General features: G+C 43.8%; 5 protein-coding genes across 10 annotated transcripts; 2 read left to right on the top strand and 3 right to left on the bottom strand.

Moving 5' to 3' along the window:
- Positions 1-11,287: 11,287 nt before the first annotated feature.
- zgc:112980 (uncharacterized protein LOC503706 homolog) lies at positions 11,288-64,384 on the bottom strand. Of its 4 annotated transcripts, XR_008725091.1 has the most exons (21): positions 51,902-52,259; positions 42,461-42,567; positions 40,698-40,827; positions 39,429-39,522; positions 37,968-38,118; positions 34,912-35,083; positions 30,393-30,518; positions 29,742-29,807; positions 28,607-28,729; positions 26,675-26,830; positions 24,391-24,444; positions 24,019-24,236; positions 23,819-23,898; positions 21,926-22,018; positions 21,333-21,413; positions 19,926-20,033; positions 17,085-17,206; positions 15,854-15,976; positions 15,155-15,212; positions 12,260-14,354; positions 11,288-12,019 (listed from the first exon to the last, which is right to left on the bottom strand). XR_008725091.1 is itself a non-coding variant. In XM_055651080.1 (20 exons), exons 2-20 carry the CDS (start codon positions 42,549-42,551, stop codon positions 14,280-14,282), a joined length of 2,121 nt encoding a protein of 706 aa, XP_055507055.1. In that variant the 5' UTR covers positions 42,552-42,567; positions 64,327-64,384; the 3' UTR covers positions 11,288-14,279. The 4 variants fall into 4 exon arrangements, 3 of the variants coding, with proteins under 3 accessions (XP_055507055.1, XP_055507054.1, XP_055507056.1); XM_055651080.1 differs by lacking the exon at positions 51,902-52,259 and adding an exon at positions 64,327-64,384 and having other exon boundaries at positions 11,288-14,354; XM_055651079.1 differs by having other exon boundaries at positions 11,288-14,354.
- On the top strand, positions 52,405-71,542 carry bud31 (BUD31 homolog). Its single transcript, XM_055651082.1, has 5 exons — positions 52,405-52,432; positions 64,384-64,559; positions 68,478-68,600; positions 69,767-69,933; positions 71,138-71,542. Exons 2-5 carry the CDS (start codon positions 64,466-64,468, stop codon positions 71,186-71,188), a joined length of 435 nt encoding a protein of 144 aa, XP_055507057.1. The 5' UTR covers positions 52,405-52,432; positions 64,384-64,465; the 3' UTR covers positions 71,189-71,542.
- A 2,575-nt stretch (positions 71,543-74,117) lies between these two features.
- ptcd1 (pentatricopeptide repeat domain 1) lies at positions 74,118-90,945 on the bottom strand. Its single transcript, XM_055651078.1, is given in 10 exon segments — positions 74,118-74,660; positions 76,950-77,132; positions 77,791-77,907; positions 79,598-80,389; positions 86,114-86,215; positions 86,861-87,079; positions 88,457-88,597; positions 89,612-89,854; positions 89,856-90,169; positions 90,808-90,945. Coding segments are annotated over 9 exon segments (2,217 nt in total). The 5' UTR covers positions 90,120-90,169; positions 90,808-90,945; the 3' UTR covers positions 74,118-74,504.
- Positions 90,946-93,081: 2,136 nt separating this feature from the next.
- Positions 93,082-105,697, top strand: cpsf4 (cleavage and polyadenylation specific factor 4). Of its 2 annotated transcripts, none has more exons than XM_055651073.1 (8): positions 93,082-93,245; positions 94,369-94,419; positions 95,592-95,744; positions 97,891-97,986; positions 98,864-98,957; positions 100,172-100,247; positions 102,155-102,331; positions 104,565-105,697. In XM_055651073.1, exons 1-8 carry the CDS (start codon positions 93,143-93,145, stop codon positions 104,631-104,633), a joined length of 819 nt encoding a protein of 272 aa, XP_055507048.1. In that variant the 5' UTR covers positions 93,082-93,142; the 3' UTR covers positions 104,634-105,697. The 2 variants fall into 2 exon arrangements, with proteins under 2 accessions (XP_055507048.1, XP_055507049.1); XM_055651074.1 differs by having other exon boundaries at positions 93,084-93,245; positions 102,158-102,331.
- A 3,213-nt stretch (positions 105,698-108,910) lies between these two features.
- Positions 108,911-113,459, bottom strand: atp5mf (ATP synthase membrane subunit f). 2 transcript variants are annotated; one of them, XM_055651076.1, is made up of 4 exons: positions 113,365-113,459; positions 111,104-111,211; positions 110,238-110,354; positions 108,911-109,119 (listed from the first exon to the last, which is right to left on the bottom strand). In XM_055651076.1, the coding sequence occupies exons 1-4, from the start codon at positions 113,384-113,386 to the stop codon at positions 109,091-109,093; spliced, it is 276 nt and encodes a 91-aa protein (XP_055507051.1). In that variant the 5' UTR covers positions 113,387-113,459; the 3' UTR covers positions 108,911-109,090. The 2 variants fall into 2 exon arrangements, with proteins under 2 accessions (XP_055507051.1, XP_055507052.1); XM_055651077.1 differs by having other exon boundaries at positions 113,371-113,456.
- Between the last annotated feature and the right edge of the window lie 2,071 nt (positions 113,460-115,530).

Raw genomic sequence — 115,530 nt, 5'->3', positions numbered from 1 at the left:
GATTCTCAGCTGGCTGCGTTCCCAAGCCTGAATCTGAAGGATGCGATTTCAAATGTCATTCCCAAGACCGGATTATAAGGTTTTTGTTTAAGAAGGAACTGCAGATGCTGGAAAATTGGCCCGAAACGTTGCCTACTTCCTTCACTCCATAGATGCTGCCGCACCTGCTGTGTTTCTCCAGCAATTTTGTCTACATTCCCTTGATCGTGTATCTGTACACTGTAAAAATGGCTCGATTGCCATCATGTATGGCCTTTCAACTGCTGCAACAAAGGCTTTTCACTGTACCTCAGTACACGTGGCAATAAACCTAACTATTTTTTGTGTAGGAAGAAACTGCAGGTGCTGGGTCTACACCGAAGATAGACACAAAATGCTGGAGTAACTCAGCGGGACGGGCAGCATCCCTGGAGAGAAGGAATGGGTGACGTTTCGGGTCGAGACCCGTCTTCAGACCGAGAGTCAGGGAAGGGTGAAACTAGAGGTATGAAAAGGTTCATAGCACATCGGAGCCGGCACTGATGATCATTTCCGTCATTGACTCACAGATTGTATGAGCGGTTTGCACTGTTCTGTTAATACGTGACTAAGAGTGTGGGCAGGGATATAAAGAGAACAGTTAAGGCAAGGGACCTTGTGTGAATGTTCCAGGCAGAACAATTAGCAGATCACCAGGACAATTAACTCCGTTGCCTCTGGTGGGTGCCTTGGCCAAAGTTAAACATCAGTGTGATTAAAAAAAGGCCGGGGCCCGGCAGCGATGGAGCATTAAATACACTTCAGCAAGATCAGTCTCGCCCTGTGGGGAGCTGGGTACAGTGCAGAATTCATCCCCAGTGGATTAGTACATTGTACAAAAATAATACATTGCAAATGCTGGAAAATTAAGATTAAAAAAAAAATATTAGAAGGATTCAAATGACGTGCAACTTTTAAGTCAGCACGGTGGTGCAGCGGTAGAGTTGCTGCCTTGCGGCGCCTGAGTCCCGGGTTCGATCCCGACTACGGATGCTGGCTGCGCGGAGTTTGTACGTTCTCCCTGTGACTGCGTGGGTTTTCTCCGGGTGCTCCGGTTTCCTCCCACACTCCAAAGGCGTGCAGGTTTGTAGGTTGGTAAAGATTGTAAATTGTCCCTGGCATTGTGTTAGTGTGTTAGTCTGCTGACTGGCGCAGACTCGATGGGCCGAAGGGCCTTTCCACAAATTGCTCTTTGATTAAGCTTTCAAGAAGTTTGATTTTTAACTATTTTAATTTAGAAGTTAAATCAGAATGTAGCTATTGCAGAACTTATGAATGTATTTAATGTTTTAGATTTTAGAGATACAGTGTGGAAACAGGCCCTTTGGCCCACTGAGTCCGCACTGCCCAGCGATCACCCTGCACACTAGCACTGTCCACCACACACGAGGATCAAGTTTACAATTTTACCGATTATCCTACAAACTTGTACGTCTTTGGATTGTGAGAGAAAACCGGAGCACCCGGAGAAAACCCAATGCAGGCCACGGGGTGGACGTACAAACTCTGTAAGTAAGTAATTCATTTATTAGCCAAGTAAGTAAAAACATACAAGGAATAGGGAGGTTGCACAGCAGTCGACGTCACTACCCGTGATCCGTACTGTTACCACGCAACACCTTCTGGAGTACAAGCGGTGAACGTCAGGTAAGCACTTACTATGGCTGCCTGTACAGTGGGCCCGTCTTCTGTCCCAGCATCCGGCGGCTGGTGTTTGGCGGCTGAAACGGCCGGCACCCGTGGGGGGTGAATCATCCCGTGTGGGGGTCAGGGTGAATCAGGGGGATGAATCACCCCGGTGTGTGGGACGGGGTCTGGTGCCGGTGCAGCGCGGTCAGTGACTCTGACGTGGACTTTGCAGGGTTTATGGCCCCGTGTAATCCTCTGCCCGTAGTCACTGCCCCGCGTGTGTGGGCACTGCCGACCCACAGCCCGTCACAGCGCGGCCGCACAGGGGGTGACGGGGCAGAGGGCGGCCGTGGCCGGACAGCCCTGACCACTGGGGGGAGAGTGGGGGCTGTACCGAGGGATGCGCACCTTTGACCGCTTACACCTTGGTGCTCGGGTTCAGACCACTCAGTCGCCCTCCAGCCCCAGCCGGCTGTGGGCGGGGGCTTGCCCTCAATCCACTGGCACGCTGCTCTTTGGCAAGTCAGTGAGCAGCAGTGATTGTGGCGGTTTTCTCTAACGGTTACCCCAATTTCCACAATTTTTACAGCCCAAAAATGGACCATTTTGGCAGTTTCTATCAGGTAAGAACGTACGTGCTTCGTGTGTTACTAGTGTATGCCGGAAGCTGCTTTGTACTCCAGAAAGATTGAGCTACCCAGTGCGTCACGCCCTTTGACCTGATGACCTTACGTGCAACCCCCCTATTGTAGTCAGCAGCAAAGATCCTATAGCGGAGCAAGATAGATCACTCCTGCTAAATGCAATGGGCTGACGTGTAGTACGCAACGGAGCGGAACGTGGGCCTTTTTTTCATCCATTTCCGTAACCCGACCCGACCCGACCCGCAGTGTAATCAACGTTGCGGGGGAACAGTTTGTGTTAATAAATTAAATTCTGAAAATGAGGGGAAGATTTTTACCAAAGGACTTTTATTTTTACGAGGATGTTTCCGTAACCGGCTTCCGTCTCCGTCTTTGCTCCGCTGCGGGATCTTTGGTGCGGAGACGGAAGCCGGTTACGGAAATGGGGCCGAAAATTACACACGAATCTGCCCATGACCGTACTACGTCTTTTTCATCGAGTGATCTATCTTGCTCGCTGTAGGATCTTTGGTCAGCAGCCGTAGCCAGGATCGAACCCAGGTCTCTGGTGCTGTGAGGCAGCAACTCTACCGCTGTTCTAGAGTCCCATTGTCCATCTGCCCCCAGCGCCATGCAACATTTACCCTGTCAGCCGCTCACACACGTGCGATGTGAATGCAGTCCGGGGGGGGGGGGGGGGGGGGAGGGGGGGGGGGGGGGTGATTAATGAACCAGACCGGTGCTATAGCCCTTCTTATTGCAAAGCAACATGAGATTCCACATCCCCTGCAGCCCGGCAACTGCCTCGGATCACGCAAGCAAGCGGGGCCCGTACAATCTGTCGAGTGGCCGCCCCAAGCCCTGAGCTGTCTCCCCTGTGTTCCTCATCACGAGCGGCAAGACTCTCTGGTGAGCCGTGAATTATCCCTGCTCTCCAGAGCGGTGGACTGACTCATCCAGAAAGGCAATAATTAATAACTAACGACCATCTGCTGAAGTGGCAGCGACTCTCTCCCTGCAAGGCACAGGCACGCACGCCAATGTCACATGCATTACCACAAAATACAAACAATAACATTAATATTCAGATCTAAATCCCCATTCTGATTCTTGCTCTACTTCAAAAGGAAATGTTGGTAAATTGATAATAAATGAATTTGATGCCAAACCGAACTCGTGTTGCGACAATGCACTTTAAACCTCTTTTCAACCTGATAAATTCAGATTAAATCAGCTTCTGTGAAAAATGATTCTTTGTTGGCCAAAGAACATCAGCCTCTATTTTGTATCATCAGTCGTTACATTTGTGATGTTGCTCTTTGAGCTTGTCAGAATGATCACTTGCCATCGTAGTGATGCTCTCACCTGTGATTTAGTTTAGTTTAGAGATGCAGCGCTGAAACAGGCCCTTTGGCCCAGGCACGGAAATCGCTGTAAAACGTGGGGGGACACAATTACTTGGTGGCCGCTCGCGCGCATGCGAACAAACGCGAGGCTTCGGCCGTGGGCCCTGTGGACGGTAACATCGGGAGCTGACCTTGTTGGTGACCGACTCCGAACTCCAGCTTCGTCCTCCCCGAATCGTGTGGCTTGAGTCGGCCCGTTCTCGGGGTCTTTCATCGGCTGGCGGGGGCTTCAACATCGGGAGCCTCGATCGCCTCGATGCAGCAGGTTGATTTTAAGCTGCGCCGGGCGCTGAAAGGCCCCACGAACGGGCTGATTCAGCCCTTAGAAAGCGTCTGATAAAGTCCAGATTACAAAACATGGGGGGGATTGTCCCCCATCTCTCAAAGCAGGGGGAGGGGGGCGTGTCCCCCTTGTCCCCCCCCAGGATTTCCGCCCCCTGCTTCGGCCCACCGTGTCCGTGCTAACCAGCGATCCCCGCACACTAACACTATCCTACACACACCAAGGACAATTTACTATTAACCATCTACAAATGGCTATTAAATTCCTTTGTACTGTTTCTGCACGCAAGGTGTTTTCAATTGCATTTCATACTGTCTGCTCTCCAAAATACAGCAGCTAAAAAAACGATTGTGTGTAAAAATAACCCAAGAATCCAATGCGATTTGCTTCACACCTTTGAAAGGGAAATACACACAGTGTCACAGACACAGACACAGATGCAGACACAGACACAGACACAGACACAGACGCAGACGCAGACGCAGACCATCAGACTGGTGATCTACACTTCAGATTTCCAATTCACACAGAGGACAAAGTAAGGTGAAGAGCCACAGGAAACCATTAAGGGAATAAACCTGTAGCAAGGAACTGTGCAGATGCTGCTTTAAACCGAAGATAGACACAAAATGCTGGAGTTATCTCACCGGGACAGGCAGCATCTCTGGAGAGAGGTCAGGTTAGACTTTTCGGGTCAGGTCGGAAGAAGGTCGCGACCCAAAACGTCACCCATTCCTTCTCTGCACAGATACTCCAGCATTTTGTGTTTATCTTCGGTACAAATATCTTCCTCTTTGCGTTTCTGTGTAGTTTTAAATATAAACTAAACCTCTACTTTTCATTGATTGTGCCTGACCCCTTTCAAACAGGCCAGCTCGACACCAATGTTTTGCAGTGGAAATCAGGAAACGTGACATTCCCACATTGTAGTAATGAGACACAAGGAACTTCAGACGCTGGTCTCTTGAGGAAGGGTCCCAACTCGAATCGTCGCCTGCCCATTCCCTCCACAGATGCTGCCTGACCCGCTGAGTTCCTCCAGCACTTTGTGTTTTGCAATAATGAGAACTATTTGAAATTACATGACAAAATACATTATAAAAATGCACTTCTCTGATAGTGAGAACTTATAATGTATATTATCCAAACTCTTGGGCAGCACGGTGGCGCAGTGATAGAGTTGCTGACTTAAGGGGCTGTCCCACTTGGGCGACCTAAATGGCAAGTTTAGAAGTTAGGAGAGTTTGAAAAAAATGTCATGTTGAAGACCTCCTTCGACTATGTTGAAGACTAGCTTCGACTAACTTCGGGAAAATTGGACACCGAATAGTGGAGAGTGAAGATGACCTCCTTCGACCTCCCTTCGACTATGATGAAGACTATCTACGACTACCCTCGATTACCTACGATTAACATGCCGACCTACTACGACTAAACCTACCAGTAAAAAAAGTATCGATTTTTTCCATGGCGACCTTTTTTTACTTGCGGGCATTTTTCAACATGTTGAAAAATACGCCGTGACCTAGCAGAGGCCTCGAGTACGCGGGGACTACTCTCGAGCATGAAGGAGAGTTACAAAGACCTCCGACGACCTCGTGTCGACCATGCTGCGAGTATGAGTCGAGGGCAAACTTGCCAGAACTCGCGGATTTGGTCGCCCAAGTGGGACAGCCCCTTTACAGCGCCAACGTCGTCCATTCCTTCTCTCCAGAGATGCTGCCTCACCCGCTGTGTTACTCCGGCATTTCGTGTCTACATTGTCTATGGAACCGATGCGCTACAATGCCGAGAGCTATATTCTGGACTCTGTGTCTTCTCCTTTGCTCTACCTATTGTACTTGACTTGATTGGATTTATCTAGAGCGTTATCTGATTTGATCGGCTAGCATGCAAAACAAAGCTTTTCACTGTATACGTGACAATAATGAACCTAAACCGACGTGTGGAAGCTGTTTGGTTCTTTAATCCAAGCTTTGGATAGAGGGTGCCCTCTGCTGTTGGAGGCTGGTTATTAACGCAATGAGATGCCTCTGTCTTCACCGCTTCAATTTAAATAATTTAAAATATAAAGGGCAGTAGATTGGCGCAGCGGTAGAGTTGCTGCCTTACAGCGCTTGAGGTGCCGGAGACCTGCGTACGATCCAGATTACAGGTGCTGTCTGTACGGAGTTTGCACGTTCTCCCCATGACCGCGTGGGTTTTCCCCGAAATCTTCAGTTTCCTCCCACACTCCAAAGACGTACAGGTTTGTAGGTTAATTGGCTTGGTGTAAGTGTAAATTGTCCCCAGTGTGTGTAGGATAATGTTAGTGTGCAGGGATCGCTGGTCGGCGCGGACTCTGCGGGGTGAAGGTGCTGTTTCCGCGCTGTATCTCTAAACTAAACTAGACGCAACATACCAAAGGTTATACAGAGATATTACCAAACAAAGATAAAATGAAGAAATGCAGGGAATATTCTAATATTCTGTGGGTCAGGAGGGCAGTTAGCTGTCTGACCTCTCTCTTGACGATGGTCTTGATTATTGATCCTGATTTTACGTGCTGCCTGTGTGGAGTTTGCACGTTCTCCCTGTGACCACGTGGGTTTCCTCCGGGTAGTGGCCCAAAGAGTTGAACCTTTTTCTGGTCACCGCTGGATTTTCAACATTTTGAAAAGTTTTGGCGACCTGCTGCAACTATGATGGGACAGGACCTTAAACTTTCTGAATGTTTCAAAGAGCAGGATTTTCATGCAGCAGCTGTAAATGTCCCCACTGCGAGAGAACATAGATCAACAAGATTAGACTCAATAGCTCTACCCGTTTTATAAAAGCTGCAAGATAAATATAATACCACGAGATCCTTTTAATATTCAGTTATCCATGTTAATCCAGGTTGGTATAACTGTCTATTTTTAGCCGGCACTAAATAATTCATAACATTACAACACGGTTAATGAAGCTAAATTAAGTCGATTTTCTGGGGAAGTGGTTTTACAATGTGGCAGATTGCAGAATCAAACCGATTTACACTGGAACGCATCTGGACTCTACAGACCTATTCCATGTATGTTAATGAATTAGCGTGAAGCTGGGATAACCAACACAATCTCTCACTGGCGCTAAAGTGATTTATTTGTCACCTGTGCAACTGGACAGTGAAATTCCTCTTGCATGTATTACACGCTTCCACAGGTGGGAGAGTCTAGGACTAGAGGTCACAGCCTCAGGATTAAAGTATGTTCCTATTGGAAGGACATGAGGAGAAATTTCTTTTAGTCAGAGGGTGGTGAATCTGTGGAATTCTTTGCTCTCGAAGGGTGAGGAGGCCAAGACAGCGGATATTTTTAAGGCAGAGATAGATTCTTGATTAGTATGGATGTCAGATGTAATGGGAGAATGGGGTTAGGAGGATAGATCAGCCATGACTGAATGGCAGAGTAGACTTGATGGGCCGAATGGCCTAATTCTACTCCTATCACTCATGACCTTGTGCAGGCGCCATTATTCAGTCCTAAGGCCCCTCGGCCCATACGCTCGATGTACTGAAGGAGTTCCCGCAAACTGACGTCCCTCTGCTCGCCCGGCCAGCTTTGTGCCTCATAGGTGCCTCCTGCAGCCAACCTTGAAGGTGCTGCCTGGAGGCATTACCCCGGTTCATCCTCCTGCTGGCCCTTGCTCATCCGCCTCACGTCCCACGTCTCCAGCTCCCTCCCAGTTACGCCGACGAGCCTTTGTCTGTATCTGTGTGCTGTTTCCAAGATGTAAATTGTCCCTAGTGTGTGGGGAGCGGATGTGAAAGTGGGATAACATAGAACTGATGTGAACTGATGGTTAGCATGGACTCAATGGGGTGAAGGGCCTCTTTCCACGCTGCATCTTTCAACCAATTCATTCAATCAGAGATGTTGTCTGACTTGCTGAGTTACTTTGTGGACTTCTTTTGTAAACCAGCATCTCCAGTTCCTTGTTTCTACATCACAAAATTCCCCATTCCCATGCTGCAAATTCCTGTCATCGCTTCACCACTAAATGGTTAACTTCATATCTTACAACTAGTTAAAGGAACTGCCTTCTCTCATGTGGACTCAAGGTGAGCCAGGTGGTTCATTAATGCAAGAATCTGCTCACTCTGACCGGGCAGGATGGCAGGGCCGTTATCAAACGACTTTAATATGAGAAGCATGATTTTGAATGGCAGTGGGTATATGAAATGAGCTGCCAGAGGAGGTAGTTGAGACAGATGGTATAACATTTAAAAGGCATTTAGACAGGAACATGGAATGGAAGAGTTTAGAAGGATATGGGCTAAACGTAGGCAGAGGGGGTGGGGGGAGGGATCTTGTTTGGCGTGGGCATGTTGGACTGGGGGACCGATAACTGTGCTGCATAACTCCACGATTAATCCTACAGATGTAGCCTGACCTTTCATCATCTTATCTTGGTTCACGAATGTCTGTTTGTGGATGGCAAGAGAGCGCATGGAAGAGGCAGACCAGAGGAAGTTATTCAGAAGGATGAAGCTTGGCGAGGTTGAATGAGAAACAGTTGGCACACCAGTGGTATTTTTGTGATGGTAGGCAACACTATGGTACACACGCACCTCTGGATAGTTCAACAATTTGTTAGCCGACCCCGCAACATTTATGTTTATTAATTGTGTGTATCGGCACCTTTTCATCTGCAATAAAAATCACTGGGAATAACATTAGTGCAGTGTGTTGCTAAGTGCAATGTGCACAGATATTATTTTTTCGTTTAGTTTAGAGATACAGCGCAGATACAGGCCCTTCGGCCCACCGAGTCTGCGCCGACCAGCGATCCCCGTACATTGACACTATCCTACACACACACACACGAGGGACTATTTACACTTATACCAAGTAGACAAACCCAAGCCAATTAACTTACAAACCTGTGTGGGAGCAAACTGAAGAACTGAGAAGACTCACGCAGTCACAGGGAGAACGTACAAGCTCCGTGCAGACAGGATCGAACCCGGGTCTCTGGTGCTGCAAGGCAGTAACTCTACCGCTGTGCCCTTGTATATTACTCCGATTTCTTTTTCTGTGCAGAGTTTAAACAAACATTGCTCTCGGAGGGCAAAAGGCTAAAAATGTTCTCGATTCAGTAATTATATTGCACGCTTTAAATCACGTAAAAGGACAATGCTTTAAATAATGCAAATGAAGATAATATGCAAGCTTCAAGCTGCTTTAAGCAAATTTGTAGTTGCAAATAAACAAACCACAATGCTCTGGAGTTTTGATTGAAGATATGGTTTGGAAGTATCATTTGGAATGCAAATTAATTGCCTGACATCCTTTTCACCTTGGAATTGGAGGAACAAGTTTTAAAACGAACATATTACTGATGTTTAAGAAGGAACTGCAGATGCTAGAAAATCGAAGGTAAACAAAAATGCTGGAGAAACTCAGCGGATGAGGCAGCATCTATGGAGCGAAGGAAATAGGCAACGTTTCAGGTCGAAACCCTTCTTCAGTCTGAAGAATGGTTTTGACCCGAAACGTTGCCCATTTCCTTTGCACCGTAGATGCTGCCTCACCCGCTGAGTTTCACCAGCATTTATGTCGACCAAAATATTCCTGATATTGACCAGAAATTAAATCCTTCTTCACCATAAATGTCAGTGATTCCGTGTTACATGGTTTAAGTTTTAGACAATAGGGGCAGGAGTAGGCCATTCGGCCCTTCGAGGCCGCACTGCCATTCAATGTGATCATGCTCAATCAGTACCCCGCTCCTTCTTCCCATATCCCCCGACTCCGCTATCTTTAATTCAATTCAACTTTAATGTCATCGCACAAATACAAGTATCAGTACAACGAAATGCAATTTTGCGTCAACCGTAGTAGTTGTACATAAAGAGAAAAGACAAGAAAAAAGTAGAAAGAGAGAAGATACTGAATAATCAGGAAATACAGAATGATTAAACAAAGGGGGACGGAGGGACCAGAGAAGTCTATCGTCGGGACTCCGAGTTCAGCAGTGTGATTGTGTTGTTATAGAAGCTTTTCCTCATCCTGCTGGTACGTGACCTGAGGCTCCTGCAAACAGTCCATGGTTGGGGTGTGAGGGGTTTTTGATGATCTTCCCAGCCCGTCTCAGACACCGTTTTCGGTGGAGGGCATCCATGGCAGGGAGCGAAGGCACCGATGATGTGCTGCGCGGAAACTCACCACCCGTTGTAGTGCCTTCCTGTCCGCAGCAGTGCAGCGAAGGAAATAGGCAACGTGAAGCAGGTGGTCAGGATACTTCTCTAGGTACAGCGGTAAAAGTTGGTCAGGATCTGGGGGGACAGGTGGGCTTTCCTTCGCCTCCGTAGGAAGTAAAGGCGCACCTGCTGCCTTTTTGATCAGCTTGGAGGTGTTGAGGGACCAGGACATTCCTCCGAGATATGCACTCCAGAGGAATTAAATCCTTCTTCACCATAAATGTCAGTCATCCCGTTGATGTGGATGGGGGTATGACTGCCTCCTCTGGTCTGCCTGAAGTCGACAATAATCTCCTTCGTCTTTTTGGAGTTGAGGATGAGGTTATTGTCGGCACACCAGGTGGTCAGGTGCTGGATCTCATCCCTGTAGGCTGACTCATCGTTGTCGCTGATTAAGAGCCCTATCTAGCTCTCTCTTGAAAGTATCCAGAGAACCGGCCTCCACTGCCCTCTGAGGCAGAGAATTCCACAGACACAGCTCTCTGTGAGAAAAAGTGTTTCCTCATCTCCGTTCTAAATAGCTTACCCCTTATTCTTATGTTCTGCCGGTTTCACCTGCTAAAATCATGCTGGGCCCAACGTTATCAGGATTTGAATTTATTGGGCTAATTGATAAAATATGGAAACGTACTCCTTGGAAAAACTATTTTCGATAAAGACAAACATGGAGAACTTAGAGATGCAGGGAAATGCAGGTGCTGGAATCTTGAGCGAAATCCCAAGTGCTGGAGGAACTCAGCGGGTCAGGCAGCATCTGCGGAAGGAGCGTGTGACATTTAGGATCACAAGTGATTGGAGTGGAATTAAGCCATTCGGCCCATCAAGCCTACTCAATCATGGCTGACCTATCTCTCCTAACCCCATTCTCCTGCCTTCTACCCGTAACCTCAGACACCTGTACTAATCAAGAATCAAAGGGTCAGACCCTTCTTCAGACGGAAGAATGGTCTCGACTTGAAACGTCACCTATCCACTCCTACTTCCATTGTGAACTATTACCATTGGAAACATGACTGTTGTTTGCAATCCAAGTGGCACAAAATTCCCTCCACCACCCCACCCCCAAAACACAACAAGGACTCACAAACACAGCACACAACCAACACTACTATTATTTTTTTAGAAACGGAATTGAAAAATTTATTGAGCGATTACATACAAATACAGATTTTAAAAGATATGAATGGTACAGAAACGCTAGAAGAATATATAAGGCTTTCTTTAAAAAAATTGGAACAAAGTACTTTGACACGAGTCAACTATTTAGCTTCTACAAGAATCGTTATTTGCAAACAGGCTTGGCTTTTGCCACAGTAATATATACATACAAACCACAGGACAATAGGCCAAAGTGTCATGTATTCAACTTCAACCAGAAACCATATCAAAGTCAAGTTATGTAACTGTACAATACCTCAGCATTTACAAAATTCAGATGAATTTTTTTTTAAAGGGAATGTCCTGAAGGTTAAAGATTTTGTTCTTTTTTAGAACCATCATCACTGAAGATCCATGAAATTATATTGAATTAAGAGGTTTACTCTGCAGGAAAGTGCCAAACGGAAAAAGGTAAAGTCAAATACGACCAAAATGGACTCAAACACTCGCATGCTGCTCCCATTATCAACCTTCTCCAAAATCAAACTGGTTGACGTAAATCTTTCATCAAATAATCATCAGCTTGACAATGTTTTTAAATACAAATTGAGTTTGCTAGATGGTAAAACAGAACATTAAATGGAGAGCTGAATCAGATTAGCAAGCCGTAGCACAAAAACGTTGCCTTAACAAGGAACTGCAGATGCTGGTTGATATCAAAGACAGACGCAAAATACTGGAGTAACTCAGCGGGTCAGTAACGCAGCATTTTTGGAGCAAATGAATAAGTGACGTTTAGGGTCGGGACCCTTCGTCAGATTGAAGCTTAACTCTTGCAACATTGTTCTGCTGCAGAAGAGTATATCGAAGCGAGACACTAAATTGGAGCATTTTATGTTCGAAATTCAGACCCAAAACGTCACCCGTTCCTTCTCTCCAGAGATGTTGCCTGACTCGCTGAGTTACTCCAGCATTTTGTGTCTACCTTCGATTCAAACCGGTATCTGCAGTTCTTTCCTATACATTATATCTAAGCTCACAGGTTGGCAATGGAACCAATACTTAAATTAATGGAAAATTCTGCATTATAATTATAACCAATACAAATTAAAATTAGTTGAGTATTTGATCAAGAGTTGTGTGTATTTGTTATTTCCCATCTCCACAGCACAAAATGTCTACACAATGGCACACAAGATCCTGAATGGGAAAGGCTTAGATTGATACAGGACTTCTGTGATGCCGTGAAACTGTTTTGCAATCAGTGAAACACAGTGCTTGAGTAACTCAGCAAGTCAGGCAGCATCTGTGGAGGGAATGGGCAGGTGAAGTTTCGGATTAGGACCCTTCTTCAGACTGATTGCAGTGTGGAGGAGGGGAAGGGGGGGGGTGGATGTGAGGGGGAGGAAAGGGGAATGCAGGAAAGGAGATACAGCATCTCCCGACTACAATCAGTGTGAAAAGGTGTCCCGATCCAAAACGTTGCCTGTTCATTCATTCCACAGATGCTGCCAGACCCACGGAGTTACTCCGGCACTTTGCACAAGATTCCAGCATCTGTGGTTCCTTGTCTACACTCAATGAAATATGTTTTTTTCATGTAACCCGAGCTGTAATGGAGGAAATACGGGAGCCATTTTGGGAAGCACAGGTTCCCACGAACATCAATGATACAATAAGCACATAATCTGGTTTGGCGATATTGTTAAAAGGATAACTTTTGACCAGTCACAGGTGAAAACCCTCTCCACTTCCCCCAAACGATCCCACAACAGTAACTTGATGTTCACACATGTGTGGAGTGTGCCCTTGTTAATTATCTATCAGGCAACACTTTCTCAGTACTCTATTGACAGGTTGGTTTAGTTTCTATGCTGAAGAGTCTGTTGCAGGACTTCTAACCATAATCTCGACTTAGTGGTGACGACTGTGCTAATAACATTAACCACAACCAACATGTTTTTAAAAAAAAAATTAGCACATTGGGAACAAATTTTGACTCAACTCTTTCAAACACAGGGCTGTATAAACCAGGAACATTTAACAATCTTTTTGGTCGAAGGAGTTTGTTAAATGTTATTTAAAACGGGAGGGGGGTGGGGAGATGAATTCTGTTGGGCACTTCCATTTTTCCATGTAGAATTATTGGTCATTCGCTGGATGACACTTGCATGTTGATTTTGAATTATTGAACCCTAGGCAGAGATTGAGGCGTTTGATTTTTCTTCATCAAGCCATCCCTGGTAAAAAAAGTTGAGGGCGTACATTATCTCCAACTAGACAAATCTTTTCTTGACAAAGACTTTGTGAGCAATTTAACCCCTTCTTAAACTGTCTATGTTTCTGTCCGACCACTGTCTACAATAATGATAACCAAGAAGCATCAAAATAACTCAAGGCGGAAAGGTGGCCTTTGTTAACCTCCCAGGTATTTCTATTTTAAGAATGGCATTTTGCGTTATTCTCTTTGTTTAAGGTGCACGAGTCAATACCGAAAAACAAGTATGCTCGCACTATACCTTTCGTGAACATTCACTAAGAAAGTGAAAATAAATAAATATTTATAAGGCTACCCTGCTCCCTCCCATCTCTCCACAACCACTTCTTGCTCGATTTAGTTCCCTCCACTCTCTCCCCAAATATCCCTGACAATTGGAGCACAATATCATTAAAAATGGTAACAACAAAATCAGGATAAATTAGCTCTACCTATAGAAATCCTCGGAGCCAATATTTTAAACAGTTTCGTAATAAAACGCAAATATCTTCACCGACTATTTTATAAACCTGGAAAAATATCAAAAGGTAACAAAATTTTTCAAAGCTGCAGGCTTTCTATTTGTGCCTCGTTTCCTTGGTTTGTATGAAAATGCGGATTAAATTTTAAAGTCATTGCAATAGGTTTCGGGAGCAACTTTCGCAGTCATAGTGTAACAAGGTCCATTGCCATGGCAATCCACCGTCCATGGCTTGTGGATGGTTTCTAGGATGTGACAACATTGGCTTTAAAGTATCCGATTTAGTTTATTCCGTAATTCAGTAAACTGTGCAGTGTTGACCATCTCCATGGCTGGAACAACCTGAAAAGCGGGAAATAAAATACATGATAAATGAAGCAGCCGACTGTCAAAGTGGCGCAGAGCTGTCGTACAGTCAAACTAAGCCAGGAATTCCCCTCTCCTACAACACAAATACAATGAGATACACTTTACTTCTCACCCTGGTTATTCCCCCTTCTTCCTGCTCCCGTCTGGGAGAAGGTACAGAAGTTTGAAGGCGTGCACCACCAGATGCAGAGACCGCTTCTTCCCCTTGTTATCAGACTTCCTTCCACATACTCAACTCATCTCTACCCAACTGCAGACATTAGATCTTGTCTAAGTAACTGATGCACTACAATGCTGAGAACTATATTCTGCCTTCTGTATCTTCCCCTTTGCTCCATCTATTGTACTAGTGAGAGAGACCATGGCCAGAGGTCATAGCCTCAGAATTAAAGAACGTTCCTTTAGGAAGGAGACGAGGAGGAATTTCTTTAGATAAAGGATCGTGAATCTATGGAATTCATTGCCACGGAAGACTGTGGAGGCCAAGTGGAGACTGTGGAGGATATTTGTACAGTAGACATAGATAGATTCTTGATCAGGGGTTATGGGGAGAAGGCAGAAGAATGGAGTTAGGAGGGGGAGATAGATCAGCCATGATTAAATGGCGGAGTAGACTTGATGGGCCGAATGGTCTAATTCTGCTCCTATCACTTATGACCTTATGTGACATTAATAAACAAAACCTAAACCTTATCTGTTGCCGAACTAATGCCAAAGGAACTATGATGTATTCTTCCTTTATTTGACATGACAAGTTTAAATCAAAGCCATACCTTAGTCTGTAGGAAAGTATGAAGAGATTGTATCCATAGATGTTCCTTAGTTTTGAATCTGTGAAAAATAGTCACAATTTAGACTATATAAAAAAAATGTGATGCAAACTGGTGGAAGTGTAAGATTTAGTATCTTAGACACCAATAACAATATCCCTCCTAGAATAATGGTATCTCGGGTCAAACAACCTGTCACGGCAGACAAGCTCTCGGGGGGGGGGGGAAGAAGGGTAGACAGTTCCCAAAACTGGGTTAAACCCCACAAGTTTAAAAAAAGATCAATGCACTTGAATGTCTGGTAAAAAAAAACATTCCAGTTATGGTGTCACAAAGGAATCTGCTTATCAGAATTGAAACATTTTGGAAAAGAAATAGCACCAAGACAACACTAAAATGGGGGGTGCACAGGAAAAGCCATCAGCGCACACCTTGTGTATACTGCAAATGGCAAAAATATTCTCAACCATTCACCAACTTGGAGACTAACAAATTCCACTGTACCAAGGAATGGGTGAAATGTCACACTATAGAAACGCCCTTCTCTCCAGAGATGCTGCCTGACCCGCTCAGTTACTCCAGCATTTTGTGTCTGTCTTCGGTGTAAACCGGCATCTGCAGTTCCTTTCATCACAAATACTTTCAGATGTCTGATATTAGGTGAAATATACGATGCGAGTCTTGTAGACAAAATAAACTCACTCATGCCACTCCTCCACAAGAACGTTGAGAACAGGAATGCTCAAGGATTGAACGGTAGTTTGTTCAAAAGACAGAAAGAGAGTCACAAGGTCAGAGACATAGTTGGCATCGTGACACTTAACCCTAAAAGTTAAAAGAAACACACATTAAAAAACAGTTGTACATTTCAGATTAGAATTTTAGCAATAATCATGAAAAAGTGATGTTTTTAAGGAGAAATAATAACGTCTCACAAAGGACTAGAATTGAGTTTTGAGTATTATCTTCTAAGGGGGCTCTTCAGGAAATAGGATTGCTAATGCTGGTATACATTTATTTTACTATGGCATTAGTGGCAAGATAAATATTTCAGCCAAATAGAGCTTAATTTGCCTCCCAGATTGTCATTGAATAATCAATGCTTTGCATGCGATTGCAAATTAAACTCTCAGTAGCCACAATGACAGTGACATTCTGATGAGAGAAAGGTTCAACAATGGTCCTCAAGGTCAGAGTTATAGGATACAAAGATACAAGATACTGAGCCACAGGGAGAGGTTGAGCAGGCTGGGACTCTATTCCGTGGAGCGCAGGAGGATGAGGGGCGATCTTAAAGAGGTGTATAAAATCATGAGAGGAATAGATCGGGTCTCTTGCCCAGGGAAGGTGAATCGAGGAACAGTGGACATAAGTATAGGGTGAAGGGGAAAAAAATTTAATAGGGATCTGTGAGGTAACGTTTTCCATACAAAGGGCGTATGGTGTATGGAACAAGCTGCCAGAGGATAGTCCCAGAGTTGTGGCTGGGACTATCCCAACGTTTAAGAAGCAGTGAGACGGGCACATGGATAGGACAGGTTTGGAGTGATATGGACCAAACGCAGGCAGGTGGGACATGCATGGGCCGGTGTGGGCAAGTTGGGCTAAAGGGCCTGTTTCCACGATGTATCGCTCCAAAAGCTTATGGGATACAAATGTTTTCTATAAGATAACCTTGCCACAAGCACAAAAAACATGCAATGAATCACATTCAAAATAATTTTATTCAAATACTCAAAGCGATTCAGTAATAAGTATATTGGAAATTACTTCTTAAATGCCCGAAATATACAAGCACATATGCAGAAGTGCCTCACTAATCGAGCAAAACAGTATTCAACAATTCAGTTCAACGCCAGCATCTATGCAAGTGGTTGAGCTGTCAAAACTCCTGATTGACTGCTGCTGTTGGTGGTGGCAAATTAGTACTTACACATCAATCATCATGCTTCTATGTATATAAATGTTGTTGCTCAGCATGGCGCAGAAATTGTGCAGGATTTCCTCTTTCGTGCTCAGGCTGTCAAATAGGAGCTTCAGAGCCCAGAAATTCTTCTGAAAATATCACAAAGCATATCAAATCAGAATATGACTTAGACACAAAAGGCTGGAGTAACTCAGCGGGACAGGCAGCATCTCTGGAGAGAAGGAATGGGTGACGATTCGGGTCGACACCCTTATTCAGACTAGTCAGGGGGCCACCTATTTTTACGCCAGAGATAGATTCTTGATTAGTGCGGGTGTCTGAGGTCTGAAGGCAGGAGAATGGAGTTAGGAAGGATAGCTAGATAGATAAGCCATGATTGAATGGCGGAGTAGACTTGATGGGCAGAATGGCCCAAGTCTGCTCCTATCACTATTAGTCTACATGAGCTACTTATCTACACATGGACTGCCTTTGGCCTCAATTCTGTTATGCCAGAGCCCAATCTGTCAATACCCAATAATCGTCACAGGGATGAATGGTGTGGTAGACACTTCTGCCGAGTGACATGTATTCTCCATTAACCTGCCCAGGACTTGAGGGTCTGAGCTACAGGGAGAGGTTGAGCAGGCTAGGTCTCTATTCCTTGGAGCGCAGGAGGATGAGGGGTGATCTTATAGAGTATAAAATCATGAGGGGAATAGATCGGATAGACACACAGAGTCTCTTGCACAGAGCAGGGGAAATTGAGGACTAGAGGTCATAGGTTTACGTTGAAGAGGGAAAGATTTAATGGGAATCCGCAGGTTAACTTTTTCACAGAAAGGGTGGTGGGCGTGTGGAACGAACTGCCAGAGGAGGTGGTCAAGGCAGGGGTCATTGCAACATTTAAGAAACAATTAGACAGGTACATGGATTGGACAGGTTTGGAGGGATATGGGCCAAATGCAGGCAGGTGCGACTAGTGTCGATGGGGCAAGTTGGTCGATGTGGGCAAGTTGGGTTGAAAGGCCTGTTTCCACGCTGTATGATGATGTTCGCTCAGCATGCAGTCACCATGGCCATGGTCACCCTAGAGTTTAAAAAAGCATGCAAAATGTGTGATCATACCAAACATTTGGCTGAGCGCTTGAGCTGCTTAAAACCCAGCGGTATCCACTCGCTCCCCGGGAGTCCCATCCCACCCTGGTCATCCTGCTAGTTTCACTGTTGGTATCCCTGCGTTATCACCTCTTCCACAGCCAACAATGGACCCTTGTGGGCTCCGCCTTTCCGGTCATCCTTGCCGGTTCCGATTTGTCCTGTACCTTTTCACACCTCTAGTTTCCCTCTCTCCAGACTCTCAGTCTGAAGAAGGATCTCGACCCAAAACCCCATCTATTCCTTATCTCCAGAGATGCTGCCTGACCCACTGAGTTACTCCAGTATTTTGTGTCTATCTTCGGTGTAAACCAACATTTGCAGTTCCTTCCTCCACATTTGCTAAGCTGTAGGGCCCACATATTCCAGGCTAGTGGAACAGTGACAGCTAGATTTTACCATAGTTTATTATTGTCACGCACCGAGGTACAGTGAAAAGCTTTATGTTGCCTGCTGTCGAGTGAGCAAAAAGACTACACATGATTACAATTAATGCTGTCCAATTTACAGATAAAGAATAAAGGGTAAAACATTTACTGCAAGATAAAGGCCGATAAAAGATGGTTTTCCAGTAAAGGATATGGGAGGTCAGGACCGCACTCTAGCTGGTGAGAGGACAGTTTAGTTGCCTGATAACAGTTGGGAAGAAACTGCTGCTGAATCTGGAGGTAGGGAGGGAATAGTTCCTCCACAATCTATTAAAGTCTGTCACTGTATGTCATGTTGTCACTTGCGGATGGAGCACCAAGGCAAATTCCTTGTATGTGAATACTTGGCCAATAAACTTATTCATTATTATTCATTCTTTGAGAGTGATAATCGGAATCAGCAACATTCTTAAAGCCCAATTTCAAAAGTTGTCAATAAAACCCTGTCACATATTTATTCATTTCCCAAAACTTTTTAACTTTTTTTTGTCATACTGATCATTTATCTTTCCCAAATCTTAGTTCTCAGTCTGTAATTGGGATTGGAGACCCAGAAAAGTGTGGAATTGCACTTCAGCTGAGATCAACACTTTTTAAGAACAGGAGGGAAAAGTAAAAGTATCACAAAAATAAGCAGTGGTGCAGAAATGATAATAGTATACTGCAGTAGTAGTCGAGCCTTTACCTAATGCGATTACAGAAAACACAATTGAAAATCATAAAAGTCAAAAAACAAAACATCGTCAACACGACGTGTTTTTCTACACATAGAGGAAACGCACTGAATTACAAGAGAGCGCACAGAATGGTTTTGTGAAACAACGATAACAAATTCAATAGTAGAGGAAAAGAAAGCAATAGCTGTGGACCATCAACTCGTTCCATATGCATGCAGGCATCTATCAAATGCCATCGGAAAAGGGAAGACCATTTCAAGAGAATTAGTGGGCAGCATGGTGGCGCAGCGGTAGAATTGCTGCCTTACAGCACCAGAGACCAGGTTTCAATCCTGACTACAGGAGCTGTCTGTATAGAGTTTGTATGTTCTCCCCTGTGACCTGCGCAGGTTTCCTCCCATATTGCGATGACGTATAGATTTGCAGGTTAACTGGCTTTGGTAAAAATTGTAAGTTGTCCCTAGTGCGTAGGATAGTGTTAGTAGTGTGCAAGGTGATCGCTGGTTGGCATGGTCTCGGTGGGCCAAAAGGCCGGTTTCCGCGCTGCATCTCTAAACTAAACTAAATAAATAAATGACTCTTTACAATAATCAAACTGTTCTTACCCCATAAGCTACAATTAATGGCAGAACTAATTTCATCATGGAGATGTTCTTATGCAACATCTGAGCAGCAGCCATTGTCACCAGAATCAACGTAGCCTCCCGATGAAGCTGGAAATAGAAACATCACTCATTAGCAGTTGTCATCCCAATCTGCACGAGATTGTCAAAACAAATACAGGACCTTCACGTTTTATACCTGCTTGATCTATGGTTTTAGACAATAGACAATAGGTGCAGGAGTAGGCCATTTGGCCCTACGAGCCAAAAAGTGTTTCCTCATCTCTGTTCTAAATGGCTTACACCTTATTCTTAAACTGTGGCCCCTGGTTCTGGACTCCCCAAACATCGGGAACATGTTTCCTGCCTCTAGCGTGTCCAAACCCTTAACAATCTTATACGTTTCAATGAGATGCCCTCTCATCCTTCTAAACTCCAGAGTGTACAAGCCCAGCTGCTCCATTCTCTCAGCATATGACAGTCCGCCATCCCGGGAATTAACCTTGTAAACCTACGCTGCACTCCCTCAATAGCAAGAATGTCTTTCCTTAAATTAGGGGACCAAAACTGCACACAGTACTCCAGGTGTGGTCTCACTAGGGCTCTGTAGAACTGCAGAAGGACCTCTTTGCTCTTTTGTAGTACTTGTGTACTCACAACTAATGTTTAATATACATTCTCTCATTTTCAGAACAATTCAACTTTATGCCTGGCAAACTTGCACACCAAATTTAAAAGTTAACTTGCAAGTTCAATTTTGCTTAACAGAAAAAACCCTCAAATGATTGTCTGCAGCTATTATTAGATGATGTGTTTAAACGTATCTGCCTTTGGGATATATTTTCCCAATTCTGGAGCCTCTTATGCTGGAAACTTGAGCAAAACACAAAGTGCTGGAGGAACTCAGCTGGTTAGGCACATTCACTGAAGGGCATGGATAGCTGGAGTTTCATGTCAAGACCAAACCCGACACCAATCCATGACATCCAGAGATGATGCCCGACCCGCTGAGTTACTCCAGAACTTTAGTGTTTTACTATGGTACCAAAAATCAATAACACTTTATTGTCACATGTACAGTGATATTACTAACTCTTCATGGCTGCTCCCCAAAGAATCTTAATTACCAAGAATATTCTCACTTAATAAAATTGAGGCATCCCATATCTCAGAATCGACAATACAATTCTATACATAGAAACTAGGTGGAGTAGGCCATTCGGCCCTTCGAGCCAGCACCATCTTTCAATATGATCTTTGCTGATCATCCAAAATCAGTACCCCGGGTTTTCCCCATATCCCTTGAATCCGTTAGCCCCAAGGGCTAAATCTAACTCTCTCTTGATAGTTATATAATTGTAATCAATACAATTCTCTAAGGTTATTTAGAAAAATGGCCCCTTCACCTACCACTGAGGAAAATGGTTTAGGCAAGCCGACTATTCCACTTTTCAGATCTGCAAGAACTGATGCAGCAAGGATAGCAGTGTTCTGAGAAGAAAGTTTTGATATGATTATTTGTGAAAGGGATGGGTTTTTTTTTTAAAAAGCTCAATGCGAAATCTCAGACAATATGTTATTGAAGTCAACACAAGACGTTTACATTAGCAGAACTCAAGTATTTTTTAGTGATAAATATTAATGGTGGATTTACACTTTGCACCTTTTGCATTTACGCAAATAAAATGGAATTATACTGATTCACCTCATTTGTGCCATCTAGGCCAATCCCATTCTGCTGCATTAGAACTGTATCCTCCCATTATTAATATTATTATGAAAAAAACAAAAGGTTTTCAATTATAAAGCATCTTTCACAATCTTAGGATGTCTCAAGGCATTTAACAATCAAAGATACACAACTTTACAAATCGCTATTTACAAAGTAGTTAATGTGTTAGCAGTTTGCACAGTACTAGCTCCAACAAATAACCAATGCCCAGATAACCTGTGATTAAAATATTATCACTTTACTGTAGTTTGGTTACTGGGTTTAAATTTACTTTCACAAATCCAGCTGGGGGCACTTGTAGTACATCAGCTTCCATTGAAAAATAATTGCAGTGAATTTGAATCAGTCGGCTCCAGCAGTGAACCTGAAAGAAGCAGAGACATTGACCACATGTCATTATAAAATCTCAGCCTGCTCAAAGTTCACACCCCACTTGCTCATGTGTGAAGGTTAGTTTTACAAACCGCAGCATTCAAAACATATTTTTGCCTGCCCAAAACTAGAATAGAATACACACACACACACATATATATACACACACACATATATATATATATATATATATATATATATATATATATATATATAAATATTTATATATATATATATATATATATATATATATATATATATATATATATAAAATATATATATATATATATATATATATATATATATATATATATATATATATATATATATATAACACACATATATACACACACATACATATTTTTTTTTAATATATATATATATGTAGAATAAATAACGCTACACATGGAAAGGGAAAACTTAGAGGATATAGGCCGGCAAATAAGACAAGAATAGTTGGGGAACTTTAGCCAGTATGGGTAAGGGGATGTTCAGTGTTGTATGACCCTATGAATCTATAGACACATTATAGCTTTGTAGGTTCTCTGTGACAAAACTTATGCTTGTGGATGGCAGATGACTCAGCAGGTCAGGCAGCATCGCTGAAGAACATGGATAGGTGATGTTTCGGGTTGAGACCCTTCTTCCTTCTGTTCTCGAGAGATGCTGCCTTACCGGCTGAGTTATTCCAGCACTTAAAAAAAAATCTATTCTGCCTAGTTATTTAAATAGTTAGACATTTTCTCACAAGAATGTTCTTAGAAGGCCGTTCAATCCATTGAGTCTCTGCAAGTTCTCAGAGTATTCTCATTCACCCCCACTAAATTTCCAGAAAAGGAACAGATGTTCTCTGGTTAGCTGGGGCAGGGAATGGGGAGAAGATAGAAACCACTTTTGTTTCAACAGGAACCAATTAAAAAAAACATGAATGCACATTAATATAGAAATAGGTAGCAATCAGCATTCATATCTTCACAATGCCCATGCACAATAATACTGGGCATACCGCAATTACCAGAACTGGAGACTTCCCCCTCTTCCAGTGAAGATATTTTATGCCAAATTGCAACAATAACTCTCTGATGCAGAAAAGATTGTAACTGACATCTTAATCTTGTATGAGGGCTGGGACTAACAATATTGAACAGAAAATAAAATTTAACAAAGGACAAAAATGCATGGAATCTTGCATTTAAGTATTCATATACTTTTTTTTCCCTGCTAAGGATAATGGCCACAAATCTGAATATCTCCCCTTCCCCGGGAAATGTTCATCAGTACAAACCAGAATAGATTCTGTCCTTCATAACTGATGTACAATACTGTCCTCACACTGAAGGGGGAAGCACGGTGGCGCAGTGGTAGAGTTGCTGCCCCACAGCACCAGAGACTATTGCTGCCCCACAGCACCAGAGACTATAGCACCAGAGTGCGGGTGCTGTCTGTACAGAGTTTGTCCATTCTCCCTGTGACCATGTGGGTTTTCTCCGGGTGCACCGATTTCCTCCTACACTCTAAAGACGTACAGATTAGTCGGCTAATTGGTTTTGGGGGAAAATGGTAAATTGGTCCTAGTGTGTAGGATAGCGCTATTGTACGGGGTGATCGCTAGTCGGAGCGGACTCGGTGGACCGAAGGGCCTATTTCCGCGCTGGATCTCAAAAGTCTGCAAAAGTCTAAAGATTTACAATTGTGATACGAAGCTGAAGTAATACTTGGATGTAGACAAATGTGAAATAAACAAATGATTAAAATGCTATTCAGGATGTACAATAGGTCTCACAATACTTACATCTCTGTAGAGAACGGCATTGACAAATAAGATCCTGAGTGAACATTTTAACAGTATACAGCTCTTCAACAATTTACCACCTATAAACAGAAAATGTGAAAATGAAATTGCCATGCTATGAACAAAGCAATTTATACACATTTAAAAAGTGTATTACAGTGCAAGGTCTCCTGATTAGGAGATAGAGATTAGACACTAACCTTCCACATGCACCCATTGCCCACTGTCTGAAAGTTCACAAGTAGTAGGTACAGTTCCGGTCCTGAGAATTTTTAAGTACACCTTGTACTGGTACGGTGTTAAACGGCACGCGATGCAGCACGTAAGGCTGGTACTTAGATGAAATGACTGCGCAGCCGAATTAAAATCTCCATACTTGCAGAAGTAGAAGGGAACTTTGTCACGCAGGGCTCGTAACCTAATCAAAAGAGGAAAAAGCAGCTCGTCACATGCATTACTTTAAGATGCTTTCAATGAAAATAAAACACTGACAGTCGTGTAATTTGAAAGAGAAAAAAAACGGAGCACTGTTAAACCATTGATGTGCAGATTGAGAAAAAGTGCATACTAACTTTAATGTATCATTGCATTTTATCACTCGTAGGTATCGAACCAACTCTCTGTACCTGAAAGGTAAATATTGACACAAGTTAGGTGTCAGGTTTGCATTTGTTACACCAAGTATATAAATCATTGCAAACATGTCTCGAGGAAATCCTCTGCAACATGTCCAGCCGAGAAGACATCTTGCAGCATCCAAATGAATGATTACCGAGCAAATAACTCTGAAGTTGCGCAATTATTCATTTTACTTCAGCCTTACCCAAACTTTTATTTCCAGAAAAACATAAAATATTTGTTTGCCAACTTCATTTTACACCCAGGGTAAATTTGTTGATTGTGGATTTGTACGTGGTGCTGGCCGGCTTCGGAGCATGGGGAGCCGTGGTGGCGCGCGGCTGCGATCGAGCTTTGGAGGCTCCAGCTGCAGGCCTGTGGACGGTGACGTCGGGAGCTCGCGGGTCTCTGGTGGGAGACCGCTTTCCGGAACTCCCGCGGCGGCAGCTTCTCCCGCCTGAGTTGCGGGGATGAAAACGACCCGGAGCGGGGCCTGACATCGCCCGGCGCGGCTTTAATGGCCGCGGGACTTGCCATCGCCCGCCGGGGCCTTTAACATCGGGAGAGGATGGAGAGCAGGGGAAAGACAAGACTTTGCCTTCCATCACAGTGAGGAAGAGACTCACTGTGATGGATGTCTGTGTGAATTGAGTTGGTTGTGTGTCTTGTAAAATTGTTTATTTTTGTTGTATGGCTGCAGAAACCAAAGTTCGTAACGGAAAAATAAAGTTCATTGTATTGTATTGTACATATTTTTTTCCGCTGTTTGGTTCTGGTATATCTATTAAAGTTGCCGGGGGTAAATGGGACGAAAAATGTTGGGAACCCCTGCATTAGACGCATAATGGATGGAATCTGTTAGAACTCCCAGGATAACATTCCCCCCCACACTTTCTCCTTAAAGGCATTCTCCCTGTAAGATCTTTTTTAAAGAAACATTTAAAAACAGTTCAAATAAATGTAAACGACTAGAATTATTTAAAAAATAAAGTTTTAAAAAGGTTTTTGCCACCTAGCCCCCACGTTTATTAGTACCACGTGACCCACTCCATCTTGTGTGGAATTCTTGATGAAAAGTGAGCAGGGATAAAGGTAATAGATCTTTTTAAAAATACCTCAAGCTTCCACACATTAATAAAATTGAAATAAAGAAAAATGAAGCATTTGCAAAGAAAGCTTTAAAATCAAGATCAGTGACCCCCCCCACCCACCCCCCTCAAATCAGCTGAGGCCACACTGCTTACATCATACGAGGGAAAGCTGAGGGGTCAGGTGCGAAGTGCAACCAAATGCTTAGTTCAGGAAAAGCCAAAGTACTGGAGTAACACAGCGAGTTAGACCACATCTCTGAAGAACATGGATATTGGGTCGTAACACTTCTTCAAACCCTTAATTCAGGATACTTGAACTACGTGTTTGGTTGCACTTTGCATTGGACTCCTGAGCACTGCCTCAAGAGGCAGATGAAGCAACATTTGTTTTCCACTTACTCTACAACTACTTTTCAATATATACAGGTCCACCACTGATTTTCTGAAACCATTGGTTCCAGAGCTTTTCTGGAAGTACAATCTGAAGAAGTGTCTTGACCCGAAACGTCACCCATTCCTTCTCTCCAGAGATGCTGCCTGTCCCGTGGTTACTCCAGCTTTTTTAATGTCTGCCTTCCTGTCTGGATTAACAGTTTGGCAAAACCAACAGAGGTCATGGCCTCCAAGAGGAGTCCAACGGTATCGGAACAGTCTGCCTAGGCTCTTAAAGTCGGCTATGCGACTGATCTGTCGCCTCCAACCGGGCCGGAGATGCAGAGCCCTGGCTGCAGGGGGGCAAATTTGACCCACCTATAGGCGTGGCAACCTTGAGGTGGCGATCAGCTGCCTCACCTGGCCTAGGCAACCACACTGTCAGGGGGACTTCCGGGAGGGGATTTCAAGTGCGCTCCCGCAATTTTGTCTGGATTAAAAGGTGCCGGACCACCAGTGGCGTGGTGAAATCAGTGGGGGACCTGTAGTTGAAAAGGTTAGATGTGAGCACCTGCACACAGCCATCAGCCAGCACCACTGCTGCAGCATTAAAGATCAATGCAACCAGGCCTTGTAGAGTTCACAAATCATTCTCAAGTCGAATACAAAAGAATTTGGCTACACTCTCAAGAAAAAAACCCCCCCATCAGTTACAAGAAACCACACACTTTGCCATCGAGTGCTGTCACCTGGATTTGAACTGAAAGAAACCTACTCTTCTCTTGCTTCCATCCTTTCCACCCGTGCGTGCACAACAGGGAAGTCCTCCCAAAACGTCTCTTTTCTGCCTTTCTTTTGTCGTTGCCCAGTGATATTTTGACCCCTGAGAATAGAAGTCAGGAATGGATCCTCCCATGATAGTACATTAAGACTGTAACGATATTCAAGGCAGATAAATGACCAATTGTTTTTATACCAGGCTTAATATCAAAAAGCTGGTTATATAACTTAGTTTGAAATATAGAATAATCAAAACAGCAATACAACATTTTTGAAACTAGGACATGCAGATGCTGGTTTACACAGAAAGATACAAAGTGCTGGAGTAACCCAGCAGGTCAGGCAGCATCTCTAGAGAACATGCTCTCCAGAGGCTGCCTGACCTGCTGAATTACTCCAGCACTGTATACTTTTAAAAAAATAACATTTGTTGTGTTGTACAGGTCTCAATCTATAGTTAGGTCAGATTGAGATTACTAATGGAGAATTGCAATCAATAAAAAAGTTAAAGAATGTTTTATTCATTTTATTTTAGTAGAGGTGTTGATGTGACGATTTGCTCCATTAATTTAAAAAAAACGATAAATTTCTCTCAAATTCCTGTTTTAGGAAAGATCTTTTGTACATTTTAAAGTTTGCTTTTCAATTATCTAAATTTCACTACAATAGTTGGAAAATCCAGTTAGTTTGGAAATGAGCTGCCCGAGCACAGAACCACCCATTCACTGGAAGAAGCCAAAGGCAATCCATTTGTTGTTTTCATTAACGTGTGAGAATATCTTTCTTCTTCCCTCCTATTTAAATGGCAGCTTCCCACAGCAATAAAAAAAATTTGTACAGTTATTTTTTGGAGCTGGCCATTGTTGGCAGGGCCAGAATTTATTGCCTTTCCTGGTTGTCCGTGAGAAATTGGTGGAGAGCCAATTTATTGAAGATCTATAATTCGTCAGGTGAAGGCACCCTGACAGCACAGTTAGACAGGGGTATCCAACATTTAGGCTCAGTAACGGCAAAGGAACAGCATTGTATATTTCCAAATCAGGATAACGTGCGTCTTGGAGTAGCTGTTGATGGTTGACATTGCATCCATTGTACAAAATGACACTGGAAACAAATGTTTGGGATGACAGTAAAATTCCAATCAACTGGGCTTCTTTATCCAAAACAGAGCCGAGCCTCTCAAGACTTAACGGCGCTGTGCAAGCAGGGAATATGGCACCACGCTTCACAACTTGTGTTGTAGATAGTGGAAACCAAATGGAATATTGGTAAGCCATCCAATTTTGTAAGGATACTCAGCCTCTTATGTGGCTGGTTCATTTTGAGTTTTTTTATAATTCCCCAGGATATTGATGATGGGGACTTATCATTGGCAATGCTTTCAAAGTCAAGACTAGGTGTTCAGATGCTCTTTTGTTGAAGAGTTATTGTCTAACACATCTGGTCTACAGCCCATGCCCGAATACTCTCTGGGACTTCATTTGCTGAGCAGTTGCAAATGAAATTGAACATTATTCACTGATGAACCCACATCACAATGAAGATCAATGATGATGGTTGGGCCCTGAAGAACTCCTGCAGGGATGTCTGGCTCCACAGTGTTTACCCTCCAATAATCACAAGCATCTTCCTTTGTGGGAGAAATGACTCCAACCTTTAACCTCATTTTAACCACACTCCCACACTCACAAGTGCTGAAGGACAGTCATTCTTTACTCAGTTCTGGAGTTCAGTTCTTGGATCCACATTTGGCCCAAGGCTGTGATAAGGTCTGGAGTCCTGTGCTCGTGGCAGAACTCAAACTGGCCATTGCCAAATTGATTATTGGTGAGAAAGTGCCACTTTAAAACACCTTTGTTCACCGTGCTCAATATTAAAGCATGTCTAAATCTAATTAACACAGCAGATTTATAGCAGAAGCACCTACCTATTTGTAAAGATAAAGCAATGTGAAGGAAGTACAAGGGATTTATAGAAGGTTTTCAACTTGTTAAACAGATAAGGAGGGAAGTCATTCAACACAAGCATCCTTTGCAACGCACCGGTGATTCTGTAAAACAAAAATAAAACACACTATGTAATGTGTGCTACCTTGATTCTATTTAACACTGATAAACAATACAACCAAAGAAGGATTTGATCGATGTCATTCATATTTCTTGCAGTAAGTTCCAAGATGCATGCTATATTGTTTGCTGGTAGATTGATTTCCATCTCTGGGTCCATGAGCTGAACTCTCAAATCCAACTGATATCCAAAACAGGATGTTGGGAAGTGCACACAAGTGGACTGAAAGTGAGGGTTAGACTCAGTTTGTAATATTCACCAAACATTTTACTTACACTCAACCATTTAAAGCACCAAAGAAAACACTGTGCAAAATACATCCTAGAAAGAAATCCTACAAAGTAGAAAGATGAAGCAAATAGTAAAAATGCATTTTAAAACATATTACTACAAGCTAGTTTCAATGGTTGGACATTATGACTATTCCACACCCTTTTGCCACCTCTTACAGAAGGATTCTATGACCATGAAAAGCACACAATTTACAAACATATACACTTGCCTGTATTCTTAGTAATGCATGCCAAATAAAGTTAAAGGAATTTAAATAAATGTTGAAAAAAAATGGTCAACATCCGAAATGTAAAATTAAAAATACTCCAGATGCTGGAAATCAGAAACAAAAGCAGGAAATGCTGGAAACACCCAGCAACTCAGCCAGCATCTGTGGAAAGAGAAGGTACACAAAATTGCTGGAGAAACTCAACGGGTGCAGCAGCATCTATGGAGTGAAGAAAATAGGCGATGTTTCGGGCCGAAACCCTTCTAGAGAAACTGAAGGAATATTTCAGGTCAAAGACCCACCCACCTTTCAAGGAAGCTGACTTGCTGAGTGCTTCTAGTATTTTCCATTTTTGTTAGACATCATAAACATGCTTGCCGGATTAACAATTTGCTAGATGTTGATTAATCTCCAAATTCTTACAGAATACACATGAAAAGGGACCGTGTAATCCACAGCAGTAGGAGAAATACAAAGACTATATGTATCTTACCTGTGCATAAATATTGGCACCGCCTGGCTAGGAGTTGAGGTCTGATCATTTTTATTGAAAACTTCCCTGTCAAAATAAAATAGATGAATTGTACAAAAGAATAGGAACATTAAACACTGTACTCAATATCTTCGTGCATAACACGAGTGAGTTTGTCTGATGCTATTTGTAGAAGAAAATGGAGCTTATAACCAGTTACAATGAAATGGGCTACTGGGATATTGAGCAGGCAAAATAAAATGGGATAAACACAAGTAAAGTTTTCCTTATTGAACTGAAGTTTAGATTTCATTAGAGACAGATTTTTATGAAATCAAGGGATTTGAGTCAAAGGAACAGACTAAGTGGAACAAGCTGCCAGAGGAGGTAGCTCAACGTTTAAGAAGGTACATGGATAGGACCGGTTTGGAGGTATCTGGAACAAACGCAGGCAGGTGCGACTAGTGTAGCTGGGACGGTGTGGGCAAGTTGGGCCGAAGGGCCTGTTTCCACACTGGATCACTCTATAACTATTGATAACATTCGTCAAGACCTACAAACTTAATGCAGACCTAGAATCAAGACCAGAACCTCTCGGTCTGCAAACCTTAGCAAAGTGAGAGCAAGTTCATTTTCTCAAAAATTCCCAAGAAAACAATATAAAAACCCAACTGTGGAGGTTGTTTGTGAAGAAGAATTTCTTTTGCCACTCCGATCATCATGATGGCAGCTGTTTTTGGCTTCTCCTTCTCTGTTTGATGTAGAAACTTGTTCACCATATTAAACACTGGTGTGTAACTAGAAGAAGAGAGCAGAAACATTAGAAAAGGGCAGTCACATTGTTCATAAAGCAACATTTTTTACCACCTTTATGCAACGTACCAGAAACATGACAAATTTCAATATATTGAAAAAGGAAAGATCTTTATTAAGAGGCAATTGCACCAGTGCTCATTTGAGAGAATATAATATTGTCTTAAGGGAAATCATTCCAAAAGGTAAAATGTATCCAACACAGAGGATGGGAAGACGCAGCAATAAAATGAAGAAATGGTGAAATCATATTTTGGGACAGAACATGTCTGAAAAATTAGCTGCCAAGATCGTGGGAGGCACAGTGGCACAGCGGTAGAGTTGCTGCCTTACAGCGCTTGCAGCGTTGGAGACCCCGGTTCGACTGTGTGACAGTGCTGTCTGTATGGAGTTTGTATGTTCCCCCCGAGAATGCATGGGTTTTCTCCGAGGTCTTCAGTTTCCTCCCACACTCTAAAGACGTACAGGTATGTAGGTGAATTAATTGGCTTGGTATAAGTGTAAATTGCCCCTAGTGTGTATAGGATAGTGTTAATATGCAGTTATCGCTGGTCGGTGTGGACTTTGTGGGCCGAAGGGCCTGTTTCCGCACTATGTCTCAAAACTAAACTATGTTGGAATCACCAGATGAAAATTGAATCAATGGAAAAGATCGATTTGTTGAAAAGAAGCACCTCTATCTGCACCCATGGTACTTTTCCAACACTTTACGGGATTGAAAACCAAAGCTTTAACCTCACATGAATATGTGTTTGCCTCTAATAGGCAGAGACATATTATTTTTGCATCACAATTCCGACTTCTTTATTGAACAAGATCATTTAAATATATCTCGCTGAACATTAAAATATTACAGATAACCAATTTATATATATATTTATTAAATTCATTTACCCCCAATGCAAGTTCAATAATGTATTTAAATTGTATCCAGGACATCAATTTATGTTTTACCATAAACATTATGCTTCCAACGCTACATGGTGTCAATTGGACTAATTAGGTAGAGTTTGCCAAATCAGACATTCTATCTAATTAGGCCTAATTAGTCTAATTGACAATATATGGCATTAAAAACATTTTGTTTAGACTACTAGAATATAAATTGATGTCCGGATACACTTGGACAATGGAAGAAAAGTATTGGACTTGCATTATTGTGCCAATGTTCTACTACCCCACCACCCCCCCCCCCCCCCCCCCCGTTCTACTACCCACCCCCCCCCCCCACCCCTCCCCCGCCCCTCCCTTCCAAAGAAAGAAAAATAAATCTACACACACACACACACCCACCCACACACCGCAGGGGCCAGGGATTCACACTCGCCATTAACAGGAAGGTAAAAGATGGCTGTCACAGTGTAAGGTAAGTCCTTTGGAGAGCGGGGAGGGGGGAGAAAGAAGGGGGGGGGGGGGGGGGGGGGGTGGGGGAGACACTTTTAAGAAGCCAGACTGAGGCCGCGAGTATGCGGGAACCTCCCTCGAGCATGAAGGAGAGTTACGGTGACCTCCTAGGACCATGTGTCAACCATGCTGCGAGTTTGTGGCGAGCGCAAACTCTTCTAAACTTGCAAATTAGTTCGCCATAGTGGGACAGGCCCTTTAGACAGCCTGCAACATCTGAACCGCACAAAATTTATATTTCCCTCCTTCAAACAGCTCAATCAACATTTTTGCAGAGATACTACCAGTAGAGGTCACTGCACAGCAATAAAGGGTAGGTAGCAATCCTAAACGTTCCTCCAACGTGTGCATTTTGAGCGTACTGCAACACACCCATTATTAATTGGAACAGCACTAGTGGAGATCAAACCCAGGAGTTTCCTGGCCTCTATGGATCAAAGATTTCAGTAACCAAACACATCAAAACTACATATACTAATCCAGGTAACATCCAGGTATACATCTAATCCATGTAACTATTCAGACACTGCTAAAAGTGACCCTAAATGTTGAAATGTTTTTAGCCTTTGGTTTATTCAGAGCTTCCAAAATAAGTCATAGAATAACCAATTCTATCTTCGTAACCATCAAGTTGACACTTTGATCTATTGCAACCAACAGGAATTAATATCATCATAAAATATCAGGGACTAATCAAAGTCAAGATGGCACCCAACACAGGTGACAGCCACAGAAGCAGATCTACAAACTTGCATTACAATCGCTCCACACTCTTAAATCTGTTCATACACTGTAGATGGATTGATTGTAATCATGTATGTTCTTTCTGCTGCTGACTGGTTAGCACACAACAAACTGTACATGTGACAATAAACTATACTGAACTGAAAGTCAATATGGTGTCCAGGTTCATATCCAAATAAATTCATGCAAACTAAATGTGCTCTTAGACACATGGGGAATGTCTATACCAAGTACACATCACTACATGGTTTAACACTGTTTTTTTGCCGCACTGTTAGCACCAGGAATGTACTAAAAGAGGAAATGCAGGAAAATGCAACGTTGGCGGGTAAAGGGGAGGGGTGGGGGCAATAATCATAATGACTCAGCAGTCAAGTTTAAAAAAGTCCACCTTAACTAGCAAGCATAAGAAAGTCCAAGTTTGAAAATTTAAGTAAATTATCAGTCACCAATTAACCTTCAGCGAGATAACTAGCATTTAGAAAAGTACTTAATTGTGTGTTTTGCAATCTCTCGCCATACTGCAACTACATACATAACAACTCTCGTAGTTATCATGTGCATTCACAATAATGAGCAGCTATCCTATTTCTGTTACATTGGGAAGTAGGGAGGGGAAGGAGAAGAGTTGTCATGGCCATTTCCTGCTTCATTAGATGATTTTCCAGTTGGTATGCAAATACAAGTGCCTACTTCTGCTTTCTACTTTGGATATGAATTTAAAATCTTTTTGTTAAGGGCCTGTCCCACTTGGGCGTCATTTGCGCGTGATTCACGCAACATCATTTACGCGGCACGTGATGCGAGCATGGTGCGTGGCGACGTAGGCAGTGACGCACGGTGCCCCAGGATTTTGGGATGTAAAAAATCTTTGCGCACCACCTGCATGACGCACAAATGACGCCCAGGTGGGACAGGCCCTTAAGTCTTGAAAAATAGCAAGGTAGACACAAAGTGCTGGAGAAACTCAGCAGGACAGGCAGCATCTCTGGAGAGAAGGAATAGGTGATGTATTGGGTCGAGACCCTTCTTCAGCAATGCTATCTTTTGATTATGGTCTAGAATAACCAAGTTGCTTTGGAGACAGTGATCTATGAAGGTCCACAAAATGGCCTGTCTGCGGTTAATACTTAAAGCCCTGTTCCACTGTACAAGTTCATTCAAGAGTTCTCCCGAGTTTGGCCCCGATTCGAACTCGGAGATTTACGGTAATGGCCGCTCGTAAGTACTCGGGGCTCTCGTGGACATTTTCCAACATGTTGAAAAATCTTCACGAGTGTTCCCGAGCTTACCGCGTTTCCCGAGTACCTGGAGTTAGCGTTATGAGCCGCTAAGAGACGTCCCTGAGCTCCAACGAACCCGCTATGTTCATTCTATGTGCTTACCACTAGTTTGATTTTTTTTTTTAAACTCGGTAGAGCACTTGAATGAACTCGTACAGTGGAACAGGGCTATTAGAAGCTTGCAGCCTCCAGGTTTTATCTCAAATATGTAACACCCTTTATAGCTGCTAGTTTTCAGAGCAAAACCTGCTTCTTTCTGCAACAAGGCTAAGAAACGAATCCTTTTGGCAGGAGGGGTTAGTGGGAGAGAACAGTGACGTAAGAACAATATGAACAATGAGGGAACAGCTAATGTATCTCTTCATGCCAGGCACATTGATCTATTCATCTTTAGACTTTAGTGATAACATGCGGAAACAGGCCCTTCGACCCACCGAGTCCGCGCTGACCAGCCCCAGCGATCCCCGTACACAAGCACGATCGTACAATCTATGGACAATTTACAATTTTACCGAAGCCATTTAACCTACAAACGCACGTCTTTGGACTGTGAGAGGAAACTGGAGCATCCGGACAAAATCCACACGTTCACAGGGAGCATGTACAAATTCTGTACGGATAGCATCCAAAGTCAGGATCAAACCCAGGTCTCTGGCGCTACAAGGCAACAAAAATACCGCTGCGCCACCGCTAATCAAGAAAATAAATAGCCGTGCACAAGGCCCACAAATAATAATGTGAAAGTGAGTAAATAAATCAGTTTTGCTGATGGTGCTTGACTGATAAAGAGGACAGATTACAGGATAATAGACTGCTTCTACAGCCACCTAAAAGACATGTCCAGAAGTACAGTATTTGCCCTGACTACATTAACAAGCCTAGATTACATATTTCTTCAAATAGACGAGTATATTTCATCAAATAGACAAGTTTTAGACAAGTCTTACCTGTAGAGTTGGATCTCCACATGGTTCATCTGGCACATTTCACAAAATATTTTAAACTGATTGTGACAGGAACAAATGCACGGGATCAAGGAGCTCCGAGATGTTATTATTCCCATCATATAATTATTATATTCCAACGCAAGCTCTAAACAAAATGTCTGCAATAAAGCACCTGTAAAGCAATTGAAAGTATGAATTAGGCAGATAACTTTACACAGAAAATCTAGGCAGCAGAAACTACTATTGAGTTCAGCATCTATTTAGTTTAATTTAGATGCAGAGCGGAAACAGGCCCTTCAGCCCACTGAGTCCGCACTGACCAGCAATCCACACCCACTAGCATTATCCCACATGCCAGGGATAATTGTATACGTCTTTGGAGTATGGGAGGAAACCGGAGCACCCGGAGAGAACCCACGCAGGTCATGGGGAGAACGTACAAACTCTGTCCAGACAGCACCCGTAGCAGGATCGAACCCGGGTCTCTGGCGCTGTGCAACTCTACTGCTGCACAACAGTGCCGCCCCTAATGATTTTTTTTTATTTCAGAAAATTGAAAAGGCAAACAATAATCTCCAAAAAATGGCGTTTTCAGGAAGTTGGCCACTTCAAGTGAAAACATGCCAACCCGTCAGTTGCAACAGCCTTCTGTTATGGAGAAACATTTTATAAAAACAATTGTGTCAATGGGGTAATGGAGGCGGTGGAATCTTGAAAGTTTCAGATTTGCAATAACAAAGTTATTCTCCAACAGGAATTGTCAAAATGTAAAAATGGTCTTTTGAATAGCTACAAGCTTAATTTTGGAGGTAGTATTTTCCTTTGCGCAATATGTCAAGACAAGCAACGGTTGCCAATTTCAATGACTGTACATGGTGAAATTGCGGAGCCAGGGGATCAAACTATGTGCGATGAGGAGCACAGAAGGGTTTGTATAGGAGAGGCAGCAGCCAAACCTGAAAATGGCGTGCCAGATTATTCGAAATGGACTGTCATCTTGTGCTAAACAATAATAGTTTGCAACAGACGTTCTGCCAGCAGTACAGCGAGAGCGTATAAGCAACTCTTCATGTGGTCCCAGAAGAGGATCTATTTTATCATACACTACAACCGTTCCACTCTTCTAAAACTCCATTACAACTGTAAATTTAATCAGGATTTCACTCTGGGATTTTACTCTCTGCACTACCTGTTGTACTTATGTATGGCTTGATGGTACACGTGTATAATATGAACTGATTTAATCGGATAACATGCAAACAATAGCGTTTCACTTTACCTCCGTACATGTGACAAAATTAGATCAATACTAAAGGCTGCAGCATTCACAATCAGGTTGAACCAACAGTACAAATATCCGGCCCATCTCAGCTTCTTGTCAGCGCCCCTTATGTGGCGACTATTGCAAGCAAAGAATTTCACTGTGACTTGTCGCATGTAACAATAAAGTATAGAGTAAAGTTCTTCCCAAGGTCCCAAGGTTAGAAATTGGGACCATGTCTAACCAATTCACTCCACACATCATCAAAAGGCTGAGTGCACCAGGTAGAGTAACAGGAACAAGATTAGGTAATGCATCAGTATAGTGCTGAAAATTGATACTGGTATTGATGCAAATCAATAATGTCACGTGTACCAGGATACAGTGACAAGCTTTTGTTTGCATGCTTTCAAATCAAATCAGATAATATCATACATTACTACAGTTAAGCCAAATACAGGTACAACAGGTAGAGCAAAGAGAAAAATTCCAGAGTGCAGCATATAGTTCTCAGCATTGTGGCACAATAGAAAAAAAGTTAAATGTCTGCAATGGGGTAGAATGGAAATTCGGGACCATACCCTAGATATAGAAAGGCCATTCAGAAGTTTGATAACTGAGGGGAAGAAGCTCTTTCTAAGTTTGAGTTAGGGATATTTTACTGGCGTGGTCTCCACAAGAATATCTGTTCATCGTGAACATTTAATGCTAAGAGGAACTAACAGAATAATTAAAGGCATAAAGTGGATGTGCACTGATGGGAGAGTCTAGGCCTCAGAATTAAAGGGCGCTCTTTTAAAAAGGCGAGGAGGAACTTCTTTAGTCAGAGGGTAGTCTTCTTCTTGCGTATGGCAATCTGTGGAACACATTACCACAGAGGGCTGTGGAGGCCAAGTCAGTGGATATTTTTTAAGGCAGAGATATACAAGAGGTTCACCACTGGGTTGCGCCAGCAATGGCTGCCTTGCTAACAGTCTGTCTGTCCCTTCCTTCTTTGTGTTTAAATTGTACAAGTTAAATATATGTTTTTAGTGTCCTTTAGCTTGTTTTATGTGGGGACTGGGGGGTGAGTTGGGGGAAACTTTTTTTAATCTCTTACTTCGACGAAGATGCAAGTTTGTTTTCCATATTGTATCTCCGTCTGCACTGCGGCCTAACATCGATGAGTTAGACGCCTTTGCTGGAGATCGACTGGTAGCTCCACCGCGGAGCCTGCAAACTTACCATCATGGAGCTCGCGATCCCTTTGCCAGGGGGATCGACCTCGGAGCTCCACCGTGGTTAGAGACCGACTTCGGGGAACCAAGCCGTAGGAGCTTCGACCGCCCCGATGCTGGAGCTTTGATCGCCCCGACACGGGAGCTTCGATCACCCAGACGGATGGTCCGACTGCCCCGACCTCAGGCCAATAAAGAGGAAAGAAGAGTTGGACCTTTTTGCCTTCCATCACAGTGAGGAATCCGCTGTAGTGGACGTTTACGTTAACCTTTACGTAGCTGTGTGTCTTGTTGATTTTTTCCCCCGTATGGCTGTATGGTAATTTGCAAATCACTGTACCTTAATTGGAACACGTGACAATAAAAGACCACCTTTGAAGTTCTTGATTAGGATAGGTGTCAAGGGTTACGGGGAGAAGGCAGGAAAATGGGATTAGGAGGCAGAGATCAGCCATGTTTGAATGGCGGAGTAGACTTGATGGGCTGAATTCTACTCCTATAACTTGTGAGCTCAGTTCATAACAATTAGTGAATTGAAATTGCTAACAAACTCCAAATAATATCATAGACATGATTACCTCCATGTCGAAGTTCTGAATCAATGTCAACTAGATCGAAGTTGAATATTGAGAGTGCACCAGTTAGTGCGACATCCCGGTGTGCTTTCCAATATTTACTTTTATTGTGAGCGTTGCAATGACAAAATGAAGGAAGGTTCCAGTATTGGCACTAATAAGGAAGAGGGTAAGGGAGAGCGTGTTGTTAAAATCCAAATCCTTTTCACATCATACAATAATATGCAAGATTTTTAACTAGAATGGAAACAAAGTTATGAGCAGCAACTTAATGAACATGTTTATAAAAATTAGTTTTACTAACAGGGAGTCTAGTCCAACTTAGCCATCGTGAATAGCACCTAGGTAGACAAAAAATGCTGGAGTAACTCAGCGGGACAGGCAGCATCTCTGGAGAGAAGGAATGGGTGATGTTTCGGGTCAAGACCCTTCTTCAGACCGAGCCTCACGTCATGATCTTTGCTCTCAGCAGTGGCAGAGGAGCCACCTTTGTACAAATTCCCGAGCCCAAGTTGTGTTTTACTCTGCACAATGCTTTGGGCCTTTTATGCAGAGATGTTTTATCACCTGGGAGTCCCTGCACAAACCTGACACAGGCTGCACACTCAGTACCACTTTAGTGAACCTTTTCAGACATTTTTACCATTCCCAGAACATGGCGCTACTTCCAATGTACTGAACAAATCACAATAAGACACTTGGTGTCAATATCTACTGACAGTCATCAAAATATTGATGTTGTCTTCTTCTGTTCAATGGAATAATCCATCTGAAATTCAGATTGTATTCCACATCTTAAAGCCATTTTTATTACATCGTCACCAATTTTAGATATCTCAAAAATAATTTGGGGCTGGTCTTTTTGCAATTGCTTTATGTTTAAAGTTATGAGTCAAGATCTTTCTTTTGACAAAGACTCTGAAGAACGGTCTCGACCCAAAACATCATCCATTCCGTTTATCCAAGATGTTGCCTGACTCGCTGAGTTACACCAGCTTTTTTTTTGTCTATCTTTGATTTTTTTTTTAAATCCGATCTCAAGAGCATCAAAGACTGATAAACAGAACTGCATGCATGCATTTATTTATTTATGCATTACTCCTTTTCTTGCTTAGCCCAGTAGTCACAGGCCAACTGCTGCCCCATTTCAGATCACAAACAAATTTTAGACATTTGGTTTTGCACTCTTTCTTGCAGTTTTCTTTGAATGAAGGATAATGCAAGATGCCAGAGCAATCACACACCAAACATCACTAGGAGGAAAATAAACCAGGATCATGCTGCACCAAAATGGTGCATAATCAGACGCTTATGCTAAAAATAATAGCTTAATATTTTGTAATACACATGGCCGTTTCCTGGACCGACTATACCGAAAACTCAACATCGTCTCTCTGGTGACGTCTATTTTATTACCGATTTAAAAATAAACACAATAATTGCAACTGATAGAAATGTACCCACCTCAGAAGCAAGTTTGTCACAGATATAACAATAGCACTGGTCACAGAACTTTAAATTGCTACCAGTAGGCCCAGATACCTCATTTTCTGTTCGCCTAAAACAGACGTTTTAAATAGATTAAAAGGTTGATATCAGCCATTAAAAAAAACTTGCAGAATGGGTGTGTAAAAGTATTAGTGATTACTTAAATCTGGAGTACATTAATCAGGAAATTACTCACTCTCAAAAATGTTTTTGAAATCTTTCACTTCAGGCTGTTAAGTACAATATACTCCCTTTAACTTTTGTGGGAAATATATTTCATTAGTTTCATACAGTGCAGCCTGAAATGTTCCATAAATCACTTTAGTTATGTTCAATAGTACATCATAGCTTTCCACGAGCCAAAAAAAGGAGATACCAATGGAAATCAATTCATGCAAGAATATAAGGAATTCTAATAAATAAAAATATGAGTTGGGCATTTACCTTCAATGGCTCTTTATTATCACAGTGCAATTCTTTTTTTTGCATCGTGTTCAGTAAATTATTACTATACATAAACACAATACCAGATTAAGTGCAAAGTGTATAGAAATAGCCCACTGAGACCAGATACAAGAGTCGCCAGGTTTTGGCACCATTTTCAAATGTTGTGCCTGCTTCATCATTCTATGGCTGATCTATGACATTTTCATGCATAACACAATATCCCTCAACACTTAATCTATTGATGGGTCTCAAGTGGCATGCAGTGACTGGGCATCCATTGCCTTCTTGGGTAGAGACCTCAATGGACTGAGTGAAGAAAGTTCAGCTTCAGATAGGATTTGTAGACATGGTAGTGGTACCCTTTCAGTACCCAATTAACAAGACTGTGATACCAGAGTACACAGTCTTCCATGCACCACACAGCCGATTAGTTTAGGCATGGTATCTTTAAATCAATAATGCTTTATAGAGTTCATTTTACTAGAATTACAATAATATATTTTATGGATAGGATTTCAAACAAAACCCACCACACACAAAAAAAAAAAAATCAGGAAGTATATTCACTAATAATTAACTGCCTGTATCCAACACGAGTGAAATAGTACATCTATATTTAGAGAAAGGGGTCAGGGAATTGTAGTTCTATATAACAATCTATTAGCTCAACACAGTACGTGCAGGCTTGCAGTACCAAGTACAAAACAGTTCTAAATCTTCAGAGATAAGAACAATTTAAAGTCTAATGGTTTTTGACAACAAATGATATGTCCAAAATGAACTCTCAGGGCTACATACGTAAAGTCTTGTTCTACACAGTCATATCGTGCGTGTGGCATTACATTGCCCTTTTTGCTGTAGGTAATGGCAAGCCCACATTCTTCATCAATTACTTCAGTGCTTTTATCCTTGGATGTGTCCAAAGCTTCTGTGAATAAAAATGATTGCATCAAAAAAAACGTACTCATTAAACTCAAGACACCATTAAACACATTTAGTTGATGAACAAGAACAATAAAGGTGAAATATTCCACTAAATTTTACTGGTGCTTATCTAGTTCAACTGAGAATAGTATGAAACATTAATGCAGAAGGAGAAGAACATTTAATCTTTTGAGCTTTGTAATGACACTGTGAGGTTGTGGCTGATCTGTGATCACACTTTGTTTATTACCCTCATTTTCATCCTAAGTACCTTTTGGATAACAAAAATCTAACAATTTCAACGTTTAAAATGAGCAAATGGCAGAAGCAACCACTATTAATTCCAATCTCTTAACATCCATGGAGAGTGAAAGCAAGTGAAATTACCTAAAATATCAGGCTCAATTTTTAATTATTTACCCTATTTGTCCCATTGTTCCTAATTCCCTATTCACCTAATTCACCAAATGTGTCCCTAATTTCATATCATCTTAACTTTCCATAAAATTGCTTCAAACATTTAATTCCTTAACCTCCACACAAAACCTTAACCTCATTTGATGAGTCAAGGTAAAATTTTGATAACTGTATTATCTGTATTATAACTGTATTATAACTGTTTCCATGCAAAAGATAGTGACCAGGGCTGTTCAAGTGATCTCCAGAAATCCGAAGAGCTGTAGTATAACTTACATTTCATTGTATTAATTTCATCATTAATATACAATGACCAAATTCCATTAGCCTTTTTGATTATTTCTATCCACATCCTTGACATGCAAAAGGAATATTAGCACATGATCTTCTGGAAGTCCACATAAATAATACCCGCAGACATTCACCAACCACTACATTAGTTACTTCCCCATATATAGTTCACCAGGCGTGACAGACATTTCACAATAGCTAAAATTACACTGTTCTTAATATCAGTAACATTAAATGTTTGGTGAAATATTTACTGAAATAGATATTCCCCTGTCATTCTCGAATCGCGACGTTATATGTATTTCTACAGTCCAAAGGAAAAGACCACGTATTGAGAGAACGGTGAAAGTTTATAACTAGGGCATTTCTTATCCATTTCCTATAAAACCTCACAATGCCTCCCACATCGTTTGGGAATGTATTACTCTGTAAAATTATTATTTTCTATATTTTGAAATTTTCAAAATAATTTCAAATATGTTGCATCATTTGTGGCACTCCCTAAATCCTTATTAATTTCCTTCACAGCTCTACTATAAATACTAACACCACAACCAGAGAGCAGTGCTGAACTACTATCTATCTCTTTGATGACCCTCGGACTATCCTTGATCGGACTTTGCTGGCTTTACCTTGCACTAAACGTTATTCCCTTCTCATGTATCTATACACTGTAAATGGCTCAATTGTAATCATGGATTGTCTTTCTGTTGACAGGATAGCAGGTAACAAAAGTGTTTCACTGTACCTTGGTCCACTTGATCGTAAACAAAACTAAAGTTAATTGTTCAAGATTTACAATGTCACTGCCTCCAATTTGGGGAGCGGAGTACGACCCTCGCCCATTGCTCATTATCACCTTTACCCTCAATTGCGGGGGGGAAGGGAGTATGCAAATTCTATATCTGCTACAAATAAATAGGTCTGACCTGGAGAGTCTTCTACAATGAAGACTGAAGTTTCATCTTCATTGTCTCCTTCGGTGTCACTTATTATAATAACGCTGTCAACTTGCTCCATCTGCAGTTCCACTCAGCTGTAAAAAGACAACAATTTACATTGTGATTAATTTCCCTTTTGCTGATTCTTTGTCATACACAACAGGACTTGTCATTTTCTCCCAATAATATGTCTCGATCACATTTTCTCACTCAAGCATACAGAATATTTGTCACATTACTATCATTTGTATCGTGGTGTGGTAAAACCCACTGGGCATGGATAAGGTCTCTGAGAAGGTCCAATCTACCTTCTACCAAAAAAACCAATAATATGGATTGTGTGCCAAAAGTAGACTATGGGTTGCTACGATGGAACAGCAAGATGTACATTAATACTCTGCCCAGTAAAGCTGGAATTAATCTTTTCTGAATCATACCAAAGAGCTATCCAATATTCACAAAGGCATTTGCATCAATTTTTCTCATTAAGCACAAAATAGATTATTACTACAAAACTACCAAAGCTGCTGCCGTCATTCACCACAACATCCATTAATGACTACGGGAGTCGTCTACCTGAACATGGTGCAGAAGAGACGGTGGTGAGTCATAAGTGTCATGAGTATGCCTAATTAAATTACTGGGTGATTAACAGAGTTGTTCTCAGCTAGAGTATTTCAGCTGCAATCAGAGGGGGGAAAACATTTTTTGTTACTGCGTAGTCATTATCGAGCAACCACATGTAATTTGGGAGAGAATGATCACGTTTTTTTTAGACATGTGCTTTGAAATAGGTCCTCCTGCAATTGCTCACTGAAGGTGATCACATGAATAAATACAAGAAAACTCTCTCTTTGCCAAGATGGCGCAGGAGTGTAGCAACTCTGCATGCTGGCCCCAGAGGAGGATCTACTTTCATCCATTACAATCGCCCTGCTCTTTTAGATCTATTTTTCACCTGCAAATCTAGCGTAATTTACCCATTGCAATGGAGTTTGTATTCATGGTCGGATTTGATTGAATAGCACGTAAAATCAAACTTTTCACTGTACCTTGGTACACATGACAATAATAAACCTAAACCTGTAAGAATGTACTCCCCCCATCCCCTCCCCCAGAGGTGGGAGCTACTTGCCTAGAAAAAAACTGAAAATGGGAAACATGAGAAAAATGGGAAATCGAATACCACAAGCATCCTGGCAAGATGGAACTCCCTCCCCCAGCCTTTTCTACCTTACAAAGAAAAAAAACAAAACACCCCTTCCAATTTAGTGTGCTGTATTCAGTACTCACAATCTAGTCACTTACACAATGGGGAAATCAAACGCAGATTGGCTTATAGCTTTACTCAACTTCATTCAGTTTAAGAAGGTGCTCTGAACTACCAGTTGCAGCCATTTTAATTATCCGTTGCACTCCAACTCTGACTTCCCTCTATGTCCTCCAACAAGGTTCCAAACCAAATGGATCTAAACCTTAAGGAACAATATCTGATGATCCAGCTGGGTTGTTACAACTGTTCTTTCTCACTTTGTAGGTTGAGTATTACAGCAAAAACAGCAAGAAACAACATCTTGCCAACAATGTTGTTCTCTCTCTGTTCTCATTCATAGAAAAATAGGTGCAGGAGTAGGCCATTATTTACACAGCCTATGGATATATCAGCTAAGATGATCAAGTTTTTCCCACCCTTTCTCAGCCAGCTTCTTCACTATTTGTGTCAGTTTTCTTACAGACATTCCCTTGATTCTCTCCACCCTAACAACAGTTAATTTTTGACCTGCCCAATTCTGATGTTCATTGATTTGATATATTTGATATATTAACAGTTTCTCTCTCTCGACACACACCATGAGTATTGCTACTGTTTTCTGTTTATATTTCTCCAAGTGATGGCTGGGGTGAGTGCTATGAGTCTGAAGAAGGGTTTCAGCTCGAAACGTTGCCTATTTCCTTCACTCCATAGATGCTGCTACACCCACTGAGTTTCTCCAGCATTTTTGTCTACCACTGATCCTATAGTACTATTTTATTCAAACAAGCCTGTAAGGAAATCCCATAACATCATGAAATCTTCTTAAAATTCCAGTTTTGAAGCCTATTGACCTTTTAACCAGCAGTTAACCAGTATCAAAAACCCATAGTTGATGTGTTAACAACAAACTAACAATCATTGCATGTGCACATGGGAATGGAATTGCAACTGCAACTTTTTAGTATCCATCATTAATTTCTGAGCTTTGATTGTAAATATAAAATTATGTTATTTAATTACATAAAATTAAAAAAGTTAACTGTTTCAACTACAAGACAAATTGAATTATTAAAAATTCACAAAAAAAATGTTTTTATATACTCCAGTTAGAAAATCAAATAAAACAAAAAAGATTTGAGATAGGTAGCATTATATGTCCAAACAACTCCATTCAAACCAATCTCAATGTGACTCTTGCACACAAATTTGCTCTCACATAGCTGCTTGTTTTAATTAGTCGAGTGTTGTTCCATGCTGTAACGGTGCCCCAGAGGGATTTCCAATCCCTGCTGATCTCACGGATTCTATAATTATCCAAACTCCTCTTGGGGTTAATGAATGAAAAATGGTTCAATTCAGAACTTCCATTAAAGGACAGCACCTAGCTTTTGGATCCATCTCCAACATGCCAATGAGAAAATGGTTACCATGCTCACAAGTGAAAAATATTTCTATGACAATCTAGTTATATCCCAAGGTAGACACAGAATGCTGGAGTAACTCAGCGAGACAGGCAGCATCTCTGAAGAGAAGGAATGGGTGACGTTTTGGGTCGAGACCCTTCTTCAGACTTATTTATTATATTATAGTTATATCCCAACATGTAATAACCATTACAAACACAATTTAAGCTCCATACAGTCTCAATGAAGGAAATTATATTTAATTTAACTTTTCTCCACCTTCCTCTATTGTGTAATTACATAAACAACCCGGTTACTATCTTGAACAAATACTGTTCCCAACCCTTTTCTTAGTATCTATGATCATCTGAGTTGGATGATCAGCCATGATCTATGATCATCAAACTCAAATTTCTATGTTAACAACCAACAAAAGAAGTCCACTTAAAAATCAACATTGCAGCTTTTATCTAAACAAGATATTGGCAATAAATGCTGGAGCAAATCAACGGGTCAGGCAACATCTCTGCAGATAGGAATAGGTGACATTTCAGACCCTGAATAAGCGTTCCAAACCCAAACGTCACATTCCTTTTCTGCAGAGATGCTGCCTTACCTGCCGGGTCACTACAGCATTTTGTGTCTATCTTCAGCATAAACCAGCATCTGCAGTGCCCCCCTGCACATTTTATTTAAACAACGCTATCCTATCATTCTTGCCAAATGCCTTTCTATTTATATTGCAGAATTCAGTATAATCATTTGCATCCAATTTCTGCTTTAAAAAAATCTTGATCTCAAACATTCTTTTCCTCAGACTTGAAACTCTGTGGTGCTAATGTACCGAACTCGATAGACAACTTAATTATCATCAACTTTAACTCCAAAAAACGTGATGTATGTATTCCAGAATCTCATTCTGCCTCCATATAATGGGGCTGCGAGCTGTTGCTGTGCAGCGGGATCTGGTTGGTAGATGTTAATTTTGGAAGGCCCGCATGCCTTAGCTAATGAGCCAATATTTTACAGACATATGGGGACTGCATATGTTGAAATATGAAGCAAATCATAAACAACTGCCAGAGGAACTCAATGGATCAAGCAGCACAAGTGAAGGCAAATAGGCATTTCTTGTCAAGACCCTGCCATAAGGAGCATCAGTATTAATGAAAAGGTTAAATGCTTTTAAATATATAAAAGATACATGGTGGAATACTTGACTAGGTTGTAGCTTGTATTCCAAGAGAGAGAGACAAGCCTGGGCTTGCCTCACTCAGGTGATGTATATTGAGACAATGACCGATGTCCTGGAAGTACCAAGATTCAGATTCAGATTCAATTTTAATTGTCATTGTCAGTGTACAGTAGAGACAACGAAATGCATTTAGCATCTCCCTGGAAGAGCGACAACTTACCAACTGATAAGATGCCTTTGAAATGTGTCTACTAATTGATAAGACAAGCTCAGATGCGTCTGGTAGTGATGTATATTGGCTACATCTTGACCATGACTAATATCTTTGGCATGTGACTAAGTGACACCCACACAGTATAAAACACCATGCAAATCTTTGTTCACTGAAGTGGTGGCATGGGGAAGTCAAGTGTCTATTGCTTACTTGACTGGTTTATCAATAGTCAATAGTCTATTTATTTGTCATTTGGACCCCTGGAGGTCCAAATGAAATGCCGTTTCTGCAGCCATACATTACACACAAATAGACCCCAGACACAACATAATTTACATTTTACATAAACATCCATCACATAGCTGTGATGGAAGGCCAAAAAAACGTATCTCTCCACTGCACTCTCCCCCCCCCCGATGTTAGAGTCAAAGTCAAAGCCCCGGCTGGCGATGGCGATTGTCCCGCGGCCATTAAAGCCACGCCGGGTGGTGCGAGGTCGCACACCGGGTCTTGGTGTTAGAGACCCCGGCGTGCGCTCGCAGAGTCCCGCGGCCATTCCAAGCCGCGCGGGGCAGTGGTGTTAGGCCCCGCTCCAGGAGCTCTTCGACCCCGCAATTCGGGCGGGAGAAGTCGCCGTTGCAGGAGCCCCGAAAAGCGGTCTCCCTCCAGGGATCCGCGGGCTCCCGGTGCCGCCGTCCGCAGACCCGCAGTAGCAGCCTCCGCATCAGCAGCAGCAGCGGCAGCAGCAGCAGCAGCGGCAGCGGCAGCGCTCCTCCACCGCTCCCGCTCCGGTCTCGGCCAGCTCCGCGACGGTGAGGTGAGTCGGCACCAGAGTCCCCGGCTTCTTCTGTTGGAGGCCGCTCCTCGTTGCGGCCCCAACGACAACTGAGACCCGACGAGAAAAGGTCGGGTCTCCAGTGCAGGGAGAGATTCAAAAGTTTTCCCCCCCCCCCCCACCCCACCCCCACCCCCCACCCCCCCACCCCCCAACCCAAAAAAAACAAAAAAACTACATATAAACATAGACAAAAAATAATAAAAACGCGGACAGGCTGCAGAGGCCGCTGCTGACCAGAGTCGCGCCGCCTCCCTGTCACCACCGTCTCTTCTGCACCATGTTCAGGTAGACGACTCCCGCCGGCAGATGATCAGTAAAGCTTGAATTGGTCTACCTAATGTTTTTGTGAGTTGTCTGTTTATTAAATAGTGAACCTTATCATTAAGGCAACCAGGGAGAGGTGCAAGATGACAGGCAGCTGGAGTCAGGTGAAGGAGGGCTAGTTTAGAGAAAGAGGCTGGTGGATAATAAATGGAAATAGAAAATGTTCCTCCCTTGTTTGTTTTCACCTATCACCCACCAGCCTGGGTCTAAACTCCATCCTTCCCCTCTACCATCAGGATCCATCTGACAGATTCTGACAGGGAGAGCCCAGGAAAAAGGCCATCAAGCTAGCGCCGCACATGGCAGCCACGCCAACAGCCCTTCTCGTCTTTTTCTTCTTTTGCTATTTTGGTCAGTGTTTGCTTGTATGTTTTTAGTGTACGGCTTTCTGACTGTTCGGGCGGACAGGGACTGCCGAGAGAGTGACAGCGGTCGGTATAACTCTAGTCACATCACGATGAAGGAGCATGTGTGTGTGTGGCCCGGACATTGAATTTAATTGAATAAATTTTATTAGCCAAGTATGTATACATACATGGAATTTGCCTTGGTGCTTTGCTCACAAGTAACAACACGATATACAGTAGACAATTAAAAATAAAACATTATAATTTACACATGTAAAGTATTAAATAAAATACCATAACAAAAGGAGGCTACAGACTTTTGCCTGTTGAGTAGAGCTACTGCTTGTGGAAATAGGCTGTTTTTATGTCTGGCTGCGGCGGCTTTGACATTCCGCATTCGCCTTCCAGAGGGACGTGATTCAAAGATTTTGTGGCCAGGGTGAGAGGGGTCAGAGATCATCTTACCCACTCGCTTCCTGGCCCTTGCAGTGTACAGTTCGTTGATTGGGAGGGAAGGTTGCAGCCAACAACCTTCTCGGCTGATTGAACGATGTGCTGCAGCCTCCGGATGTCGTGCTTGGTGGCTGAACCAAACCAGACCACGATGGAGAAAGCGAGGACAGACTCTATGATGGCAGTATAGAATTGGACCATCATTGCCCGTGGCAGATTCCTCAACTGCCGCAGAAAGTACATCCTCTGTTGGGCCTTTTTGACTGTGGAGTAGATAGTGGCCTCCCATTTAAGGTCCCTGGAGATGATGGTTCCAAGGAACTTAAATTACTCCACAGATGTGACTGTGGTGTTGTTGATGGCGAGTGGGCAGAGGGGAGGGGGAGCTCTCCTAAAGTCTACAATCAATTCCTGTCTGTAGGCAGATTCCTCCCCGTCCAATTAAGGTTGTGCCGTCCACAAACATGAGAAGCTTGACAGAATAGTCTGTGGAGGTGCAGTAGTTGGTGTAGAGTAAAGGAGAGGGGAGAGTATGCAGTCTTGTGGTGCTCCTATGCTGAGGGTCAGCGGGTCTGAGATGTGCTTTCCCAGCCTCACATGCTGCCGTCTTGTCTGTCAGGAAGTTGGTGATCCACTGACAGAGGGGTTCAGGCACAGTCAACTGGGAGAGTTTGGAGTGTAGTAGTTCTGGCACAATGGTGTTGAATGCAGAGCTAAAATTCACAAACAAAATCCTTGCATAGGTCCCCTGGCAGTCTAGGTGCTGGAGGATGAAGTGCAGGGTTTGTGATATTTTTCAGGTGGGCCAGCACGTCTTCATGATTACGGAGGTCAGTGCGACAGGCCTGTAGTCCTTGGCTTTTTAGGTACTGGAACTAAAGTGGAGACTTTGAACCAGACAGGGTCAGTGCAGGTTTGCAGGATCCAATTAAAAATGTCTGTGTAGACTGGTGCCAGTTGTTCCGAACAGAGCTTGAGGGTAGAGGGGGAAACGTTGTCCGGTCCTGGAGATTTCCGAATAGCTTTTCCACCTCCTCAATTGCTGTTAGTGATGGAGAAGTGGCCAGACTGATGTTGGGCAGCAAGGAGGGGGTGGGTAGTGGATAAGGGCCCATCCTTTGCAGACTGGAGTTAGGCTGTAAGTGTGTGTGAAGTGGTGATTGGGGAGGAGTGGGTGCAGAAGGGTCCAGTCTTTGCAGACTGGAGTTAGGCTGTGTGTGTGAAGTGGTGATTGGGAAGAAGTGTGTGAGGAAGGGTAGAACTCGTTCAGGTCATTGGTCAACTGACGATTGTCCAATGAGCGAGGGGGGAGGGGAGGTTCCTCTTGTAGCTGGTGATTGCTTGCAAGCAAAGATCTAAGATCTTTGTTTGCAAGCCCTTCCACACTGAAGAGTCATCATTAGCTGCAAACCTGCTCCTCAACTTCTTAAGAGTACCTTTCCTTGGCAGCTCCGATTCCTCTTCTCAGATGGCTGTGGGTCTCCACTTATGCTGTGTGTCATGGGGATTCTCACACACCATTGTGGTGGCTGTTTAAGTCTATGTTTAATTTTTATGTGGTTATGTATCTTGTTTTTTTGTTGGCAAATCAAATTCCTTGTATGTTTACATACTTGGCAGATAAATTAATTTCAAATATATTAATATTATCAAAGCTATTCTACTGCTCAGAATCTTTTCACAAGTTTTACTTTTGTTAGACTTCCAGGTAGAATGGACATACAGCACAGAAACATGCCCTTTGGCCCAACTGTATGCATGTACTGTATGCATGTAAATAGATTTATTTATTGAAATCATATTCTATGTCGCTCTTCCAGGGAGATGCTAACTGCATTTCGTTGTCTCTGTACTGTACACTGACAATTTAAAGTTGAATCTGAACTCATCCATGCTAGCCAAGATGCCTCGTCTAAGATAGTCCCATATCCCCCTAAACCTCTCCAATCCATGCACCTGTCCAAATGTCTTTTAAATGCTGTTATAGTATTTCCCTCAATTACCTCCTCTGGCAGCTTGTTCCATATATCAGCCCCATTGCCCTCTAGTTCTTGATTCTCCTACTGCGAGTAAAATACTCTGTACGTTCATCCTATCTATTCCCCTCATTATTTTATACATCTCAATGAGATCACCCCTCGGCTTCCTGCACTCCAAGGAATATAACCCTAGCCTACCCAACGTCTCGCAATAGCTCAGGCCAAGTCCCGGTAATGTCCTTGTATATCTACTCCGCACATCTGTGGCTCCCACCGGCTGAAAGTTATCAGGATGCTTGTATGGCCCTAAGAAGAGCCAAACCACCCCTTGATTAATGATGGACCCGTCTGAAGAAGGGTCTGCACACGAAATGCCACCAATTCCTTCTCTCCAGAGATTCTGCCTATCCCGCTGAGTTACTCCAGCATTTTGTATCTATCCTTGATTAATGATGGCTGCCCAACAGCACACAATCGTGACATGTCGTTTAAGAATGTGCTTCTGTGTAGTAGGTTTAAAAATAAATCAGGGAAGTGGTTTGCACATGTACAAGGTGCAAAGGTAGGAACAAGTGAAGCAGCATATGCAGTTCCTTGTTTCTCCAGCTATCCCATGCCAGACTTTATCCCACCCGCACCTCTCTTTTCCAGCTTTCCCTCACCTCTCAAATTCAAACTCTCTGAAGAAGAGTCATATTAACTTCTCCCAGAAAATCATCGACTTGGTGAAAAACACACTTTGATCTGCCCTAAACCTTCCAGTCAAAGTAGATTCAAGAGAGTTTATTGTCATGTGTCCCTGATGGGACAATGACATTCTTGCTTTGCTTCAGCACAACAGAACATAGTAGGCATTTACTGCAAAACAGAACAAATTCTGCTGATTGTTATATCCTAGTAAGTAATCAACCGTTTACATTATAGGGTCAACATTTAAAATGGCACGTCTCCTGTCCATTCCCCCCCACAGATGCTGCTTGACCAACCACCACAGATGCTGCTTGACCCACCCCACCCCCACAGATGCTGCTTGACCCATCCCCCCCACAGATGCTGCTTGACCCATTCCCCCCCACAGATGCTGCTTGACCCACCCCACCCCCACAGATGCTACTTGACCCATTCCCCCCCACAGATGCTGCTTGACCCCCCCCCCCCACAGATGCTGCTTGACCCATCCCCCCCACAGATGCTGCTTGACCCATCCCCCCCACAGATGCTGCTTGACCCCCCCCACCCCCCACAGATGCTGCTTGACCCATCCCCCCCACAGATGCTGCTTGACCCATTCCCCCCCACAGATGCTGCTTGACCCATTCCCCCCCCCACAGATGCTGCTTGACCCATCCCCCCCACAGATGCTGCTTGACCCATTCCCTCCACAGATGCTGCCTGGCTCCTCTGCGTGTTCTCTGGCTTACCTTCAGTTGGACGAAAAACAATTATTTAACGGGAAGCACGGCTGGAGGTAGGAAAGTGCAGTTCCCTTGTAACCCGAAGATGGCGGCAGCTCGGGCTCCCCAGGGTGGCTGTTGACTCGCTCTTGTCATGCCCCTCCCCGGTGCAGAGTGTGGGGGGGCCGGGGGAGTGGGTGCTGAGGCGCGCCGGGTCTGGCCGGGCCTGTGCTCCCGGGCCCGCCGTCCACACTCACTCTCACTCTCTCTCCCCTTTCCTCACACACGCCCCCCACACCGAATACTCCTTTCCTCGTCGCCTAAGCTCCTCCCTATCGCCCCACCCCTCAGGTTTGCCCCCCCAACCCCCCCGCACCCGCCGAACGTCGCCCTCCGTTCCAATCCGCCTTCGTATTTAGCGCCCTCCACCTGCCCGCCGCCGGCGCTTCCGGGTCAGCTGCCGAGCGCTTCCGGGGCGCGTCGCCATGGCAACCGGTCCATGGAGTCTCCGGAGTCTGAGGTTGCCCAGACACCAATGGTTAACACCGTCCTAAACAGGTGAGGCGAGGGGGGGATCAGCACGGAGATGAGGAGGGTAAAATGGAGATGGGGCAGATTGAAAGATGGAGGTGAGTATATATAGAATATGGGTGAGGAGAGTAGGATGGAGATGAGGAGGATAGAAGAGGATAGCATACTGCATCACAGTATGGTATGGCAACTGCTCTGTCTCCGACCGGAAGGCATTGCAGAGGGTGGTGAAAATTGCCCAACGCATCACCGGTTCCACGCTCCCCTCCATTGAGTCTGTCCAAAGCAAGCGCTGTCTGCGGAGGGCGCTCAGCATCGCCAAGGACTGCTCTCACCCCAACCATGGACTGTTTACCCTCCTACCATCCGGGAGGCGCTACAGGTCTCTCCATTGCCGAACCAGCAGGTCGAGGAACAGCTTCTTTCCGGTGGCTGTCACTCTACTCAACAACGCACCTCGGTGACTGCCAATCACCACCCCCGCACCCCCCCCCGGAGACTTATTATTTTTTTTTTAAATTCAAATCGTTTGCTATGTCGCTCTTCAAGGGAGATGCTAAATGCATTTCGTTGTCTCTGTACTGTACACTGACAATGACAATTAAAATTGAATCTGAATCTGAATCTGAGAATGGAGTAGCAATGTTACAAAATGTTGAGATTTTATAAATCAAGTCTTTAATTTATCCCATCAGATAAAAGCATAAAAAGAAGTTTAATTTGACACCTAATTCACTTTCATATCTTCAGTATTAAAAAAGTTATGGCCATTTTCATACTCGGAAATTGGCATCTTGCTTTTTCATTGACTTAACACAAAAGCTGTGATCGAGAACATTTTAAAGCCCATAACATTCTTAAAATTTAAGATAACTGAAAGAAATGTTCAGTTATTTTAGATTGAAGCATTCTGAAACAATTATGAAACAATCTTACTTAGATGACTTGAAATTAAAGCATATAGTTAGTTAGTTACCTAATTGTAGCTAATTACAAAATTCAATTACTAGATCTAAACATCTGTCCATTTCTTAAGAATAGATTAACATTTTTAAATAGCCTAAGTGTCCAAATAACATTCACACAAGAATTCACAATATAACATAATTTTTAAATCTCATTGTCATGGGTTTATAGGCCAAATGGAAGGAATTTAATGTTTAATACCTGTAAATTAATGGCCATTTAAATCAGCTTGCGAGTGGGATTTTCTGGAATGGGACCATTTGGAACGTTGAGGTTGCGGTGAACTTATACCCCCATATTGGCAGCAAATACACTGCCGGTTCTTCAGGGGGAAAAATCACCGTTTCGCAACTTAAAATGTGAATTAAATACATCTTAAGAAACACTTCTATACATAAAAATAAACTACTTTCTTTTACCTGTCCCCTACATAAAATCCAGCCCGTTGCCGGCATTGATGGCTTCAGAAGCTGATTTTAAAATAATTCCAGCGATTAACTTGTTGGGCAAATTTTCTTTTAAAACACACAGAACGGCCGTCGGAACAATTCTTTAGCAACATCTTGCACTCCAACAAAATATAATTCAGGACCAGGTCGGAAAAAAACCCGTTTTAACACCGCCCGCCCCCCCCCCCCCCCCCTCAAACGCACCAAAATCACGCACACGGCCAGAGGCAGAATTGCAGCGCCGCTGAAAGTAAGTATTGTAACATACCTAAATGGAGGTGAGGGGAATACTTTTTACTTGCTTTACTGCAGTTATCTCTGGTATCTGAGGCCAGTTCAAGTTGATCGATCTGCAGACCAAAAGTGTGTCAAGCAGAAGACATTCATGCGCAAGGCTTTGACATATGTGTCTCCACAACTAGGATTGCCAATGTCCTTCATGATGGATTCAGCAAAAGCTTCACTATTCAAGAAGACAGAGAAATATCAGCAGTGGGACTGACATATTCAATTATATGTCAACAGGGCTACATAAATAGAAGTTGTTGAACTATCCTCATGGATATAACAGTCTATCTATGCTAAGACGCTGCTGATTGCAGTGAAAACATGAGGCGATAGATCAAGTGATTCTTGATTTAATCCAGTATACCTTGCTGTAGTGAACAACGAAATGTTCACACCTATCAGGAGTAAAGTATCAGGGTTAGATGCTATATCTGGTGAGATAGATAAAGTTTTACAGGCACAAGCAAGCAACATTTCTGTGCTTTACTGGTTGATGTGACAAAAAATGGTGAATTCCTCAAAATTAAAAGACTCATTAGCCATTTATTTAAACACAAGAACAATAGGTATGTGTGCAAGACTCCTCTACCTGTCTTTGCAGAGAAGATACTTGCTAGGATTATTTTGTTATTTCAATGAGCATATGCTGAAAAATTCTGAATCCACACTGATAGGCAGTGTGGATTCAAAGATGACAGTGTTACCACCAGGGTCTTTCCTGTAAGACATTCATAAAAGGTTTTGAGAACAAAACTTTGTGTTTCCTGTGTCTTTGTTGATCTCACAAGGGCCTTTGATATAGTCAGCAAAGCCAAAAGCTTTACAAGCCAAAATTGACTCTAATAACCTGCTTGCCTCATGCTGATCAGATTTACGGAAGATCAATAAGTTCTATTCGCCTCTCTCGGACACAAGTAGTGTAAAGTCAGGTTGTATTGCAGTCCTCACTTCAGTAGGTTTTTTTACTTACACATTCATAAATTTAAATGAAAGAGTCTATGGCAAGTTTACAATCTCCACCATTTGTAATCTAAACTGACATGTGCAAAACGTGTTCAGTAGCATTATACCCCAGCTGGCTACTCAGAAGTGGATCGCCATGTATTAATGGCATTTTATGACAGGCACTGTGTACAAGCTAGCTCTTGTAGAACCCCATGCCAGCCCTATAGTTGGTTATGTAGAAGCATCTTGCCATAAGAAGCCAATCTAATGCAATGGACCACGCTGCTTCAAGTCATTTTAGCTTTACAAAGTCTCAAAAGAGGTTGCGGCTTAAAATGACATTAAACTGTTGAGACGGTTTACATGGTTCTAGTTATATCATGCTTCCTGTGTCTATGTGATAGCTGGACCATTTAACAACAGCCTCATTTGAAAATTTATTAATTTATACCTCAGAAAAATCAGGATAGGTCAATGGTTAGGCAAGATTCCAGGTGTTGAACTCTTCAGTGGAGAATGAACATCAGCCATAAAGGCCACACCAGTGAAGGTTTAGTAAAGACTGGTTATAGAAACAAATCGCTTTAATCCCTCTAAAGATGATATTCCAGGGTAATCTGGAATACCTGGGGATGATCAGCCATGGTCACATTGAATGGCGGTGCTAGCTCGAAGGGCCGAATGGCCATACTCCTGCACCTATTGTCTATTGTAATCAAAACCCTGGTTTTCTTGTATCAATCTGCTCAAAACATGAATAAAAGCAAATCTTGAAAGAAAAGTACTTTTTCAACACACACATGGGAAAATGATTTTGCGAAAAGTAAGTAACAAAAAGTGAATCGCAGGGAATTGCAGTTATTGCCCTGCGATTCACTTTAGATGACTTTCTTTTTGAAACATTCTCCCATGTGTTTGTGTGTGTTGAAATAGTACTTTTCTTCCAAGATTTTTTTATTGAGCAGTTCATTGAAATGAAGACTATTCAAAGAAAGAAGGCCATTCGGTCAATCTAACATATGATGTTCTATGTACAGTAAACCTGATTGTACCAAACGTGGATTTATGTGCCAAGGGATTGTGATGGAGGATGTGATCTTAGCTAAGAGCTATATAATTTCAGTTTAAATTCCATTTGGAATATTTTGGAGGACCAATAGAATAGAATAGAATAGTTTCTTTATTGTCATTGTAACATGAACCATGTACAACAAAATTTAAAATGTCAGCCAGTCAGTGCAGCATTCAAACATTTCTAAAAGCTAACGATACATACAAGGTAAAATATTAAAGATAAACAACTAAATAAATATCACGAACAAAGCACGCATACACACCCAACCCTCCATCCTTCTGTCGATTTCACAGTTACCACAGTCCCTTAGTCTGTATCGCCCCTGCGTTCCTTGGCGGCTACATTTAGTGCTTTTATAGCAGTGGGATAAAAACTGTTTTTTAGTCTGTTCGTCCTTGTCCTTGTAGATCTGTACCGTCTGCCTGACGGCAACAGTTCAAACAGGGAGTGTCCGGGGTGGGAAATGTCCTTTATGATATTCTGGGTTTTTTTGGTGCAGCGGGAACTGTGTAAGTCCTCCAAGGTAAGGAGAGGGCAGCCGACAATCCTCTGGGCGTTGTCAATGGCCCTCTGGAGCGCTTTCCTCTGAGCCGCTGTGCAGCTGGTGTACCACACGCATACACAGTATGTTAGTATGCTCTCAATGGAGCACCAATAAAAGGACAGCAGCAGTCTCTGAGTGATGTTGTTCTTCCTGAGCACCCTCAGGAAGTGCAGTCTCTGCTGGACCTTTTTCAGCAGCGCAGTGGTGTTCACGCTCCACGTCAGGTCCTCCTCAATATGGATTCCCAGGAAGCGGAAATCCGCCACCCTCTCTACACAGTCCCCTCTGATAGTCAATGGTACCATGTCCGTTTTGTTCTTCCTGAAGTCTATTATTACTTCCTTTGTCTTTAAGGTGTTGAGGAGCAGGTTATTTTCTTCACACCACACTGTCAGCTGAAACCAAGAACCAAGTAAGCTTTTCCTTTTCAGACACCCCAATTTTTGCAATAATTACCTAGGAACTACCTTGTCTGAGGAACACTAAAACATCATCAAAGAACTTCACATATGTATAACCTACAGGCTTTAATTTGTTTAAATCTACATCATTTCATTTCAATGCTCCACTAAATGGAATATTGCAATGTAGAAAGAGAGAAACAACTTAAATATGTGACGATTTTCTTAAAAAAAAACCCTATAGGTTATTTTACAAAATAAATTCAAGTGCTCCAAACTAAAATAGAAACATAAATGGTGGAAAAACTCAGCAGGTCATGCAACAGAATCATGATTAATATTTCAGGTCACAAACTTGATTTTCCAGATATCTGTAGTTAACCATTTAAAAGATCAACTCGAAAAGGTAGAATTAAAGTATTAGAGTTTCTATTTAGTATGGGTTTCTATGAATTTGGCATTCCTTTTTAAAAACTTACAACATTAAATAAATGTGATTTGTGATTACAATACATACTGAGATATCATTTAAATAAAATGTTTTAATTTCAAAGTAAAATTGTTACAAAATGATAAGGCATTGCAGATCTAAGCAATTTTTTTTTACATGGTAGGGAATTTTCTTTGAAGCTTTTAAAATACTCAACATTATGTTAACCCTGGATTTAATAACGCATATAAAAAAACTGCATGAAAAGAACTGATTCCTGTTGTGTAAACTAAAAAAAAGATTAAATATTAGTTTGGAAGACATAGCTTTGAATTTTAAACAAGTAATTGAAAAATGACTTCTGGACTGTGTGTTATTGTTCTAATATTTAGATTTTCATTGGGATATCATCTTACAAATTTCAAAGTTATGTTTGATGTATAAGATGCATTTGGTATTATTGCTGATAATGTTCATGCCATCTGTTAGTTGTGTTCTAATATTTTTAAGTGTCACTGTGTGTGCCAATTAGATGGTTGCTGCCAAGATTCTACTCCATGCCGTTCATGCAGCCTATTGAATCCTTTGAAATTACCTCTGCTGCTGTTGATAGCACAACATGGACTGATGGGCTGAATAGCCAACTGCGGTGCTGTAATGCCTTTGTTCTTATTTTTAGTTCTCCTTGTGGAAACAGGCCCTTTGGCCCACCGAGTCCACGCCGCCCACCGATCTGTACACTGTTCCTGTCCTACACACATGGGGCAATAGTTCTTTAGAGCCAAGGAGCTTCAATTGTAGTCACTGTTGTAATGTATGAAATGGAGCAGTTACATTATTCACAGCAACTCCAAAAAAAATCAAAGTTATATAGAGCGGGTAATTTGTTTTATTAATGTGTGAGAAATAAATACTAAGCAATATATGGAGTATACTTCCCCAACACCCCTGAACGCCCCCAAAAAAGGAGGCTGCAGAAAGCAATGGACATTGCCCGGTCTGTCATGGGTATTAATATTAATTTTCCCGCCATTGAAAGGATCTACAGGAAGCACTGCTCAAAAAGTCATCTAACGTCATCAAAGGCACACTGCATCTTGGCCACGCTCTCATCTTGCTGCTACCAACGGGATGAGAGTACAGGAGTGCAAGAACTGTGACCTCCAGGCTCAAGAATAGTTTCTTTCCAGCAACCATCAGTCTCTTGAACCACACTGCACAACCCTAACCACAACCCTATCTCAGCAACTATGATCTATTACGGATTTTGTTTTGCTTGCACAACTTACTTCAGTTTTGCACTATTATGGTCTGGTTACCTAGTATTATTCATTATTTATTTATTGTACTGTTGATTATTAGATATTTATTTGTGTGCTATTACATTGATGTAATAAGAACTCTTAATTCCGTCCAATAATCAGACAATAATATGACTTTTGATGTATACAGTGTCTTGTCTATGGTCTTTGTTTGTTCTTTTGCACTATGTATTGTTGGTGAGATTTGTGATGTGGTATGGATGCACTTTATTACGGTGATCTGTGTTATTAGTGGTATGTAACTAAAGCAGTGTACCATCATGTACCGAACCCAAATACCACCAACCCTGGTTGCGTGGCAAATAAAGATTCTATTCTATTCTATTCTATGGGCTGGAAAAGCTGCAGAAAGTAAGAATTTCATTGTACCATTGCCAGTACAAATAGCTTTTGACCAACTACATTTGTTCTTTGATAAGAAATTGCAGTTGACATTTCGAGTCAGGACCCCTTTTCAGACCGAGAGAAGGGTCCCAACCCGTAACATCACCTGCCCATTCCCTCCGCAGATGCTGCACTGAGTTTCTCTCGCTCATTAATTTTTTTATTTTACTGATGAAGGTTCTTTAAGTTGAATCATTTATTCAGCTTTTCTTTCCACAGATGCTGCCTAACCTACTGAGTATTTCTAACATTTTCTGTTTCATTTCTAAAGTCAAGTCATCCACCTGCATTTGGTTTTTCTCCCTCCACAGATGCTGCCTGATCTGCAGGATGTTTACAGCGTTTCATTTTGTTTTGGCATTTTCGACAAGTGCCATGTCTTGCTATTCAAAGTTCCAGCATTTTCTTTGGTTTGTTGTGATGATGCAAGAGTATTTTGAGGATTTCGATCAATGAATGAGAAAGAACAGTTCAATGATTCAACGAAAGTAGACACAAAATGCTGGAGTAACTCAGCGGGACAGTCAGCTTCTCTGGAGAGGAATGGGTCATGTTTCGGGTCGAGACCCTTCTGAAGACTGAAGAATGATTCAACGATTCAAGGATTCAATTATACTTTGTTGTCACATGTAACTAAGTACAGTGAAATGCTTTGTTTTGCATACAACACGGTAAAATCGTATAGTACACCTCATCTAGGCAATACACAAGTGTCGCGAGTGGAACGAGTCTCATGCCTTTCTTAGTGAAACATAGAGTTAAACAACATGGAAACAACAGGCCCTCCTGCGCAACTTGCCCAACCTGACCAACATGCTCCATTTACATCACCTCCCTGTGTTTGGTCCAAATCCCTCTAAACCTATCTTAGTCCAAATGTACCTGTCCAAATGTTTTTTAAACATTGTGATGGTACCTGCCTCATTCCACATACCTACCACCCTTTATGTAAAAAAAGTGCCCCTCGGCCTTAACAAGACTCCCCATTTATACATCGACCACACTAAGATAAACAAATTCTCGTGACAATTACTTAGATCATAGCAGCAGTTTTAGAAGAAAACGTAGTTTGTGCGTTCTCCCTGTGACCGCGCGGGCTTTCCCTGGGTGCTCCTGTTTCTTTCCACATTCCAAACACGTGCACGTTTGTGAGTTAATTGGCTTTGGTAAAGATTGTAAATTGTCCCTAGTGTGTAGGATAGCGTTAGTGTACGGGGATCACTGGTCAGCACGGACTCATTTCCACACTGTATCTCTAAACTAAACTAAACTAAACTAATAGTTTGCAGCTAACGAGCCTGTCTTTCTTAACTTAAAATGCATAATTAGTTTTATTTCAGTGTAGGTTTTATATTCTGTTCTTAGTACCATCATGTCATGTCGGAATGCAGGTCCCACAGTCGTGCTAATTACCACAAATTAAACCAGTATCTGCTGTTCTTTCCTACACATTTTGTGTGCTGATTACTGCATTGTGGTTATAGTCTGTTCCTCAATGGAGTCTGAGATGACTCGCTCATCAATATGTTGTGTCGTTCCCTCCCATTGTCTTTCAATGCTGAACCTGTGACTGGGTATTCCCATGAGACAACCTTGAGAACAAACAGACAAGCCACCACTCTACATCATGTCATTAAGTGATTTGTTTAATTGTTATTTAAAATTAAGATGGCGTTTACTTAGTGACGGCAATTCCGAGAAAATAGGCGTTTGATGTTTCAGTTAAAAAAAACAAGAAATGTTGGATTCTTTTTGAAAGGGAGATTACTAAAGAATCTGGCAAATTTCCCTTCAAAAGATTACTCCAAACTGGAGCCTTGATGTTAACACTGTTGTTGCATGCTGTTTGTCTCAGACTGATAAAAGATATTTGGTTTATGAATTTCTGATCTTTATTTTCTGCAGAACATCAAGTGCAAAAAACAAAGTGCTGGAGTAACTCAGCAGGTCAAGCAGTATCTGGGGAGGGAAATGGACAATGTTTTAGGGGGGGGGGGGGGGGTCCTTGTTTCAGACTCAAACAAAGTTAAGAAAGCACACCAACGCTTCTACTTTCTTAGAAGGCTTAGGAAGTTTGGCATGTCCCCTAAAGCTCTCACCAACTTCTACAGATGCACCATAGAAGCATTTTATCAGGATGCATCACAGCTTGGTTTGGGAACAGCTCCATCCAAGACTGCAAGAAATTGCAGCGAATTGTGGACGCAGCCCAGACCATCGCACAAACCAACCTCCCTTCCACTGACTCCATTCACACTTCACACTGCCTCAGCAAGGCCACCAGCATAATCAAGGATGAGTCGCACCCCGGTCACTCACTCTTCTCCCCTCTCCCATTGGACAAAAGGTATAGAAGTGTGAAAACGCACACTTCCAGATTCAGGGACAGTACCTTCACAGCTGTTATGGGGCAACTGAACTATCCTACCAACAACTAGAGAGCAGTCCTGAACTACTATCATTGGTGACCCTCAGACTATCCTTGTTCAGACCTTGCACTAAACGTCATTCCCTTATTATGCATCTGTAAATGGCTCGATTGTAATCATGTATTGTCTTTCTGCTGACTGGATACCACGCAACAAAAAGCTTTTCACTGTACCTCGGTACACACGACAATAAAGCAAACGGAACTGAATAGATGGTTGGACAAAGGCCAGAGATAAGAAAACAGATGGTGTGAGACAAAAGGATTGAAGGGCTGCGAATTCTCGAAGCCAGAGAAGGAATGTAGGTGGAGTGAGAGGGGGACGGGAGAAACAGGTATGAATCCAGGTGAGGCCCAAGGGGTGGTGGGGAAAGGTGGGTGTGTGTGAGGGAGAAGGGGGAGAGGTAGTGTTAGAGGTCACCTAAAATTGGAGAATTCAATGTTCATACTATTGGTGTGTAAGCTACCCAAGCAGAATATGAGGAGTTTGTACCTGCAGTTTGCGTGCGGCTTCTCTCTGGCAATGGGGGATCGGAGGCCCAAGACAGAAAGGCCAGTCTGGAAGTTAAAATGGTTATCAACAGGGAGAAACAGCAGGCCTTGGTGGACTGAGCACAAGTATTGGGCGAAGCAGAGTCTGTACAGAATGTATAGGATGCCACAGTGGAAACACCTGATGCAGTAGATGAGATTAGAGGAGGTGCACGTAAACCTATGTCTAACCTGGAAGGATTGCTTTGGTCCCTGGATGGATTTCTCTTGAGGCCTTGTTATTTTTGACTTGGTATATGGCCTTGACATGTTGTCTGGAATGTACAAAATTGCTGCATATTGCTGTGGCAATGCTACCATCTGCTGACAGAACAAAGTACCACATCAGATAATTTATTTTCTTTGGCTATCAAAATTCAATGGCATGAATAGGGATTTGCAAATATTCTTATACCCAAACATTGGTTCTAAAAATGTATCACACCTTGTTGCTGACCACGATGCTGTGTGAAATCATAATTTTAAAGCTATGTCTCAATTAGTAAGGAAGAATTTCACTGTTCCATTGTTGGTACATATGACAAGCAAATACTCTGGAAACTTTCTCACTTAAACACTAATCTGCAGAGGGTGCAGAAGAGGTTATCTAGAAACAAAGACCTGCAGATGATGTTTTTTTTACTAAAGATAGACACAAAGTGCGGAGTAACTCAGTGGGTCAGGCAACATCTCTGGAGAAAAAGGATTGGTGACGTTTTGGGTTGGGACCCTTCAGACTGAAAGTAGGGGTGGGGAGAGAAGTGAAGAGCAGGACACGAAAAAAGACCACTCCTAGCCAACAATTAACCTACCTGGCCCTGATTGGTCCTGATCTTTTCTCGCCTCCAGAGATGCTGCCTGACCCGGTGAGTTACTCCAGCAATTTGCTGATGTGACTAAAGTGGGTGGTGTGGTCGATAGCAAAGATGGTTGTTCGAAATTGCAGCAGGATCCTGAATGGTTGGGCAGGTGGACAGAGGAATGATTAATGGAGTTTAATATAGAGATGTGCGAGGTGTCGCATTTTGGGAGGTCAAACTAGTGCAGGACCTAGGCAGTGAATGGCATGGCTCTGGGGAGTGTTGTAGAGCAGAAGGGTCTCGGAGTTCCTCGAGAGTTGCGTCATGGGTAGATAGGGTGGTCAAGAAGGTTTTCGGCACATTTGCCTTGATTGGTCAAGGTATTGAGTGTAGAAGTTGGGAGGTCATGTTAAAGTTGTACAAGACATTGGTGAGGCCACATTTAGAGTATCATGTTCCGTTTTGGTTACCCTGTTACAGGAAAGATGTTGTCAAGCTGGAAAGGGTGCAGAGAAGATTTACAAGGATGTTGCCAGGACTTGAGAGCCTGAGCTATGGGGAGAGGTTGAGCAGAATAGGACTTTATTTCTTGGAACACAGGAGGATAAGGGGTGATCTTATAGAGCTGTATAAGATCATGAGAGGAATAGATAAGGTAAATGTGCACAGTCTTTTGCCCAGAGTAAGAGAATCAAGAACGAGAGGACATAGGTTCAAGGTGAAGGGAGAAAAAATTAATAGGAACCTCAGGGGCAACTGTCTTTTTTCAAGATTTTTTTTACACAAAGAATGGTGGGCATATGAACACGCTGCTGTGACTTTTTAACATTAAAAAACAAAGTTTTAAGCACATTTAAGAAACAGTTGGACAGGTGCATGGATAGGACAGGTTTAGAGCGATATGGGCCAAATCTGGGTGGAGGGACTAGTCTAGATGGGACATGTTGGTTGGTGTGGGCAAGTTGGGTCAAAGGGTCTGTTTCCTTGCTTTATCACTCTATGAAATGATGTGTGCATCTTTGGTATACACCAGCATCTGAATCTCCTTGTTATTATATTACATTAATTATATTATATGTTATAAACTTTATTCTTCCAGTTTATTGTACATTGTTGATGGGACATGTTGGTCAGTGTGGGCAAGTTGGGCTGAAGGACCTGTTTCCACGCTGTATGACTCTATGACACTTTGTGTGTCTTTGGCATACACCAGCATCTGCATCTCCTGGTTATTTGCATGATATTATATATTATAGCCTTTATTCTTCCAGTTTATTGTGACATATGGGACAAGTGTGGGTCAAAAGGGCTGTATTATCTTTGGCACACGCCAGAATTTGCATCTCCTGGTTACTTACCTTAACTTATATGTTATAACCCGTGTTGTTCCGGTGTGTTGTGCATTCTTGTTGCAGCTGCCCTCTGCAGGCCGGTGACGTGTGATCTGCGCGACGCTGGGCCTGAGAGGGAGAGGGAGAGGGAGAAGAAGCCGCAGCGATGCCGAAGGTGAAACGGAGCCGCAAACCGCCGCCCGACGGCTGGGAGCTGATCGAGCCCACCCTGGACGAGCTGGACCAGAAGATGAGGGAGGGTGAGTGGGAGACAGCGGAGGGGGAGAGAGGGAGAGGCGCGGCTCGGCGATGAGGTGGCCGCCATTACAAGTGGGTCCGGGCAGAAGATGCTGCTGGAACTGCGGGCCCGGCAGCGTCTGTGGAGGCGGGTGGGGACCCTCAGTCTCCAGCGTCAGCCTCACCCTCACCATCCCCACCCTCACCCTCACCCTCCCCACCCTCACCCTCACCATCCCCACCCTCACCCCCACCCTCACCAACCCCACCCCCACCCTCACCAACCCCATCCTCACCCTCACCAACCCCATCCTCACCCTCACCAACCCCACCCTCACCCTCACCAACCCCACCCCCACCCTCACCCTCCCCACCCTCACCCTCACCAACCCCACCCTCACCAACACCATCCCCACCCTCACCAACCCCACCTCCCCATCACCCTCACCCTCCCCCCACCCCCACCCTCACCCCCACCCCCACCCTCACCCCCACCCCTCACCCCCACCCTCACCCTCACCCTCACCCCATCCTCACCATCCACCCTCACCAACCCTCACCCTCACCAACCCCATCCTCCCCCCTCACCCTCATCCATCCACCACCCTCACCATCCCCCACCCTCACCCTCACCAACCCCACCTTCACCCCCATCCCCACCCCCACCCTCACCATCCCCACCTTCACCCTTCACCCCCCTCACCACCCTCATGCTCACCCCACCCCACCCCCACAAACCCCACCCTCACCCCCACCTCATCCTCGCCCTCACCAACCCCACCCCCACCCTCACCAACCCCATCCTCACCCTCCCCATCACCCTCACCATCCCCAACCCCACCCCCCCACCCTCACCCCCTCACCAACCCCACCTTCACCCCCACCCCCCCACCCTCACCCCCACCCCCACCCTCACCATCCCCACCCCCCCACCCTCACCCTCACCATCCCCACCCTCGCCCTCACCAACCCCACCACCCCCACCCTCACCATCCCACCCCCTCATCACCCACCAACCCCATCTTCACCCTCACCCTCGCCATCTTCACCCCCATCCCCACCCTCAACACCCCCCGCCCTCACCATCCCCATCCCCACCCTCACCTGCCCACACCAACCCCACGTGCTATGGAAACGCTAGACTATTGAGTCTTCCATGGAAAATAACATCCAGCAAGTTGGCCTTGGAGTCGGGTAACACTGAACGATTTGGCTTTGTCCCTCCATCCCCTCCCTTCAAGCTTTCTCGGGCTTCAGTCCTTCCATAAACTAGGGTATTCTCCAATTCACCTCCACCCCATTGTGGAGAAACGCACACCACCAAATTCAGGCGAGCAGTGCTGAACTACAATCTAACCTTTTGGTGACCCTCGGACTATCCTTGACCGGACTTTGGTGGCTTTACCTTGCACTAAATGTTATTCCCTTCTCGTGTATCTATAGACTGCAAATGGCTTGATTGTAATCATGATTGTTTTCTGCTGACTGGATAGCACACAACCAAAGCTTTACACTGTACCTCAGTACACTAAACTAAACTGAAACAGAACTGACAAAGGATTTTGTCTCTGGAGCTGGTGCGCTACAATGTTAAGAACCATATTCTACACTCTGAATCTCCCCGTTTGCTCTGCACTTTAACATGTTTGTATTTGTATTCTTGTTGTATTTCGAGGATGTAACTAGTAGAGTGGATAAGGGAGAACCAGTGGATGTGTTATATCTGGACTTTCAGAAGGCTTTCGACAAAGTCCCACATAAGAGATTAGTATACAAACTTAAAGCACACGGTATTGGAGGTTCAGTATTGATGTGGATAGAGAACTGGCTGGCAGACAGGAAGCAAAGAGTAGGAGTAAACGGGTCCTTTTCAGAATGGCAGGCAGTGACTAGTGGGGTACCGCAAGGATCAGTGCTGGGACCCCAGCTATTTACAATATATATTAATGATCTGGATGAGGGAATTGAATGCAACATCTCCAAGTTTGCAGATGACACAAAGCTGGGGGGCAGTGTTAGCTGTGAGGAGGATGCTAGGAGGCTGCAAGGTGACTTGGATAGGTTGGGTGAGTGGGCAAATGCATGGCAGATGCAGTGTAATGTGGATAAATGTGAGGTTATCCACTTTGGTGGCAAAAACAGGAAAGTAGACTATTATCTGAATGGTGGCCGATTAGGAAAAGGGGAGATGCAACGAGACCTGGGTATCATGGTACACCAGTCATTGAAAGTAGGCATGCAGGTGCAGCAGGCAGTGAAGAAAGCAAATGGTATGTTAGCATTCATAGCAAAAGGATTTGAGTATAAGAGCAGGGAAGTTCTACTGCAGTTGTACAGGGTCTTGGTGAGATCACACCTGGAGTATTGCGTACAGTTTTGGTCTCCTAATCTGAGGAAAGACATTCTTGCCATAGAGGGAGTACAGAGAAAGTTCACCAGACTGATTCCTGAGATGTCAGGACTTTCATATCAAATCAAATCAAATCTACCTTTATTGTCATCTTGCAAAGCAACAGTTGTACAGTGCAAAATGAGAAGACGTTTCCCAGGGAATACCGGAGCATCGCACATGAAACTTAAAACATGAAGAAACTTAAGATATGAAGAAAGACTGGATAGACTCGGCTTGTACACGCTAGAATTTAGAAGATTGAGGGGGATTTTATAGAAACTTACAAAATTCTTAAGGGGTTCGACAGGCTAGATGCAGGAAGATTATTCCCGATGTTGGGGAAGTCCAGAACTAGGGGTCACAGTTTAAGGATAAGAGGGAAGTCTTTTAGGACTGAGATGAGAAAATTATTTTTTACAAAAAAATTCTCTGCCACAGAAGGTAGTTGAGGCCAGTTCATTGGCTATATTTAAGAGGGAGTTAGATGTGGCCCTTGTGGCTAAAGGGATCAGGGAGTATGGAGAGAAGGCAGGGATGGGATACTGAGTTGGATGATCAGCCATGATCATATCGAATGGCGGTGCAGGCTCGAAGGGCCGAATAGCCTACTCCTGCACCTATTTTCTATGTTTCTATGTATTTACACCCAGTATTAAATGATCTGTTTGGATAGCAAACTATACAAAACTTTTCACTGAACCTTGCTACACGTGACAATGATAAATCTAAACCTAATAGATAATGGTGGAAGCACTCAACTGGTCAAAGGGAAAAGAAACAGACTGAATGTTTCCTATTTGATCTAATGACATGTCCGTGACCTGATAAATAAAGTTCTGAGTGACCCTCTCTCACAGCAGCCCCTCTGGAATTCCTGCTGCTTTCTTGCTTTCAACCTATTACTACCAGGCTTTATCCTCCCTTCCAGGTTTCTTTCCACCCCCCTCCCCTTACAATCAGTATGAAAGAACGGTTCTGAACTAAAATGTTACAGCCACATTTTCCTGATGCTGCCTGAATCACTGTGATCCTCCAGCACTTTGTTTTTTTTCTTGCTCAAGATTCCAGCATCTGCAATCTCTAGTGTGTTTAATTATTATATGTACTGACTAGAGCCAGGATTATAGGCACTAATAAACCCTGAAATAGGCAGGCAAAAATGCATAATAAAATTACAAAAAAGGCCCGGAAAAGGCATTTATTGACAAAAAAGGCAATCCGCCACCAAAATATGGTTAAAAATGATAATATAAAGGTATACTCCATTAAATGACCAAAGTTGCCAGTTTACACATAATTATTAGCCCTTTTTTTTCAAATTATCTGGTGTTAAACTATGTCGTCTGTCAGAGAATATGCTTTGCTTGTGAAAAACTTCTTTCTAACCTCAGCTGAGGACACTGGTGCATACCCGAAAAAAGCTACAGACTCTATATTCATGTCGATATCTTGTGCATTACAACTACCTTTGAGAACTATTTGTTGAAACAAAGAAATGTTTAATCTTGGAACTTAAATTTCCGCTGAACTAACTTGACATTTCTTGCAGCTGAGACTGAGCCCCATGAAGGAAAGAGGAAGGTGGAATCATTGTGGCCCATCTTCAGACTCCACCATCAACGCACACGATACATATTTGACCTATTCTACAAGAGAAAGGCGATAAGTAGAGGTACGAATATTAAATATATTACATTTTTCACAGCTTACTTGTTTTCTAATTATACCTGTGTCCATAAATTCCTATCAAATGTACAAACCACTGGAGGTCTGCTTGTTAAACAATAAATACTTTCTGTCTCTAAAAGCGAAATTGTTCTATAGAATCTGTGTCATACATTCTTCATAATGTTAGAGATGGTTAAATTGTTGGAAAGAAAGTTAATTTTTACTGTGTTCTAATTTATTCCCGCACAGAAACATCGTAATATACTTTATAATAAAAATATTAATTTGGCAATTTGGCCTTTTGCAGAAGAGCAGTCCTGTAATTTATTTGCTGACTAGTCTCGTATCCATCACACTCCCACTGTTGCCGAGACATGTTCCAGCCTAAATGATTTTACCATATCTGCCTGAAACTGGCAAGTTACTTTTTAGGATTTTGTGAAGCTTATATTAAATAAACAGATTCTTGAATGTGGGCATCTGTTACCTATGGCTACTTGCCTATGGAGAGTTAGTAAGGGCTGACCTTATAGAGATTTACAGTGTAAGATGAATATTGGCTCAAAGAAAGTGACAACGATTCTGTTCTTTTTGATGAAAAAAAGTAAGTGGATTATTGGTGGACGATTCACCCTTGATGATTTTTAATTGGTAATTGTGAGGAAGGTGATGAAGTTTTGACCAGCTTGCAAAGTGGAGAGGCATTTGACTGGACATAACTGCCCTGCCCTGTGAAGAGGGAATAACAGACTAACATACTTGACATTTATTCCCACTGTGTCTGGGATGTGTGATTTGGGGTAATTAAATGGCAGTGCAAAGTTGTGATTATTTTCAGTTTTTCTGCGTGTGACTTGGTTTCTCTGTGTATTGCAATAAGATGGCTGTTCTATAAATGGTGTTTAAGAAGGAACTGCAGATGCTGGAAAATTGAAGGTAGACAAAAGTGCTGGAGAAACTCAGCGGGAGCAGCAGCATCTATGGAGCGAAGGAAATAGGCAACGTTTCGGGCCGAAAACCCTTTCGGGTTTCGGCCCGAAACGTTGCCTATTCCCTATTCCGTTGCCTATTTCCGTCGCTCCATAGATGCTGCTGCACCCACTGAGTTTCTCCAGCACTTTTGTCTAACTATAAATGGTGGCATTATAACATTCTAACCTTTTATTCTAGAGCTCTATGATTATTGCATAAGGGAGGGATACGCTGACAAGAATCTGATTGCTAAGTGGAAGAAGCAAGGCTATGAAAATCTGTGCTGTCTTCGTTGTATTCAAACCCGAGACACCAACTTTGGAACAAACTGCATCTGCCGAGTCCCCAAAAGCAAGCTCGAGGTGGTGAGTTTCCAGCTTTAGTTTAGTTTAGTGATACGGTGCGGAAACAGGCACATCCGGTCCACCGAGTCCGCACCGACCAGCAAATCCCCGTACACTAGCACCATCCTACACACACTAGGGATAATTTTTTACTTATACCAAGCCAATTAACCTACAAACCTGAACATCTTTGGAATCTCGGAGAAAACCCACGTGGTCAGGTGGAGAACTTACAATCTCCGAACAGCACTCGTAGTCAAGATTGAAACCGAGCCTACTGCCGCTGCGAGGCAATAACTCTACCTCAGTGCCACCGTGCCGCCCTGAAAGTTCCTTTTTTAAAAAAAAAATTTAAATTAGAAGTAATGTACAGTCGTATAAACCATAGTATATAATATAATACATTTCGTGTACAACTTCTTGTTATAAATTTAACAATATAAAAATAATAGCCGCAAGAAAAGAAGAAAGAAGAAGAGATTAAGGATGATAGTGATGTGTCGGCCCCAAAAGTTAACAATTGGTAGTTTGTGGATAGATAGAGAGAAAGAGCCCATAGAGATGTAGAAAAAAAGATAAGCCCAGAAATGAAAAGCAAAAAAAAAGGAATATATAAAAAAAAATTCAAACAAAAAAAAGAGAGAAAAGAAGAAGAAAAAAGGGAAAAGAAGAAACGGAACAGAATAGAAAAGGGATATACCTACTTCATAACTTTCCACACCCCACACCCAGTTCTGAAACGGTTAATTACCAGAGTTATGTTGCACCATATTATACGTAGTAAATCGATGAAAGGAGACCATATCTTTAAGATTTGTTCTGATTTTCCTGCTAGAATGACTGAAAGTTCCTTTTAACAGTAAAACTTTCCAGTCTTCCCAAGTTATATATCTATTAACATGAGCGTGGACAAAAATGCTGGAGAAACTCAGCGGGTGAGGCAGCATCTATGGAGCGAAGGAAATAGGCAACGTTTCGGGTTGAAACCCTTCTTCAATTAACATGAGAATTCTTATGCATTCTGCAAAAACAAAACACACTATGAAATAATCCTAACTTGAGATTTGTGGAACTGACCCCTGCCTTAAGATGTTGCCAAGGTATGTTACATAGAGGTGGGTTTTGGGTAGATGATACTGGGTGCAAAACAAATGCATGGGATGTAAGGAGTTTAACCATGAATACCATTCATACTTTTTTTAATAAAATATTTGTTTCCTTACAGGGGAGGATCATTGAATGCACACACTGCGGATGCAGAGGTTGCTCTGGATAAATTTTCTTTTTTGGATGAAGTAGATTTTAATCTATTTGCAATCAATGTTATTTCTAATCGAGAATTATATGGACCATGGTAAGATGGACTGTAAACGCTGTAGCTCACTTCTTTCTTCATGGAACCAGCTTTCTTTATGGAACAGAGTGAATTAAAACTTTTTTAAAACGAATGTTTGTGAACGTTGTAAACTATATAAAGCAACACCGCACCCAACATTACATACAGTTTAGTGAGGCCCCCGATTCTGAAGCACCCTGTCACGATGGTGGAGTAGTTTGTGGTGATGTAATGTAATTGTTGGACTTGTGTATAACTTAAGTTCGGAAAACAATAAATGATTTAGCCTGCAAACTTTCCTTGCATAGTTGATTGGTGTTACTTTGGTCTGATTAGTTTTGTCATAACAGTTACATCAACATCAGACTATCTTATATAACAAATGTCGTTGATTGTCCTCTAGATTTTCATTTTGAAACTGCTTATCGAACTGTACCGAAGGTTACTGTGAAATAAAGTTAGACAAAAGTGCTAGAGAAACTCAGCGGGTGCAGCAGCATCTATGGAGCGAAGGAAATAAGATTTGGCCCGAAACGTTGCCTATCTCCTTCGCTCCATAGATGCTGCCGCACCCGCTGAGTTTCTCCAGCACTTTTGTCTACCTTTGATTTTCCAGCATCTGCAGTTCCTTCTTAAACATGCGAAATAAAGTTTCTGTTCATTTCCCCACAGAGCTTCTGAAAATATTAATCTTCTTGGGCATTACAATTTTTAAATAATTCATGGGATCTACATGGAATGTTTATATGATTTTGCTTGATATAGGTGTGTTGGAATTGCCGGTTAAATGTTATACCAAATAAAGCTGACCTGTACATTGTTATTAGTTATATATATATAATATGGTCACTGTATATTTTGTCTGGTATATCCAGAAGAATTCTTGATTATTTTGGACTTGAACTTATAAAGCAGGAAAAGGGTGGCACAGCGCCAGAGACCCCGGTTCGATCCTGACTACAGGGGCTGCCTGTGCAGAGATTGTACGTTCTTTCTGTGATCTGGTGGGGTTCCTCCGGTTTACTCCCATATTCCAAAGATGTGCAGGTTTATAGGTCATTGGCTTCTGTAAATTGCCCCTGGTGTATTGGATGCGAGGGTGGGATAGTAGAACGATAGTCTATTAGTTGGCGTGGACTGGTTGGGCTGAAGGACCTGTTTCCAAGCTGTATCTCTAAACTAAGCAGGGTGGCTTTTGTAATAATGATTTTAGTCCATTCTTTCCCCTTAACTCAATATCGGATCTAATAATGGTGAAGATGTTGGAGTTCAATTTGTTTTTCTCAGCAGTGAGCTAGCATGGGTGGGCTGAATGGCTTCCTCTGGTGCAGCTAGTCAGATAGTAAGTTATGCATGCACAGTTACCCCTGAAATTTGGTTTCTGTTATTCAACACGTCAATTTCCATTTCCTCAGCTAAGTTCTTCCCCATGATCATGTGAGTTCCCCCCTTGCTCTGGTCTCCTCTCACATCCAAAAGCCACGCTGGTGAATGAATGCAGCATGATCTATGCTCAATAATGTGACTGATGATGGCCAAAGTGCCATCAGCCCACTTGGGTCTATCGATCAAGATCCTACTGCAATTTTTCAACACAAAGCTTTTCACTGTACCTCGGTACACGTGACAGTAATACACCTAAACAACCATCTTCACTATCTGTAAAGCCACCCACTTTTATATCATCAGCAAATTTGCTCATCTTGCCATACATGTTCTCATCCAAATTATTGATATAGATTACAAACAGTAACGGGCCCAGCACCAAACCCTGAGGCACACGAGTCACAGGCCTCCACTCCAGTCTGAGAAGAAACCTTCCACCATCACCCTTTGCTTCATTCCATGAAGCCAATTTTCTATCCATTCAGCTATTTCTCCTTGGATCCCATGCAATCTAACCTTCCAGAGCAGCCTACTGTGCGGAACCTTGCCAAATGCTTTGCTGAAGTCCATATGTACATCTACAGCTCTGCCCTCATCCACCTTTTTGGTCACATCTTCAAAAAACTCAAGATACGTCCCACGTACAAAACTTGAAAGAAATTACTTTTTCACACTAACTGGTTAGGGTTTAAAATGCACTGCCACGGTATCATGGAAGCAGATTCAAAATGGTGCTGGAGGGGATTGTTGGGAAATGGGAGAGCTAGAATAGGATGTTTCCAGTAATGGGAGAGTCTAGAACCCAAGTGCTCAGCCTTACAGTAAAAGGATGTATCTTTAGAATGGAGATGAGAAGGAATTTCTTTAGCCAGAGGGTGGTGAATCTGGAATTATTTGCCACAGACAGCTGTGGAGGCCAAGCCATTGGATTTTTAAAGCAGAGATGAATAGCTAAGAAACATAGAAAATAGGTGCAGGAGGAAGCCATTCAGCCCTTCGAGCCAGCTCCGCCATTCATTGTGATCATGGCTGATCATCCCCAATCAATAACCCGTGCCTGCCTTCTCCCCATATCCCTTGATTCCACTAGCCCCAAGAGCTCTATCTAACTCTCTCTTAAATCCATCCAGTGGATTTGGCCTCCACTGCCCTCTGTGGCAGGGAATTCCACTTCGTGATTAGGAAGGGTGCCAAAGGTTGCAGGGAGAAGGCAGGCGAATAGGTTTGGAAGGGAAAATAGATCGGCCATGATTGAATGGTGGAGCAGAATCAGCCATGACTCAATGGGCTGAATGGCCTAATTCTGCTCCTGTGTCTTGTGGTAATAAAGCTAGTATGGAGTCATCAGGCTGAATGGTCACCTTTTGTGCTGTAATTATTTCTATGAAATAGTGTGCACTCTATTTGGAGGTTTGCAGCTTTCCAGCACGTTAGAGATAGGAATTTATGTTAGGTAGCCACAATCATCACACTGATCCATTTAAAGATCTTTTTTTAATTACATAAGCTATACACAATCAATAATAAAGTGTCCATTTATTCGACTTTCACAGAGCTAACTGGGGGTTGTGGGGGGGGGAGATTGCAACCTTCAGGTGGACCCCGCCCTGTTTCGACGAATGCAATCAGCCTGGCGTGCACGATCAAATAGAACAAGTTGTCCTACAACTTTAGGCTGTGCAGGCCATACGCAGGAAGAAGAAGACAGAGCTGACATTCCTCTGTGTACTTTGATAACACTGCCCAGGATCGTGTGGGACAAAGCAGCAGTGGTGGATGAATTCAACGGAAATGAAAGGCTGCAAATTGATACTGCACTAAGTTCTATAACTGATGCATCATCCTCTGCCGTCATCTCCAGTTGCAGTATTTACGAGTGGTTTAGTTCTTCTTTGCGAACATTACTCCTCAGTCGGTACTTTTCCCATGGATGTGGTGTTTCCATTCCAGGCATAAAGTTTAACCAGCGATAGTAATATCCTCGAAAGCCATCAATTTTTTCAAGATAAATGTTTCTCGACTTATACTGGGAAGAAAAAAAAAGATAAATCAGGTTAAGTGCATCATCAATCAATCAATCAATCAACTTTTATTGGAGTTTGTACGTTATCCCTGTGACCACGTGGGTTTTCTCATTCCAAAGTCGTATAATTGTCGGTCAATTGGCTTCTGTAAATCGTAAATTCAATCAATCATTCACTCAGGTCCTTTATCAAAGCTTGTGAATTTAAACAGTATTAACTACTCTAACAACCTCCTAACCCATATGTTCCTCTAAGAAGTGTTGGTTATAGTCTATAAAACAGCTGGAGCCAAATGCAATAAGTCATTTAGCACTCTAAAGATAATAATGCATCATTAATTTGAGACAAAACTATCCATTGCAATAATCATGATAATGTTAATATAACTATGGTGGGCTGCCAAATAATGACCAAATAATAATAAAGTAGTAGGGATATTTCATAAAAAGAACATGCCTTGTGCAGTCTCCATCTGATGTCAGTTGCATTATTTGCTGTTGCTACCTTTTATGTAACTGCCATGTTTTCTAATACACAGGACAGGGTCCTGTTGGGTGAAAGAGCACAGGACAGGCCCTTTGGCCCAACTCATCCATGCCGACCAAGATGCCCCATCTAAGCTTGTCCCATTTGCCCACATCTGGTCCGTATCCCTCTAAACCTTAGATAGCCACAAAATGCTGGAGTAACTCTGTAGGTCAGGAAGAATCTCTGGAGAAAATGGATAGGTGACTCTTCCTCCGACTGAGAAAAGGTCTCGACCCGATATGTCACCCATGCATTTCCCCAGAGATGCTGCCCGATCAGCTAAGTTATTCCAGCATTTTGTGGCCATCTTTGGAATAAACCAGCATCTGCAGTTCCTTTTTATTACATTCCCTCTAAACCTTTCTTATCCATGTACCTGTCTAAGCGATGGGTTTTCCTGTAAAAGCCATGTGGATTGGAAGAGATGAAAAGCGAGGTCCTATTTACCTGTTACCTGCAGTGACATTAAATCATTGCTACAGTAGACAAGGGATTTCTGACTTCTGGCTAAATATTCTTAGCTGAATCAGTGCAGCCAATTTTGTGTTGTGGTTCCCTGTGGGAATCTGCTGCATTTTCCTTTTCTACAATATTGCCCAACAGAAGTGCTTCATTAGTCGTATACCTGTACCTCTGTGAGATATTTTGCTGCGAATGGGTGTTTTATTAGTCTGTCACTATTCCCTTTCCAACTTAATTACCTGTAAAATCTGGAACACTGCAAAAATTAGTGAAGGCAGCAAAACGACTAAACGTAATTTCAGCAAATGCACATTAAACTCTCCGACACCTTTTGACAGCATAAGGTCAATGGGCAGACAATAAGCGAGTTCGGTATTCCGAAAAAGGCAAGGAATCATGGGATTTGTCAAAGGTCATTCGCCATAAAGAAAAAGCTGGCTGTATAAACTGTATAAATTCTTATCTTTATTCATAATTTATGTGTAAAAAATATATTTAATCTGAGGAACGGGGGTGCCAGGTTGCGGGAGAGCGGGGTGTAACAGCGAGAGAGAGTGGGAGGATGCGAGTGGGAGACGGGAGAGCGCGCTCACAGACCCGAGCCTCATCCGCAGCCAGGAACAAACACGGGTCCCCGACGCTGCAAGCGCTGACGAACCGCCACTGGACCGCCTGTATGTACACAGCTGCTCTGTTACCACCAATGTTTATGGCGAGTGACCTATGACCTGGTCACGCGCAGTCGGAATACCGAACTCGCTTATGGCCCACAATTGCACGCAGAGTTCATTTCTGGAGACGGCCACATTGCCTGTGACTCCGAGCAAAGGACTATTCAATGAACTCAGCCAATATCCACACATCTCCTGGTTACAGAATGCATAGGAGATGGTTTAGAAACAAACATTTAAAAATAACTTTTCATAAGTGATCGGAGCAGAATTAGTCCATCAGGCCCAAAGTCTACTTTGCCATTCAATCATGGCCGATCTATCTTTCCCTCTTAACCCCATCTCCTGCCTTTTCCCCCACAACCCGACACCCGTACTAATCCAGAATCTATTTAACACCAACGTAAAAATATCGACTGACTTGGCCTCCACAGCCGTCTGTGGTAATGAGTTCCACAGATTCACCACCCTCTGACTAAAGAAATTCCTCCTCATCTCCTTCCTAAAGGAACATCCTTAAATTCTGAGGCCATGACCTTTGGTCCTAGACTCTCCCACCAGTGGAAACATCCTCTCCACATCCACTCTATCCAGGCCTTTTTAAAATATGCTACAGTGTTCATCACAAACCTTGTCAATATTTGGAGGGTACTTGGCGACAAACTCCAGTTGCTTGAGGACAACTTCGTTGGGTGCCACTTGATTCTTCGCCATGTCGCGCAGGATGTTGGTAAGATACACATAGTCCAACTGCTTGGCTGCGTTATTGATCAGGGCGCTGTAGACGTTGACATTGGGGGTTACTCCAGAGAGCTGAAATAAAGTGAGAGCCTCAATGGACGCTGCACCACCCCGGCCACACACTCATTTCACTCCTGCCATCGGGAAGGCGATATAGGAACCACAGTACATGCCTCAGCTACCTCCTCCGGCAGCTCGTTCCAGGCACCCACCACCTTTTGTGTAAATAAGCTACCCCTCAGGTTCCTATTAAATCTTCGGTGGGCCAAAGGGCCCGTTTCTGTGCTATATAGTCATAGAGAAAGTCATATGGTAATACAGTGTGGAAACAGGTCCTTTGGCCCAACTCGCCCACACCGGCCAGCAATATCCCAGCTACGCTAGTCCCACTTGCATGCGCTTGATCCATAACCCTCCAAACCCGTCCTATCCATGTACCTGTCCAACTGTCCCTTAAACGATGGGATAGCCCCAGCCTCCACTACCTCCTCTGGCAGCTTGTTCCACACACCCACCACCCTCAAACGATACCCCTCGAATTCCTATTCAATCTTTTCCCCTTCACCTTGAACCTATGTCCTCTGGTCCTCGATTCCCCTACTCTGGCTAAAAGACTGTGCATCTAAATCTCCAAAGTCTAAAGTAGAGATTGTCACTGAACTGTATGCAAAGAAGAATTTCACTGTACTTAGGTGCACGTGACAATAAAGTGTGAATAATAAACGATTACCTTCATGTCTTGGAGGAGCTTCAATCCATCGCTGTCCTTTGTGCAGGCGATTGCCAGGTTGCAGAAAGTGTACATGTTTGGTGATAAGCCTCGCTCAACCAGAACAGGTAATAAAGCCTGAAGAATAAACATATCATTGGGCTGTAAAAAGGGAACAACTGCTTACTGCTTAGCGACATACTGAACAGAAACTGAGTGTAGGCCATTGGTAATGTATGTACCAGTAAAATAAAGTTGTCTTCAGGAATCTAAATTACATTTCAGACCAGCCTGGGGTCTGCTTCCTATAACAGTTGAGAATTAAATTAATTTGAACAGCTTCAGTTGAGTTTCTGTCAAGATTCAGGAGAGTTTATTGTCATGTGTCCCAGATAGAACAATGAAATCCGTGCTTTGCTTCAGCACAACAGAATATGGTAGGCATGAATATAGAACAGATCAGTGTGTCCATATACCATTATATAAATATATACGCACACACAAATGAGTAACTAAACAGATAAAGTGCAAATAAACAGATAATGGGCTATTAATGTTCACAGTTTTGTTGGAGTTGAGTTTAATAGCCGGATGACTGTGGGGAAGTAGCTATTCCTGAACCTGGTCATTGCAGTCTTCAGGCTCCTGTACCTTCTACCTGAAGGTAGCGGGCAGATGAGTGTGTGGCCAGGATGATGTGGGTCCTTGATAATGCTGCCAGCTTTTTGAGGCAGCAACTGCGATAGATCCTCTCGATGGTAGGGAGTTCAGAGCCGATGATGGACTGGGCAGTGTTTACTACTTTTTGTAGTCTTTTCCGCTCCGGCAAGGCAAGAGCCCATACCGTAAGCATGGCAATCTAAGTGAGAGTAAAACACTAAGTGCTGGAGTTACTCGGCGGGTCAGGCAGCATCTGTGGAGGGAATGGACAGGTCACGTTTTGGGTTGGGACACTTCCTCTGATTACAATGTATCTACAATTTAAATTATGGTCCAGAATGATTTTAGGCAAAAATGAAGAATGGTAAAGAAGGTTTAAGAAAGAACTACAGCTGCTGGAATAAATCAAAAGTAGACAAAAATGCTGGAGAAACTCAGCGGGTGAGGCAGCTTGATGGAGAAGAAGGAATAGGCGACGTTTTGGGTCGAGACCCATCTTCAGACAGAATTTCTTCAGAGAGTTGTGAGTCTGTGGAATTCTCTGCCGCAGAGGGTGGGGGAGGCCGGTCTCTGGATGCTTTCAAGAGAGAGCTAGAAAGGGATTTTAAAGATAGCAGAGTCAGGGGATATGGGGAGAAGGCAGGAACGGGGTACTGATTGGGGATGATCAGCCATGATCACATTGAATGGTGGTGCTGGTTCGAAGGGCCGAATGGCCTCCTCCTGCACCTATTGTCTATTGTGTTTAAGAAGGAATTGCAGATGCTGGAAAATCGAAGGTACACAAAAATGCTGGAGAAACTCAGCGGGTGCAGCAGCATCTATGGAGCGAAGGAAATGGGCAACGTTTTGGGCCGAAACCCTTCTTCAGACGAAGAAGGGTTTCCTTCTCTCCATAGATGCTGCCTCACCTGCTGAGTTTCTCCAGCATTTTTGTCTACTTTTGATTTTTTTGAAGAAGGGTTTCATCCTGAAACGTTGCCTATTTCCTTTGCTCCATAGATGCTGCTGCACCCGCTGAGTTTCTCCAGCATTTTTGTGTACCTTTGTGTACTATTGTCTATTGTCTGAGTGAACAAACAGATTGGTCAGGATGGACGTGGCCAAAGGGTGATTCAGCCTGAAGTTCTTTATGTGCGAATCTACTGCTAAAGACATAATCACTTACCTTAGCACCTTCCAGATCTCCCAACCTGCTTTTTTTCCTAATCATGGTGTTAAAGAATGAAATGTCTGGCTTCACACCACTCTCTTCCATGAGGGTGAGCAGGGAAGATTCGGACAGGCTGTTTGCTTCTACTATGTCGGCCAACAGCGTGAAGGTTTTAATATCTGGCACCACATTATCTTCCTTCATTTGATTTAGAAAACCATCCAGGTATCCGACCAGTGCCAGCCTGTCATGAGGTGCACTTGCTGTTCCCAGAGAGACGAGGTTCTTCTTGTTGACCTGGAGGTGGAGTAGATTAGGTAGATTACTTTGAGGGAACCCCTTGGTGCCTGAATCGATGAGGGGGATTTCATTCCTGGGAACAAGTTCTAAAGGTTGTTCTCCTGGTGACATTTCTTTTCCATGGCTACGTTTAGATGGGAGGTTTGGTGGTTCAGTTGGTCCTAGTGGAGTTGCATTGGCGAGCCCATCCTCAACTCCAGAGTCTTTGCGTGAGGTTAATGCAGTCCCCCGGGGCTCGCTGGAGGGTAAGCTGAACAACTGCGCTTCCAGCGAGTCCATGGTCAAAGTGTTGGGATCTTTGCCGTGTCCTGCGCGTTTCTGGACAGGACCTCGGAGCTTATGAACCTTCCTGCGCTGCTTCAGTTGCCACGTTCCACCCTCGTCGCCCAACAGTGCATGGGATGCCACCGTAGGGTTCCCAATGCCACAGTCCCTGGTAGCCCTCAGCAGTAGGTTGTAGCTCTTGGCATCGGGCCGAATGCCCTGTCTGAGCATCTCTCGCCAGATCTGCCCTGTCTGAGGGAGGGAGGGAGGGAGGGAGGGGAGGGAGGGAGGGAGGGAGGGAGGAGGGGGGGGGGGGGGAGGAGGAGGGAGAGGGAGGGAGGGAGAGAGGAGGGAGGGAGGGAGGGAGGGAGGGGAGGGAGGGAGGGAGGGGAGGGAGGGAGGGAGGGAGGGAGGGAGGGAGGGGGAGGGCCAGATCTGAGGGAGAGAGAGGGAGGGAGAGAGGAGAGGGGGAGGGAGGGAGGAGGAGAGGGGAGGGAGAGAGGGAGGAAGGGGCAGGGTGGAAGGGGGAGGGTGGAAAGGGGGAGGGAGGAAAATTAAAGAAAATAGGTGCAGGAGTAGGCCATTCGTCCCTTTGAGCCAATACCGCCACTCAATATGATCATGGCCCAACATCCATAATCAGTACCCTGTTCCTGCTTTCTCCCCCCATATCCCTTGATTCTGTTAGTCCCAAGAGCTATACCTAACTCTCTCTTGAACACAAGAAAGGCAAGCGAGTCCAACATCGAGATGTATGTTCTGATGGACGAGCCTGCGAGAACCACAATGGCAACATTGATCATACCGGGAGGAGAAAATTACAATGAAACACTAGAGTTTAAAATAGACACAAGGAACTGTAGATGCTGGAATGTTGTGTAGAGTAGCTTCGCGGTTAGGCAACATCATTGGAGGCCATGGATAAATGATTTTTCGGGACCCTTCTGTTTTGAGTTTGAGTTTAGATTAATGTCACGTGTACCGAGGTGAAAAGCTTTTGTTGCATGCTATCCAGTCAGCTGAAAGACAACACATGATTACAACCGAGCCATCCCCAGTGTACAGATACATGATAAAGGGAATAACGTTTAATGCAAGATAAAGTCCAGTAAAGACCGATCAAAGGTAGTCCGAGGCTGCCTTACAGCGGCAGCGACCTGGGTTCAATCCTGACTATGGGTGTCGTCTGTGCGGAGTTTGCACGTTACCCCTGTGACCGCGTGGGTTTTCTCCGCTTTCCGCCCACTCTCCAAAGTCGTACAACTGTCGGTCAATTGGCTTCCGTAAATCGTAAATTGTCCCGAGTGTGTAGGATAGCGTTGGTGATACGGGGGTCGCTGGTCAGTGGGAGATAGACAGAAATGCTGGAGAAACTTAGCGGGTGCAGCAGCAGCATCAATGGAGCGAAGGAAATAGGCAACGTTTCGGGCCGAAACCCTTCTTCAGACCTAAGGAAATGGGCAACTTCAGGCAACCCGTTCTTAGAGAAACCCTTCTTCAGACCTAAGGAAATAGGTAACGTTTCGGGCCGAAACCCTTTTGGGTTTCGTCCCGAAACGTTGCCTATTTCCTTCGCTCCATAGACGCTGCCGCACCCGCTGAGTTTCTCCAGCATTTTTTGTCTACCTTCGATTTTCCAGCATCTGCAGTTCCTGGTCAGTGGCAAACCCGATGTGCCGAAGGGCCTGTTTCCACGCTGTCTCTCTAAAGTCTAAAACATTTTGTGGGTGTGTGTACTTGATATTCTCAGTCGACTTCGGTAGAGGCAAGTAAATAGAAAGTAACATTTCAGGCAAGACACTGGATCAATACTCCCTCTCCATCGCAAGTGGAACTCGGCAAGTCCTTCACGCTATTTGAAGAGAGGTAAGAGCTCTCCTAACGTTCTGCCCCAGCAGAGTCCACAGCAGGTTATAACCACCAAAGCAGGATTTACTGTCCTGTGGAGTCGAGTGCTGGGGGGGGGGGGGGGGAAATCTGACGATCAGGTACTGCAAAAAGTATTTCATTGATTTTAAACCTCTCCGTGAGTCCTGTAGATGTGATGTGTTTTTGTGAAAGTAAATCCTTTCTCTCTCAGATCGATTCTTCAAGCAGCTTTTCGCTGCACTGGGCAATTACTTCGAGCCTCAACAAGTTCAGCTACATCTTTTAACGAATATTCATCGTAATGCTTTGCCTCCATCATTCGTTTCCTCGGTGGACCATGGTGTACCAGACTTGCTCACCTTTCCCTTCACGCTGTGTGACAATCTCAGCTTTGCTCGGCTCACCGCTGCGTTTATCTGCCGCATTCTCCTTTTTGAAGAATTGTTTACTGTCCATTCCTGTCGGATTTTATATCGGTTTCTTTGAATTTGGGAACGCGGTAAAAAGAGCAACGTCCACACAATGTCCGCCCATTGCCACTCGAAGCTCGAGCGGTGACATTTAGTACAATAGCACATCTGACGCAGACGTTACTCTTTCATTTTCCGGGAAACCCATTGAGATAAAAAAGGGAGTGACCTTTAGAAGACATCAGAAAAGAGAGATTAACTCTGACTTCGATAAACCCCGCTGAGACTCGACAGTACATCACCTCGCTGAGAAGAAAGAGGAGGCAGAAAATGTCTCCATCATATTGGGAATGAGCTGCCAGAGGAGGTTTGTGTTGAAGAAGGAACTGCAGATGCTGGAAGATCGAAGGTACACAAAATTGCTGAAGAAACTCAGCGAGTGCAGCAGCATCTATGGAGCGAAGGAAATAGGCGACGTTTCGGGCCGAAAACCTTCTTCAGACTGATCCTTTGTGTTTGTGTTGAGTTTAGTTGAGAGATACAGCGCGGAAACAGGCCCTTCGGCCCACCAAATCCGCTCCGACCAGCGATCCCCGCACACTAACACTATCCGACACCCACTTAGGGATAATTTACAAAATTACCAAGCCAATTAGCCTACAAACCTGTACGTCTTTGGAGTGGTGGAGGAAACCAGAGATCGAGGAGAAAACCCACGCAGGTTACAGAGAGAACGTACAAACTCCGTACAGACAGCACCCATAGTCAGGATCGAACCCAGGTCTCTGGCGCTGTGAGACAGTAACTCTACCGCTGCGCCACCGTGATTGAGACAGGAACAATAACTACATTTAAAAGGCATTTGGACAGGTACAGGGATAGGAAAGGTTCAGAGGAATATGGGCCAAACATGGGCAAGTGAGACTAACGTTGATGGTCAACGTGGGCACATGGGGCTGAGGGGCCAGTTTCCGTGCTATACGACTCTATTGGACAAAGAGGCAAGATCGGACTTCCAGCACTCCCACTTTAATTAAATGGCACAGCAAGGTGGTGCTGTTACCCTGAGCGGTGGCCTGGATCATTCAGCTCATGATTCCCCGCTGTCAGTTCCTGCAGGTTAGTCAGAGGAGTGATCAGGACTGATTTAAGTTTAGAGAGACAGCGTGGAAACAGGCCCTTCAGCCCACCAAGTCTATACCGCCCATCGATCAGCCCCTCACACACGTTCTACATAGAAACATAGAAACATAGAAACATAGAAATTAGGTGCAGGAGTAGGCCATTCGGCCTTCTTCGAGCCTGCACCGCCATTTAATATGATCATGGCTGATCATCCAACTCAGTATCCCGTACCTGCCTTCTCTCCATACCCTCTGATCCCTTTAGCCACAAGGGCCACATCTAACTCCCTCTTAAATATAGCCAAGGAACTGGCCTCAACTACCCTCTGTGGCAGAGAGTTCCAGAGATTCACCACTCTCTGTGTGAAAAAAAAGTTCTCCTCGTCTCGGTTCTAAAGGATTTCCCCCTTATCCTTAAGCTGTGACCCCTTGTCCTGGACTTCCCCAACATCGGGAACAATCTTCCTGCATCTAGCCTGTCCAACCCCTTAAGAATTTTGTACGTTTCTATAAGATCCCCTCTCAATCATCCTTTTCCCCCCCACCTACTCCCTACAGACTAGGGGTAGTTTAGAGAGGCCAATTAAGCTGCCCCTATAACAAACCTGCACGTCATTCAGTTGTGGGAGGGAACCAGAGCACCTGGAGAAAACCCATGTGGTTCCAGGGAGAACGTGCCGACTCCACACTGATGGCATGCGAGGTCAGGATCGAACCCGTGACTCTGGCGCCCTGAGGCAGCGGCTCTACCCGCTGCGCCAATGTGCCGACGCTAATAAGCTTCTTAGGAAATATCTTAAAACACACTCAGAGAGACATTGGAAGATAAATGCTGAATTGTGGAGCATTGCAAATGTTATGTGTAGTTATACAGGCTTAAAGAATATGCTTTAAAGTGTGTTTCAGGTGACTCCGGTTTCAAGAGTTAAGTCAAGAGTATTTAATTGTCATATGTACCAACAACAGACAATGAAATTCTTACTTGCAGCATCATGACAAGCCTGTAAACACAATGCACTTAGAGAATATGGAGATTTAATAAATTAATAAGCCCAATATTAGTGAGAAAAACCCCAACGTCCTTAGTGCAACAAGAGATGGTCTATAATTCCTAGTTGCGGGAAGTGTAGTCAAGTATTCAAGAGCCTGATGGTTGTTGGGAATAAGCTAACCTAAAAGCCCTGTCCCACGGTACGAGTTCATTCCAAGAGCTCTCCCTAGTATAAAAAAAATCAAACTCGTGGTAAGCACGGAGAATGAACGTAGCGGGTACGTCGGAGCTCGGGGACGTCTCTTAGCGTTAACGGCAGGTACTCGGGAAGACTCGCTAATGTCAGGTAAGCACGGGTGTTGGGTCCACTGTTGTTTGTCATGTACATCAATGATCTGGATGATGGTGTGGTAAATTGGATTAGTAAGTATGCAGATGATACTAAGATAGGTGGGGTTGCGGGTAATGAAGTAGAGTTTCAAATTCTACAGAGAGATTTATGCCAGTTGGAAGAGTGGGCTGAAAGATGGCAGATGGAGTTTAATGCTGATAAGTGTGAGGTGCTACATCTTGGCAGGACAAATCAAAATAGGACGTACATGGTAAATGGTAGGGAATTGAAGAATGTAGGTGAACAGAGGGATCTGGGAATAACTGTGCAGTTCCCTGAAAGTGGAATCTCATGTAGATAGGGTGGTAAAGAAAGCTTTTGATGTGCTGGCCTTTATAAATCATAGCATTGAGTATAGAAGTTGGGATGTAATGTTAAAATTGTACAAGGCATTGGTGAGGCCAATTCTGGGAGTATGGTGTACAATTTTGGTCGCCTAATTATAGGAAGGATGTCAACAAAATAGAGAGAGTACAGAGGAGATTTACTAGAATGTTGCCTGGGTTTCAGCAACTAAGTTACAGAGAAAGGTTGAAAAAGTTAGGGCTTTATTCTTTGGAGCGCAGAAGGTTAAGGGGGGACTTGATAGAGGTTTTTTAAATGATGAGAGGGATAGACAGAGTTGACGTGGGAAAGCTTTTCCCACTGAGAGTAGGGAAGATTCAAACAAGGGGACATGACTTGAGAATTAAGGGACTGAAGTTTAGGGGTAACATGAGGGGGGAACTTCTTTACTCAGAGAGTGGTAGCTGTGTGGAATGAGCTTCCAGTGAGGGTGGTGGAGGCAGATTCATTTTTATAATTTAAAAATAAATTGGATAGTTATATGGACGGGAAGGGAATGGAGGGTTATGGTCTGAGCGCAGGTATATGGGACTAGGGGAGATTATGTGTTCGGCACGGACTAGAAGGGTCGAGATGGCCTGTTTCCGTGCTGTAATTGTTATATGGTTATATGGTATATGGAAGACTCGTGAAGATTTTTCAACACAATGAAAAAAGTCCACGAGAGCCCCGAGTACCGACAAGTGGCCATTAACGTAAATCTCCGAGTTTGAATCAGGGCAAACTCGGGAGAACTCTTGGAATCAACTCGTACCGTGGGACAGGGCTTTTAAACCTGGTAGATTATCCTGTAAATTCCACCATGGGAGGGAACAGAAAAGAAAATGTTCTATTTACCTGTAATGAATACCTAAAGCCATTGTCGGTGTCCGTGATGCTGGCCATCATTAAAGTGCTGAATGTTTCTACATTAATCTCATGACCACTGAGAACTATTTCCTGAAATAGAAACACACAAGGCCGTTCTGGTAAGAAAGGCAGCAACACCATATGAAGTTTAACGTGCTCACCTACAACTTGTCCCAGCAGTAGTTTTTCAAAAAAATCATTTTCATTTTGTTCGAGAGATACAGTGTGGAAACAGGTCGTTCAGCCCACCCAGTCCACACTGACCAGGGGTCACCCGTAAACTACTTCAATCCTACACACTAGGAACTATTTACAGAATCCAATTAACCTACAAACCTGCACATCTTTAGTAAACCGGAGCACCCCGAGAAAACCCACGCGGTCATATGGAGAACGTACAAACTCCGTAAAGTAGTTAGGATCGAACCTGTAAGGCAGCAACTCTACCGCTGTCTGTACGGAGTTTGTACGTTCTCCCCGTGACCTGCGTGGGTTTTCTCTGGGTGCTTCGGTTTCCTCCCACACTCCAAAGACGTACATGTTTGTGGGTTAATTGGCTTCAGTAAAATTGTAAATTGTCCCTAGTGTGTGTCCCGTCATGATAGTGTTAGTGTGCGGGGATCGCTGGTCGGGGTGGACTTGGCGGGTCGAAGGGCCTGTTTCCGCACTGTATCTCCAAACTAAACTATGAATTAAACTAAAGATTTCAAGTGGCATTTTTGTGCAGGTGCTTACCCGAACCACATCAAAGCAGGCCCTGAGATTGGAGCAGATAGCGTGTGTCTTCAGCAGGGCATGGTATGCAATCAGGTTCATTTGGATATTCTTGGTCCTTAATTCTTCCCGAAGCTTTGTCGCAAACTGAAGGCCTGTATCCTTCCATGGTGACTCTGCACAAGCATTGAACAGAGCAGTATAGGTGGCTTCCGAGGGGACCAGCCCTCTTTTCTTCATCTGCAAAGAGAAATATTAATCCTTTAAAAAAAATTTACATGCCCATGTTCATACGACATAGGAACAGAATTAGGCAATTCGGCCCATTGAGTCTACTCCGCCATTCAATTATAGTTGAATGTAGGTTATCGTGTAAGAAGGAACTGCAGACGCTGGTAAAATCGAAGGTAGACACAAAATGCTGGAGAAACTCAGCGGGTGAGGCAGTATCTCTGGAAAGAAGGAATGGGCGACGTTTCAGGTCTCGATACCCGAAACATCGGCCATTCCTTTTCTCCAAAAATGCTGCCTCACCCGCTGAATTACTCCAGCATTTTGTGTGTACCATGGCTGATTTATCTTTCCCTCTGAGCCCCATTCTCCTGCCTTCTCCCCATAACCTCCGATACCTACACAAATCAAGAACCTGTCAATCTCCGCTTTTTTAAATATCCATTGACCCGACTCAAAACGTCACCTGTTCCATTCTATCCAGACATGCTGACTGAGGATATATAGTCATAGAGTGATACAGTGTGGATACAGGCCCTTCGGCCCAACTTGTCCACCCTGGCCAACATGTCCCAGCTACACTGGGCCCACCTGCCTGCGTTCAGTCCATATCCTTCCAAACCTGTCCTATCCATGTTCCTCCAGCACTTGTGTTTCACTCAAGACTCCAGCACCTGCAGTTCCTTGTGTCTCCCCTCACCTGCATCGTCTCACCTCTCTTTTTCAGCTTTCTCCCCACTCCCCCCCTATCAGTCTGAAGAAGGATCTCAACATGAAACATTGTCTGTCCATTTCTCCACCTAGATGCTGCCTGACTCGCCGAGTTACTTCAGCAGTTTGTGTTTTGAGGAGCATGAAATCTCAGATACCTAAAGTAGATATCCATATGCTTGCTCGTATTTCGAGTTTATAAGAAGCCTCACCCGCTGAGTTTCTCCAGCATTTTTTGTCTACCTTCGATTTTCCAGCATCTGCAGTTCCTTCTTAATCAGGTGTTAAGAACAGTTCATTTCCAATCCCAACGGGTCAGCGAGCATCTCTGGAGAACATGGTTGGTGCGTTTTGGGTCGGGACCCTTCTTCAAATGCTAACACTAGTCCTATAGTTGTTGAATCAGTCACCATGATAAACGGCAAAACACAAAATGCGGGAGGAACTCAGCGGTGGGGGAAAGAAAGCTGGGAGAGAGGAAAGACAAGACAGTGCAGCAGGTACTAGGTGAACACAGGTGGGGGGGGGGGGGGGGGGGTAACGATAGACGGATGGTTTGGAACGCAGGTTAGAGATTAAAGCAGAAGGCGCGAGACGGGATTGAAGAGTTACAAATTGTGAAGCCAGAGGAAGGATTGTGGGAGGAGGATGCCCAGTACAGTATCTGGTACTCACATCATTGTAGAGTTTAAAGGCCTTTTTCAGGTAACCTGCTCTTCCACATCCTCCTATCAGCACAGTGTAATTGTATTCTTCAGGACCTAGCCGCTCTTCCTTCAACATCCGGGTCTCAAATAGGTCCAACGCTTCAGCTAACTGCAAACATGAGGCACCATCGTGAGGATTATAACAATTTAGTTTAGTTTAGAGATACACGCAGTAACAGGCCCTTCGGCCCACCGAGTCCGTGCCGCCCAGCAATCCCCGCACATCAACACTACCCTACACAGACTGGGGACCATTTTTACATTTCCGCCAAGCTAAATAACCTACAGACCTGTATCTCCTTGGAGTGTGGGCGGAAACCGAAGATTTCGGGCAAAACCACGGGGAAAACGTATAAACCCCGTAGTTAGGATCGAACCCGGGTGCTGTAAGGCAGCAGCTCTACCACTACGCCACCGTGTCATGATGGGAGCAAGTGTTGGAATAAACAAATAATGTACAGACCCAGAGCTTCAGCAAACAAGCGGACAGGCCTGCACACACATGACAACAATGAATGTTTAAAGTATGTTGGCCTTTTTTGTACATTGACACAGCGGCTCAGCTGGTAGAGATTAGTTTAGTTTCGGGAAACAGGCCCATCGGCCCATCATGTCCACACCAACTATTGATCACCCGTTCACAGTGGTTCGATGTTATCCCACTTTCCCATCCAGTCTCGGGTCTGTGCCGATGCCTAGTTCAGGACAACTCTTGAAGGAAATTAAACTACCTCTGTAAATTGCCCCATGGACTTACCTTAGCCTGCACATTTGTGGCAATTCGCAGAGGCCAATTAATTTAGTTTAGTTCAGTTTGCTGTCACGTGTACCAAGGCACAGTGAAAAATCTTTTGTTGCGTGCCAACCAGTCGGTGGAGACAATACATGATTAGAATCGAACCTACAAACCTGCACGTCTTTGGGATGTGGGATAAAACCGGAGCACCCGAAGGTAACCCACTCAGTCACAGGGAGAACATGCAAACTCCGTACAGGCTGCACCCTTAGGCAGGATCGATCCAGGAAGAAACGCAGGAACCACAAATTGAGTGTAACAATGCCCTCTCTTGTAACACCATTACATTTAGTAAAACCAGGAAAAACGTGGAATAAAATTCTTGACCTTATCAGCCTTGATGAGTTTTTTACACTGTAGGAAGTACCAGTAGGTAGTGTTCCTTCGACCTTGCTTCCGGCTCACTGTCGGACGATTAACTTCTTCATCCTGATCCTCAGCTTCACCGTATCTGCAATCCGCCGTCTGGGAAGAGCTTTTGCGGAACACCCTCCTGCCAGAGTAGAATTTTCCTTGAGTTCCAAATTCCTCCGAGTTAGCTCCACTCCCAGCTGAGGCGTGTGACACTGTCCCGTCTCGCCGGGGCTTGGTCCCGCAAGCCACTTCCGTCACCACTGCTCTGAGACCTGTTGACCGTGACGGATAAACCCGTCCATCTGCAGTGTGGAGGTCCCAACTTTCTTTGGCGCATTGCGCCTTCAGCGGGCACGAGTCCCACAGGACTGATCCTGCCAAGAATGTTCAAGTGTCTGAACTGGAGACGGTTTGCTGAATGCAGAAAAAGGTGACAATGCAGGGGAATGTACCGAAGCTGCAAACATCTCGGCCAAGTCATGGTCTGCAAATTCTTCCTGTTTCAGTTTGGATTCTTCACAAGGGATATCTCTGTTGGGGTTCAAGTAAGGAGAAAAATCAATACGCGTCAAACTTTATACCTTGGAGTACAGGAGGTTCAATGGTGATCTTACTTTAGTTTAGATACAGCGTGGAAATAGGCCCTTCAGCCCATTGAGTCTGTGCTGACCAGCGATCACTCCATATAGCATTATCCTACATACTAGGGACAATTTACGGAAACAAAATTAACCTACAATCCTGCACGTCTTTTGGAACATGGTAGGAAACCGGAGCACCCGGAGAAAACCCACGCTGTCACACGGCAAACGTACAAACCCCGTACAGACAGCACCCGTAGTCAGAATTGAAAGATATGGCATGGAAACAGGCCTTTCGGCCCACCGAGGCCATGCTGACCATCCATCACACTAGTTCTATCCAGTCTTGGGCAGTCTTGACCGGTGCCCAGGTCAGGGCAATTCTTTAAGGAAATTAAACCATCTCTAGTAAATTGCCCCTTGTTCCCAACAACTCCACCATCTCCACAACTTGCCCCATAGATACACCTTGTTCCCAACAACTCTTTAACGGTATTAAAACCCTCTCTATAAACCATCACCTGCAGTTCCTTCCTACATTCTTTAAGAATATTAAACCATCTCCGTAAATTCCCCTCAGAGACGTACCTTGTTCAAAACAACTCGTTGAGGGAATTGAACCATATCTTGCAGTTCCTTCCTCCACATCTACAACTTGCCCCATAGACTAGCCTTGTCCCCATGTGCTTCCGGTGTGACTGGAGTCCCGCCCACAACGGCCGCTATTGGATCATCAGCCGAAGGGGGCGGCCGTACGTCTCAATGATTGGCCAATCCTCCTGTCCGTCACAGCAAGGCCGGTGAGTCGATCGCCGAGCAATCGATATCTCACCACTAAATATCTATGGATGGGTTACAAAAAGACAAAAACAACTTGTAAATGTATTTTCCACAGTAAATATTAAAGCCACAGCACTGGGTGTGTGTTAAAAACAAGTTTTAGAAATGACAGAGTGTGTTCTAACAATATAGTTCATCCAAGTCCAAGTTTTCACACAGAGAGTGGTGAAGCTCTGGAACTCTATGCCACAGAGGGTAGTTGAGGCCAGTTCATTGGCTATATTTAAGAGGGAGTTAGATGTGGCCCTTGTGGCCAAGGGGATTAGGGGGTATTGAGAGAAGGCAGGTACAGGATACTGAGTTGGATGATCAGCCATGATCATATTGAATGGCGGTGCAGCTCGAAGGGCACAATGGCCTACTCCTGCACCTAATTCTACAATTTATGTTTCCAATGTTGTGGAATTATCTTCTGTGGTGCTCATTGGACTGAATTAATGAATTTAGTTTAGTTTAGTTTAGAGATACAGAGTAGAAATAGGCCCTTCAGCCCACTGAGTCCCTGCCGATCACACACGAGGGACAATTTACAATTTTACCAAGCCAATTAACCGACAAACCTCTACGTCTTTGGAGTGAGAGAGGGAACCGGAGCACCCGGAGAAAAGTCACGTGGTCAAGGGGAGAACGTACAAACTCCGTACAGACAGCGCCCGTAGTCAGGATCAACCCTGAGTCCCTGGTGCTGTAAGGCAGCAACTCTACTGCTGCGCCACAGTACCACCCCATTGAATGATACTTTAATATCACATGAGACACGTCACAGTGAAATTCTTTGTTTTGCTTTCACAAATATGCAAAGAGTCGCCACATATAGGGGGCTTTTTACGTTAGTGTTGACTAGGACAAGTACTGACAAAATATCCTTTATAAGTAAACACTCAACGAACAGCAGCAACCGATACAATAATGTAAGAAAAGTTATCTTACATGGAACAAATTGTTCTTAAGTACCCTTTCATTCATGTGGACATCTCTTCCACGACTAGTTAACTCCCAGAACACATCTCTGAAACCCTCTGAGGGATTTGAAGCGTTGTTCCCATAAATTATACATTATTGCTCCCAATATCTTCTATACCTTCTGTAACATGGCTTGCACTATTCTGTCTGTTAAAATCACTACCATATATAAATGGAGAAAACATTTACTGAGCATTTACAATGTAGTCTGCATTGCGTTTTAATAAATAAATATAGTTAATCTATTTTAAATGTTCTGAGTCCCTTTGACCTTCTCCAGCAGTGTGTTTTTTTTTGTAAACCAGGATTTGCAGTTCTTTATATCTACCAAAAGGTGGTCTGCATTTTTCCCTCCACATATACTACTTCACCTGTTAAGATGAACTTTACGTTTTAGGAATGTCCATTCCTTCTGCAGTTGCAGCCTGTCTTGCTGAGTTACTCCAGCACTTTGTGTGTTTTGCTCAAGATTCTAGCATCTGCAGTTTCTCACACACACAAGGTTCATCTACAGTTACTTGGAGTCACAACTTTCATCTGCAGATCCTTGGAATCACAAGGATTTCCTTGTAGACAGACAGTCTATCTGAGGATCCTTGGAGTCACAAGGTTCACCTGCAGTCACTTGGAGTCACAACTTTCATCTGCAGATCCTTGGAGACAAGGTCCCTCTGAGGATCCTTGAAGAAACAAGGTCATGGTCCATCTGAGGATCCTTGAAGACACATGGTCCATCTGCAGATCCTTGAAGACACATGGTCCATCTGAAGATCCTTGGAGAAACAAGATCCATCTGCAGATCCTTGAAGACACATGGTCCATCTGAGGATCCTTGAAGACACATGGTCCATCTGAGGATCATTGGAGTAAGAAGGTTCGCTTGGAGAGACACAAGGTCCATCTGTAGTTCTTTGTGTCTGCTCCACCACTTTGTGGACAGGTGTTGCTGGAGGCGGGGGAGGCCTCCGCGGCGGCAGGGGGCGCTGTGGGGGTGAAGGGTCGGCGCGGCGGCGGCGTTGCCTGGAGCGGGGAGGCGGCGAGTGGAGGCCCGGGGTCTGGGGTCTGGGGTCCCGGAGGCGGGGGCGGGAGCGGGGGCGGAGAGGAGCTGGTCGGCGCCAAGATGCAGGAACTCATCTCCAATGTGGAGCATATCAGGTTCGAGCTGGAGATGGCGGTGGAGCAGCAACTGGGCGCGCAGCCGCTGCCCTTCCCCGGCATGGACAGTGAGTAGCGGCCTGGACTGGGGACTCACTCATACTCGCCCCCTCAACCCCTGAACCCCCCCCCCCCCCCCCCCCCTCTCTCACCCCCCCCCCCTCCCACCCCCCCCTCCCTCCCCCCCCCCCTCCTTCACCCCCCCCCTCTCTCTCCCCCCCCCCCCCCCCCCTCCTTTACCCCCTAAACCCCTCACCCCCCAACCCCCTCACCCCCCTCTCTCACCCCCCCTCTATCATTCACCCCATAAACCCCCCTCCCCCCCCTCTCCATCTCCCCCCCTCCTTGATTTACCCCCTTAAACCCACCTCACCCCCCCTCCTTCATCCCCCCCCCCTCTCCATCACCCCCCCCCCCCCCTTTCCCCCCTCTCCACCCTCCCCCTCACCCCCACTCCCCCCCCCCCCCTCCACCCTCCCACCCTCACCCCCTATACTCACCCCCACTCCTTCCCCTCAATGGTGAGAGGCACCAGTTGGAGTGTCAGAACCTTTTTCACAGATTAGAAATGTCAAAGGTTTGAGGGCACAGCTTAAGGATGACAGGGGCAACATTTAATGGAGCTTTTACCTCCACAGGTGGTGATTTCCCAGAATGTGATGCCGAGGGTGGTGGTGAAGGCAAATATGAGAGTGCCGTTTAAGATCAGGTCAGGTCGGGGAATGTTCCCCCCCTCCCCCATGGGTCCCATGTAATCCCGTGCTACCTGCTCCATGGTCGGATAGTCAGCCAGCTGCTCCATTGTTTTTCACTGTTGTGGTGGCCTGTTTTTCTTATTTGGAAACACGAATGGGGTGTGTGTAGGAAGGAATGGCAGATGCTGGTTTAAACTGAAGATCGACACAAAATGCTGGAGTAACTCAGCGGGACAGGCAGCATCCCTGGAGAGAAGGAATGGGTGACGTTTTGGGTCGAGACCCTTCTTCAGTGAGAGGGGAGGGGAAGATACAGAAATAAGGAAATAGTTAGTCTGTCCAAAACAATTCATTTCAAACTCCTGGAATGGAAAATAACCAGAGTTTAGACAATTGTTTGAAGTATAAATGGCTCCATTCCTATGACTGGATAAGGGATTTAGAAAACGATTAAACATGTTTTTAAAGTAGACACTTGTTACTTATTTTTCCTCAGAGTCTGGTGCAGCAGTGTGCGAGTACTTTCTAAGGGCATCATGTGGGAAAGGTAAGCAACTGTTGATCGGTTTGATTAATTACTGTTGACACTAACCACCTAAGATTCTTTCATTGAACCTCTCCCGTATCTAATTGTAATTGAACACAAGCCATTCTCTGAGGAAGCAGGTTTGGTTTCCGATTGTGTTTTGTCCCCCACCACCATCCATGGTCCTCCTCCTCCCTGCCTGTTTGTTTGTTTCATTCGATAATGGCAGAGGAAGATGTGAATTAAGCACTTTGTATGGAGAGAAGAAGCACTTGGGTAATGTTTGTGTATCCACCTGACTTGGTGTTGATGGTCCAGTCGTGGCTCATCAAATAATCCTCTTGGCTAAATTATGGGACAGAGAGGAAAATACTGAGACCTATTTGCAGTTTTTATCATGGCAATGATGTCTTTCTCGACGCCGACCGTGATAGGCATTACGGTGGGGACCATCGTCCTGGACTGAAAGTCAAAAACTGCAGACATTTTAATAAAAATTGGAAAATGCGGGGAAACTCTCATGGCACACTGGCATAGCAGTAGAGTTATTGCCTCATAGTGCCAGGGACCCGGGATCGATCCGGATTACAGGTGCTTGTCTGTACGGAGTTTGGACCTTCTCCTCGTGACCAGGCGTGGGTTTTCTCTGAGATCTCCGGTTTCCCCTCACACTCCGAAAATGTACAGGTTTGTAGGTTACTAGGCTTGGTATAAATGTAAATCGTCCCCAGTGTGTGTAGGATAGTGTTATGTGCGGGGATCGCTGGTCTGCGCGAACTCGGTGGGCTGAGGGCCCTGTTTCCGCGCTGCATCTCTAAACAAAACTAAGATTTGAGCAGAATCCATGGGAAGAGAAACGGCTCGTGCTTTAGGTCAAAGATCCTTTGTTCTATTTATTTATCCCCCACCCTCCCTGTATTAAGTTGTAGAGAAATGGGAGAGAGGTGGACAGAACAAAGGGAGTGGCACTGGTGGGGTAAGACAAGGGGATGATGTGCTGGTGATCTGCTTAATGGGAAAGTAAGGTCGGGGAAAACATTGCCCGTTTGTTACCAAAAGTTATGAAATTATGATAATTAGAGAATGAGAACATAGAGGAATACTGCAAAATGCAGTGCTGCTGGTCGGACTGTGTTAAAGGAAAGAGGAAAAGCTGATCTCGGTGACTGAATTGGTCTTATTTTCCTGTGCAGGTGGAATGTGCCCGTTTCGCCACATCAGTGGTGAGAAGACGGTCGTGTGTAAACACTGGCTGCGGGGGCTTTGCAAGAAAGGAGATCAGTGTGAATTCTTGCACGAGTACGACATGACCAAGATGCCAGAGTGCTATTTCTATTCCAAGTTTGGTGAGCTCTGTTCACTCTGGTTGCAATTTCCAAACTAACTGCCTTAGCATGTTGGGCGGCATGGCAGCGCAAAAGGGTAGAGTTGCTGCCTTGCAGCGCCAGAGATCCGGGTTCGATCTGACTATGGGTGCTGTCTGTACGGAGTTTGCACGTTCTCCCTGTGTGACCGCGTGGATTTTCTCTGTGTGCTCCTATCTCCACCCACATTCCAAAGACGTGCAGGTTTGTAGGTTAATTGGGTTTGGTAAAAGTGTAAATTTCCTTTGTGTGTAGGATAGAGCTAGTGTACGCGGATCACTGGTCGGCGTGGACTTGAAGGGCCTGTTTCCGTGCTGTATCTCTAAACTAAACTAAGCATTAGAACTTGGGACAGAATGTGCGTGAAAGAACTGCAGATACTGGTTTAAATCGAAGGTAGACACAAGATGTTGGAGTAACTCAGCGGGTCAGACAGCATCTCTGGAGAGAAGGAATGGGTGACGTTTCGGGTCGAGACCCTTCTTCAGACTGATGTCAGGGGAGGGAGTTGGACAAAGATGGGTTGGAGGAGATGCAAGTGAACCTCTGCCTCACCTGGAAAGACTGTTTGGGTCCTTGGATGGAGGTAAAGGGACAGGTGTTGCATCTCCTGCGGTTGCAGGGGAAACTACCTGAGGAGGGGGTGGCTTGGGTGAGAAGGGACGAGTTGACCAGGGAGTTTCGGAGGGACAGAATGTTGTCTTTGTGACTTCAAAGTTGTAATGCATCACAATTGTGGGTAGTACAGCCATAACAATATTTTACTTTCAATTATCTGGTGATTTAAAAAAAAAAAACTTTATAGAGTTAGTTCCACTAGAAAATGTTCTGTATTGAGTCTCCAGAGACTACAGATGCTGGAGTCTGGAGCAAAAATCGATCTGCTGAAGGAACGCAGCAGGTTGGACAACATCTGTGCGAGGGAAATGAACCATCAACGTGTTGGGTCAAAACCATTCATCTGGACTAAAGAATGGAGGAGAGATAGCCCCCGCTTGAAGATGGACACAAAAAGCTGGAGTAACTCAGTGGGTCTGGAAGCATAAGGTCATATGGTCATGTGATAGGAGTAGAATTAGGCTATTCAACCTATCAATCATGGCTGATGTATCACTCTTTCCTAATCCCATTCTCCTGCCTTCTCCCCATGACCTCTGACATCTGATAACCTCTGGCATCTCGGGAGAAAAGGAATCGGTGACGTTTGGGGTCGAGACCCTTCATCAGTCCCACTTGACTCCATTAACCAATCCATCCCTCCTCACCTGGATTCACCTATTGTATGCCAGCTCTTGCCCCACCCCCTCGCCTCATTATACTGGTTATCTCCCTTGTGGTCCTTCTGTCCAGAGAGACGGTCTGAAACGTCAGCTGTCCATTCCCTCCACGTATTCTGCCTGACCCACTGATATCCTCTACCGGTTTTGTTTCTGTCCTTTTGTGTCTGGGCAGCGTGGTGCTCTTTACTGGGAGCTGGGGTGAGCTGACGGGTCAGTCGTGAGTTTGTGTGAGCATCTGCCACCGCTCGACGGTTTCCAAAACATGCCCTGTTTCAGAAGATGATCACTTATGTATTCTCAGTCCCTAGTCCCGTGTGCATTCAGCTTGAGTGCATGCCCCTGTTGCTTTGAATGGGCTGAGGTTAGGATCTGATAATGCTGCTTGCAAAACCCCTGTGTTTGATTCCTTCACCGTCACCCATCTTCTCTGGTAGAAATCCTCAGATGTGGATATGGCTTCAGAGCAAATTCCTTTGCATGAGTTAGACTGCAGTCAGAATGATGAAACGTTGGAACAAGGAAAAAGGTTCCTGAATCAGTTGGAGGAAGTGGGTTTTGGGATATTGTGTTCATTGCCACAGACGGCTGTGGAGGCAAAGTCATTGGGTGTTTTTAAGGCGGACATTGACAGATACTTGATTGGTAAGAGTGTCGGGTTATGGGGAGAAGGCAGGAGAATGGGGTTGAGAGGGAAAGATAGATCAGCCATGATTGAATAGCGGAGTAGACTCAATGGGTCAAATGGCCTTCTTCTGCTCCTATGACATGAACTTATGAAACAATCTAAATATTATTGCTTTCCTTACTTTCTCCTTATGGTCAGTTAATTCGTTTTTTTTCTTCTGTAGGAGAATGCAGTAACAAGGAATGTCCATTTCTGCATATCGATCCCGAGTCCAAAATCAAAGACTGTCCTTGGTATGACCGAGGGTTTTGTAAACATGGTAAGTGTTACACACTCTGAACAAGTAACGTGGTTGAATTAAATGGATGGATGCAGTCAAGTAGTTTGGTCATGTTGGGGATATGAGAACGTGTCCCTTTGCTTCACTCTCAGCCGGGGCTTTTGTGTGGCTGAGGCTGAGGGAGTGGAACAGAATATCCTTGTGAAAGGGAAGCAATACTTTCTCTCCCTCTTCCATTCTAGTGGATTGCCCAAATGTCAACCTCCACAGGCGAACCGGCTGAGCTTTGAGCTGTTGACCCATGATTGTCAAACTGACATTGTTTTAAGATAAAGACACAAAGTGCTGGAGTAACTCGGTGGATCTGGGACATTTTATAAATATTCGTTATCAGTCTGAGTTACCATTAGAAACCTACTTTTTAATCATAATAAAAATATTGTCATACAGTGTGGAAACAGGCCCAGCTTGCCCACGCCGACCAACATGCCCCATCTATACTAATCCCACCTGCCTGCGCTTGGTCCATATCCCTCTCAACCTATCTTATCCATGTACCCGTCCAAATGTCTCTTAAATATTAATATGTTTAAGAAGGAACTGCAGATGCTGGAAAATCAAAGGTAGACAAAAATGCTGGAGAAACTCAGCGGGTGAGGCAGCATCTATGGAGAGAAGGAATAGGCGACGTTTCGGGTCGAGACCCTTCGTCAGACGGAATTTCTTCAGATAGTTTCTCCAGCATTTTTGTCTACCTTAAATATTAATACCTGCTTTATACCACGTGTGCATTGTTTTTCACCTGAGCATTTGTGACCCGGCGTTGGCAGAGTCCTTTTGTGTGTTGTACATGCCCGAAACGGGAGGGTGTTTATTGCTGAATTATAACTTTAGATTGCCTATCTTCTTGTTGCAGGCCCTCTGTGCAGGCATCGGCACACTCGGCGAGTCATCTGTGTCAACTATCTGGTAGGGTTCTGTCTCGAAGGCCCCTACTGTAAATTCATGCAGTAAGTATACGGCAACTCGGGAGCATGCCATTGAATCATGAAAATCACGCGCGCTGGAAATCTGTAAATCAAACTGCTGAATACGCAGAGGATCAGGCGGCATCTGGGAAGAGAAACCGAGTTGGCGTTTCAGGTTGTAGACCCTTCGACAGAATTGGGAATTTTTTTTTTTGTTGTTAAATCACTTGTAAATTGCAGGGAAGGTGAGGTGATGATGATCCAACATCATCATCGGTTGGGATGAAGGGAATGTCTCTGAGATGGGAGGTAGACAAAAGTGCTGGAGAAACTCAGCGGGTGCAGCAGCATCTATGGAGCGAAGGAAATAGGCAACGTTTCGGGCCGAAACCCTCTTTCGGCATCAGTGGCTGATGCCTTATACAATAACTTAATGGGCTGCATAACTTGATGTTTGTGCCATGTCTGGTACAATTTTAATGGACTGAAATGTTCATTCACCATTGTTAAAACCATATTCAAAAAATGTACAATATATTCCAAGTTCGTTCATCGATTTCTGATGTAATAACGCATGATTTTATTTAATAGTCATGTACTAGAATTTATTGCAAAACTAAGCATCCTAGTAGGCTGATGGTGTATCAAATAGAGGTTTTCGAATGTAAAGGCTTTGAATAGGGTTGTAACTTCCCCTTATGGAGTGCTCCAGAACTGAGAAACACAGCCTTAAAGGTAAGGTTGGAACAATTCTACAAATGGTAGAAGTTATCTATAACTCTTCAGTTTAGATTATTGTCACATGTACCGAGGTACAGGGAAAAGCTTTTTGCAGCGTGCTAACCAGTCAGCAGAAAGACAATACATGATTACAATCAATCGTTTATACAATGTATAGATACATGATAAGGGAATAACGTTGAGTGCAAGGTAAAGCCAGCAAAGTCCGATCAAGCATAGTCCGAGGGTCACCAATGAGGTAGATAGCAGTTCAGCACTGCTCTCTGGTTGTGGTAGGATGGTTCACTTGCCTGATAACAGTTGGGAAGAAACTGTCCATAAATCTGGAGGTGTGCGTTTTCACACTTCTATGCCTTTTGCCTGTGAGCCTGTGAATGATTTAAATTTGCAGCACAGAAGTCGGGAAATACAGGAGAGTTTAAAGGGTGAGCTGATTCCTTGCACTCTTTGGCTGACTGTAAATGTTACTCTGAAGGTTTGTGTTCTAACACACTGTGATTTATTCCCTCCATCAGCCCTCGGTTTGAGCTACCAATGGGTACCGGTGTTGAGCAGCCTCCACTGCAGCAACAGCAGCAGGTTCTACAGAAGGTGCGGATGGAATCCAGACTATTATTTCTCCAAAATCTTTAATCCGTTTACAAATGCAATGGTTTTTGGAATGCAAATGCAATGCTAGCATTTATTTCGCGGGGACCAGATTGTTAAAACAGGGATGCATGTTGCATGTCCGTGTCCAATGGAGGTCCATTGTGAGCAGTTTTGGGCCCCATATCTGAAGAGGGGTGTGCTGGTGTTGGGGAGGGTCCAGAGGAGGTTTATGAGAATTATCCCAGAAATGATTGGGTTAATATACGCCGAGCATTTGACGGCACTGGGTCTGTGCTCGCTGGAGTTTAGAATGACGAGGGGACACCTCATTGAAACTTACCGAATAGTGAAAGGCCTGGATAGTGTGGATGTGGAGAGGATGTTTCCACTGGTGGGAGAGTCGAAAACAACAGTCCATAGCCTCCGAATAAAGGGACATAGCTTTAGAACGGAGATGAGGAATTTCTTTCGTCAGAGGGTGGTGGATTTAAGGAATTCATTTCCACCATAAGGCTGTGGAGGCCAAGTCAATGTATATTTTTAAGGCAGAGGTTGATAGATCCTTGATCAGTAAGGGTGTCGGGTAATGGGGAGAAGGCATGGAGAATGGGGTTGAGAGGGAAAGATAGATCAGCCATGATTAAATGGCGGAGTAGACTTGATGGGCCAAATGGCCTAATTCTGCTCTTATAACTTTTTTTACAATCTATCTCACTCCCTTTTGCTTAATGCATCCTGTTATTATTTGCCCCGGGCTCGGACAAAGTGACTGTATCCATTCAACTTCCCTTGCCTGTAAGAAAATGTGCTTCACCTGGCCCAAGAATATTTCTTTACCCACCGTTATCCATGTTAGTCCCCTGGGTTGTATCAGCATCTTGTCAGGACAGTAGTGGGTACTCTCCAGTGTAGTTCCAATTTCCAGTTGGGATCCCGATTTGTGTGCAGTTGGGCTTTTTAAGTGGGCCAGAAATAACTGTAAGATGGAAAGTGAAAAGGTGGCCAAGATTTCTGCTATGAGCTGCTGCCTAGTAATTGTTTAGTTTTAAAACATCAAGGGACCCCTGCATAGACACACATGAAGAATGGTAGAATCTTGTCATGTCAAGGGTGGATGTATAGTTGATGGATGGGGTCATCCATGTTGTCATGTTAGGGATGAATGGGTGTTTACTTTTTGAATCCCAACACCAGCATCATATTGATGCGTGAAGCAGGGATTTGTTGGAGGGAGACTACCCGGCCAATTTATACACAAATCCCAGTGTCTACCGAACCACACTCTAATAAAAGCTTGTCTGTTTTCTGGGTGAGATGGGGGGAGTATAGCACTTGGGTGGAACTGCTGTCTCGTAGCACCAGCGCCCTAGGTTCGATCCTGACCTCGGGTGCCGTCTGTGTGGAGTTTGCACGTTCTCCCCGTGACTGTGTGGGTTTCCTCTGGGTGCTCTGGTTTCCTCCCACAACCCAAAGACGTGCAGGTTTGTAGGTTAATTGCCCTCTGTGAATTGCCCCCAGTGTGTAGGGAGCGGATGGGAAAGTGTGGATGGGTGATCAACAATCCGGCTGGACTCAGTGGGCCGAAGGGCCTGTTTCCATGTTGCATCTCGAAACTAAACTAAAAATATCTATACTACTAAATTAGTAGTATACAGGTAATAGAGGTACAGGCAGGTGTCTTAAAGTGAGTTATGGGGGTGTCTTTTCACGACTTATCACGCTGTATTCTGAGGTTCATTGGATCGAGCTGTAATTCTGAGATTTGTCATGCGAGATTGGCTCGCCTTTTAACAATGAATTTGTTTGCAATGTGAAATACGGCGATGGTTTGATGCATTCATTATGAATTCAAATTTGAGTTTTGGAGCTGTCCCCTCAGTCTATGAGGTCTGTCTTTCTCTTCCCAGCAGAACATTAATCAGTTTCTGCAGCGATCCTCCTCCTTGGTGCAGATTACCAGCACAAACACCATTGTGGGGCCGCCGAAACCAATGACGCAGCCTGGGGGAATAGTGCCACAATCGCAGTTTCAATCCACATCCAACCGAGGCCCCAGACCGTTGGAGCAAGTCACGTGCTACAAGGTGAGTGGGTCAATGTCATTGGGGAAAAATGATTCCACGAATGATCAAACACTTGTCAGGTCAGGGGTTATGCAGGGCTGTCAAGTGGTACGGATTTTCCGTATTTTGTACCGAAATGCGATTAGAATATGGATGTACAGTTTTGTGATGTTAAATACGGATTTTCAATACGGAGTTCAGTTCGGTCTGAAGAAGGGTCTCGACCAGAAACGTCACCCATTCCTTGTTCTCGCTGCCTGTCCCGCTCCAGGTTTAAACAGAACGGTGAAGTCTGAAGTCATCAGTCTGAAGAAGGGTTTCGGCCCGAAATGTTTCCTTCGCTCCATAGATGCTGCTGCACCCGCTGAGTTTCTCCAGCATTTTTGTGTACCTTAAACAGAACGCTGTCAGTTTAATGCGTGGGAATGTAAATGAAGAGCTGTCGGCTATAGCGCTGTGGGTTCTAAAAATAGCGCTACCAGCTGGAGCGCTGTGTGCTTTAAACATAGCGCTATGGGCTTTACACACAGCGCTGTGGCCACATCGCTTGGGTCACAGACTGTTCAGGAAAATTCTCGTATAACAATGAGTGTTTGGAATTCTCTTTCTCAGTGGTAGTTGAGCCTTTGGTTATTTTTCAGGCAGTGGTAGAATTCTGGATAAGCCTAGTGGTGAAAGGTTACCAGTGGGATTGCAGTTACATTGGGATTGGTCTTGATTTTACAGAACGGTGGGTGGGCTCAAGGGGGAGAGAGGATGGGGTGGAGAGGAGGGAGAGGGAGAAGGAGGGGAGGGAGGGAGAGAGGGAGGAAGAGAATAAGGGAGGGAGAAAAAAAGGTTAGATGGAGGAAGAGAGAGGGTGGGTGGGAAGGAAAGGGGGGGAGGGAGAGAAAGGGAGGGGGATGGTGAGGGAGGGAGGGCAAAAGGGATGGAGGGAGGGAGAGAGGAATGAGGGAGAGGGAGCAAGGGAGGGAGAGAGAGACTTCCAAAATGGCTTCTACATCATCATCTGGGGCAAAAAGCAGGAAGCAGCCGTTCAAACAGCAGTATACAAAGAGATGGCAATGAATGCACTGTCAAGTAAGGTGCGTAGAAGACCTGTCAATTGGTAGCAAAGTTATGCATTCTTGTACTCTTACATGGGTATGACTGCACATACAAAACAACATGACACTATGTAAAAATACTGATTTCCTCAGCAAAATACTGATTTTCAGGTACTAGAATACTGAAATGCTCCGACAAAACTTGGCAGCTCTGGTTATGGGGAGAAGGCAGGAGAATGGGGTTAGGAGGGAGTGATAGATCATCCATGATTGAATGGCGGCGAAGACTTGATGGGCCGAATGGCCTAATTCTGCTCCTATCACTGATGAACATGTCTGAGTTAGAAGTACGTTTTGAGTCTTTACACCACTTTCATATCGACATAAAACCATGTGGGGGATATGGTATGTAGCAAGGAACTGCATACAGTGCCCTCCATAATGTTTGGGACAAAGATCCATCATTTATTTATTTGCCTTTGTACTATACACAATTTGAGGTTTGTAATAGAAAAAAAATCAAATGTGGCTAAAGTGCACATTGTCAGATTTTAATAAAGGCCATTTTTATACATTTTGGTTTCACCATGTAGAAATTACAGCAGTGTTTATACATCGTGTGTCCCCCCCATTTCAGGGCACCATAATGTTTGAGACACAGCACTGTCATGTAAATGAAAGTAGTCATGTCTAGTATTATGGAGGGCACTGTAGGTTCACAGTAAGAGGGGAAAGATTTAATAGGAACCTGAGGGGAATCTTTTCCACACGTGTGGTGAGTAAATGGAACAAGCTACCAGAGGAGGCAGGTACAATGACATTTAAAAGACACTTAGACAGGTACAAGAAAGGGTTAGAGGGAAAAGTACTGATCGTTCATCCAATTTGAGTTGTTTTGTAACAGTTACGTACGTGATGTACATTCAAATGGTTTTATTTCAAAGTACATTGTGGCATTGTATATTAGTACATTTTCCCCATGAAAAGATTTTTGTTTTGATTCTTCAATGAGTGCAAACTATTTTAGTTTATCCTAGCATGTTTACTTCAATACTTTCTTGACTCAGTTTTAATATTTTCATTTTGCTCTGATGAGAATCAGTCAAAATCTCTTGTCACATAAATGAGGGAGTGGTGAGAAATGAAAGCCCTTCTGTGATTCTATACCTATCCAAACCGTCTTGAAATGAATTATTTTTGTTTTGCAGTGCGGTGAAAAGGGGCATTATGCCAACCGATGTACCAAAGGACACTTGGCATTTCTTAGCGGTCAGTAATGAATTCACCGGTGAAAAGTACTTTGGGGGGGGAGTGGGGGGGCGGTACTCTACAATTCAACTGGTGCCCCGGACGGAATGGACATTTTTTTTTCTCGGATGGGGTACGGAATTCAAAAGCTGAATTTGCCTTGTTTGTTTTCGTCCTTCCTTGCACACTGTGATACTTGCTACTGCTGAACCAGCCACCGGTTATAACTGGGGAAGGACTTTTCTCTGAAGAATTGAGTCACTGCAGAGAGCTCCTACCGCACCTCAGCCATACGTTATAATCTCCAAAAACTGTCCAACGAAGCAGATGGGCAGTGGATTCAAGTGAAACTGGGAGAGTCAAAAATACAAGTTCAGCAGATCACTAGAAGATACTATACACTGTGATATTCCTATCACAGTTTGTGCATGTTTTTTTGTTTCTTTAAATACCAGTTTTGAAGGTAGTTTTGAGGCTTCTTTCCCCCCCCCCCCCGTCAGGAATCTGATCTGGGATTTTCTTCAAATTAGAAAGCTTTGTTAGTATGTCACACAGCCCGTGACACGTCAACATGGGATTCAGATTGAGTTTAGTGCAGAACCGGCAGCTATTCATGTCTTTCACATTGGCTCCGCTCTTGTCCCTGGGCAGAACCGTCGGACGTTGAGATGTCCTGATGAGATGCCTGGCCTGTGGGGGTGGTGGGGCAGCAGAACATTTGGTCATTCATTGTGCCTGCCATGGGTGGACTCCAAGCACTGGTTGTAAAGTGCAGAGCTCTAACACTCTTCCACTCGGACAAACTCCCCTCGCATCAATTACACACAAATCAGAAGAACATTCTGGCCTTGTATAAATAATGCAAATAGCTGTTGAAATTGTGGATTGTGGATTACTTTTTGTCACATCGGGTTATTTTGTCAGGGTGCCCTATTAATTTGCCTATATGCTATCACATCTTATAGGAATAAAAGTTTTTAGTTTTGTGGCTAAAAAAATGCAGTAAGAGTTGCTGAAATCTTAAAACTACAAATACCATATGACTGTAAAGGGTTCATTTTTATCCAATTTAATAAATATTTTTTAACAAACATCTTGCGCAGTTTCATTTATTTTCATTACAAATATATTTCTCTCAGCACTAGGCAAGAGAGTGAGGTTTTCCCTCTTCCCCCGACTCTCCACCCGAAATGTCACACATTCCTTCTCTCCAGAGATGCTGCCTGTCACGCTGAGTTACTCCAGCATTTTGTGTCTATCAGGCTTTCCCCCCTGCAGGCCCAGCAGTGACTGATCCAAAAGCTGTGGTCCAGGTGAGAGGGCAAATGTTATCCCTGCCTACCAGCAGCGTTATAATAGGGGGGCAAGACAGGCCTTCTCAAAAAGGCCACTCCTGCTAGAACTTGAGGTTATAGTCAAAGTGTGGGCTTTAATGTACGTTGGGATTCAGTAACTTGGGTGAGTCGGGGCAAGTTAGTTTTCTCTCCATCTTACTGTTTGAGTACAAGTAGTTATAAAGGTTACAGAGGCTGGTATATTCCTGTAGGATGCAGATCTGGACACTTCCAATATCCCTGACGTCTGCCCCTGCAGGAAGTTTCCAGCTACAGCTCCTGGCAGAGTAGATGGAGTCACTGTGGAGCATCCAGGTTGTGGAGAATACAGCAGACAATGTTTAATGACAGCACCTCATGTTTCACTTGGGCAACTTACAACCCAGCGGTATGAAGATTAATTTCTCGAACAAGTAACCCTCTCTTGGCGATCATTTTGCCGCTCGATCCCCATTAACCAACCTGATCTCCCCGTGGCTCAGCACTTCAACTCCCCCTCCTATTCCGAATCCGACCTTTCTGTCCTGGGGCTCGTCCATGGCCAGAGTGAGCACCACAGAAATTGGAGGAGCAGCACCTCATATTCCGCTTGGGCAGTCTGCACCCCAGCGGCCTGAACATTGGCTTCTCAAATTTCCGGTAGCCCTTGCTGTCTCCTCAGCCCTCTGGCTCCTCTTCCTTTCTCCTTGGCTTGGATAGAGTGGATGTGGAGAAGATGTTTCCACGAGTGGGAGAGTCTAGGACTAGAGGCCTTAGCCTCAGAATGAAATTACGTTCTTTTAGGAAGGAGATGAAATGTTGTTCAAGAAGGAACTGCAGATGCTGTAAAATTGAAGGTAGACAAAAGTGCTGGAGAAACTCAGCGGGTGAGGCAGCATCTATGAAGCAAAGGAAATAGGTAACGTTTCGGGCCGAAACCCTTCTTCAGACTTTTGTCTACCTGAGAAATGTTGTTAGTCAGAGGATGGTGAATCTGTGGAATTCTTTGCCACAGAAGGCTATGGAGGCCAAGTCAGTGAATATTTTGAAGGCAGAGATAGATTCTTGATTAGTACGGGTGTCAAGTTATGGGGAGAAGGCAGGAGAATGGGGTTCGGAGAGAGAGATGGATCAGCCATGATTAAATGGCGGAGTAGACTTGATGGGCCGAATAGCCTAATTCTGTTCTATTCCTATCACTTATGACCACTCTACACAGAAGTTGCACTTTGAGCTCCTGGGTCATTGAGGCTGTTTCTGGGGAAGGTGGGACCTGTACAAGCGGGACAGGTAGCAGTTTGGTTGCTTGTAGTTTAATGTAGGTAAATGCATCAGCTAATTCACACAAGAAAGTTCTGGGAACATCAATTAGGCAAACAAAGTTTTGGTGATATGATTGAGGGATAAAAAAAATGTTAGCTCTCCTTCAAGCAGAGAAGGGATTTTTTTTTAACCAATAGAGGAGGATTGGAATTGTTTAGTATTATTGAAAAGGAATTATCTCCAATACGAAATACTTCAAATTGTGATGACCTGTCAGCTTAAATTATGGTTTCATGTTTCTTAAACCACAACCTTCTGACTCGAGTTTATTTACCGCAGCAATGCCAAGCCAGACCTGAGGGCATTTTGGAGCTTCGCTTCTTTGCATTTTCAAATATTACTCAGATTATTGCCAGTCTCGCTCAAATCTTCACTAACAAAGCCAATGAATACAACACAATGATATCCAGTAACCTCCCACCCAAGTAAAAATGTCATGTTTTTGCTTTGTCATTGTCGATCCCATCCAAAATATGTTTAGGTTTATTATTGTCGCGAGCAGTGAGGCATAATACGCACTTTGTTTTGCATGCTGTCCAATCAAATAATACTGGACATATAACACAAGTCAAACTCAAGTACAATAGGTGGAGCAAAGGGGAAGATGCAGAGTGAAGAATACTGTTCTCAGCATTGAAGCGCATAAGTTCCATAAAGTCCAATGTCCACAATGGGGTAGAGGTGAATCGGACACCACCCTAGTTTATGGAAGGACTGTTCAGAAGCCTGATAATGGGAAGAAGCTGTTCTTGAGGGTCCATGATAATATTCCAATTTCCATTTATCTCCTACTCTGGCAATTGATATGGTTGCAAAATTAAAATGCATTACTAGTGAATGTCTTTTTTTGTTGAGGTGCTTTAGTGGAATATATAAACCTGCTTAAATTGCTGAGTTACTGGGAGAATTATTACACCTGCAATCTGATTTTAAAGGGAATCTGTTGGATAATTTTACAATGGGCAATTAAGTCATTTGTTTCTCTTGAGAATATTGCAGTACAAAATTGAAAATATGCATGTAAGAGATTGGTGTAACATGTGTGACTATCATACACATTTTTAGCACAGTGTGGTTTACAAGCAATTGTTGCCTCAGTGTGTGTGTGTGCTTGCTCCATGTCCACTTGCACAAATTTTCATTGGCTAAACAAAATCCTGATTTAAAAAAATTTAATAAATAAAAGGGAACTTTTCTTCTTTCCATGAGACTGACCAATGTGCACTCGTACACCACCTGTACACTAGTTCCATCCTTCCCACCAGGGACAATTTACAGAAGCCACTTAACCTACAAAGCTGTACATCTTTGGGATGTGGGAGGAAACCAGAGCACCCCGAGAAAACCCACGTGGTCACAGGGAGAACGTACAAACTCCGTTCTGACAGTCAGGTTTGAACCCCCAGGTCTCGGGCGTTGAAAGGCAGCAACTCGACCGCTGCACCACTGCTGCCCACTTAACAACTAAAATTGAATTCCCCAAAAGAACACAATGACATGCTTTATGCACAAGCCTTTGATGAGCGTTTCCCTGGAATGTTTTATATTGCATCAATAAATATGGCCTCGTGAAGCTGAATCCAGCACGATCACATTTTCATTCTAAAAATTAAGAAATTGTATTTTTGACGATTACCAGAGGGCAATGAAATATTAAGAAATAACTCAGAAGGTGGAGATAAATTTTATTTGTCATCAAGTTTTATAGAAATCCGCCTTCTCCAATTACAAACAAGAGTATTTTGATTCACGGCTTCAACTGAGCAACGACTATGTGAATGCAGCAGACTAGCTGAGAAATATTTCCCTTTGGATTGTATCTTTGATTGGTTACGTATCAGTGGAGACATTTAGTGGTGTTTCCTCCAGCGATCATGCTCTGCAATACACATTAATAACATTTTAAGTGTCAAAATCTACCGTGACATATCTGTCTTTAATTTTCCACTGTGTAACAGTGGGGCGTAAGTTATTTTTGCTTTGAATCTCTGGTAACCAGGTGGAGCAAAACCATCAATGTGTCCACAACAGCGCTGATTATGTTTGGAATTTTCAAGTGAAACTGCTTTACCCTGCCGGGATGCATTTTAGTAGGATTAGATTATTATCTCAGAGGGTGATTTAAAAGACTAAAGATTGCAATCCAGCCTCTTGAAATTGGTATTAGAGGATATTTTGTCAACAACACATTGGGTGTAACTAATTAATCCTGTTATATAGTGAAATTATAACTCTCCATCCCACACATTCTCCTTCTGTATACACAATATGATAGAACTTTATTTATCCCAGGAGGGAAATTGGTCTGCCAACAGTCATAAAGCAGATTGAGGCTGAGACTGCTTTAGTAGACTAAAATAACAAGAAAATACAGTCAAAATTAATTCTTCAACGAAATTAAAATAAAAAACAAATATTTTAGACTTTTGAGATACAACATGGAAACAGGTCCCATTTACCCAAGATAGACACAAAAAGATGGAGTAACTTAGCGGGACAGGCAGTGTCTCTGGATAGGCGGATTGGGTGACGTTTCGGTTCGAGACTCGTCTTCAGACTCGGAACGTCACCCATCCTTCTCTCCAGAGATGCTGCCTGTCCCGCTGAGCTACTCCAGCTTTTTGTGTCTATCCCTCGGATTAAACCAGCATCTGCAGTTCCTTCCCACCCATCTACACTAGTCCCACCTGTCTGTGTTTGGCCCATATCCCTCTAAATTTTTCCTATCCATTTACCTATCCAATAGGCTGTGGGAACTTAAAATAATGTTGACAATTGATTGTGTGAGCCAGTCCATATTAATAATACCATTGCATCATAATTCCACAACACCAGAGAGTGAGAATGGAAGAGAGCTGCCCGATTGCCATTGCTCCTTAAATGGCAACAGCTAATTGTGTGCATCCATCTTTTATGAACTCTGTGGATTACAGGTGAAATTGACTCAAATTCAAGTAAATGATAATCAATCCAATAAGGCACTTAAGGTTGACTTACTAAGGTGGCTGTAATTCCAAATGTAGCTGATTACAACGTAGCCCATCAGGAACATTGCCACTCCACCAATCCCCCCCTTCTTCACATCGATGTACTTCTTGTAGTACGTATCATGGCCTGAGAGATGGAATTAAAAAGAACTGAGTGAAAATAATAATAATAATAATATATTTTATTGTCATTGCACATATGTGCAACGAGATTTGGTATGCAGCTTCCATCTGATAGTCATAACTTAAACATCTAATAACATTTAGATACCCCGAGAAACATGATTTATTTTAAAAAAAAGAACAGTAAAAAATTCACTAGAGAAACCATAATCAAAAGGGGACTCATGTTATCAGTTTGGTTTATTGGGTACAGTGAAAAGCTTTTGTTGCATGCTAACCAGTCAGCGGAAATTCAATACAATACCCATCACACAAAGGGTGGTGGGTGTACGGAACAAGCTGCCAGAGGAGGTAGTAGAGGCTGGGGCTATCCCATCGTTTCAGATACAGTTAGAAGGTACATGGATAGGACGGGTTTGGAGGGATTATGGCCATGCGCAGGCAAGTGGGACTGGTGTAGCTGGGACATGTTGGTTGGTGTGGGCAAGTTGGGCCGAAGGGCCTGTTTCCACCCTGTATCACTCTATGACTATGATTACAATCAAGCCATTTACAATGTATAGATACATGATAAGGGAATTAAGTTTAGTGCAAGGTGAAGGCAGTAAAGTCCGATCAAAGATACAAGGGCCACCAATGAGGTAGCTATTAGTTCAGGACTGCTCCCTGGTTGTGTTATACCTGACGAATGAATTTCCAGAGTGACATTGAATGCTAATGTGTAAAATTACTTTCAACCTGTATCACACTTACCTCTGCACATCGCGCAGAAAACAGCTTTTGGAGACACCAATCTTCTTAATGTCCAGTTAGGAACCTCGAACAATTTCAAATCCAATAACCTTCGCTGGACAAGTGGCACTACAAGGTATTAACAAGTTATGTTTAGTTTCATTGAATCCTTGAATACATGCAGTGCTGGGGACCCGGGTTCAATCCTGACCTCTGGTGCTGGCTGTGTGGAGTTTGCACATTCTCCCTGTGAATGTGTGGGCTTCCTCCGATTGCTCTGGTTTCCTCCCACATCCCAAAGACGCACTGGTTTTTAGGTTAGCAATAATGTAGCACGTAGCAATAATGGGGGCCTTTCAGTGCATCTCTCTGTCCATCAAGCAACAATATACACTATGTGCAGGAAGGAACTGAAGATGCTGGTTTACACCGGAGATACAGTGCCCTCCATATTGTTTGGGACAAAGACCCATCATTTATTTATTTGCCTCTGTATTCCACAATTTGAGATTTGTAATAGAAAATATCACGTGTAGGCTGTGAGCCGAGCATCAAAAATGTGTCTAGAAATCAACTTTCGTGAGCCATGTCTCGGAGCTACATGAAATTTTGCACAGATTTAGATAAAATATAATTGAGAAGGAAGTCATAACTCGTCAGTGCCAAAAGTTGCACATATTGAAAAAATGAGCGCTATGTAGTGTCCAATGCCCATATTACACCATGGGGAGCCTATTCCCGTGTTGCAGTCTATTTACACTATATATTCAAGCAATCATTGCATGCAAAGGATATGCAAAAAATATTAAACATGACTACTTTCATTTACATGACATTGCTGTGTCCCAAACATTACGGTGCCCTGAAATGGGGGGACCAAATATACACACTGCTGTAATTTCTACATGGTGAAACCAAAATGTATAAAAATGGCCTTTATTAAAATCTGACAATGCACACTTTAACCACATGTGATTTTTTTTCTATTACAAATCTCAAATTGTGGAGTACATAGGCAAATAAATAAATGATGGGTCTTTGTCCCAAACATTATGGAAAGCACTGTAGGTTCACAATAAGAGGGGAAAGATTTAATAGGAACTTGAGGGGAATCTTTTTCACACGTGTGGTGAGTAAATGAAACAAGCTACCAGAGGAGGCAGGTACAATGACATTTAAAAGACACTTAGACAGGTGCAAGAAAGGGTTAGAGGGGTATAGGCCAAATGCGGGCAGGTGACACTAGTGCAGATGGGGCATCTTGGTCAGCAGAGACAGCATCTGTGGACAATAGGTATAGATGATGTTTCAGCCCAAAACGCCACCTATTCCTTTTCACCAGAGATGCTGTCTGTCCCGAGTTACTCCAGCTTTTAGTGTCTATCTTCGGTTTAAAAAAAGCATCTGCAGTTCCTTCCTACTCATTTCAAAGGGACATTGAATGTGTATGTGTGAGTGAGTGAGTGATTGTCTGTGTGAATGAGTATGGAATGAGTGAGTGGGTGAGTGTCTGTCTAATTGAGTGTATGTGTGAGTGAGAGTGTGTGTGTGTGTGTATGAGTGTCTGTGTGTGTGTATGAGTGTATGTGTGAGTGAGAGTGAGAGTGTGTGTGTGTATGTATTGTATGAGTGTCTGCGTGAGTGTGTGTGTGTATGAGTGTCTGTGTGTATAGATATAGATATGCCATTTATTGTCACTATACATGTACAGTGAAACTGAAAGCTGCTCGTACTCAGTGCATACATACAATTTTACACAAAAAACAAGAAACAGAAAACAAAACAGAAGGGAGATGGGGGGGGGAATAGGTGCACAAATTCTACGGCGCTACATACATATATACAGATGGAAGTCCGTGTTGGGCGGTGTAGTCAGTGAATGTGTGGATTTGAATTCATGGTAGATATGGTAGGTATGTATGAGTGTCTGTGAGTGTGTGTATGTCTGTGTATGTTGTCAGCGTGCATGTTGTGTGTTTTTAGTGCACGGGTGCCCATGTTTGCGCGTGTATCTATGTACACGTGTGTGCGATGTATGTGCAGCAGGCTGGTGTGCCATTGCCGGGGGGGAGCCGCTGGTCGCCGTGTCAGTGACCCCGGGTTGAGGGAAGGCACCGCTGCCCCAGGGCGCTGGTCTCCATGGCAACCGCCGGTGGGCCGAACCCTGCGGCCCATTCCCCCACCCCCAGCACCGCTATCCCCCGGCCCCGGCCCTCCAGCATCGTCCACTGTCCGCGGTCCCCATCAGTAACCGCCAGGCGCCTCTTCCCCTCCACACACACCCTGACCTCCTCCTTTAGCCATTGTTGTCCCGCCAACGCGCAAAGCATCACGGGGAGGAGAAGGTCACACACTGCATCATGGGAGTAAGGTCACTGGTGGGGGTGTACCAATCAATTCAATTAAAAAACTTTATTGGCATGATAAAAAACATTGTTATATTGCCAAAGTATAAAACATGACATACATATTTGAAATGCATCAGTATAAATACAAGTATACAGTGCATGGATAGATATGTCCCTGTACATAAACTTGCAATAAGCCTATAGCCCTTTATTGATGCTACACGTTGTTGCAGCTGTAAGCAGTACAACACAATAGCAAGTTTAATAACACATCTGTGCCATCTGGACACGGAGTTAACACTGAAGACACTTTTAGATGCAACATGAAAGTCAAGGCAGAGTTACATTTGACCGCGTTAAATGCAATATTATGGAGTTTTAGAGGTCCAACATTGCGTCATGGGAGTAAGGTCACTGCATTAGTCAAACATGGCGTCAGGGGAGTGAGGTCAGGTCAGTTGTTGATGTCAAACGTTACGCCATGTGAGTAAGGTCAATTGGTGTCAAGCAGCAGCAGCATCATGGGAGTAAGGTCACAAGCAGCAGCAGCATCATGGGAGTAAGGTCACTTGGTGTCAAGCAGCAGCAGCATCATGGGAGTAAGGTCACTTGGTGTCAAGCAGCAGCAGCAGCAGCAGCAGCAGCAGCAGCATCATGGGAGTAAGGTCACTTGGTATCAAGCAGCATCATGGGAGTAAGGTCACTTGGTGTCAAGCAGCATCGTGGGAGTAAGGTCACTTGGTGTCAAGCAGCAGCAGCATCATGGGAGTAAGGTCACTTGGTGTCAAGCAGCAGCAGCAGCAGCAGCAGCAGCATCATGGGAGTAAGGTCACTTGGTATCAAGCAGCATCATGGGAGTAAGGTCACTTGGTGTCAAGCAGCAGCAGCAGCATCATGGGAGTAAGGTCACTTGGTGTCAAGCAGCATCGTGGGAGTAAGGTCAATTGAGGCCAGCAAGCAGCCCAAGGCAAAATCATGAAAATCTCTATCTTGGTAAACAAAAGAGACCTTTTGTGTTTACTATGGGCCCCTGTGACTTAATTATTTAATTTCAAGCTGTTCCACTAGTCTTACAATACAGAATGAGAAGCCTGTAGCAGCCATTGTAATCGTTGGAACGGTTAAAAGAGAACTTCAAGGCAACACAGAAACATAACTTGTGCAGGAAGGATATGGTTATATATGGTTATATGGAGAGGCTGGTTTACACCGAAGATGGACACAAAATGCTGGAGTAACTCAGCGGGTCAGGCAGCATCTCTGGAGAAAAGGAATGGGTGAAGTTTTGGGTCAAGACTCTTCATCAGTCAGAGACCCTTCTTCATATGAGAGTCAGGGCAGAGGGAGACTAGAGATATGGAAGGGAAGGTGTGAAAACTGCGGACTAAAGCAGACAATGACAAAGGAAATGTAGAATGGCTCATGTATTTAAGAAGGAACTGCAGATGCTGGAAAATCGAAGGTACACAAAAAAGCTGGAGAAGCATGAAAGGGAGAAGGGTTTCGGCCTGAAACGTTGCCTATTTCCTTCGCTCCATAGATGCTGCTGCACCCGCTGAGTTTCTCCAGCTTTTTTGTGTACCTTAGAATGGCTCATTGTTGGCTGAGGGGAAGGTGACAACGAGGCATACAAACAGTACAACTAATCAGGAGGACAGTAGAACTAGTCGGAGAACTGGGATGTTGAACAACAGAGAGAGAGAGAGGGAAAGCAAGGGTTACTTGAAGTTAGAGAAATCAATCATACCGCTGGGTCGTCAGCTGCGCAAGTGAAAGATGAGCTTCTGTTCCTCCAATTTGCATGTACAAATTGGTGAATTTCTGGTAAACCACTGCTTCCTCTCCAATACCTCCCAATCCTTCACGCAATGGGGCAATGGTTTCTCGCAATGGTTTCTCCACTGCTGAAGTTTTCATTTAAAGTAACTCTGATTTAGTATCTGAGATTCCTGGGATTAAATAGTTAAACCATGCTTCACAGAAATGATATCTTGGCTTGAATTAACAGCGATGCAAATATTCTTTGCTTGGATTATGAGCAGATTGCTTTATGAAGAGCCAAGACACTCAATTCAAATATAAACATGCCATGTGATTTGT

This window comes from Leucoraja erinacea, chromosome 20 (assembly GCF_028641065.1).
Source record: "Leucoraja erinacea ecotype New England chromosome 20, Leri_hhj_1, whole genome shotgun sequence".
Taxonomy (NCBI): domain Eukaryota; kingdom Metazoa; phylum Chordata; class Chondrichthyes; order Rajiformes; family Rajidae; genus Leucoraja; species Leucoraja erinaceus.
Note: the sequence above shows the minus strand (reverse complement) of the source record. Positions and strands in the feature narration are given on the sequence as shown.

Coding starts and splice junctions, on each gene's coding strand:
- zgc:112980 (XM_055651080.1), bottom strand. CDS start 42,551: ATGGAGCAAGTTGACAGCGTTATTATAATAAGTGACACCGAAGGAGAC. Junction 20,034..21,332: donor CTAAACCATTTTCCTCAGTG/GTAGGTGAAGGG, acceptor TTCTATTTCCAG/CTTCATCGGGAGGCTACGTT. Junction 17,207..19,925: donor CATTAATTGTAGCTTATGGG/GTAAGAACAGTT, acceptor TGATATTTTCAG/AAGAATTTCTGGGCTCTGAA.
- cpsf4 (XM_055651073.1), top strand. CDS start 93,143: ATGCAGGAACTCATCTCCAATGTGGAGCATATCAGGTTCGAGCTGGAG. Junction 95,745..97,890: donor CTATTTCTATTCCAAGTTTG/GTGAGCTCTGTT, acceptor TTTCTTCTGTAG/GAGAATGCAGTAACAAGGAA. Junction 98,958..100,171: donor CCCTACTGTAAATTCATGCA/GTAAGTATACGG, acceptor TCCCTCCATCAG/CCCTCGGTTTGAGCTACCAA.
- atp5mf (XM_055651076.1), bottom strand. CDS start 113,386: ATGGCTAAAGGAGGAGGTCAGG. Junction 111,212..113,364: donor GGCTAAAGGAGGAGGTCAGG/GTGTGTGTGGAG, acceptor AATACCTTGTAG/TGCCACTTGTCCAGCGAAGG. Junction 109,120..110,237: donor TTGGAATTACAGCCACCTTA/GTAAGTCAACCT, acceptor TGTGTATTGCAG/AGCATGATCGCTGGAGGAAA.
- bud31 (XM_055651082.1), top strand. CDS start 64,466: ATGCCGAAGGTGAAACGGAGCCGCAAACCGCCGCCCGACGGCTGGGAG. Junction 68,601..69,766: donor GAGAAAGGCGATAAGTAGAG/GTACGAATATTA, acceptor CTTTTATTCTAG/AGCTCTATGATTATTGCATA. Junction 69,934..71,137: donor CCAAAAGCAAGCTCGAGGTG/GTGAGTTTCCAG, acceptor GTTTCCTTACAG/GGGAGGATCATTGAATGCAC.